Source organism: Bidens hawaiensis, unplaced genomic scaffold (genome assembly GCF_021521415.1).
Source record: "Bidens hawaiensis isolate Kalapana, Puna unplaced genomic scaffold, B.hawaiensis_p1.1 tig00016358_1, whole genome shotgun sequence".
In the NCBI taxonomy this organism is placed as follows: Eukaryota; Viridiplantae; Streptophyta; class Magnoliopsida; order Asterales; family Asteraceae; genus Bidens; species Bidens hawaiensis.
In genome coordinates, this window is record NW_027492497.1 from 7804 (window position 1) to 151982 (window position 144179).

Genomic DNA, 144179 nt, shown 5'->3' on the forward strand with positions numbered 1-144179 from the left:
ATCATTCTGCCATTCGTTATCTCTTTAGCAAACAGGATGCTAAACCACGCCTTATCCGATGGATCCTCTTGCTTCAAGAGTTTGATATTGAAATCCGTGATAAAAAAGGGGCCGAGAATGTGGCGGCCGATCATCTTTCGCGTCTTGAGGGAGCTGAGTTAGGAGAGCCGGGGGTCAGGATTAATGACCACTTTCCGACAGAGAGTCTTATGTTTGTTTCGGCTCAGGATGAGGGTTTCCCATGGTTCGCCGACTTTGCAAACTATCTTGCTGACAGGGACTACCCGAAGATGTCTTACCAGCAAAAGGAGAAATTCTTTGCTGATGTCAAGTTTTACCTGTGGGATGACCCGTATCTTTTTCGTATAGGTGCTGACCAGTTGATCAGGATGTGTGTTGACGTTAAGGAGGGATGGCAGATTCTGAGCCATTGCCATGTTGGACCGACAGGAGGTCACCACGGTGCGAGTTTGACGACAAAGAAGGTGTTTGATTGTGGTTTTTATTGGCCTTCAATTTTTAAGGATGCGCACGCATTTGTGAAGAGTTGTGATCGTTGCCAGCGTGTCGGCAACATGTCGTCGTGAAATGAAATGCCCCAGAATGCTATTCAAGTTTGTGAGGTTTTCGACGTGTGGGGCATTGATTTCATGGGACCGTTTCCATCTTCGCGTGGGAACAAGTATATACTCGTGGCGGTTGATTATGTCTCGAAGTGGGTTGAGGCCAAGGCCTTACCCACTAATGATTTCCGAGTTGTACTCCGTTTTCTCAAGAGCCTTTTTACTCGTTTTGGTGTCCCGAAGGCGTTGATCAGTGATAGAGGAACTCACTTCTGCAATGCGCAGATGGAGAAGGCGTTGCGTCGCTATGGGGTCACCCATCGGCTTGCAACCGCCTGCCACCCACAGACTAGTGGGCAGGTAGAAGTGAGTAACCGGGGGATCAAACGTATTCTTGAGAAAACGGTTGGTTCGAATCGTCGGGATTGGTCCGACAAGCTGGATGACGCGTTGTGGGCCTTCCGTACAGCCTACAAGACTCCGACCGGTTCCACACCGTTTCGGATTATTTATGGGAAGGCCTGCCACCTGCCTGTTGAGTTAGAGCACCGTGCTTCTTGGGCCCTACAAAGGGTCAACTTCGATATGTCTGCCACAGAGAGCACTCGTTTCCACCAGTTGCACGAGTTAGAGGAGCTGAGAGATCACGCTTACGCGCAGTCATTTAGGTATAAGGAGCGGACGAAGGAACTACACGATAGGAAGTTGAAGGGTAACAAGCAGTTCAAGTGTGGGGATTTGGTTTTATTGTATAACTCCCGGTTGAGGTTATTCCCGGGAAAGTTGAGATCCCGATGGTCGTGACCGTTCACTGTCACTGAGGTCTTCCCGTACGGCACTGTTGAAATAGAGGATAAAGGTGGTAAGTTTAAGGTGAACGGTCATAGACTGAAGCACTACATTGGCGAGCCGGTGACTGACCAGACGGTCGAGGTATTCTACCTTGACGCGCTCTCCGTGACTTAGATGCGACGGATGCACACTCGGGAGACTGCCCGAGTTGTAGAGTTTGTATTTATGTATTTGTGTGATGCTATCTGTTTTCTTTGTTTTTTCTATTTAAGGTTGTTCCAAGATGAAACCGCTCGTACTCAATCTCCATTCGAGTCGGTCGATTTAAGGAGTATCCTATATAAAAAAAATGTTTATTTCTTTATGTTTTTGTTTTCCGTATTGTACGCCGCTACATGCGAGCGATTTTGAGTTTTGCAGGTTATATTATGCGCATGGTAGCTATGATGGCGTCTTGGAATAGGTTCTCCCGAGGTTGCGGCCGCGAATGAAATGCTATACGGTCGTTTGGACATCAATCAGCTGTTGAAGATTCTGCACACAAACCAGGGGAGTAACCCATTCTTTATTTTAGTCTTGTATACTTTATTTTTATTTTCTGTTTTAATTTTATTTTATTTTATTTCTTTTCCTTATACTCATCGAGGACGATTTCGTTCTAAGTATGGGGATGGGGTTTATTTTACTTAGTTGTAGGAAAATTTGTGGAAAAAAAAATAAATAAAAATTTGAAAAATTGAAAAAATAGTCCCTTGAAATTTGTTTTCTCTACATTAAACAGGAAATGATATTACTACCGAGTAGTGTTTGTTTCATAACTTCTTGGTGTTTTCAAAAAATATATATATAATAAATAAGAACAGTGCCCATTAAACCCGCACATAATGTATGGTAACCGAACGGTTTAGACTCAGTAATCGTGTGTCGGTAGGCTCAGCCTTTGAGAATGAAAGGGCGGTTTGGTTGTTGACCTAATTGAACCTCTTAAATGGCCTGACTATAGTGGGAAACATCTTAGGGGTTTTGTTTGTTTAACTAAGCTCGTGACAGGACTGGAATGAAAAGTCGGGTCATACTCAAGCCTCGAGTCACATGATCGTCTGTATATTATTTGTATAATCTTTTGTATATGTGTCTATTCTTGTGAAGCTCCGTACTTTGTTGCGCGGTGGCGCAGACCTGAACGTTGATGCTAGTAGAAGACAGTTTTGCTCGGCCCTCTGTTGCGCTGTGGCGCAGACCTGAGCCTTGATGCATTTCTGTAGTTTCGTCCAACATGGTAAATAAAAAAAAATGCAAAAAAGCCAAAGGCAGAAAAAAATTATTTTAAATCAAAACCACCATGAAGGAAACTACTGTCGGTCGATCTTGACCAAGCTAGAGTTTATAGGTTGTATATGAGTCAAAATGTTTTAATCATGTGGCAATAGGTTTAAGTCAAGTTGGGGTGGCTCGGCCCGGTAAAAACATAATGGAATTGGTGAAGTGGCAACAGGGCTTTTAGGTGTGGGTTCCACTTAGTCATACAAATTAATAGAATTGTCACGCCTTATTTGCCTCGGTAAGTATTAGGGGCATGGGTTTAAAGTGGACAGCAATACCGGCAATCGACCTGATCTAGCTTATTAGGTGAATGTTGGAAGAAATATATGGGTAACGGGTCACTTGTTCTAATACTTTAAAAAAGAAAAAAATATATTAATATTAATAATAAATAAATAAAACCAAGAGTTTTCGGTTAAAACTCGGAAATGATCATGTGTAGTATTCTTTTTCAGGGACGAAAAAATCTTAAGTGTGGGGATATTTGATGTGTTGTAAAACACTCGTATTTTCCGTACCTTTTATCTACGTAATATATTATATTTTATGTGTTTTTACTTGATTTATTTAGGTTTAACGTAAGTTTATTAACCTTGTAGGTTTTGGGTAAAAGAAAGGAAGAAACCGGGACTTTTCGAGCTTTTTACGAGCCTTTTACGCATACAAGTTCAAGACAAAGCTCAAGGCCCGACCCGTATGCATCATGGAGGCCCAAGACCATATTATATTATATTATATAAAAAAAATAAAACCCTAATCAGCCTAGAGAGCTGCTGATCGGATTTAGCAGCAACAACAGCACAACAACAGCATAAACAGCAACATCAACAACAGCACAACAGCATCAACAGCAGCACAACAGCAGCCAACAGCAGCAGCAACAGCAGCAACCAACAGCAGCAGGAAGAAAAGCAAAGAAAAAAAAGTGTTGTTTGGCTAGGGTTTGATCGTGTGACGGCTAGGGAAGGAAGAATACACAAGAATCTAGCCTCGGGAAGGTTCGACATCAGTTTACACAGCAAGGAACGGCCGGGAATTCATCATATATCCTTCATTTTTTTCACATTGTTCATTACTTTGATTATCTTGTTCAATTGTTTACTAGTTTTTGCAATTGATTGATAGATTGAATTGTTTATGAGTATTGTTGATTGTTGAATGATATTTGAGATGATTAGTAGGAGTTTTATGATGTTTTATTTGATCATTAGCTGCTGTCCAAAAACTATGTTCGGCTAAACTTGTTAGTTCTACCTAGGGAAGATGAAAATTGTTGAGTTTTGATGAGTTTAATGGATTGTTTGATTAATGGACTTGAATTGCTATTGTAAAGTTTGATTTAGACATGAAATAGGTTGTGTTTAAGTGCTGGAAATTTTGGTGATTTATTGCATAAACCCCGTGTGTCGGTTGATTAGTTTTGTATTGATTGATCGGTGCATTGTTTGATTCTAGACTTTGTGTTTAGGGTTTGTTTGCGGTAGGTACCACCGTAGGTTTTTGTTGCATGATTTATTGGATTAAGTACAGCGGTTAAACACCTTCTTTGAGACCGAGAGGTGATAGGAAGTTAGGGTTGTCTCATTGCCTTTGCATGCTAGAATAAGGATTGCGCGAGAGCGAGTTCGTTTCTTGTCAGGTTTAGGTGTTTTGAGCGACTAGTTGATCTATTTTGGTTTAAGTTAAATTGTTCCTCTATCCTTGGTTGTGTAGTATTCATTACCATTAGGGTCGAGTCTTGGTGAGACCGAGAGGTGATCCTTCATTAGAACACGTTAGCAATTATTTCCCGGTTTGGTCGTTTTAGCCGATTTTGAGTAGTTTAGGCTTGTTGAGTGAGACCGAAAGGTAATCCAGTGAGCCCGAGCGATCCTTAGTCGTGTCATCTTTAGGGACCGGTGTCTTGAAGTCATCCAATCTATTAGCTTGTTAGACCTACAATTTGATTCAGACCTAGGTAGACGTTTTTCCCATCCGAAGTTAACACCGTCAGTTTTCCGTTAAGTTTTCTATTTTTGGTAACTTTTGTCAGTTAGGTCAGTCAGTCCAGTTAAGTCATTTTATAAAAACAAATTTAAAAATCAAAAATTAATTAATTATTATTCTTAGGTAGGTCGTGTCTAGGGTCGTAATCGTTAGCGTCTTTCGTGTCTTCGTGTTCGATACTCGGACTTCCTAGAGTTATATTACTTGCGACCGGTACACTTGCCGGTTGTGTGTGGTTAGGATTTTCGTTTTAATTAAAGCTTCGTTGTGAGGGTTATCCGACGCACATCACGTATTTTTATAAACAGGTTGTTACGTGTGATTTCATTATGTTTTGGCATTCGTAGTATTTCCATTTAATATATCAATCACTATAATAATCACCTTTCATCAGCACGTAGTTTATCATTATGTTTGTAGGGACTTTTCATATATGAAGGTTCAGGTATTTTACGTTCTGAACCGTTTTCAGATAGATAATGCATATAAACATGCTTTTCACCCCAAAAGTTCGTAAAAAAGTTTAAAGGGTGGGGTCATGAAACTTACGGTTTTGTAGGCACTCAGTGCGAGGTTAGCTCGGGGTCCGTTTCCCTTACTATCACTTAGTCCCTTTACGGTTTTCGCCCGTTTTCGCTCTTTTAATCCAATTTCCGGGTTCTCGTGCTTCTATATAATCTAAGTACAAGTCCTAGTGTTTGTGTATGGCAAGATGCTCCAGAATTTGTCCAGAAGTTATCCAGAATTTTTTTAATGGTTAAAGGATGTGCACAAAGTCTTATATGTGAAGTTTACAACAAAAAAGGTGGGTACCACTTATAGCGGCCGCCAACTTTTAGCCGCCCCTTGGCCTCCCATTTAATATATTATTCCATGTTTTGTGTGGCATATGCGAATTCCCGATTCCAAATTTACTTTGGGTTCGGTTTTTGGCGAGAAAAATATATAGGGTACGACAAACAGCGCGAAAACGAGTGTTTTTCGGCCAATTTTTCTAAATTTAGAAAAACATACTATTTGTTCATCAAAATCGAAAATATTTTCACGGATCTCTTAAAACATCCCCAACAAGTGTTTGGTTAATCTTTTTCGGCTTAACGGATGATACAATGCTCGTTTCGGAACAATCTTTCGCGTTTAAGTTCATAGCGGATAGTTAAACGAGCATGTTTTGGTTTAACTAGTTTGCTATCATACTAAGGCCTTAATATCAATATGTTGGCCTATAATAGACGTATATCACTTATAGATGGCCCCTCGGGATATCCGGGTCATAACCAGACCCATTCGATTATTCGTTTGTTCGTTACGCAATAAGCGGTTAAACGCTTATTTGAGTTTGTAAGTACTAAGGTGTATCCGGTTTTGTCACGAATGTCACATAGCTTGTGTGCATTCTATATGTGAATAAGTGTCTTTGTCTTGTCTAAAAAATTCCAAAGATATTTCACCTTTTGTTTTGAGTGAATCAAGAAAAAGGTTAAAAAGATTTTCTTTTTTTGAGTCTATGTATGTGAGTTTAACTGAAAAATCAAACAAAAATTTGAAAATTTGTGTCAAAATGATTTAGAGGAGAGCTAAAGACTTTTTTGGTGAATGAAAAATGAGAAATGATATTGTTTATTAAGTTCAATGCTTTGAAGAAGCAAAACTTATTTTTAAATTGGAAATTGATCTAACATGTTTGGGAAATGATAGTATATTGACTATCTGATTTGAGCACATGGAAAATTAAGCTTAAAAGACAATAAGATCGGTCATTGATGTACTTGGTAGCTTTCCATGAAGTGTAAAAGCTAAAGTGATATAAACTAAAATAATTTGCTAAGTTTATGTAATTACACATTTTGAAAGTTTATGTATGTTTCTATATATATCTCTGCAAATGATTTGCCGAAAGGTTAATAATATTCAGTCATACACAAGCATGTTAGTGTTTTGTCACATAACATAAAAAAATTTAAAAGTTCGTGACAGTAAAAAATGCTTAAAAGTATTTAGAATGAACCAAAGGTTGATACAAACCAAACTTAAGGGGTTACAGTTAGAACAACGCAAAGTAGGCTGTAATTCTGTCAAGCAGTACATCCTAAACACCTTGTACGAGAGGCATGTAAGACCAAACAGCATGGCAAGCAAGTCCATTGTTCAACCTTAAAGTTTGAAAATTAGAATATGTCTTCAAAGTTGTTTAACAAATGATCTATCATCAAAAGTTTTGACCAAACATTAGGAGGTTGATGTCAAATTGTGGTGATCTGAGAAAGATAAAGAAGCTTTGAGAAGAGATAAGAGGCATCATTTATCTGATAAGTGGGGTCCATAAAAGTCTTGTGCATAATTGAACTCTAAACATATCACTAAAGTAACAAAATTCATGCTAAGTAATTTACCAGTCATTAACCTGGCTTATTTGTCACAATAAGGCTGAAATGATATGTTGGGATGGAATTTTAGTTAATATGATCTCAAATTGTGATCTTTCCAAATAACAAGAACAAAATATTTTACAACTGAAATATAATCTCATTTCACCAAATTGAATATGCTCTTCATCACCAAAATGTCAATGTTTTTTATGATTTGTTACCGTAATAAGTCTCATCATGTTCTTTACGTGTTTCTGTGCTTAAATGTGTTAGAATTATACATCTTTTGCTTATTGAGCATGATTTTGTGTTCAAGAGTGATCTTATTTGCATTCAAGCATAACTGTGTTACTCAAACATAAACAACGTATTTCAAGTGAAGAGTTTTTGTATTCGAGCATACATATGAGGTTACATGTTCAAGCATGATAAAGTTTGTTTTCGAGCATACTTGTTAGGAATACTTTCAAATTTTTTGTGTATTAATAGATTCGAGCATACTTTTTTTGTTTTTTTCTTTCTAGGTCATTTATTTCTGCAACTTTATTGTTCACGAGCAAGATAGCTTGCTTGGAGCAAGATACTTGGCATTTTCGCGTGTGATTTGCTTCTCGAGCAACCTTGTATCTCTGAGCAAGATAGTTTTGTTTTCTGTGACTTAAGTTTGATTGAGTGTGCTTGATATTTGTCTCACGAGCAAGCTTTGCTTTGCTTATGATTTAGATCTCTAACATATTTTCCTATAATCCTGCTTGGACTTATGACTCAAGCAAGTTTGTTATTTGGTTGTTAGGATATTTTAATTATTTTGAGGTTCTACTTGTGCAAAACGACAATATACTTTATAATTAGCATACAGACAAAAACGTTTGGTATAAAAGGAGGACTTAACCATTGTCACAAGCACTTTTCCCTCTCTGTCCAAACATGACGTATGCTCGTGCCCTAATATACAAATTCCGCTTTCAATCTATACTTACTATTCATTACTACTAATTCCGACTTGGTTAGTTGTTTTAATCTTTGAATTCTGACACCTAAGTTCTAGGTTTAGGTTTTCAATTTTGAAAATTTTCTTACCAGCCTGTTTGTGTGTATGTTTACAATTGTCAAAGATATAGGATCTTAAAGACATAATCCATCTCTATCTTTAATTTTTATTGATATTTGTAGTATTTCTCATACTAATTCATGTTTCTGTGTTTACTTCTTGATACAGATTATGGCATATAAATTTGAGCCTATGAACAACATGTGTGCTCTGTTGAGGTTAATGCTCAAAACCAGGAGTTATTTCAATTTATAAGATGGTTGCAGCTTTCCAACCTGAACTGTGCACTCACTACCAATCCAACACTTTACATAAATCACCTCAATGATTTCCGATCATCGGCGGAATTTATTGATGATGTAAATGGTACTAGAATTAAAGCAACGATACAAGGGATTGAGATCGAAATTGCCGAGGCTAGAATAAGGTCTCATTTGCAACTAAATAATGATCTTCTGTCACTTCCTATTTTAGCATCTTACTATTTGTAGTTGATTCCACCGTTTATACTTAGTAGTCTTCATAATTATTGTTACGTGTATGTATGTTCATGACCATTGTTTGTTCAATGCATGAAACAAATGGTATGATCATCCAGAACAGTTGCTCTATTCTCAAAAAATACGTATGAAAATTTTCCAAGAAACTATGGGTTATCAAGGCACTATCAAAGAAGGGCAATTCCAAAAGGGAATGTTTCCACTACTCTATATATTCTTGGTCCATCATATTATCTAGGTATTTATTTCAGAAGGGGAACCTGGACTTTAATGAGCAGAGAAATATCACGAGGAACTGTGGCAGTGATATTCAGACAACCTTTCAGTTTCTCAAAATGATCTTTCAAGGAATGAACACTAATGCCTTAAAGAATGAAAGAAACAAGTTCCTAATGTATCCAAGATTTTTTCAGATATTCATTAATGTTGAGTTAAAATAATTTAGCAAGAATAGAAGAAGTTGTACATTTGTAGAATCCAAATGTATATCAAAGAATTAGAAAGTTGGCTACCACAAGCAACATTAATCTAGAAATTTAGTTTGTTGTTTTGCCTTGGCTCTTAGATCCAAACTTGAATATTATGGAGGTTTCTGAATCTCCTAAGCCTGAAATAGTTAACTAAGATAAAGATAGTGATGATTCTAGTGGTGACAGTGATGATTCAGATGATGATGATGATGGCAATGATGCTGATCTGAGTGGTTATGCGGCTGATGTGAATTTTGATGAGGTAATACAACAGGTTATGGAAGATGTGAATGTTGTTACTCCTCCTGCATCCCTGTTCAATTGCAAACTTTTACACCACGTCATTCCCCAATCCAAGTCCAAATTCTATCCCCTCCTCTATCTCCAATACATGCATCCGCTATACCTGAACCTAGTGAAACTACATCTCTTGCACCCGCACTAGAAACAATTGTTACATCATCTAATTCCCTGTACATGAAACATTTCATTTATCCCCGACCCATTCTCCTATACATAAACCTTCACCAACCCAACCATCTTTTGCACAACCTAACATGTACCCTTATGCTGAATTATATTCAGATCTACTAACCAAAATTTTTCTACTTACCATGAAGAAAGAAACTTTTAAATTTAGGAATAAACAACTTGAAACTAAGCTAGCAGCAGCCTTGGCTGAGATTGAATCCCTTAAAGTGTCTGAAGCTGAGGTTGAGAAGGCCTCAAACGCACCAATACAGGAGGAGAGTAAGTCTATCATAGACCTAATTGGTGAAACTTATGAGTCTAGTGAATCTAATGAAGATGTTGAGGATGTTGATAATGGTGTGTATGATAAAGTTGATGGTGACATGGTTGATAATGTGGGTAATGATGATGTGAAATGATGAAGAAAATGAGACCTTAAAGTCTATTGAGACTGAGGTAATGGTTGAAGGGGAAATGGATGATGAATTAAGATATTTATATTAACAAATTGATAGCATTACTCCTCCTACTATGGAAGAAGAGCAAGAAGATGAATAGGCTCTTGAAATGAGAAAGACTACAGGAAAGGCTCTGGTAACTGATGAAAATCCTGATGAGCCAGTCATATCATTTGTACCTACATCTGGGGATCAATTTCTCAATGTAGATGAATCAGAGATTAGAGCAAAATTTTGATGGAGAGGATGAAACAAATGCATGAACAAGAATTTTTATACTTCATCCTGACTGAAAATGAATTAGATGTATAGAGAGTGCTTCTCGAACAAGAAAAATGTCACACCCCGACTAGCAAATGCGGAAGCATAAAACGGGAATGTAAAAGACACCTCCGATATCAACCACATTGTTCATAAAGAAACATTACAAACTAATTTACGTTACATTACATTATTCTATCTTCATTTACAATCTAAGTGATACAAAACAAAATAAGTTCATTAACTGTCTCACTCCTTGCTAGTATACTTGTATCTATTCACATAACACTTATCACATTCCAGAACATGTAGCACATCATCAGTTCATTCCAACTTTGGTATACCTGAAAAGCAGGTTAAAATAGGTCAACTACATATAGTTTGTGAGTTTCACGAGTTTCAAGAAATCAGTTATGCGTAATCACAAGTCATATTTTGTATATACGCATGTAAGTACGTATGTATGTATATGATGTAATTATGCTAAGCTATAGTGAAGCCTTGACTATTCATCCGTGATGCGTGCCTCTATTTCCCATGCACAATCAACCATTGTGGCCCCCTTCCGCCCACAGCATGCCCCAAGTAACCATGTCTAACACTACATAGCTTGTTTGTATAATTATGGTCATGTGCAAACGGCGTTATGTGTGAGACGGAAACCAGGCCGATTCCGTTTGGGTTTTTCAAACCAATAGTACTATTCGCAAGCCACCGGCTCAAAGTTAATCACTGTGTTAGCGGGACTTTTGTGTGTTAGAACTTAGATAATTCACATCATTACATGGTATCAGATATTCAAGTGTAAATAACATGCTTTTCACCCCAAAAGTTCATAAAAAGTTTAGAAAGAGGGGTCATGAAACTCACGGTTAAGTAGGTATTCCGTACTGAATCAACTCTTGGTTCGTCTCACTCGCTCTTACTTAGTCCCTATAATTAATATTATTATAATATTAATATTTTAATATTATTATAATCTCCATAGTAAACTGGGCAGTATATCTAGTCTGGCTATAGCTGTCATGCCCAGAATATGTAAATAGGCTTAGATTGTGACGTTGTTAAAATGTCTAATGTTTAAAACCGAACTTGGCTCAGTTTCATCGTTTCACCTGCTGAGCCAATTTGATCGCTTACGCGTTTAGAAAACATGTATGACCACGTAAACTCGGGTAAATGTGTTGTTTGATAAAATGATTAAATTTGAAAAGAGAAGTCATAGATAAGGGATGTTACCTTATTGAGTGTGTGAAGCAGCCAGGAGTTAGTGTCCATAATTTGTGAGAAAGTGATGTTAAAACACCATTTAAGTTACTTAAATATGAAGAAAACACAAGGGGAGGGGGAAGTCCTTGCTGATGGCCGGACCATATTGGGCCCCCTTTGGGCCCACTTTCCTCGATTTGCGTTCCTGGACATGAAATCCCGAGTTCTAATTTATTTCAGGTTCGGTTTTTGGCAAGAAAAATATTTCGGGTACGACAAACAGCGCGAAAATGAGTGTTTTTTTGGCCAATTTCTTGTAAATTTAAAAAAGCATACTATTCGGTTGTAAAAATCGAAAATATTTTCATGGATCGCTTAAAACATCCCAAATAAGCGTTTTGTAAGTCTCTTTCGGCTTAACGGATTATACAATGCTTGTTTTGGAACTAACTTTCGTGTTTAAAGTCATAGCGGGTAGTTAAACGAGTATGCTTTCGTTTAACTGATTTGCTATTGTACTAAGTCCATAATATCAATCAGTTAGCTTATATTAAACGTATATCACTTATAGATGGCCCCCCGGGATATCCGGGTCATAACCAGACCCGTTTGGTTATTCGTTTGTTCGATACGCAACAAGCGGTTAATCATTTAATTGGTAAATGCATACTAAGATGTACCTGGTTTTGTCGCAAATATCACAAAAAAATTGCAAAACAATTTAGAGAAGAAGGTGAGATAATCGAAGAAGAAGAGATCCCTCAAGAGATCATTGAGACTCTTATTCATAGAAAGAAGAGTGAGAAGAGCAGCATGATGATAATGTGGAGGCTGAAATAGAAAAATCAAAATTTGTTAATGGGCAAAGAAAATGGCTAAAAAATGTTGAATTTTATGCAAAAAGTAAAGGAGAATAAGAAATTCTGAACCTGTATTTGCTGAACCTCTTATTGATCACCCTCTTAATCCAACTCCTTTAAGGTCTTTTAGACCTAAGGTAGAACATGTGGCTGAACCAGAAACAACCCAAAATCCTTCTAGTGCTGAACCCACAACCAAAGACGAAAGTCAAGTGCTAAAAATACACTAAAGGGGAAAGCATTTTAAAGAAACTCTTCAACAAAGGAGATGATGTGCCACAAGATGATGAACCCAAGATCGAGGATCTTGATGATTTGTTAGAGGAAGATCTTGAGGATGTTGATGATGATGTAGTAGAATCTAATGTTCAAATCAAGAAAGAGAAAGCCCTCACGTTAGATTACTAAGGAGCATATCAAGATAATTCAGAAAAAAAATTGGATGAAGAGAGAAGAAAAGATCCAAGAGTTTAAACTTTGTTGGGTTATGGTTTGAGGTTCGATGAAATCAAAGATTTGGATGAAAATGGGCTTGATTGCTTGAAGAAGAAGAAGAAGAAGAAGAAGAATGAGGGGATTTGCTAGAATGAAAAACATTTAAGTTGATAATGGTTATGATCCTGACCATGTTGAAAATATGACAACGGAAGAAGATGAACAACATTTTCAAAAGGTAACTTCTTAGCAACACAAAGAAACAATGAAAAGAAAATCTCCTTTAAAAGCTTCCTCATTCAGGCCATTAATAACAAAGAAAACTAAAGTGAAAAGGTAAAAAGAGAAGAGAAAGTATAAAAAGAAGAAGGAAACAGAAGAGTCAATTTTCTATGATGATATGGCAAGTCAAATGAGAAGACTCCTAGCCGGAAGAGGAGTATCAGCGCATGAAATTGAAAGATTGTCAAGAAACCAACTGAAAATATTTGTTCAATTTGGAAGTGGAGAAATTCAATGAAAGATTAAAATATCAAAAGAGATCATCTGCAGAAGAAAAGAAAAAGGCATCTTCATCTCATCCTACAAAAGAATCTGTTAAAAGAAAGAAAAGAGATGAAAAGAAGGATCATGTTGAAGTTGAAAAAGATGAAAAAGAAAAGGAAGATAATCAGGAAAATATCAAAAAGAAGAAATATGACCATGATACTCCAGTCATTCAGAAAGGGATATCTACAATGAGAGTCTTTCTTGTGGGAAAAGGACATTCATTAGTTGATCTATTTGAAATGTCAAAAGAAGAACTGTTGAAGCCAGTACTAGAAGAAAATGAGAAGACAAAGGTTAAATTTTAAGTGACTGATGAAAGAGAAAGATTTAAGGGGGTTATTGATAGACCTCCTCGAATCAAAATTATTGGCAGGAGATTTGATGAACATTCATCATCAAGACCATCAACTTTTACAACTGTTGTGCCAGTCACTAGAACTTCACTGCAAAGAGAACCAAGTCCTATGCCAAGCATTCCAGATGATGATCTACCAAAGGACTAGTTCTGGTATAATAAGAAATGTGAATTGGTGATTAAAATGAGTGATAATAGATAGATAATTGGGGAAAGAAAATAACAATTCATAGACTTCACTATTGAGAAACCCCCAAAGCTAGCAAAGCTACCTCTTCATGACTATGAGTACATATATAGGATTGCTAGAGCTCAAAAGAATCATCTTTCAAAATATTTAAGAAATCAATGGAGGGAAAGTTTTCCTATGTTTAACAGAAGACAAAGAACATATGTAAATACGGATCTTTCCCATTCCCTGTAGAAGAGAAAAGAGTTATGAACTCTAGAACATATAAGTTCAAATTTTGATCCACAAACTTCAAAATGGACAATCAGGGAAGCAATTAATATGAAGAAAATCATGACTACACCGAATGGTGAAGCTAGACCTGATGGAAGAATATTTGGTACTAAATATGATCCAGCAACTGGATTTTTCATTCTTCTTGGAAGAAGAGCACAACTTTTGGGAGTTATTAAAGAAGATGCTAATCTCCAGTACTACATATTAATGATTTGCAAGACATTTCTAACTTGGAACTGCCAATGACATATGATTGGTATGTTGAGCTGAGTATGTTTTAATAAAGAGCTGCAACTATATAGATTCAGAGCAAGCTAATGCACTTCGAGCATGAAATACACTTCCTCGAGCAAGATATCCTTATCCGAGAATGATAGACTTCAAAAATCTTCAAAGTGTTGAGTTCGAGCATACTCCACTTCATCGAGCAAGGATTGATCTTGTTCAAACATGGTTTTCTATCGAGCAAACATTTGAAGATTCTTTGCTTAAACTAAGTTCCCGAGAAACTTAGTGGGTCAAGCAAAATTAATAATAAATAAGAATCACAAAGCATGATAGTAGGGAGTTTGTGAAAATATTCTAAGTATTACTCCCAGCATGATTCAGTCTCGAGCTTGCCTATAGTACCCGAGTATACTTGGTTTGTTCAAATAAGACTAAGTCAAGACTGAAGTTATTCGAGCAAGAACTTTCAGGCTCGTTGAAGCATATCTTAGTAAAGTTTAGTGTGCTGTGAAGGGGAAGTTTGCTTGAGAGAATATTTGAACGTTTCAAATATTTTTAAGTGTTGTCTGCTCAAAGTAAAATCCCAAGCACACTCGAAGATTACAAGGTCAAAAGAGTCATGCTTGTCATGAAGAAGTCTGCTCGAAGACCTTTTACACGTGTATCTTATTTTGTTTTAGCAAATCATTAGGATTTCTATAAAGAAAGTCAGGTGGCCTATAAATAGAATGTTTTGTCACATTGATGTGACAACCTTCACACCTCTGAACTGACCTAAATCTGAGCATATTGTATTCAAAGCCCACAATCCTAAAACGTTAATATTTCCTTATAACTACTGATTAATCATTTAATGCAATGGAAATATTTTGAGTTTATTTTATCTTCTGTCATTTACTATTTTAGTATCTTACTATTTATAGTTGATTCCGCTGGCTATACTCTTTCGTGTTTTTGTTCTTGTCCGATATTGTTTGATTGTATGAAGCAAGTGGTCTTGAAAAAATCCGGAAATATCAAACCCAAGGAACATAATCGAATGACGAAACTAGACCTAAAAGCCAAGTAGTTAATAATTTAGAAGAATTGTTTTGGATTTTTAAACTAATAAACTAAGAAGATAACTTTAAACTAATTAAATACTTAACTAAGATAATAGAATACTAAAACCAATTAACCATAACTTTTAACGAAGACCTGAAGGAGAAAAAACGTTACCTAGGCTAGAATCCTAATTGTGATGCTTGGGCTTCTATTGATTATGGGATCTCTAATGGAACTGGGATATGAAGATACGACACCTTAAGAAACCTAATGGATCACTGCTCACTCTCTGGGTGTCACCTAAGATGAAACCCTAAGGGACGTATGGTGTATACTGGTTGGTTGGTTGGTTGGCCTGTAAGTTTCCGCAACTATGACTAATTACCTTAAAAGATAGACTACTCGTAGGTGCCATTATATCAATACACCTAAATGTATGGGGTAACCTAATAACAGTCGATTGAATACAGGCAAAGTGTAAAACTAGGTATAATATAGGAAAACCTATTGTCACAGAGTTAAACCCAAAAATCTAGTAACAACGACAAACCCGATCATCTATCACCCGTCGGATATCTAAATAAGTTGGATATGTAGCCCTAATCAATCACAAATAAATTATTCATAGGGAATACGAGCTAAGTAAACCATAAAAGGGTTATAAACAAAGTAAATAACCTAACATGCAATTATACTGTAATAAATTCACCCAGATAACATACAGAACAAACAAAAAACAATAAAGCAGTATTACATACACGTGAACATATCTAAAAGACTGAAATCAGAGCATTTAACTAATCAATACCCATATATCAGACGCGAAAACTCATAAAAATACCAAACATCAACAATTATTCATCCATGGCCTAGAAAAAAGATTAAGCCAACAATCATGATTAAGAACTTAAAATATATAAGTTCAATAACTGATTTCATAATTAATATACCATATTCAAACTGAGCAACGGAATTTAGTTGAGTAGTTTAAATCAAGACACATTTTAGTTAATTTAATTTGTGCTTACTCCTTCTCGCGTTCTTCTTTTCGATGAACAATGGTGTCCAAGAATAATAGCAACCTTTGAACAAAAGAAAAACTCCTCGGTTGAAAAAATTCCGACACACCTCATCAATCTGCGGTTGTTGTATATTTGTTTTCAGTCCCAAAAGAAAAGTATCAATACATTTTTGTTCCCACTAGGGTTCAATCCAAATTTCTTCTTTTGCAATCCATTGTCTTCAAAGCCCACTAGAGGATGGTTTACATGGGATTTTTGTTTGTAGTAATTTAAGAGGATAATTTTAAACTAACTAAATGCTTAACTATGATAATAGAATACTAAAACAAATTAACCACTAACTTTTAACGAAGACCAGATGAAGAAAAAATGTTACCTAGGCTAGGAATCCTAACCTTGGTGCTTGGACATCTATCGGTTACGGGATTTCCAATTGAACCGGGATCTAAAGATACGACACCTTACGCAATTTAATGGATCCTTGATCACTCTCCAGGTGTCACTAAGAGAAAACCCTAAGGGACGTATGACGTATAACGGTTGATTGGTTTCCCTATTAGTGTCACCAACTATGAATAATTAACCTAAAAGATAGATTACCCATCGGTTTCACTATCTCAATAAACCTAAATGTACGGGGTAGCCTAATAACCGTCAATTGAACACAGGCAAGAACTAAAACTAGCAACAATCTAGGAAAACCTACTATCAAAGAGTTAAACCCGAAACCCTAATAACAAAGGCAAATATGACTATCTATCACCCGCTGGATATCTAAATAGGTTGGATATGCAGCCCTAATCAATAGCAAAGCAATTGTTCATATGGAATATGAGCTCAGTAAAATATAATTGGGTTATAAACACACAGTAAATAACCTAACATGCAATTATTTTTTAAATGCATTCAACCAGATAGCGTATGAAACAAACGAGAAGCAATAAAGAAGAATTGCATACACCTAAGCACATCCAAAAGACTGAAACCGGATCGTTTAATTAATCAGTAACCCATAAACAACACGCGAAAACCGATAAAAATACCAAGCATCAGCAATTATTCATCAATGGTCTAGATAACTAATAAGGTTAGGCCAATAATCATGCTTAAGAACATAAAAATATATAATTTCAATAATTGAGTTCATAATTAAAATAATAAATTCAAACAGAGCAACTAAGTTTAGATGAGTAAACCCAGACACTCTTTAATTAATTGAACTTGTGCTTGCTCCTTCTTTTATTCTTCCCTTTGATGAACAGTGGCGTCCAAGAATAATGGCAGCCTTCAAACTAAAGAAAACTTCCCTATTGAAAAAATTCCAACATACCTCTTTTCTCTTGCGGTTTTTATATATCTTCTTTCAGACCCAAAAGAAAAGTTATAATACATTGTTTTTTCCCTTAGGATCCAATCCCAATTTATTTACAATACACCGTCTTCAAATCCCACTAGAGCATGGTTACGTGGGATTTTATTTCTTGATTGGCCCATGAACATAAGACTCAACAAAATATGTGGACCTTTTTTTTTCCAACAATTCTTCTTTTGATGCTTCTGACACAACAAAAATTCATAATATAGATCAAATAATGCTTGTTAAATGTCATTAAAATTAATTAAATACTATTGTGAAATAGTAACTAAAAATGAATAATAATAATAATAATAATGAAAATTTATTTTTTGACGCAATCATTGGTTTCAATTTTAGTTAAAGTGCTCCTTTCTAACCCATTATCTCATGAAACCTTTAAAATTCATAATATGAACCGATTAGATACAAGACTTAATAAAAAGGACCAAAACTATTTAAAATTTTAACAAATACTTATCTGTTTTATGTATAATTTAGACCATATATGTCAATGAGTTTGCTATCAAGTACAATTCGGGTAACGCTAACATTGTAGTTGATGCCCTCAGCCGAAAAAAAAACCGAACCTAGAAATGTTCGAGCCCTACAGCTCACTATCGATTCTGGTTTAACCCCACAAATTCGTCAAGCTCCATTCGAAACCTTGAAGGCAGAGAAAATGAAATCTGAAACTCTCCATGGTGAAAACAAGCATCTTGATCAAAAATCAAATAATCTGAACTATTTCTTGAACAAAGTGTGGGTTCCGTATTACCGAGGTTCGTGAGATCTCATTATGGATGACGCACAAAGTTGAAGATATTCAATTCACCCAGGCTCCAATAAGATGTATCCTGATCTTGAGACCCTTTACTGGTGGCCAAACATGAAAGCAAAAGTTACTGGTCTTGTGAGGAAGTGTTTAACTTACGCCAAAGTCAAGGCTGAATACCAGCAACGTCTGGATTTCTTGTGCAGCCAAAAATTCCATCATGGAAATGGGAGCATATTACCTTGGACTTCTTTACCAAGCTTCCTAAGGCACTTAGTGAATGCGATACCACATGGGTAATCATGGATCGGTTGACAAAATCCACATTGTTCCTTATGATTAAAGAATCAGACAAACTCGATAGGCTTGCCCGTATCTACATCAAGGAAGTAGTCTCTCGGCGCTGAGTGTCAATATCTATCATTTTAGATCGAGATGCTCATTTCACTTCCCACTTCTGGGAATCTCTTCATGAAGCTCTTGGCTAGTGGTTATATATAAGCATCACATATCACCCTCAAATCGATGACCATAGTGAGCGCACATTCCAACCTCGGAGGACATGCTACGTTCCTTCGCTATCGATTTTGGTAGAAAACTAGGAGAGTCACCTACGGTTCGTGGAGTTCTTCAACAATAGCAGCTATCATACTCGTATTAAAGATGCGACATGCAAAGCGTTGTATGGGCATAAATGTTGTTTGTTGGTCAATGGTGGGTGAGAGTCAGCTTACTGATCCTAAACTTGTGCAAGCAACTTCATAAAAGATTTTGAAAATATGAAATTGAATGGCGGCTGCTCTAATCGTCAAAAGAGCTACGCCGATAATTGTCGTAAACCTTTAAAATTTCAAGAAGGCGACAAATTTCTTCTAAAAGTCTCACCCTGGAAGGGTGTCATGTGTTTTGGTAAATGGGGTAAGCTAAATCCGCACTACATTGGACTGTACGAAATCATGGAAGAATTGGTCTGGTAGCTTATCGTCTCTACCTACCCGATGGACTTAGTGGCATTCACAACGTCTTCCATGCTTCAAATTTGAAAAGTGTGTATCAGATGATGCAGTCATTATCCCTTTAGACAAATCCAAATCGATGATCAACTGCATTTCGTTTAAATCATGGATCAAGGTGTCAAAACTCTCAGGCATTCTAAGGTGCCTATTGTGAAAGTTCGTTGGAACTCAAGACGTAGACCAGAGTTCACTTGGGAACGTAAAGATCGGATGAAACAAAACTATCCCCATCTATTTTCATCTTCTTACTTGCATACACTTCAACTTAGTTTTTGAGATGAAGGTTATGTTTTTGCACCATGAATAAAATATCAAACAAATACTATGATAGTTGGTCACATTTTGCCACAATTTAAAAGCATGGCTAGTATATGTCACATTTTTTTCTCTAAGTGTGGCTATAGGTTGTGTTTCTGATCACATGAATCAAATACCGTGACAGTTGGAAACCCTTGGCCATGATTTTCTCCTAGCGAGGCTAATAGATATCATATGTACTACTTAAAGTGTGGCTAAAGGTTTCACACTATTAAGTGATGGTCACATATTTTTTTTTAGGTGTGACTAAAGTTCCTGAAATTTTATACAATGGGCACATGAGTACATGAAATGTGAGGCTAAAGGGGTTTTGAAATATTAACTTTGACATATACGTAACTCTAATACCGCTTTTGAATTTATTGCAAATTGCTACCTCACTTTTCTAAAATTTGCATTTTTAATACTTTTTTCTAACCCCGTCTATTTTGTCCGTTAAGTCAAGGGCAAATTAGTAATTTTGATTATTTTATTTATTTTCTCTTTTTAGCTAAGTGTCATTTTCATACTTGTGATTTGTTCAATTACACAACTTTAGTACCTTTTTTTTATTTATTACAACTGAATACTTTAATTTGTTTTGGATAGATAGACAAACCAAAAGAAACATTACATATGACATATTACAATTAAAAGGTAAATAAAATACATGATAGAAGATGAAAAACAGCCATGAAATGGATAACATAATTTTTAGACTTTTGTTCTTGATTGTCAATTTACTTCTAGTAGCTCAAGATCTGAGTTCATCTTAGCCATTTTTCTTACATTTTCTTTATGTGCATTGATTTTTTTTTCAAAAGTTAGAGTATGATAACATTAGATCTTTAACACATCGAAGGATCAAGCCAAATAACAATCACACAACTTCTCACCTCTTAGTATAACGTCAATTAAACTTATAGATGAATGACGGTTGACGAATCACATGGACAAAACACCATATCGTAATTCATTGAACTTGCAGATGAACAATGGTTAGGGTTTGAAGGATCAATGAGCCGGGGAGTGGATCTGTTCATTTAGGGTTAAAGATGATCTTTTTATTGTAATATGAAATATCTCTCTTGGTTTGTCTATCTATCCAAAACTAATCAAAGTATTCAGTTGCAATAAAATCAAAAAAATGTACTATAGTTGCATAATTGAACAAATCACAGGTATGAAAATGACAATTAACTCAAAATTGAAAATAAATAAAACAATCAAAATTACTAATTTGTCCCTGACTTAACGAACAAAATAGTTCGGGTTAGAAAAGGTACTAAAATCGCAAGTTTTAGAAAAGTGAGGTGACTAATTGCAATAAATTCAAATACGATACTAAAGTTGCGTAATTGGACAAACGATAGGTACTAAAATGGCACTTAACTCGCCATGCTTTTAAGCAAATGTGTGGGAAAGCATGTTTTTTTTTTGAATCTATAAAATAAAATAGTTAAAAAGTACAAAAGAATAGCATAGGACAAAAATAAAAAGAAAAGAAAAACAACAAAGAAAATTTACCATTTATTGTTTCAGGGGCCAAAATCATAACAAAAATCCAACATTATTGGTTAATGTGTCATTGGTTAAACTTACGATATATCAATTTGCTCTTATTAATTTTTTTTTCTAAATAGCTTAGCTTTAGAATATATATTGCATGAGTATATACCTAAAACATAGATTAAATTTGCAATTTATTATAAACCGATTTGAGCAAAACACACATGAACATGTCTAAATTCATTCATAATTAGTAGAATGTTTGTGAATCATGCGAGAGAAACACCTTATTAGATTTGTATTATGACACTCTAATGATCACTGGAATAAGTATATGAAGAAAACCACATTTGAGCAAATGCGAAAGATTCTTTAGGCTTGTAATATGCAACTGAGTGTCCTGCGCCCTGCGAGTGCAAAGATACAATTGCATACATTTGATTACATTATACATGTAAACCCTCGAATAATTCATTTTTAGAATCAAGTGTTGTATGATTTTAAAAATAACAATATAATATACCGAATTCAATAGAGAAAATGACGACAGATAATTCTCACCTTAACTGTAGCAAACGCCAAGGAATAATTGTTTTGTGCATATTTGGTTACGTATCTTCATAAGGAAAGAGGTTATCATTAATTTTAGAACTTAACATACAAAAAATATAATTTCCCAATAATGTTAATAATGCAAAACAAGTTGTAGCGAAAATTACCCTCCGACTTCATCATCAACATAGAACGGTTTCCATGGTGCTTCAACTTCAAGATTTAGAAAACTTATCCATTTTTCTACGCCAATGTATGGAAACGTGAGATCATGATCCCCACTGCCAGTTAAAAAACAAATTTAATTTATGCGCACATTTCACACACACACATATATACTAGATTTTATCCTCCGTGTTACCGGGGCTGTTTTACATTATTTGTTTTTAATATTTATATATATATATATATTTGGATTTTAATTTTATTTATTATAAGAAAGTTAATAATTAATATACTTAAGGTTTGATGATAAAATAGTTTCACAAATAAATTATATGTTATAATCCGGTTTAAAACTATCTGGGTTTGGTGATACTCATTACCCGTTTATTTTCTTTATTATAAAATTGTTTCTTAATTATAAATAATAACTTTTTTTAAATAAAATAGGATATTAATTTTTTGTATATCCTTATTTTATAGGATTTTCATATCAAATATTTGATGAGATGAAGTTTTAATATAATGAAATGTTATAACCCGTTTAAGAGCTATCTGAGTTTAGTGAGACCTTTACCTGTGAATTCGGGTCAAATGCGTGAAAAGCCTTCATTTAAAAATAAAACAATCTGATTGCTTGAGAGAATGGTTGTTTTACATTTTTCGTTTTTTAATATTTATTTTTTGTATTTAATTTTCTTTATTATAAGAAAGTTAATAATATACTTAGGGTTTGATGATGAAAGGGTTTCATAAATAAATGATATGTTATAACCCGTTTAAAAGCTATCTGGATTTGGTGACCCATGACCCGCTAATGTTTTTTACTATAAAATTGTTTATTAATTATAAATAATATCTTTTTCTTTTTAAATTGGATATTAAATTTTAGTATATCCCTATTTTATAAGATTTTCATATCAAATAATTGGTAAGATTAATTTTTAATTTAATGAGATGTTATAATCCGTTTAAGAGCTATCGGATTTTGGTAAGACTCATACCCATGAATTTGAGTTAAATCAATGAGAGACCTCCATTTAAAAATTAAGCAATCTGGTGGCTTCCATAAAAGGGGGAAGCGACCACATCGCGACACGTAGGATTTTAGGGGTTTCATTTATATATATTATAGATATATAGAAAAGGGTTCAAATCAGAATAAAGAGTTTCCTAGAAGTAGTAAGAACCAATAGATTTTTGACATTTGGCATTAAAACCTATGGAAAGAATAATTTTAGGAAACTATGTCGGTTATAATGATTAAAGAGTAATTTTAGGAAACTATGTCGATTTTTGGTAATTTAAAATCTCAACCATTGATTAACATGATTCAATAACTATGATTTATTCCAGTTCTTCCTAGAAAACTACTAATTTTTAGGATAAACCTCCCCATATATATATATATATATATATATATATATATATATATGTAGGCTAAGTATAAAATGAAAACCCACTTGAGTTGTGAAAACTTTAGAAACCCATTTTCAACCACATGTTTTTAATTAATGTTTAAATCTTGTGGTCCACAATTAAAGTGAATAAAAAATGTAAATATAAATATAATTTTTTCTCTCTTCTGAAATCATATATAAAAATTAGTAAAAAATATTAAAAAATAGCAAAACACTTTTTTTTATGTTTTGATGTTTTGTATTGAATTTTACAACATATATTACATGTAACAAAAAAAACGATGTTACATAGGGTTTTCACAACTCAAGTGGGTTTTCATTTTAACCTTACCATATATCTATATCTATATATATATATATAAAGGATCCAATACAATAATCATTTATCGTACATTGATTTTCAGAAACCCTAAATCACAATTACACTCATATGTTCGTCCCTCTCCCTCAATCTGTCTCCACCAACACTCGCCAGCATCAGCACACCTCCTTCACCATCACCGGAGTCAGCAATGAGGGTCCTGCAACTCGCCAGAAAAACACGAGCGCCACTCCTCTTGTTGCACAGGGTTTTGTTTAGCTTTTGATATAATTGAAATTAAAATTGAAGCCAATTGATCGGTTAATCTTTCAAATCGATTCAACTAATCATCAATTAGAAGCTTCAATCAATCAATTTTGAGTTTTAAATGTTAGGTTTTAACCTTGAATGTATCAGGATTTTAAGCCTGAATGTTTAAGTTTTTTTTTTCTTTTTATTGCCTGAATTTTAAATTTAAACCTAAACGTTTAAATTTTAGGTTTAACCTTTGAATGTTTTAAGGTGGGAATTTGGCTTGAACGTTTTATGCTTTTTAACCTTGAACGCATTTCGCATACCTAATGTACGTTAAGCGATAATTGTACGTAAACGCACCCCTAGGGTTATCCTAAAAACAAGTAGTTTCCTAAGAAGAGTAGGAATAAATCATAGCCATCGGATCATATTGACAAATGGTTGAGATTTAAAATTATCAAAAACCGATATAGTTTCTTAGAATTACTCTTTCACCATTATAATCGACATAGTTTCCCACAATTGTTATCTCACCATAATTTGTAATTCTACATGTCAAAAATCTACTGGTTCTTAACATTCATAGGAAACTCCTTAGTTTTATTTGAACCTTTGTATAGTTGTATATATACATATAGGGGTGGGATCTAGTGAAAATTCATCTTAAAGAAAAAACTTAAAAACTCCTAAAAAAGTATTTTTAACTTTTTTTAAAATTTTTTTTGAAGTTTCTTTTTTTTCGATTATTCTTATATGTTGTTATTGGTTCAAAAAAAAAGCACCCTTGTCGGTAACCTCGTCGGTGTAGTGCACATGTGTAATAGTGTGCATTACATATATGCAAAAGTGTTTGTATTGCATAGAATACAACATATTGCACATATTTGATACACACTATTGTATATATGCAATATAAAACTAATACGCACATCGAATACACATTAGTACGTATGTGTAATACAACATTAACGCACATATGCACTACATCGACTTTTATTTTATTATTATTTTTCCATATAATACAACACTACTACACATATACAATACAAAAATATTGAATATATGCAATTAAACACTATTAAACTTAAAAATACATACTAATACACATGTGTAATACAACGATATCGCACAGTAATACGTATGTGCATTACAGCGGGTTTTTTTTTTATTTTTTTTTGCAAAAACATAAATTTGAAAATATATTTTTATTTTTAATTAAAAATAATTCTTTATGAGTTTTTAAGTTTTCTCTTGATTCTCTCCCTATACATATATAAGGGAAGGTTATCCTAAAAGCAAGTAGTTTCTAGGAAGACTAGTAATAAATCATAGTTATTGGATCATGTTAGTCAACAGTTGAGATTTAAAATTACCAAAAACCTACATAGTTTTCTTGAATTACTCTTTCACCATTATAATCGACATAGTTTCCTAGAATTATTCTTTCACCATAGACTGTAATGCCAAATGTCAAAAATTTATTACTTCTTACCATTTTTAAAAAACTCCTTATTTTTACTTGAACCCTTATATATATATATATATATATATATATATATATATTTGTGTATTGTAAGGATCCTAAGAGAACCATTGGCAAATTGAGAACTTTGAGAGCCATTTTGGACTACAATAAAAAGCCTCTAAAAAAATATTTAAAAAAAATTATAAAACAAAAAAAAACAAAAATTTTAAAAATGTAAAAAAAACCAAAAATTCTTATATTTCATTGCGGTTTCATTAAAAAAAATAAAAATAATAAAAAAAAACCGATTTGTTTTTCTTTTTAATTCGTGTTATACCTATACACATATGTATACTTTCATTTAATCTCTAATTACGTAATGTACACATATGTACATTTTCATTTACCTTAATTTTATACATATGTGTATAGGAAAAAACATGTGTGTACGTATTATACATATATGTATAATAAAAAAAACTGATTTTTTTTCTTTTTAATTCGTATTATACCTATACATATATGTATATTTTCATTTAATTTCTAGTTACGTAATGTACTCATATGTACATTATCATTTACCTTAAATTATACATATGTGTATAGGAAAAAAACATGTGTGTACATATATGTATAATTTAGCTAAATCGAGATTTTTTTTTACGTTCTTTTTTTTTAGAAACCGGGATGATAAATAAGAACTTTGGTTTTTTTACTTTTTTTATTTTTGTGTTTTTTTTTGTTTTATGATTTTTTTTATTTTTGGGTTTTTTATGTTTCAAAATGGTTCTCAAAGTTTTCAATTCCCAAAAAGTTCTCACATGATCCTGAATCATATATATATATATATATATATGTAGAGGGTTGGTATCTCATGTTTTCATTAAGAACTAATCTCAACCTATTAAATTTATTTATTAAGTTACTATATTCTATTAAACATAAGGGTATTATAATCATTTTTACAAATAACAATAAAATAAAATAAGATCTCAATAAAATTCTCGTTCAAGATTTTATTCAAACTTAATCCCTTTATTACCTCTATTGAATTCGCATGTTATTTACATTTATCACACTAAATTAAATTGGTGATCATTCGTTTCATTAATCAAATAATACATTATTATGAACCAGAAAAGATGATTATTCTGTTCCTTTAAAGAAGAATTCGTAGCGTTTGCCAATATATGTCATTTAAAAAATAGAACTATTATTATTATTATTATTATTATTATTAAATGGCATATTATTATTATTATTATTATTATTATTGAGGAGGAGTGACGAAAAAAGAGTCATTTCACAATTAGAGCACGAGGATGTAAACGTCATTTCATAATTGAACAAAAAAAGTAATTTAAAAGGTGATTCACCTAAAGCATTTTTTTTATAAATGCTTATTTGCCATTATTTTGAACAATTTATTTTACTAAAACTTATTTTTGTGATAAACAGGCGATATCATAGTCTCTGTTGAGTTTTCTAACGCTCATGTCAGCATCAATACCTAAACGATTTACATGTACAGTTGTCGAAGCACAAATCTCTACGAAGGGCATTGGAACTACCCCCTTAGTTTATCATCATCCTTTTACATGTTTTGTTAAGTTTAGTTTAATAACTGGTAGGATAATTGTAGCATATTTTTATCGAAACAGGATCAAATACATTTTATTCTTAACATAAGAACAGTGAGAACCAATTTATTGTTATTATTATGTTTATTTTTATAGGTGTTTGTTGTTTTTTTTTGTTCGTATTTGCTAATTTTCGATTATAAAACGTTATAAGTATTTGCTGATTTATATTTTGTTGTTATTATTAGATTTTTTCTTTTGCTGTTATAAGTATATGCTGGTATATGCTGTTATTAGTTTGTTCTTGATTTTGATTCTTTTGTTGTAATTTTTAGGTTTTTTTCTTTGTTATTATAAATCACTGTTTATGTAGATTGGTATTGTAGTTGGTATTATTTCTTACGTTCTCATTTTTTTATAAATTGGTATTATTTCCTACGTTCTCATGTTAAGATTAAAATGTACATGAACCTTCCCCTACTTTCATCTATATTTAACTTTTAATGTTGAGATATCTTTGCAACAGCACCAAAACGTATTACTGGACAATGGTCTTGATTTTGAGATATCTTTTAATGTTAGCATATCAACCAGAAGCGGTCGGAGAAGAATCATTTCTGTAGAATGTTATGGTGCTTATTTATGAGGTTATGTGTAAGGTAGTAAATTCAATTTCACTTTTTCCTAACATGTTTATAAAATTTGGTGAGTTAGTATTAAACATGTTGTTCTTACATGGTGGTAGGCAGCCATGAAATATCAATGTGGCAAAGCAACTCATGATTCTTCTTGAAGAATCTATAATGATCTTAATGAACACTTTTGGTAACACGCCGCATCATTTTCTTCAAGAGATTAGATTATAGATGAAGTTGGTTATATTAGATTGTGCCAAACGACACATCTTAAATAAGCATTATTGTTATTTAGTTTGAATCAAAATTGGATTTTTAAAACCGGAATAACCAATTTGATTTTGGTTTAAAAGCAAACCAAAAAGAAAATATCTAACTACCATTTTTAAGTTTAAAATTTAAGAACAAAATAAAACTTACACAATTATAGTGGGCATATAATATGTATATGCACTTTTATGTCATTTATATTGTACACCTACATCTGCTACTAATTTTGCCAAACACAGTCGTATAGTTGACAAATACAGCTAAAGCTTGCAGGTTATTTGGGATAACGGTGTGAATGATTTATTGAGATACTAATTCTTTTTAGACAAATAGAAAGTACTTCGGAATGTTATAGCTTAAAGGGATATACCAGTTGTTAATAATTTGGATGTTTTTTTTGTGAAGGGGCTTAATTAACCCGAAAACTATTGCTTCTTTTTTTTTCTTTGTTCTAAAATAACCCGGTAACAAGTGTTAATAAAGTCTATATTAACGGGTAGAAAATAACCTGATAACAATTTGAAATTGTGCATGTTAGCATGATCTCTATTAGCGGGTCACATCTTGGTTTATTGTTCACTCCGAATTGCACGTGTTAGCCCAATATATTTTTAATCTTGAAAAAATTAGTATTTGTGTGTGGGTTATTAAATAAGCACGTTGGTGTTACAACACAAGTGGTGAAATTGTTTGATCAGCAGCTACTATTTGAAACAAAATGAAAGAAATCTGCAGGGATAAAATGGTAATTTGTCATCACATGTGTAGTGCAAACTTGCGAAAGCAATGGCAGCAATCCCGTCACCGAAATCTAACTTTTGGGTATAGATTGCAGGCCCAAGTTCAGGTGCAGCTGCCGTGGCAAAATCCGGTGTAGCCACCACGACAGTAAAATATGGCGGTCCGATGGATGTGGCAAAGCTAGTCTTAAGATCCAAAGGCGGCTTTAGAGGTCGAGTGTACTTTACAAGTAGAAAGCAATGTGAATGCAGGGAACAATCACAACTTGGCTCATATAGATCATAAAAGATAACAATCATAAAAAGAAACGATCACAAAAGGTATCATCTCCTAAGTTCACTCGGTCATTTTTCGAATTCCAATATGAGTCTAAATATGCATCTTTCGGGTTACTTTTAGGTAGAACTCCTAACCCATTTAGCTAAAGTGCGGGTCACGATTTGGGTTTTATTGAGACATTATATATATTGTATAAAATAATAAATAGAATGGGTTGTCTGAAAAAGCATAAAATACGTTATGAAATAATAAGCTATCAAAGTAGTATAAAATAAGATGTTGATTGCTCTGTACTTATATTAACATTTCTAGCTTATGTTTCCATCATAAATAACTTGTATAAAAATGATGAAAACCAAATTGGGTAAAAAAAGCATTTGCATAATTTATCAAAACTAATACAAAAATAAATAATCAGATAGTTGCAAAATAAAATATTTAAGAACACTAAAATATACTAAAAATTTTATGGCTGGGTCCGGTTGTATACATTTTGAAAATTTTGAAACCGAATGACCGAAAGTGAATATAAAAAACCGACCGTTAAACCAGAACCAACGACCGGTGGTGGTTTCACAATTTCAAACCGAACCATGAACACCCCGAATATGAATAAATATATAACTTTTAAATTGTTGTCACTGTATTAAAAAACTCATGCATTCATTTTGGTGGTAAACTTGATCATTAGGTGTAGGATTTGAGATATTGCAGATTAGTTCAAAGGGAATTTTTCATTTTGAAACGGATTATTTGCAAGGGTAACCGGTAATCTGGCATTTCATATTCAACTTTAAGTAACATATAATTCTGATAGCAGGTAATCTAACAGTATTGTTCAGATCAGAATTCGGTCAATACTTGGTCCTTCGGCTGCTAGGGGTATATTGGTCAAGAGTGCACCAGTTTACTGTATGCATTCAAGCTGCAAAATTAGTGCATATCGGGGTTTAGTTGAAACTTCAAGTTTTACTAACTGTTAGTAACATAGTCAAAATGGACTCTACCTCATCTGATTTGTTTTATAACGGGGTAGTTTTGGAAATATCAAAGAGATTTTGGATTACACAGTAGAACAAAATTGTTCTAAGTAAATTGGTTAAATCTCGTTGATTGAGTTTCAAATTGCTATCATTCTAGGCTCAAAGTGTCATCATGGTGATTTTCGAATATCATGACAGTGATTTTGGGTAACTCTTGTGACAAGTTAAGATTTGAATGCTATTATGTTTCAAGGGGCAATTAGCTTATGTTTTGTTTTGTTTGAATGTAATGTAAGTGAGATGGAACTAAAAAAACTTTTGTGCAGTCGACTTTGGATCATGTTGCGTTCGATGTTGCTAACAATATTGGAATCATCTAAGCTAAAGCTTTATTGGTTCAGCTAGCACGTGTATTGTAATTTTCAACATTTTGTTACCTTTGTCTAGGGTAGATTACAAATTTTTTTATGTTTGAATAAAAGTTATTATTGGATTAAATTTTTTATAGTTATAGATTTTGTACTGAAATTGCATTTGTTTGTAACATGAAAAGTTATGTTTGCATATTAGTGATATAATTAATAAACAAATAGTAGTACATGTTACATACATGTTGGATATTAGTGATATGATTAATAAACAAATAGCAGTCCGAGTTACATGTTTGTGATCTCATGTCTGAACATAATCCTAAATCAAATTTTTACTTGTGATTATGATATTCACCTAGTTTTGACATAATAATAGTTGTTACTCAAGTCGCAATTTGATTTAACAAAAAGGGAAAAACCGTAATTTCACTGTTAATACCTAAAGATATATCTACATGTTTCATATTTTAACTACATTAAAGGACATCCATATTTAAATTTTTGTGTCTTAGTTTACTTCTATAATATAACTCAAATGTGTGTTAGGGCATGCTAAACAAAAACTTGAATGACGTTGTTAGTTCCGGTCGCAATAGTTATGTTTTTGGCACCCGCCGCAACCTGCAAGCTCTTCTGTATTAAAGAGTTTGGTGCAACCTTGATGAAGCTTCATCCATTTACGAAATTACTCTTACGTTCTATAGCTATTGAAGTTGGAGGAAGCCAAAAGGTTTACCATTTAGTGAAAGGTTTAACTACTTATTAGTGGGATTTATGTAACAATGAATCGCTCTTGATTTCAAATTGGGTTGATCTGATTTTGATTTAATTGTTGGGTTTTGTTCATTTAGTACAGCCTCATTGTTAGAGCTCAACCAGTAAGTTACTTTTGTGTTATGAGTTATTTCATTCCAATTCTCATCATAATGATAATATTCATTTGCATATTTTGAAGTAAAATGATCATGTTATGATATTAGTAAATTAGTTCAAAACTTAAAATTTCCAGCTTCCTTTTTCTCCTTTTAAACAGCTTTCAAGTTTTTACATTTTTCAAAGTATTTTTATAATTACACAAAAGTTTATACAACAGTACTTGTGAATTGTTAGATTTTTGGTGTCTTTTATGTTATAATCAGGATTCATTAATTTCTTATCTGTTTGTTAAAAATCAGAAAACCTATAAACCTACTTTATTAATTAATATTTCATAAAGCACGATGCATCCAATATATATATATATATATATATATATATATATATATATGGTAAGGTTAAAATAAAAACACACTTGAGTTGTGAAAACCCGCGAAAACCCTACGTAACATCGTTTTTTTTATTTTTGTTACATGTAATATATATTGTAACATTTAATACAAAACATCGAAAAAAAAATGTTTTGTTATTTTTTAACATTTTTTTACTAATTTTTATATATGTTTTCAGGAGAGAGAAAAAGTTATATTTATATTTACATTTTTTATTCACTTTATTGTGGACCACAAGATTTAAACATTAATTAAAAACATGTGGTTGAGAATGGGTTTCTAGAGTTTTCACAACTCAAGTGGGTTTTTATTTTATACTAAGCCTATATATATATATAGGGGGCGGTTAACGTACGCTAATACACTATCGTACATTACGTACGCGAGTATCCAGAACGTACAATTATACGCGATTAAATTTTTAAATACAATTATACGCCACGATACGCCAGCGGTATTTACGTCCAGAACGTCCAACTATACTCCCCAAATCTATTCTTCAATTCCCCCAAATCCCTGTTCTTCAAAATTCATCAATTGATTCATCGAGCATCCATCTCTATCAATATAATTCAACCGTCGATCGGTATTAATTAAACTAATTTGCAGGTCGATATCAAACTAATTGAGTTATATAACCCTAAAAATGTTCATTACCTGCAAATAAAACCTCAAACCTTAATACGTTCTTATTTACCTACAAATCTATTAACGTTCTGCTAATACGTTCTTATGTATCTGCAATGCGTTCTTATTTCTGCTAATACGTTCTTATTTTACTACAGCCACCGCAAACTACCCATATACGCCATGGCTGAAACGGTCAGTTACCACAGTCAACCATCTTAGATATGCTCGAAGGAGAACAAAACTGAAGACTGGCCTTCGCCCCCGGAAAACAAACCGGAGCTTGGTGACTGGTTCAACACCGTCATCATGCCAAAACTAGATGAAAACTGTAGTAAAATGATGAAGAGGGAAGAGAAGAAACCGCCAGAAAAACGATATGCATCTTCATATTATGTATTTTTGGCCAAAAATGTCTTACCAAATTATTAATCTTTCTTCTTGTGTTGACGACTACATACTGCTACAGTGCTACCATTCTTAAATATATATGCATATTGCTACCATGCTTAGTTCCACTAAATCAAATTATTAATCTTTCTTATGTATAGACATATTACATGGTTGACTAATGAAGGCTATTAAACTAATACGTTCTTATTTGTGCATCTTCTTGTTTATTAACTAATGAAGGCAATTAAAGCTCAAACCCTAATACGTTCTGCTAATACATTCTACTAATACGTTCTACTAATACGTTCAAATCTTAAACGTTCAATATCAAAAACCCATCATCCAGAACTCAAAAATTGATCGATTGAAGCTTCAAATTGATGATTAATTGAATCGATTTCAAAGATTAACAGATCAATTGGCTTCAATTTCAATTTGTTGATGTCGCCGGCGAGCGGAATGGCGCCAGCACCGGCGTCGGCGATTAAAGGGCGGCTTTCGGGTCGTGTTTGGAGATGAGGCGGAGCTCGCATAAGGATTGGGTGCGGGTTTGTTCAGAAATGGAGCTGAGTTTGCCGACGAGAGGATTAGTGTAATTGTGATTTTGGGTTTCTAAAAATCAACGGTTAGAGGTGTCGCGTACGTAATGTACGATAAAGGATTATTGTATTTTATCCTATATATATATATATACACAAGATATTTTAGTGCGCACCCCCGCACAAAAAAAAATCCAACAAACCATTTGCACATGCGACAGCACGAGCGTGCTCGTACTGATAACCCATTACACACCACACCAAACACTACAAACCAATACGAGGAAATAACTTGTGTGTGCGGCAACGCTGCGGGCACTTATGCTAGTATTAATAATTGGCACAAATGTTGTTGTGTAAAATTTATTGACATTTAAAAATTTTTGACAAAATTTATGTGAAATCGAAACATAAAATCCAACGATTTGACACAATATCATAACCAATATCTAAGATTTACTCATATGTAAACTTAACCATAAAATTTGCTCAATATCATTCACAAAAATTATGAAAAAAAAAAAAACTTCGTTCACGTAATTTGCTCATATGTAAATAAACTCCAATATCATATTTCAGCCAGGTTCTTTGTTTTAAAATTTCATGCTTTATTCATAAGAAAAGTCAAAATCAACAATTAATTTACGCATGGTCTTCACTAATATGCAAATTATATTCTTATGTAAAATTATCTAAACTTGAGATATAAATAAATCAAAGGCATGTCCTGTGTAAAATTAATATCACCAATATGTAAATTCTTATTCCAGGTTTAGCCATTCAACGGTTTAAAATCAACCTACCAAAACATTTTACATACTATCAACATGTAATTTTCATGTTTGGTTTTTTTCCCTTTTATTACATATATGACAATTTATGTAAGCATGCACATACGTAAAATTTATGTTTTGAATATACGTTTAGGTAATGGACAGTTGGGGATGTTTTTATGTTATTTTGTAGGATTGTTAATATGAAGAATAATTTAAATGTAATATTTATCAATTGATGAATTGGGATGATAGGAAAACATGGATATGGGAAGCATAAATAATAATCAGGATTTTTTTTTCATAGGAAAATCAATGAAATGCTTTTACTATTATGCCGTATCCTCAAAAAATTTACCACTCAAATTACCAATTATTTACAATAATGCCATGATTCATTTATAACCATTGATTAAGCACATCAGTGGCTCCCAAGAGTTCTTAGAGTTTTTGTTGTGTTATATATTTGAAGCAAGATTGAGAGGTGTGAAGTTGGGCAAAAGAAACTGTTTGTGAAGATAGTTAGGTTCTCCGAAGAAAGGGTTGAGGCAAGCGAAAGACAATGACCCTAAATCAACGAGGGGTGTTTCAAGTGTCGGTCATTCTAAGGAAGGTACATCTGGTACCTACAGTGGGAAATCCTATAGATATGTTTGTGCGAATGAAACCAAGGGTGATTCCTATCCGTTTGAGCTAACGATCTCTTCGGAGATATACGCCCTCGAACAGTGGCACGGAAGAGCCCTTGTGGGGACAGTCTCTGAGTTTTCAGTCATGTGTTCTCTAAATAGCTCGATGATGAAGGCAGGTTTCTCGGGTTTAAGTATTCACTATCTCGGAGGAATGAAGGTTCTCCTTTCGTTTGATGATGCCTCGGGCGCGGAACTTCTTTGTGAATCTAAGGATGTTTGGAGTCCTTGGTTCACGTCCAGTGTCGGAATCCTAGTCGGCATTCCTCAAATGAAAGTTCATTTTGGATGGCCCATTAATTATTATGAGATTTTATCTTGGGCAAAAAAAAAAAAAGGATCTTAACTTCTTTTTTTTTCAAGATCGACTTTGAAAAGGCCTACGGCAACGTAAATTGGGACTTCTTGATATCTATTTTGGCTCAAATGGGATTTCCTAAGAGATGGTGTGTTTGGATTCGAAGTATTCTATCGTCGGTAAGATCTTCGATTTTGGTTAACGGGTCCCCTACTTTCGAATTTCAATGCAACAAAGGGATGAGGCAAGGGGATCCAGTTTCTCCTTTTTTATTTTTGATAGTTACGGAAGCTCTCTCGAATATGTTCTCTAAGGCTTGCGAGTCTAACATCTTGAAAGGGATCCAACTTCTAAACGGGGGTCCGTTAATTTCCCATCTTCTCTATTCGGATGACGTGTTGATTCTAGGTGAATGGTCTCTTCCTAACTTCAGAAACGTTGTCCGTCTCTTAAGATGTTTTCACCTATGTTCCGGTCTCAAGATTAATTTTCAGAAATCATTTCTCTTTGGCAACTCCGCGGTCAATTTGGAAGTAGTCAGCATGGCTAAAGTCCTCGGTTGTTTGCCTGGATCTTTCCCGTTTTTTCATCTTGGGATATTGGTTGGAGCCAACATGAACAACTTTAATAATTAGAACGTGGTGATTGATGTCTTCGAGAAGCGCCTTTCTCTTTGGAAAGCCCGCTCTTTGTCTATAGGCGGCCTCGTCTCTTTAATTAAATCGGTGCTTGAAAACCTCCTTGGTATTATTTTTCCCTTTTCAAAGTGCCTGTCAAAGTGATTAATACGCTTGAAGGCATAATGAAAAGGTTCTTGTGGGGAGGCTCTGACAACAGTAATAAAGTACATTGGGTCGCTTGGGACCGGGTCTCCGTTCCAAAATATAGGGGCGGTCTCGGGATGTCGAGGTTGAAAGACATATACTTTTCTCTTTTGGCTAAATGGATTTGGAGATTTAAAACTAAGAAAGGAAGTCTTTGAAAGAGAATAATCGAGGCTATCAATTGGTGCAAATCATATATGGGTTTGGTCCCTGTTAATAATAATTATGCAGGAGTGTGGAAGAACCTGGTGAAGGAAGTTAATAAATGGAATTTGGGATCTCTCAAGTTCACAGATCTGATGAAAGCAAACTTGGGCAACGATAACGATCTTTTCATTTGGACGAACCCTTGGTCTGGGAGAACCCCTCTCAAGCTGGTTCTTCCTAGACTCTATCAACTGGAGAAGAACAAAAGCTGCAAAGTAAGTGATAGGTTCTATCGGAGTGGGAGCCAACTTTTTTGGCGATGGGACTGGATTAGGAACCTGACCTCTCACAACGAGCTGGTCGAGTGGGAAGAATGTATCAGATTTATCTTTGCCGCTAAAAGGAATGTCTACTCCGACTCTTGGTCTTGGTTGGGGGACACCCCTCAGGTCTCTACACGGTTAGATTGGTTAAACAAACTATTTTTTCTTGTAGGGATTATAGTCTTAATTATGTCATGAATTGGAGTAAATGGGTTCCCTCTAAATGCAATATTCACGTTTGGAGATCGTTGATGGACAAAATCCCCACCAAGATGGCCCTAAAAAGGAGAAATATTGATATTCCTAATACCTTTTGTGTGTTCTACAACGCAACAGATGAATCCTCTGTTCATATTTACAACGGTTGTCCGGTGACCTCGAAGGTTTGGGACGCTTTGATTTCTTGGTGCAAGACCACATCCTTTTTTGCTTTTTCGGTTAGAGACCTACTTGAAAGTAATATCCATGTGGGGCTTAAGAACAAAGAAAAGGAAGTTTTCCAAGGTTAATATTGTTATCATTGCTTGTTGGCGAATTTGGATGGCTCAGAACGTTTTGATATTTGAAGGGAAGGAGACGAAGATTAAAGATATTATTTGAGACATTAGCTCTTTAAGTTACCTTTGGTTAAAACATAGATTTAGATGCAAATCGATTAGTTGGTCAGATTGGTGTAAATTTTGTTTGATGTAGTTGGTTCTCCTTGTTTTTTTCTTGGATTTCATTCAGTTTTTGGAGGTCGCTGTGGCTTCGGCCTTGTTTATAGAAATTCACAGTTTGAAAAAAAATACATGTCAATTTATCATTTATTCAAATAACTATTACATAAATTAGAATGATAAAAAATATACAGATATTTATGTCAATATAATGGAAACATTAATATCTTTAATTAAATTAGATCTACCTTTTTTTTTGTTAAACAAATTTATATACACTTTGATTGTTAGAGATGAATGTGGTAAATTTTAATAAATGATATTTATCGGTCTAATATGTTAAAGACAAGAAGCAAATATGAATGAATAACAATTTCATTCTCACATATTAATTCAACCTTCATGGATCCATGATGTTTACATCCATCTCTTTTGAAACTATACTACAAAATCGTGTTTTATTCATGCTAATATATATACGATGCTATTTTAAATGTCATGCGTAATAATATATCTTACCATTTTTGTTAAAATTCGTTATTCCATTAAAAAAATATAATTACAACTTATAAAACCTCTAGGTGCGTCTTTTTTAATTACTATGAAGAAATTACATGCGAACACACCACATATTCATGAGTATTCCATTAGAAAATATAATTTGAACTTCGAAAGCCATCTAATTTGATAAAACATAGTTTTTTTTAAATAATCATTTACTTTCAATAGCTTAACTATATTTCTTTCAAACATTCCATGTAATACACGGTTCTAAAGCTGGTGTCTCTCTATATATATATATATATATACATACATACACACACACACACACATATATATATATATATGGAAAGGTTCAAATGAGAAATCATCTAAACAAATAAATAATTTTTTTAATTTTATTTTAAAAATATATATTATAATTTTTTTTTCTTCCAGCCTTCTTATAAGTTGGTATTCTTCCTATAAAAAAAATTAAAAAAAACACTTGTCGATGTAATGTATATGTGCAATAGGGTGTATTACATATATACAATAGTGTTTAATTGCATATAATACAATACATACTAAAGAATATATGCAAATATAGCACTAATGCATGTATGCAATACGCATTAATGCACATATATATATGTAATGCAGCACTATTGCACGTATGCACTATATCAAGTTTTTTATATTTTGGCATCTAATATAAGACTATTGCACGTATATGATACAAACAATTGTATATATGTTATTCAACACTATTAAACATATAAAATACATACTATTGCACATATGTAATAAAGAAAGAAAATTGATGTATTGCATATGCACACTACATCGTGCTTTTTATTTATTTATTTTTATTTTTATATTTATTAATGGTGAAGAATAACAGCATATAAGAAAAATGAAAGAAAAAAAGTTTTGAATATATATGTTTTAAAAAAACTAAAAATATTTCTTTATTAGTTCTCTCTCTAAACAAGTGTTCTCTATTGATCATGTCCCTAGCGGATGGTTCAGACGAGACATGATCTTAGTGTGAAAAATGCAATAAATGAATCATTGTTTATGTGTCATAAATTATATAACATATTATATATATATATATATATATATATAATTTACAACTTTATGTTGTATTGCTATTGGTACATGCATGCTGCTTCATAATTTGTACATTAATTCCACTTCACACACACAAACTCTCTCTCTCTCTCTCTCTCCCCAGGCTTCCATATTATTCTAGACAATTTCATTGCTGTGGTCAGATCTTATTTTGTTTCTTGAGCTCATTTTGATTTCAAATCTTGGGTTTGAACACAAGGTTGAAGAAATTAGAGGAATGTAAAATTCCGCCTTATACAATATCGGCCAACAACTGGTGAAATCATGGTCCATACACGTTACTTTGGATGTGATTTGCTAAATTTGTTTGGGCTCAAGAGGTAATTTTGTTTTGCTTGATCGTTGAACTAGAGATTCTGAATGCCTACTTAAAATGCCCAGTTTGAAATCATGAATTCACTATCATATATGCATTAGTGATTGCTTTAGATTGTAGGCCAATAATTTAGGTGTTGTTTGAACACCTAGAGGTTTTCGTCTTTGCATCTCGACGATGGATTGAGCTTGAGTTTGTCATTAGGAAACATAAATCTCTTGGTGCTCTTGAATACTCAGGTAAAAATAGATCAAATTTTGATTAGTTATCAAGCAATTAAATTTTGAGTTTGTGTTAAAGAGGCAAGATTAATATAATTTAAAAGATTATATTTCAGTAATGAAATGATTTTGATAAAACCTTTCATATACTAAATGGCTTGATCCATCATGTGGTGTTTGCAAAAGATTTACATAATAATGGAAGTATTAATAACAAATATATGATAGAACTAATATTTACAAGACTAAAGTATAAAGACAGACACACTATGCTCTTTCCTCTTTTATAAAATGGTTTTTAGATACATGTTTATTTTTTTTCTTAAAGTAGCATGAAATTGATGCATGGCGAGGAATGGCTATAACTTTTCACATATGATGTGATGACTGAATGCGGTGGTTATGAACTTGGGTTTGTTTGTGTCATAGATCCACTTGCGTTGGTTAAATTTTGAGTGTTGTTTGCATTTCACAGGTTCGAAGTTGGTCCAGCGAATGCTCAAGTTGCCGCTGCCGGCGTCTTTGTCATCCATGGCAGCTAGCAGGGATTGAGCTTTCAAGGTGCAACGTTTATGGCTTAATGGTTTGACGCTTTCCACTTTTGGCTTACTTTTTGTTTTTAAATATGAAAATAGGCTCATGAGAGATGATGCACAAAGACAATCTAATTTACTATATAAAGAGTTTTTATTTTCTTGTTGTTAATAATATGTATAAAATGAATACAATATTAGCTTACTTTTAACCACTATTCATGTTAAAATTAGTGCGTTGGTACCTTGATGAACTGAACTGATTTTGACTAAATTATAGCATCGGTATAAGCGTCGATATTATAATAACCAGTATCGATATTCGTTTAATTATGAAAATGATGCTTGTATTCAACTTTATAGTAAAGTATTTAGATTAGGTGAAAGTGAGTATTCTAGTTACAAAAAGGTTTTCTATGGGTCACATATTCTTTGCTAATCGAGCAAAACTTTTCTAAAATTTAACTATACAGGTTGAAACTGGTCAAAGAACATTATCGATAGAGAACGCTAGTACCGTTCACCAAACACTCGCATCGTTTTTATCATATGGAGGAGGCACATTTAGTAGAGATGAAAAAAACAAGTATGGGCGGAGCTTCGGTAGAGATGATATGAGATAACAGCACGGGCAACGCGCGGGCCCTAATTATTTGTAATAATTTGTAATTGTGTATAAGTATTCAAGCGAGAAAACCAGAACAGTATCGATCTCCACCTCTATATACCATGTAACTTTTTACATATTTGCTAACAATTGTTAATTTGTTACAAAATACAAATTGTAATTTTGGATCGTAGCTCGAAGAAATGTGATGCGGGTACGAAGTGTTGATTTTAATTATTATGTAAATGAATGTATCACTACGTGTTTAACAGTAATTACTGTTGAGAAAATACTAACATGTTCTGAGTTTGTTGAGTAATTGTGGAATTTGTTTCTCTATGACATTTTATCTTTATGTGATTATGATACTGGTTGTCAGAAATTTGTAATTTTTGAACTTTGAATTTAATTTAGTATTTTCATTTTCTTCTTTTGTTTTTTATGTAAAGTATGTGTTTGTTAATGTTGTTTGTGAACTTTGTTCCTTCCAAGAGGACATGTGTATTTTTGGCACTTTACAACTTTGTATATTATGATGATATAAACCATTAAATGTCTGCAAACCTCTATTTTGGAGGTGGTTTGTTGAGTCTATGATTATGATGAATTGCATAATGAATCTGTTGGCTTTCATGATATTGATGGAAGTCAATCAATAAAAAGAGGAAGATATGTAATTTGATGGTTACGTAGTTTCATTTAATTATTTGATTATGTAATTCACATTGAGGAGTTTTGGTTTATGTCATGTTGTGAATACACTTTAGTAATTTCGGTGGAGTCTAAGCATCATGTACTAAAACTTAACAATGTATTTGGTAATTAGATGAGTTTGAAGAAACTAGGAAACTCAACGCCACTGCTGATGGTGTTGGTTTTACCTCTATAACTTTATGTTTTATTATACTATAAAATAAATATGTTGAGGTCTAATGGTGCGCTCACAAAAGTAATACTTTCGTTCAGGCGAACTCGGGTTTTAGCCAGAATGACAATTTTTTTCATGCAAGCATGGGTTTTGTCCGGATTGGCTTTGGGTCGTGACGGGTTTGGCTTGGCTCGCGCTGCAACACGCGCAGGTCAATATGCTAGTGTAGGATTTAATTGTGAGTGGGCAGATTATAAGATTGTATAGCTACATTCTTCATCTTTTATCACAATGATCGTTGATTTATGTATGTGACAATCAAACTATGTAGAGAAAATTTTAATTGTGTATGTTGTTAAAAGAATGTATAGGTATATGTTAATATGTTTTTTCAAATAGGATGAGGTTATCATAAAAAGTAAGTTGTGTGTAAAAAGTGTAGGAAGAGATATGGAAGTTGGAGCTCTTAATCTAGCGGTTATGAGTAGTTGGTGTGTTTTTCCTTGATGTGTTTTATTTTAATGCCACAATTATAGGGAATAAAGGGTAAAAAAGTTTACTCCTGCATTTTAGCAATCATTATAAATATTTCTCTCACATCTGGTTTTATTGTACGAAGTGTTTTTTGAAGTTCACAAGTGGAGAAGAATGTTGTTCTTCCTCTATCATTATCCTCCTTGTTTAATCGATAATAATTTCTTCATCTTAATCATCAGAGAGTTTTTCCAAAATCATTCGATTTATTAATCATTGGAGGGGTTTTTGATAAAGATTTTGGTTAGTTTGGTTGATTTAAGAAAATCGTTTTGTATTATTGAAGATAATGCGGAAGAAATCCCCTATGAATGCATTCAGCCTGTTGTTGAAGGATCAAGGTGTGTTTTTTATTTTGTTTGAGTTAAGCGTTATTTTGAAAACCCCCAATTTCTAGGGTTTTCGTAATCTATGCCGTGGTGTGTATTTTATTGTATCTGTTTTATTGTATCGATTAGCGGGCTGATGGTGTTAAAGACTCTGTGATTTGATAAAGCTTGTGGATAGTTTGGTTAATTTGGAAAATATCAATTTCTTTTAATGAATATAATGGAGAAGAATTCCCCATGCTTTCAGCCTGCTCAAGGTGTGTTTATTATTTTGTTTGATTTATCGATTTGTTGAAAACCCTCAATTTCTAGGGATTTTGCATTTTTTGTTTGTTTTTTGTTTAAATGTATTCGTAGATTGCTTAAAGGTAGTTTGTCTGTGAGTAGCAACAGAAACACACTAAGCGATTGTTAAACTTATTGTTCTGGCGGTTGTAAAAGAAACACACTAATCAGTCGAATGGTATGTTATTTTTTCATATGTTGTGTTTTAACTTAGCGTGTTTAATGTTAGTAACAATTTGTGTCGAGTTGTATAGTTTGAAAAGGCCGGAGAATTACCTGTAATACAAGTTTGAGAAATGATGGATGTGGGAAACAGGTTCAAAAAACTCAGAGAATTCACCAACTTTTTCCAGACCTATTCATTGCAAGAACAAAAGGAAAACAAGAATTGGGAGAGACATGTTCAATGCTAACTTTTTGTATGATGGAGGATCTGTAGGAAAACCTTAAAGTAATTAAGTCTGTTGTGCAAGTTTGAATGTTTGATGTTATATTATTTTAAGTAGGTTTGAGCCCGTGTTCTACACGGATGAAAATATAATAAAAATAAAAAAAATTATATGTAATACGTAAATTCAATTGTTTCATATAATAATTTTTATTTATAATTTTTTTTATTAAATTTTTGATATATTATGCAATATAATTTTAAGTTGAAAATCAAATCTTGATGTTTGATTTATTTCAAATAAAACATTTATACTGATATTGTTATATTAATATTGTGTGTATAAAAACGATATTTATAACAAAATGTTGTCACAGATTTAAAAACTAAATTCACAAAGACTAAGATTTTGTTGTAAAAGAAAATAAATAAAAATATATTATATTTTAATATAAAGAAAGAAACGATGAACAATCTTAAATGGTTGTGTTAAAAATATATGATAAGACAATGTCATATTATGAATTATGAAAATGTTAACAATTAAATATAATTTTGGTTTTTTACTTGAAGAGAAATCACATTTATATATGTTAAGTCAAGAAATCAAACACAATTATTATTTTAGTGGAGTTGGTAAGCACATTTGGTTTGGAACATGAGTTCTTGGGTTTGAAACCCATATCACACAATAATATATTTTTAAAATTTTATAAAGCCTTATGAGTCATGGATTATAACAGAAAAATAGGTTATGGGTCATGATATAATAGGAATTAGTGGCATAGCATCTACTTGTCATCCAATATGAAGTGTCTAACTATAAGTCATGTAAATAACTTGTGTTGCTTTAATAATATAATTAGATGTTAACCGAATAACAGAACACCATGGGGAAAAAAACCTAGTAATCTTAATTACGATGAATTCATGTCTGTTGATGTGTTATAATGGAATGATAATTGGTATGTATTGATAAAGATTATACTGTTGCAAGTTGTGTATCTATTTATAACAAAAAAAATGAGATCAAAATGTAATCAGTTTTGATATTATAATTAAATGAGACATAAACATAGGAGTGAACGTTAATACATATTTAATCTACTATTATAATAAATAAAAATATATTTGTGTTACTTGGCACTTAATTACACTATATTTGTGCCACTTGACAAAAAATTTTCTAATCATTAAAACCTTTTTTTCTTTATTTAAATAGAATGATAATCAAATTGGTAAATGGTTACGTAACCGACTCTTTCTTTAAATATCTCTCTCTTATTATGAGTTAATTATTTATATAATTAATAATAATAACTAATAATAGTGATGTAGCATTGTAATGTAATGTTATTGTAATTTATGAGACCTCACGAATGGAAGTATCTCCACTGGACATGGACATGACTCACATGAGTGCTTATTATTCTTCCATGAATCATCATCATCATTATTATTTAAAAAAAACAGAATTAAAGAACTTAGCTTAAAGAATCAAATATTACTGTTTTGTTTATAATCAATCAATCGTATTATATATACAAGTGTCCAGTTCAAAACTAACTTGAAGTAGAAAATTGCGAGAATCGCATAAGCACTAATACGCTATGCATTAAAAATATAATCGTATGTAGCGAAAGAGAGTATTATGTCTTTATTTGTGTCATTTTGCAAGTTTTTATTTTCAATCATAAAAACTTTACTTCTTTAAAAAAAAATAATCAAAATTGATAAATGGGTATCCCGTAACCAACCATTTGTTAAAAAAAATTATATTAATTTCCATATAATTTATAACACACATGCTGACTTTGCGTGCCTCCCTAAATCATATCTGACATAATTGACTTTCTCCCTAAATGATATCAGACACAAAGAACTGGCGTTTGAAATCTTATTCGGAGAATCAAAAATCAATCACATAATCTCAAGCTATTTCGTCTGTCAAATCTCAGTTGTGTCGATTTATCTGTAAATACTTTCACGATTTCTCCAATACTCGATAATAAACGTCTAACGTTTACGTTTTGTTTACATCTTTTATTTTGGTTAAATTTATGATAATCTAGGTTAACGTCTTAAATTTTTTACAATACTATTAAATTTGTTAAATTGTAGTTTCTAATTTCTATCACCATATATGTGTTTTTATTGATAATTATATTGTTGGACTCGGTCTGCCCAAGACACATATTATTATTGATATGGCTAGTACGTTATGATCCAAGTCGGGTCATACCCAATAGCAAGCTAGACAAACACCGATAATATTTGTTTATATATATGATATGATCATAAGTAAATAAATATTAACACTTGCGTTATTTAGAACGGGGTTTCTAAATACATTGCACTTGTGAAAAGAATAAATCATATGGATGATTTATACTTTGAGAGAACATTACATAGTGTTATTTAAGTTGGTTAAATAACAATATGTAAAACTAATTACCTAGCATGTTACTTATAATGTGTTATAACCTAACATAAGTTATAATACATGAATATATATATATATAGAAAGAAAAAAAATTAATATAATTAGAATGAAAAGGGAAAGCCCATATATATATATATATATATATATAGAAAGAAAAAAAATTAATATAATTAGAATGAAACCCCCCCCCCCTCACTCTCTTTCTCTTCTATTATTATATTCTTATAACTCTCTTGGTGGAGACATGCAATGTTTTGTATTGGTGCAAAGTGAGGTGCAAATTTGAAAGATTTGATTATGTTTCTTTCTTTCATTCTCTCAAAAAAAATATACACAAGTAACCAAGAAAACTCACTCCTCTATTCCTTTTCTCTCTAAAATTTCGGCCTCAAGGAAGAACATCAAGGAGGAGTTGGTTTTTCAAGTGAATCCTAGCTAAACAAAGGTGTATTTTCGAAGGCTTGGGGTATGCAAGCTTGAGGAACTCCCATTGAAGTTCTAGCCTACCTTTTCATCATCCTTTTCACACCTTTTGGTTACTTGAAAGGTAGTTTAACATGCATAAACTTATATTGACATGCATGTGTTTGATAGTATGTATTTCGTATTTGGATCCGGGTTTGGGTTTTGCATGTATAAAATTGGTTTTACACACTATGAACTAACAAGATTTAAATCTTTTATCCGCTGCGTTTTTCATAAAATTGGAGTTTTATGACTTTGATAATCTTGTTAAAACCCAACATATATTGCATCTCCTCAATGTTTGTTTCCATAGGGTTCCTATGTAATTTTCAAATCGGGGAAAAAGTTTATTAGACTTTACAAACTTATTAAATTTGATATAAATGTTACGCTTATGACTAATTTTGATAACCGATATTGACGCATTTGTAGAACATGTCTACTTTGTTGATATAACTGATGAACTGTGTAATAATTTGTCCTTTTTATATTATAAATTAAACGGTGTTACATATATTAATTATTATTTGTGTAACTAACTTATCTGCAAAGTTAACTTATATTATTTTCTTATATAATTCAACGGTTACCAGCTAGACATGCACAATCATATATAAACAAATTTTTTTAGATTTATGATAACTTTATTATGATTCTTTTTTTCTTCTGTAATTTGTAACTTATTCGATTTTATAAATCTTTATATTCATTTATTAAAATTAAAATATTATCTATCCAACCCGTGTATCACACGGGATACTAACCTAGTTCCTAATAAAAAATTTCAATTTTGATCATCCTACCACTATATGCTATTTTAAATGCTATGGTTAATATCTCTTCCGACACTTTTTAGGAAATAATTTCTTCTTATTTTAACATTGCTCTTCTCTCTCTCTCTCTCTCTCTCTCTCTCTATATATATATATATATATATATATATAGGTGAGATCAAGTGAAAACTTCTCTTAAAGAGAAACTTAAAACTCTTAAAAAATTATTTTTTAACTTTTTTTTTAAAAATTTTTGTAGTTTCTTTTTTTCCATTATTCTTATATGTTGTTAGTGGTTCAAAATAAAAAAATATAAAAAAATAAAAAAATAAACATGTCGGCAACCTCGTCGGTGTAGTGCACATGTGTAATAGTGTGCATTGCATATATGCAAAAGTGTTATATTACATAGAATAAAACATTATTACACATATTTGATACAACACTATTGTATATATGCAATATAAGACTAATACGCACATCGAATACACATTAGTACGTATGTGTAATACAACATTAACGCACATGTGCACTAAATCGACTTTTATTTTATTATTATTATTTTGCATAAAATACCTACTACATATATACAATACACAAATTTTGAATATATGGAATTAAACACTATTGAACTTAAAAATACATAGTAATACACATGTGTAATACAATGGTATCGCACAGTAATACGTATGTGCATTATAGAGGATTTTTTTATTTTTTTATTTTTTTTCCAAGTAAATGGTAAGAAAATATAAGAATAATTGCAAAAACAGAAATTCGAAAATATTGTTTTATTTTTAATTAAAAATAATTCTCTAAGAGTTTTTAAGTTTTCTTTTGATCATCTCCCTATATATATATATATACACACACTATATATATATTTATAATACACCATCCATTGGCAAATTAAGACACTCTATTTTTAAGTAATTTACAACACTAAAAGCATTATGTACAACCAATAAAGCATGTAGTATAGGGGCAAAGTTGTCACATCCAAAAATATATGTTTTTACGTAAATTCAATTTGTTAAAAAATAGTTATAATATTAGCCCTTAAACTTTACTAACTTTTTGTAAATTTAAGAAATTGTTACAACTTTTACCCCTCATGTATTTGACAAGTTTATATATTTTCCTTTTTTCTATTATATCTCTAAATATATTACGTTTAAGAAAAAACAGAACTTACCGATGCATCGTACTTATTTTTTTCGACGTTTTGATATAAAAATTATTCAATACCGTGATACATTGTATAATGTATAAGTCACTGAAGCATTAATGTACAACTAAAGTATGCAATTATAAATCAATTAAATGTAACACAATGCATTAAAGTACAACCCATGTTCTATTTTAGTTTATAAATTCTGAAACATAAATTCAGTCATTCCATTTATACAGCTCATGTTACAAAACCAAAACAATAAAATAAAATAAAATTATTTGATTTAAAAAAGTTACAATTTTTACCCTTTAACTTTAACTATCTTTTATTAATTTTAAAAAATTTTACATGATTGCTCCCTTATCTTTATCTTCAATTTGACAACTTTATTTTCTTTCGTATTTTTAAACATATTATGTCATAAAAAAAAGAAAGTTATCATTGCAACGAGCTCATTTTTGTTGACGTTTCGATATAAAGAATTTTCAAAACCGATGTGTTGATTATAATTTACAAGTCATTAAAACACTAAAGTACAAGTCAATAATATATGTAATTAGTAATTACCATGTGACTGGCAGAGAAACCTGTTCCCGCTTTCTCATCTATCAATCCTACAATTTCTCACTCAAGATTTGATTTTGGAAAATCAAAATTTAAATGTAGTAAACCTGTTCCCTCCAACTCTGTAGTTACACTTACATGGCTCCATCGGTTTCTCCTCCTCAAATCAATTCAATAGGTATCTTTCCCTCTCAGACCAAGAATTCTTATGCAGAAAATGGCACTAAATAAAGTTTGAAGTGATTGACCAAATTCCAGATAGTAAAGTTTTGAAATGCAGAATACTGTTCTTGGATTTAGTGGAAACCAAGATAAGCTAATACCAAACGGACATATTATTTTTTATTATCTTGATGATGATTATTTACATGTATATGATGAAAGTCAACTTTAAAGATTAATGGTGTGTACAGTTTCTATTTATAGGTGTGATCAATACTACATTGGCATGACCTTGTTAAGACTTTGGATTCATTTATACATATTGTTTAAGTTATTTGGTCTTACTTATAGTTACTTTGATGTAATCTTGCACTAATGTCACATTTTAGGAGTATTAGTGAAGTTAAGCAATTGCTTTGATATACCTATTGACTTTAAGTGTTGGATGTGTTGACTGGATCCTTTCAAACTTTTATCTTGATTGATGCTTGATTGCACGCTTTGGTTTCATATGTTGCTGTCATTTGTAGGCATTAAGCAAGAAGTGATAAAAAAAAGTATATAACATTCATATAAAATATGTTTGAATGCTCTTTAATCTTACGATCCTGTTTTTAGAGTCAAGTGTAAGAGCTTGATTGAGTACATAAAAATACAAATGAAAATTATTATTTTCAAACCAGCAAAATTATTAAATAAGTTTTATAACATACAAGTTAAAATTTTAATTTCAAACTTTTGTAAAATATTATATAAATAAGAAAACAAACAAAAAATGAGTACGGCGTTGTAAATTGTCGATCCCGCCGCATCGCGCGGGTTTCCTACTAGTATATATATAATATTTAGAAGTTTTTAGGTTTTCTCTTGATCCTCTCTCTCTCTCTTTATATATATATATATATATATATATATATTGTGTGTGTGTGTATTAATTGTGTAGGCGGTTAAAAGTTTGAGTAGGTATATGTTGATATGATTCTCCAAATACATATAAACTGTGTAGGTTTCTAAAAACGTGTGCAGATATATGTTGGTTGTGTAATTATCTATTATTTAATTTCTATGTATGAATGATTTGATATATATGTAGGTTGTTTTCTGTTAAATGTAGGTAAAACAAATAATAAACAAAAATAAGTGAGCTTGAAAATATACATAATTAAGGTGTTTTATAATGAACTAGAACATCTATGCTTTTAACCAAAAATAATCAATTATTTGGCTTTTACTGATTTTTCTAGAAAAATGTTTAGAATTCCAATATTAGTTGTAGAATTTGAACATAATTTGAAAAAGAAGATAAGTTATAAGAAAATAAAATGATAAAAAGGTAATATGTAAGTTTGTGAACTATTGTTAGTCACCAAATATATAGCAATCATATTATGCCTAATAGGCCCTTCTAATAAAATAAATCATAAAAAAAATTGAAATTAGCTGGATTTGTTTTTAACACTTCTCGCTATAAAAACACTTCTCATTAACTTAACCCTATATATATATATATATATATATATATATATATTTCAAAAAATGGTAAAAAAACATAAAATTTAAGAAACTATGTGGGTGTGAAACTATATGGCCATAACATAGTTAAGAAACTATTTGGTATTTTGTAAACTGTCAATCTCAACCACTAGATCCTATATCTAATAACCTAAATCTATTCTTATTCTTCCTAAAAAGCTATGTATTTTTTACTTTAATTTACCACTGTATATAATACGTTTCAAATAAAAAAAAGACTATTGTTTTGTGAGAAAGCTTTAAAATAAAGACACCACTAAAATAGTACCTATACTATATAAACAACACACCATGCAGTTTTTAGAAACTATTAATTTACACCACTAGATTTTAGATTTAAAGACATAGATATATTCTTAAGTTTCTAACAAAACTACCATTTTTTATATCTATGTATATATGTATGTATGTATATCGCCACAAGCCCTTTCATAGTTAACTAGATACATACAATGAAATTTTAAATAAGGGTATAGGAGTATATAGCTACGTTACCTTATGATCAAAGCTCGGCAACTTTTACTCAAAAGTTCCTTATGATAAGAGAAACTACTAAAGATATCGTAGCTATAATAGCTTGTGTCATTCTTTCCTTGAAGGTAATGCATGGTGTAGTTGATCATCTCCACCTTTCCAACCTTTCCCTATGAAAAAAAGTTTGGGAATAGGATAAAATGATAGTTCAAGTTCATTTATTTATACAAGAAAAAAATGACTACCTACTTGACGAATGTTGAGTGCTTGTTGTACAACTTCCATGTTCGCCCATTTATTTGAGATGGCAACGTCAATCTAAACAGATCGATCACAATTAATGATAAAATGATACAATGGTAAAATCCAATGTGAGAAGCAAAATAAGGCATATGTTTAAAAAATATCCTACCAAAAGCTCCATGTTTGTTATTGAAATTGTTTTCGTTTTTTGAATTAATCACATAAGGATTGTGAAATATGTTTGCTACCCATGGGTAAGAAACATGGGGAAATGAAATCACCTGGCTTAGAAAGCCCGGAGAAATTACGATAGTGATGATGGTTTGGTGAATACAAATAGATTATGTATTACTTTTATTTGAGTTGTTTGATTTGAAGGCTCTGGCATTCCTTAGGGCTAAGCCGATTAGGAGTATAAGGCATTGTAGGGTTTGTCGGATTCTAGAAGCCTTTAGGCTCAGTTGGTTAACTTATATTGTTTAAGTTATGAGGATTATAATCTTAATTAGGTTTTACCTAGATATTGATCTCATTCTATACTTGAAAACTTTATCAGTTAATAGAAGAAAAATCCTAATTACCGGCCGTGGATGTAGTTCAGTCTTGACGAATCAAGTTTACTGCTTTTGATTATTGTCTCGATATTGGTAGTGTGTGATTATTCCAAAAAAACTAGTTAAGGGCTTTGGCTGTTGATTGTTTGAATCACACGTTAACCGCCAGGTGCCACTGCTGTAACATTCTCGATCAACTTTCAAATTTATTTATTGGCATTCGTTTAAATGAAACGGTTTGTAATCGGATCTTTGTATTTAATAATAATCAATGATTTATTAATTTTCTCGGTCATTTATCGTGTATTTGATTTTGTTCGTTTAATATAAAGCTATCTATAATGTCCAAAAACCACTCGTATCTAAGTTCGTTCCGAACAAGACTAACTGAACACACGTCAAGGGTTAAATATAAGTTACTTTTGAAAAAAAAAATTCTCCTTCCTCTTCCCACCGCGTCGGATCCAAACACCCGATCTATTTTATTCGTTCGATCCCTAATTTAAGTCGGCAATCCGGGAAATTTTCACCCTTACACGTCTAGTACCCAATCACGCGTTCAATTACAAGCAAATCGTATTAATTAACCAGCTAATTAATTATATACATACATTATCGAACCCGATGCCTAATGGTCCTGTAAACACTACAAATACCCAAACAAAATTCAATTAACTTGTTCCTCACATTCTCTATTACATTTCAAATCAAAGCCCTAAGTTAATTGCAACCAAGATGCGGTTCTGAATCCCGTTTGAAATCGTTCTTGGCCAAAAACCCTAATTACTGGATCTCTTTCAATTCGTAACCAATTTAGGTAATTGAATAGAGCTTGTAGGTTGTTCTTTCATCTTCTCCAAAACAACTCTGTCAATTTTAGCTGACAGAGGATGTAAAGTCCTCAATCAAACCCTAGGGTTCTTGAGAAATAGTCTTTGATTCAGGATCTTGTTTATATATTTTATTTTTCATACTTACAACATGCTACACACCACCCCAAATGGCTGGTGTGTTTTTTTAAAGCATACACTCGGTCAGGGACGGGGTTCGAACCACTTGGACTAGTTTTGTTTTTTTTTTCATTTGGTTTATTAATTAAATATTATTATTTAAAATATAAAATTAATATTATTTTTCAACCGTTAAACGAACCGAGCAACTCTATACTTTTTTATGTGTGTGTGTTCTAATTTAACCTAAATATAATTTTTACAATTAAATAAATAAACAAACTAAGAACATGGTTTACTTGTTTAAATGAATCGATCACCAAAAAAATTTATATATATATATATAATATTAAATTGGCTTCTGTTGTTTAAAAATTGAAAAGTAATTTGTAATTATATTTAACTGTTTACGTTTTTTCCATTTAATAAAGTTAATATAAAATGTATTAAATGCTTTATCGATCCTAAATCCGTTACAAACCCCTTTTTATCATGTCTTATTTGTTTAAGTCGACTACATATTTAGTTTGTTTATACTTTAAAATAAAGAAAAATTGTCAGAATTTCTCACATGACCAACTAGTTCTCCTTAATTATTACCGTCTTTTCATTACCTCTTTCCTTTACTCATGTGAGTTTACACATCCCCCTTTTAACTCTTTTATTTTGGGGTAGCATGTATACCGTAACAAATGTTTTCTTTATGATTTTATTGCCCCATTTCCTCAAACTATAATTCATCATTACTAAATGCTTATCGTCTATGTCCCACGATTTATATGACTATGTGTGATGTGGTCTAAATTATATATAAAATTAAATAAATATATCCTACATTTTTGAGTTATTTGGGGTCGTTTATATTTAAATCATACTCGTTCATGGTTCATTTTTAAAAGTTTAAGGTTTCAAAAGACAATTAGCGAAAACCACTTATACTTAAGCCAATGAGTACGAGTGATTACTGTTTGCTAATTAAGAGTTGCATAGTTTTATTTTGTTTTTAAAAAAACATAATAAACATATATAAAATAAAAAGAAAAAAATAAAAGAAAAGTAAAAGAAACAAAACATAATAGTTCACGAAGAAAATAAAATATAAAATAATTCATATAATAATTTGTATGGTTATATTATTGTGATAAAACTTAAATCAAATAAATATTTGTGTAGGTAAAAAGTAATCTACTAATGTTTGGGGCAGGTTTGAAGTCCATAACACAAGCTTAATAGAAAGTCGACCTACAAACAGCCCATGCTAGAGGAAAACCTACTGAAGTCGGTTAATAAAGAATGTTATTGTAACTTTTGGGACAAGGCAATATATAAATATAAAAAGAGGTGCAGCCACTGAGTACATTATTATTATTATTATTATTATTATTATTATTATTATTATTATTATTATTATTGTGAAACACATAAAGAGAAAAACAGAGAGTAGTGGCTTGATTAGAGAGAGACGCCACGTGAAGGGTACACCATAAGAAGAATAACTAGTGCCGTGGGAGTTGGCAAGCAACGAAAGAAAGAGAAGGTTATTTATTATTTGAGTTGAGGTATTTGGGTTCACACCTACTTATCCAAACATTCATAATCTTTGGTTTGAATTTATTACTTTTATTTCGAACTTAGTTGAACCAATTTATTATTTTCTTGTTTTGAGCATGGTTATTGGCTTAAACCCTTTTAGTTGTCTAGGCTTTGAAAGAATATTTGTTGAGTTTTGATTTGCTTCTCGGTAAATGGTGCTTGGTGTTGGACTAATATTATTGTAATAGACTTTTTGATATTAAAAAAAAAGATGAATATGAATACTTATTATTAATTTACTTTTATTCAATAATTTTTATATGTGTCTTTGTGAATGTCTTTCATGTGTAGACGCATATTAGGTTACCTATTGTGTGTTCATAACTAGTTTATGGTTTATAGTCGACATAATCCATAGGAACTATTGTTTGAGGGTTTAGAGATTTTAAGTGTTCTACCCATCTTGAGACTGAGAGGTGATAGATAGCTGGGGTTGTCATATTCATTAGGTGGTTTGGGCATAGATTACATGAGAGTGGGTTTCCCCCTTATTGTCTTTTGATTTTGCTATCCTAAGTTTTTTTGAGCATCTTTAGGTTACTCCTTACGTCCCTACACTCCCGGATGTATTATGATTATTGATACTGAGAGGTAATCTAGTCATTAGAGTAATTTAATATTTTTGGAGAGACTGAGAGGTAATCCAACCAACCGGTTTGTGTCAAACGTCCCTTAGGTTTTCCTTTTAGGTCACACCCAGAGAATGATCATGGATCCACTAGGATGTCTTGGCCGTCGTATCTTTAGATCCCGGTTCATTAGGTGGTTTGGGTATAGATTACACGAGAGTGGGTTTCCCCCTTATTGTCTTTTGATTTTGCTATCCTAAGTTTTTTTGAGCATCTTTAGGTTACTCCTTACGTCCCTACACTCCCGGATGTATTATGATTATTGATACTGAGAGGTAATCTAGTCATTAGAGTAATTTAATATTTTTGGAGAGACTGAGAGGTAATCCAACCAACCGGTTTGTGTCAAACGTCCCTTAGGTTTTCCTTTTAGGTCACACCCAGAGAATGATCATGGATCCACTAGGATGTCTTGGCCGTCGTATCTTTAGATCCCGGTTCATTAGGTGGTTTGGGTATAGATTACACGAGAGTGGGTTTCCCCCTTATTGTCTTTTGATTTTTGCTATCCTAAGTCTTTTTTAACATATTTAGGTTACTCCTTAAGTCTCTTACACTCCCGGATGTATTGTGATTAGTGATACTGAGAGGTGATCTAGTCATTAGAGTACTTTAATATTGTTGGAGAGACTGAGAGGTAATCCAACCAACCGGTTTGTGTTAAACGTCCCTTAGGTTTTCCTTTTAGGACACACCCGGAGAATGATCAGGGATCCACTAGGATGTCTTGGGCGTCGTATCTTTAGATCCCGGTTCCATCACAGTTTCCATAGCCGATAAGCATCCAAGATTCACAAATAGGATTTCAAGACTAGGTAACGCCTTTCTCATTATTGTTTTCATCTAAGTCTTAGAATTTTAGATTTAATTTATTAGTTTAATTTATTTTAATTAACTAGTTTAAATAATAATTAGTTTTAAAATAAAATAAATAAAAATCCAAAATTAATCTTTTTCTTAATTAATTAATTTAATTAGCTTTTAGAAACTAGTTTCGTTAATTTAATAAGTGTCTCTAGGGTTCGATATTCCCGGACTTCCCATAGCTATTCTACACCCGATAGGTTCACTTGCTTATTGCTAGTGGTTCGTTTTAGGGTATTCTAAGTTTTCTTTATTACTCGTTATGCTAGGTTGATTAATTGCAATATTTTTATACACCACTTTTAGCGCATCAATGTGACTTATGTGAATTAACCTGAGTAGTCTCATATAGTATGATCATACGTCCACCCTTACAGATTGACTTTATTACAATCGAATAGGTTTTCATTTATTTATTACATATTCGTTAATGCTTGTTATAACTCACCGATTCATGGAATTATATGATTTTGCCTCATATATATATAGGGGATGGATCATGCGAGAAGTGATTTTATAGCGAGAAGTGCGAGAAGTAATTTATAACCCTTGATTAAGTTTAATCCACGGCCTACATTAAACATGACAATCTTGTAATTATTCCATCATTTGTTTTAATGTCTTTTAGTGCAAAAGGATATTGTTGTATTTGTCATTATATGCATTGATTTGTAACGTCTGATTGAAGATCGTATCCCAAGTTTCATGCCACCATCATCTCTCGTAACATAATCAAAAGTTCTCAAAATTAAGACGGTGGGAAGAAATTAATCGTCACAAGCCCATTCTGTGTAGCTACATATAATTCCTTGTGTAGTTGTAGTTCATTCTGTGTAGATAATTTTTCATATTATTTTCAGATTTTTCTATTTAGATACATATCATTCCCTGTGAATTGAATATAGGTGTGTAGATGCAGATCTTTCTGTGTAGGTACATATCATTCCCTGTGTAGTTATAGTTCATTCTGTGTAGGTAAATTTTCATATTATTTTCAGATTTTCTTTGTGTATATGACATATTTTTTACTGGTATTTTTAAATAAATTATGAAACTATTATTTATACATATATGAAATAAATTAATTAAAAAATTATTATTTGTAACTTCTTCAAAAAGTATGGCTTACCATATATAAAAGACATATGCATTTACTATTGTACCCCTACCATTAAAAAAATGATAAAACAGAAGATAAATTGTGATTGGTTGAATTTATTTCTCGCATTTCTTGCTATAAAAACACTTCTGTAATGAACCAAATCCTATATAAGGGATATATATATATATATATATATATATATATATATATATATATATATATATATATATATACATGTGTAAATCTAACAAAATACTTGTAGTTGACCATATTACTTTTTTTACATGCTACAGGTGTTATGTATGATGATGACAAGACCCAAAAACATTAGTTTGCCTTAAGGTTATTGAAATAAAAGTACTGTTTTGTTTACCTTGTTATTTGAAATTCGAACAATTTGTGTGCTTGTGTTGAAATTAATAGTAATGATATTATTGCCACATTTATTAGTGTCACATGTATTTTGAACAATCACTTTATCCCCCGACATTACTCCGCGTCGGTCAGGGTGTGATAGCCGACAACCATTGCTAGCTTGCTGTCACAACCTACGCATGTATGGCTCTTACAAATTGGAACACGTACGACATATGGATTACTTAGTCAGTTAATCAAAGTTGTTGCACGAACCGTGTTAATATCGTTTTAACTTATTACTCTTGGGATTGTTATTTTTTTTTGTTCTACTTGTATATTAACCGTTCTCTATTCATATAAGTATTTTGTTCTTTTGTTATACTGGAGATGAGGGAAGACGCTGGTAGAGCTAGAATTTCCTAGTTTGAGGGGAAGAATTTCAATGGATGAAAACACAAATCCAGGATTTTTTGATGCATAAAGATTTGGATTTGACTCTAGTAAGAGTAAAACCGAAAAAGATGAAATATTAGGAATCGACAATGTTAGACAAGAAAGTTGTTGTCTTCATCAGGTTCGCAATGTTGGCTTCAACATCATGAGCGAGTTAATCGCTGGTGGATTGATGAAAATCTTTGTCCAATATGTATGAGAATCCATCGGCGCTTAACCCCTCTTAGTTCATCTCCCCCGTTTCTTACCTATAGCTAGCAACAAAAGTGAGAGGGGTAGCAAAAGATGCAGGTCAAAGTCTAGGAAGAAGGGTCAATCTAAACAAAGAAAAGATATCACAATTGGAACTGCAAGGAAATCACTTGTTTTAGAAGCTTATGCCCTAAACCATTAGCTGAAAAAGAGAAAAGAGAAGGATAAGTAGGTATCATAACTACTTAAGGTGACTCTCTTGTTAGACGCGCTATAATGGATTATGGCACATTGTTTCCTGCTACATATAGCATGAGAACGATGAAGTATCTATGAATAGGTACGTTTAGTAATTATGTTAGGCCCTATTTTGTATATTAAGTCTTTTGTATTGTCTCGTTTATTTACATTTGCATGTAATCGTCTTTTATCTTAGCTTCTAAGTTTAGGCCTAAGGCCATTTCTAAACAAGCCAATTGGGCTCATGGAAATAATACAAAGTGCATGAGACTTGCACTATAAATAGTGCAAGCTTCACATGCAACTTAACCTTTTGCCATACTTGTATCCTATCCATCCAACAACTCTCCGACTTTCTCTCCTTTCCTACCTTTCTCGGCAACAACAACAAGATTCGAGATCTCAGTTACTTAGCGGTGATTTCCGCTAGCCTTTTAAGGAGATTGATCCAAGAACTTAGTTGTTTGATCCGATCATAGGACCTACAAATGGTATCAGAGCGGGTTTGAATCAACTGAATGACTGATTCAACTTTGTTCTTGATCCACGATTACCCAAACTGAGGCGTTAATTTCTTAAAGTTTTTTAAGATCCGTTGAAGCTTTGGAAATAAAGTTGGATGTTTGGAAATAAAGTTTGAAGATTTGGGGAAATAAAGTTGCTCGAACTTCATCTTGTGTTTGTAGATCTAGATTCGGCACATTTAGAGGTTTGTTTGAAGACTTTTATGTTGAAGATCTGGATATGATTTATTTCTGATCTGGGTTCATCATGTTTGCTCGATCGAGTTCTCGGATTCATAAAAATGGCTCGGGCTTTGTATTTGTTACTATCCAGGTTGTTTTGTTGTTGTTGTTCATCGATTTGTTTCACTGGAAACAATGGCAGGATACTTAGCTAGCTTCTGGTAGCAAACTTTGTGTTATTGTTCTTCTATTTCTTCTCCAAAAATACCACAAATTATGTTCATTTAGATAATGATCATACTATTTATATTATTGGGATCGAAAATAAAGATTTATAGACTTCATTAGGTACTACTTGGACGTTGAAGGATGTTTGGGTCATTCCTAGCAAGAGAAAAATGCTTATTTCAATCAGGCCTCTAGGTAGGGATATATTGTGATGCTTGGTGGAAGAAAATGGAAGGTTGTCAAGGGAAATCTCATGACATCCAAAGGTAAGGCGGGTTACACTATAAATCGGAGAAGCATCGGTTGTGGAGTTAAATGCAAGTAACTTGCAAGGTGAGTGCGTCCAGATTGTGGCATCAACAAGTTAGTTATACGAGTGAAAAGGGATTGCATTTGATAGCTAAAAAGGGAAAGTTCCTACATCTAAATAAATTTGAACGAGAAAGCAAAAGGCAGGTTCTACTAACCATGTGTTCTCGGTAAGACGTCCAAATTACTGAAGTTAGAATTGATCAACATGGATGTTTATGGATCAAAAACAGTCTCCTCGCTTGGGGGAGCCAACTATTGTGCCACCTTCACAGATGTGTTAACTCAAAAGGTGCGTTGTTTCGTGAAAAATAAATTTGACGTTTATGTTACTTTTAAGAAATGGAAATCTTATGTTGAATTGGAAACTGGTTTGAAGCAAAAATGCATCAAGTCGGATAATGGAGGGTAGTACCTCAACACTATTTCTTCTAGTATTATGCTGAATCGGGAAAAAGAACTTTAAGATAGCTCCTAGAACACTACAACAGAACATAGTTGTGGAAGAATGAGTTGAACATTGAATGAGAAAGCCAGAAGTATGAACTTGAATGCAGGGCTCCTGAAGACTTTCTAGGATGATGCAGTTAACATTGTTGCTTACCCGATTAATCTGAGTCCCTTAATTCCTTTAGTTTCAAGCTTCGAGAAAAAAGAATGGCAAGGTTGTGAGGTTAGTTTGAAACGTTTAAATATTTCTGTTTGTGGTCCTAACTTTCGGGTGAAGGATTTTATAAGAAATAAGTCAAATCCAAAGTTAAAGAAATGTACTTTCATTGGATACGGGACAGGTACCATGGGCTACAGTCTAAGGCAGATCGGCACTCAGTGCTAAAGACGTTTTCTTTAATGAATCTGAGTTATGCAACGACTACTAGAGATTCTAAAATAGAATGTAGAATTTGAATCCGAAACCAAAAGCTCTAAAACCGAAAAGGTTCCCGAACCCGAAAATGAAGAAGATATAGTTCTTGAAGTTCAAATGATGAAGAGGGTGAAAATGAAGAACGGGTGGATATCCATGATAGTGGGATTTCTGATCCTGATGTTGAACCATCCATACATTCTCTTTGAAGATCCACTAGAGTTACTAAAGCTCCCAAAAGGTATTCTCCTTCTATCAATTATCTCCTATTGATGAGAATGGTTATCCTCTAGATTAAAGTGAAAACACGGAAGCTAAAGATTTGTTGTGGTGGGAGTGTGCAATTAAAGAGGAGATTAGTTATTTTATTAAAAATAAAATGTGGGTCTTATCTATGCTTCCGCCAAATAAAAGAGCTTTACAAAACAAATGTGTCTTCTGGTCAAAGATGAACATTACTAGTCTAAATGGTATAAAGTTTGTTTAATGGTTATGTGGTTTTAGTAGAAAGAGGGGATCAATTATAATGAAAATTTATCCCCTTTCGTGAACGCGACCACAAACTATTGTAGCAGCATAGGGTTTACATCTAGAGTAGCTAGATATTCAAATAACAATCTTACATGATGGCCTAGATGAAGAGAAGATGGTTTGCATATCGATGAATAGCTTGTTTGGTCTAAAACAAGCACCCAGACAGTGGTGCATCAAGTTTTCCTTCATCAGCATAACAGAGCAAAAGAAGTGTGAGTCAAATCATTATTGCTTATCAAGTTAAAGACGATAATGTCAAACAAATTTGTGATGAAAGAACTTGGTCCAGCAAAATAGATACTCGGGATGAGTATTGTGAGAGATGCGAAAAATGCTTCTTTTACATTGTCATAGGAGAACTACGCTGAGAAAGTGTTAGATAAACTTAATATGATGGTGAGAAGACTAAGCCTAGGAACACACCTTTGGGAAATGATTTTAAGTTTTCCAAAGATCAGTCTCCAAGGATCAAAGAAGAAAAGGCAGAGATGGAGAAAGTCCACTTTGTATAGAATATTGGTAGGCTCATTTATGCTATGCATCGGACCAGACATAGCGCATGTCGTCGGGATAGTTAGCCGGTAGATGAAAGATGTGGGTTGTGTTTTAGATGAAAGATGCAGTTAGTTCTCAAGGGTTATGCTGATACTGAAGTAGGTGTCTATAAGACACCTATAAATTATTGTCAGGGATGTCTTACAATGAGAGGAATAGCCATTAGTTAGATATCATAAGTCCAAATAAGTGTTGCTTTATCAACAACCGAAGCCAATTATATGGTTATTTCTAAAGCAAGTAAAGAACTCACATGGTTGATGACTTTCCTTAGGGAGTTAGACAAGATATTGGCTAACTACTCATTATTTAGTGACAATGAGATTGCAGTTAAAGGATTGATCTAAGACGGCACCATTGGCTGGTATGTTCACCAAATCAATAATGTTAAATAAGCTAAAGCTTTGGGTAGCTTCAGGTCTGTTGAAATAAGTTAAGAAGGCTGGTGGCAATTAGTTGGTGCTTAGAGATTAAGCTGATGATTATAGAAGTATGGCTGGAGTGTAGTTGAAAGTGTTTTGAAGCCTTAAAGTGGGAGATTGATGGGTTTATAGGCTTCGTCCACTTTATGACCAAGTCGCTTAGGAGGAGAAGGCACAGTAGGGTTTGGCCAGCTCTAGTAGCTTTTAGGCTTAGTTTGGTAACTTGTTGTTTCAATTGTTAAGGGTTAATCCTAATTAGGTTTCACCAATATATTAATCTCATTTTGTACTTGTAATTTTTATCACTTAATAGAATTCAAAACCTAGTTGTCGCGATATATGCATGTCAGTCTGGACATAACCATGTTAAATCTTGTAGGGTCTAAAGAATGAATGAAATGTTCTCAACCTCCTCGAAAATGGCTAAGTATGGATTTTGAGCAAGCCAGTGCACTTCGAGCAAGATATTTACTTCCTCGAGCAAGATATCCTACACCGAGCAGGATAGTCTTTTGAAATCTCTAAGTGTTTAGTTCGAGCAGACTACACTTCATCGAGAAAGAAATGTTCTTGAGCAAGCAAGGTTTGCTTCCGAGCAAACTTGTTAAAGATACGATGCTTAAACTAAGTTCCCGAGCAACTTAGTGGGTCGAGCAATAGCTATTTTAAAAAGGTCACAAGCATGCTGATGGGGAGTTTATATAATTTATCTAAGTGTTACTCCAAGCAAGGTTCAATCTCGAGCAAACCGACAATACCCGAGCATACTTGGTTAGTTCAATAAATACTAAAGACTAAAGTGATCCAAGCAAGAACTTTCTTTTTCGTGGTAGCTTATCCGAGCAAACTTTGATATGCTTGAGAAGATGAAGCTTGCTTGAGAGGATTATTTGGCTGTTGCAAATATTCTAAGTATTTGCTTGCTCGAAGTAAATTCCCGAGCATACTCGAAGATTACAATGTCAAAGGAGTCGTGCTCGTCAATGGAATAGCTTACTCGAAGACCTTTTACACTTGTATATTTTTATGTTTTGCTAATGATTTGGGTTTCCAAAAGGAATGTCGGGTCCTCTACATATAGAATGTTTGATAGCATTCGTGGGACACCTCTACACACCTTAGACACCTGAGCATACTGATTACCTGATATTTTGTGCCGGCATTCCTTCAAAACCCTAACATTCTGTTTATACTGCATTGAATTACACTTAATGAAATGGAAATATTTTGAGCTATATTAATCTGTGTTATTTTGCAGCTTTAATAGCTTATTGATTATAGTTGATTCCGCCAGCTATAGTTAGTGTTCTTTATAATTATTGGTCTCGTGTGTTGTTGTTCTTGTCCGTAGTCTTTTGAATCATGAGTCTATTGTCCTGACAAATCTCATGTGTTTATTTCTCATTTTTAGCTAATGGTCCAATAATGGATACGAGTTAACGGTCCGATTTTGGATACTAGGAAATGGCTGCTCATACGCGAGATGCAAAATGTTTGCTCCTACGCGAGATGTAAAATGTTTGCTCCTATGTGAGATGTAGAATGATGAAGACAATAGTCATCACTTGAGGGGTCGGAATGGTCTTACGAGACGCGTATAATGTTTGTGATATGCATGTTGAATATGTGATGTTTGATTTAAGATGTATTTGTTAGCAATCAATGATTATTCTATATAACGATAAAGTGTATTAATGATGAAAACCTAATGATTACATAAAATAGAACTTACTTAGGCCAATTGCTATGGGGCGCAGAAGGGGGCAGGAGCAGAAGAGGGATGAACATCGCCGGGGGCGCCGTCGGTGGGGGGCTCGGAGGAGGGGGGGTTTCTGGACGCCAGTGCGTTAGAGTGGATTTAAGGGAGGCCCACCCCAACGGTTATTTTTCTAACTATTAGAAATATATATATATATATATATATATATATATATATATATATATATATAAATCATTTTCTTTGTAAATTCAATCCATTTTTCCTATTTTACTCAAACAACTTTCATTTTCACAATAACATTTTACTCTAAAACTTTTAAACTTTCACAACTATGAATCCTAGCTAGAACACAAACCTAAATCCGAACATAAGCTCGAGCTTAAACCCGAACCCAAACCCAAACCCAAACCCAAACCCAAACCCGTGGGATCCGAGTCGTCTATGGTGGACTAGTTTGCTCGACAATAACATCGGCCGTAACAACTCGTTCTATGCAAACCAACAACGACCCGTGATGCCTCCACCTATGCAATCGTTTAACCCTAATATGTTCTTTCGACCATCAATGTCGTATATGTCTTTGCAATTACCCAAATACCCGAAACAAAAATACCTGACACACAACTACCTAAAACCCAAGTACCCATAACACAAGTCCGTCCTAAAAAAAGAATTCATAAAAAAAGAATACGGCTGACGATCAAACAACCGAAAAGGCCGATAGACAAAGGTGGGAAGCGGGTGAGGAATTGGCGTTAGCGCGTGCGTGGATCGACTCATCTGAAGACTCGATTCAAGGTAAACTATAAAAATATTTATACGTTTTCATGTTTATTTTTTTGTTTACTAATACTAAGCTTTTTCGGGGTAAGCTATAAAAATATTTATATGTTTTCCATGTTTTATTTTTTTGTTCACTAATACTAACCTTTTACATATATCGAAGGTGACGGTAAACATACCCCGGAGTTTTGGGACGAAATACGCACTAAGTTCTTTGATACAATGGGTCAAGGAGCCTACCGCGGGAATGATTCCGTCTACAACAAATGGAAGGCAATACGCACAAAAATAACCAACATCACCAACATTCACACCCGCGTTAATAACAATAGAAAAAGTGGCATGAGCGATGCCAATGTGATGGAGGCTTGCTTAAAACAATACAAGGCTGTTTATCGTGGAGATTTCAATATGATGGAAAATTGAAGACAATGCACAAGCTCGCCAAAGTAGCATCCGGTCCCGACATCATCACTGCAACCGTCCAAACGGTCAAAGACAACATCTACTTCGGTCAATCAATCGCCGTCTCAACCCATGTCGGATGGTCGTTGTCAACTTAATCTAAATGAGTTGGATCCCGAATTTATTTTGATGAATCGGATGAGTTGCCACGTCCGGTAGCAAGAGATAAAGCCAAGGAGACGGCTAGAGGTAGAGGATCTTTGTCTAGAACGACATCCTCGATGAGCTCCCAAGTGAGCTCGCGTTTTGACAACTTGGAGCTCAAACTAACCGAGATTGCCGATGCTAAAAAACACAAAAAAGAGGAATTCATGAGAATGCACGAAGAAAGAAAGGTGATGCATGCGGAATACAAGGCGATGCATGAAGAAAGAAAAAAAAGTTCACTTGGAGCGGAAACGAGAAAAGTAATTCAAGCTCCTCGCAAAGGATCTATCACATTGATATGGTCTAAAATATGCATATTATTTATATAAATATTTCCTACACTTTTATCTACTTTGAGCTAGATTTTTATTGAATATTTCTCAAGTGGCTCATGTTTATGTTTTTAAAATTTTCACGAGGCAATGAGCTAAACTAGAGTGTTATGCTAAACTTGTGACGGACAAGTGAATTTCGAATCATGATTAAGTTCTGTTTTCGTTAACATTATCATTCTTTTAGATTCAATCGTAAATCTGAATGACTTAATAATAAAAATAATGTTACTTCAACTTGGATTTCTACTAACTTTCATGTTTTGTTTGCAGTGGATTATGTCATGTTAAAAAAGATAATAAAATAAAGACAGAAGAAAATGAGAAAAAAGAAAGAATATATGGTGACAAACAAAAACTGGAAGTCCATTCCTAAGCAGAAATAACAAACCAAGTTGAGTTGAAAAGATTATTTAGAAGCCACGTGATCTTGCGAATTATTAGGTCATAAATAATTATTTAGCATGTCAGCCATTATGAAGCCCGACACTTATTTTAAGTCGGTTGACAAAAAAAATAAAAGGAATGGAATGAGAGATCAAAGGGGGGTCTGTAAGACCTTGGGCACAAAGAACTAAGAGATAGGAGGTTTTAAGAGAAAGGAAGTGGTTGGTTCGAGCAGAGAGTTTTTAGGTTTAACACCTACTCATCCAAATATTTTTATAATTCGGTTTGAATTTATTATTTTCGTTATGAATTTATTGTTTGAACCTATTTATTTTCTTTTGGTCTTTAGTATGGTTGTTGGCTAAACCCTTAGACTGCCTAGGCTTATGATGAACCTTTAATTGACGTTTTATTTTATTTGGGATTTGTTTTTCCGTTATGGGTTCATGAATCAGTAAAGAGTTTAATATTATTTATTTGATGCATATGTGTGTTTGGTTTTATTTGGTGAGTTTTATTGTTTCACAGAGTCTTTGGTGATTACCTGTAATATGATTCTGTTAGGTCATTTTCTGTGTGTTCTTGACTAGTTTGTGATTGATTTATAATAAGATCATAGAAACAATATTATTAACCCAATAAATAAAAGTGTGCTGCTAACCTAAAAAGCTGTAAGGTGATAGGTTATTTGATAGGTCTTGGTTGATTAAGATTGCTAGATTTAGTTATTCGTAAGGAGTCCGTCTAGGTTTGATTTTTCAAATTTGTCTATTAATGTCGAATGAATTTATTAAACCGCCTTTGATTTCCGCGCTGTAAGGTAGGATTTCGTATAAAGGTATTCATTCATATTTAATTAGATGATCGTAAGGAAATTTAATATTAAAATCGGTGTTCTTAAGAATTTACTAGAAATCCATAGGTGTCTTATTGAGAATGGTCAGGGGTGCTGTTCGGATTGTCTTTTAAATGATTATTTTATGATCCCGGTTCTATAACAAAACCATTTTTCCAATTAATTGATAACTGAAACTTTGGGGATTCGCCTAGGTGGTTTTTCATTGTCATCTGATTTCAAATCACTTTAATTGTCTTTTGTTTATTTTATTTAGTTTTTTTAATTAGTTTTAATTTAGTATTTTAAACAAAACCCCCCCTTTAAATAAACAAATAGTCGTGTCAGTATTAGTTGAGTCTAATTAGATTGTTACGTAATTTAAAGAGTCTTGTGGGTTCGGTATTCAGACTTACTTAGCTGTACTAGAGTCGACCAGTTCACTTGCCGGTTAGTAGTTTGATTAAGTTTAAGAGTTTAGAATTTATTACTTAGTATCTAGATTAGCGTGTTTTTATTAGACTACTTTTAGCACATCATGCATCTATATCCTCCCACGCAGGGGTTGCTGGAGAAAGAAAAAAGCATGCATATTGGCCAAATATGCAAATGAGGACGAGGACGACGAATATTAGTTATATGTTGGCTATGTTTTTTATTTTTATTTTTTTATTTGTATGTTTTTTTATTTTTATTTACATTTTAATTTTAGTATTACTATATTATTATTTAATATATTATTTAATTTTTATTATATTATGTTAAAGGGCTTCGCCCCCTCACCATAGAGGGGCATTATAGCTTGGGGCTTCGATGCCCCCCTCAGTGCACATGTGGCGCTGACGTGACACTGTGGAGGGGCTTCGAAAACCCCCACCTTAGTGACCAGTCTTAGTGTAGGTAACTTTTAGTATGCATGCAGTTTAGCAAAGATAAACGTGGTGAGCTTGAAGACATCGGCAGCTATCTATATCAAGATTTAGCATCCTAGCATTATGTTACGTTTTTGTTGAATAAAAAGTTTATAATTGGTTGTGATACTCTATGTTTATTCAGCTGCTATTAAAGAAATCTCTATTCAAGTGTTAATGAGCACGAACATGAGATATTTTTGGCTCATAAGGAATGTCCTGTCTCAAATATCACCGGTGTGTTTTGGGTTTAATTGTTGTGGGTACAAGTAGAAATGCACAATTAAGCATGTTATAGTAGAGGTAATATCAAAATGGGTGACCTTATGGAAAATCTACATCATGGCGTATAAAAACAAATATACGAAATCCTGGCAATATCGATGGTACGAAGGATCAAATGTTACATAAAGAAAAAAACAAAGAGAAATAAAAAAAGAGAGGGAGATGTATTACCTCACAATCCAGCATCGGATCACTTTCATCACAATATGGTAGCAGAATGTTTTGCAAATTAATTCGGCTTATGCACTGCAAGTTGAAATTTCTAGCATGCTATCATGTTCATAAGGTTCACATGTTTTTATATTTATTTTTAGAGTTCTCACCTCTTCATAATATTGAAGACTGTATCTACATGCTGAGTTGGCCGACTGAATGTCCACATAATTACCATCACAATTGGTTTTTGCTAACTACAAATCAAATTGTCACACATAGGAGTCAGTAATTGAAAATTAACATTTCTATATTATTAAGTAGTTAATACCATGTTAATATCATCTGATATGAGGGCCATACGGTGAGCATATTCAAGTCTTGAATTAAAATCATCGAACTTATTGGTGAGAGGACTGCAAAGAATGTAGCCCTACATACATGTTTATGAATATTAACAATATAATGTTTTTCCCATTTTGTAGAGTATTTTTTTAAAATAAAATGCTATTATGTTTTAAAAATAACCTAATGATTTTAAGTATATCAATAATTATCCTATTAATTAATGGACTTATTTTAAACTGTTATACTTAATTATAAATAAAGTTGCCAGTCAACAAGTGTGAAATTAATCCCAGTTATGATTTATTGTACAATGTATAGGTTCCTAGAGTGTCATAATTAAACTTCGTAACTACCAAGATGATTTATCAAGGTATGTACGTAGTTTGAATCGTTGTCATCAAGAGTTGAAACACTAGAATGTGACTTTTCAAAGTGGATAGACGGGTATAAATAGGTGTCAATATTATGGAGTTTGTATAAACATTTTACATTCACTTGAATATTGTTTTATGATTCATTGACCAATTGTTGTCTTCTAACAAAATTCTGGGCAATAATTGGTCTTCATAGCTTCAGGCTCTTTAAATCATTGAAAGAATTCGATCAGGTTGAATCAAAAGTTAACAATATTTGGCGGTTACAATGATTTAGTGAAGAAGGAATCAAGGCTGCAGCATAAAATTCGAAGGAGGCGGCAATAACTGGTAGCGGTTGTTCGCTCACGGCTTTGTTTAGCGGTTTGTTCAGAGGTTAAGTAACTAAAAAAGGTTATATTTGTTGTTAGGGTTGTTCATTTTTGGAGGACAGGATCAAAGGAATGGCTAAGATTTTTGATGAGGCGGGTTTTCGTTTGGGTGCAATCCGAAGTGTATAGGGCTGATATAAAGGATTAAATCGTCATTTTAATACAAGTATTCTAGGTCGGCAATTTTGTTTTTGAAATTTTATATTGGTGAAGAGTATAGAAGGTAGTATTATTACGAGTACAAATTAAATATCCTAGTTTTTGAAAGTGAGTCATGCGAGTGAAAACCATGAAACACACTTGTAACACACAAGCCACTAGGGTCACTATTTCACAATGTCCGATATTGAAATCTACAAACTAATCAAGATTATTCTTGAGGTGAACGAATTATCAGATTTAACAGAAATTAATATCAATATGCAACCTAATATTGCATATTTCTAGGGACGTGACAACCCTCGTTTAACTAGGTGAAATCTTTAATTTAATTCTTGCGTGAACTCTCATTTGTAATATTATGTGAATTAAACCAGATATGGTTAACATTGTTCTTGCTTTGGTGCACTAAGTGAGCTTACTTATATCATGCATTAATCCAGAATTTTCTAGCTTCATAGGAAATTATATGAGACTCTAGCTCCACTTGAACTATTCATAGAAACTTTTCGAAACTAAATGATAGAATTACACTTATAATATACTTAGGTGTGAAAGAAGGATCGTAGGTATATAGGTAGTATGATCCAGAAAAGGATAAAATCTGTTCAAGTAGAGAGGGTAGATACATGGAGAATGAAACTTGGAATTCGGCATTCGGATAGTTATTTGAGAGAAAAGGGTACCAAGGAACCAGAATGGACAAACTTTTTTTGTCGAATGAATTGACAAACCTATCATACAGTCAGGCTGACACTATATTTATCAATTCTGAGATCAGTGTTGAAAATTATGAGGAAGAAGTCAGTACACCAAGCTCTCCTATTATACCACCAACTTACTCATGCAATCTCAATTCAGATGAAGAAGCAAATTACACATCAATAGGATCACATAAGTATGGTGATACAGCATTGCAAGCGTTCAAAAAAGAACATCGTCAACAAAAAATGATGAATTACTAGTGACTAAGAAAGAACCACTCAACTACAAGGAAGCATCTATGGATGAAAGGTGAATCGAAGCAATAAAAGTTGAGTTAGATTAAATAAACAAGAATAACGCTCGGAAACTAAATACTTTGCTTAGATATCAGTAAGCAATAGGTCTATACAGGGTATTGAAAACAATGATGGATACGAAAGGAAAAATTATCAAGTACAAAGCAAGGTTGGTAGCAAAAGGCCATTTAATAGAACATATAATAGATTTCGATGAGTTATTCACACATGTAGCACACATCGAATTTAACTTGTTAAATCCAGTATGGAATTTAAATGAGCGATCTAGATTCGCTTGTATACTATCTCATGATTGGAGTTACCCAGTAAACAGGTGATATTCTAGTTAAACAAACATGTTACATAAATAAGATTTTGAATATGTTTTAATTAACAAAGAAATGAAGACTTCCATGGACCCACACACAAAGTTAACGAAGACTAAATGAGGAAATCCCGCAGACGCAACGCAATGCTATAGTCTAATAAGATGTCTTAGGTTTAGCAGATAAATGCAACAACCAATGGATCAACACTTGAAAGTAGTAGAGTAAGTAATACACTACATCAAGCGAACAAAGGAACATGAAGGCATCGAGAGGAAGTAAGAATATTGAAAAATAATAGGTTATAGTGATGGTATTATGTTGTGAACACCAATCAAGGAAAAGAAACTATTGGGCTGGTATTCTATTTTGGAGAATCTCCTATAACTTGGAGCACGCATAAAAAACAAACATAACATATCAAGTACTATGGTTGAAGAGGTTGCTCGGTGAAACAATAGGCTGGAAGAAAGAAAAGATAACTCTGAAGGTAGACAACTTTCATGGAAGGAGCTTGCACGTAGACACGCTATTACTTCATTAGTAAATGTGTGGAAAGTTATCAAATCGGTGTGGAGCATGTCCGTGATGAGTTACAAAGGGTGGATGTGCTAACAAAGGCACTACTAAGGATCAAGTTCAACACCATGAGGCAAGTTCTCGGAGTTAAAGATCTACGACAAAGTTAAACTCTAGCGATTGTAGTGTAACTGTTTAAAACATTGTTTAGAATGTTATTTATTGTGCATTTAAAGTTTAGGGTCTAGAGTGTCAGGATTCAAACCTGATAACTTCCGAGATGATGCTTCAACATATATATGTAACATATATGTGTAGTTTGAATTTTCTCTTGGGAATCACTGTTGGAATTATGGACCGATTCGGGTAAGTCAATACGGCCAACCAGGTAATGACCCGTGAGAGTTACACCGTCAGGTAACGAACAAAGTTTGTTAACCGTGTTAGACACTTTAACGAGATAAAATTATATGGAACGGGATTTGGAGCAAGACATGGACTTATTGGCACATTAGGTTTATAACTAATTAGATTAGTTTAAACCTAGTTAAGGGGGTTATATAAATATAGGATATTTTTATAACATTAACCTTAATCCAATTAACAAGTCCATCTCCTTCCTCCTATACCCTAGTCCTCGGCCACCTGCACCACCGCTGCCTTCACCGCTGGCGCTTGACCAGCTGCCGCCACTTGTCCGCTGCTGTCTGCCAGTGCCACCGCCGCCTACCACCGCTGACAAGTCACTGTCCGCCACCGCCGATCGCGCCTCTAATCACAGCCGCACACCACCACCGCTGTCGGGTAGCCGTCGTGCACCGCCACCGTTGGTCGTTGATCTCGTTGTGTCACCTAGCTCGGTTCAGTAGCCTTCGTTGTCTCAACCAGTTATTTATTAACCGAGATAAACTTAAATAAATCGTTAGTTTTAATTATATATTTATTGTTTGACTCGTACTCGTATTGTCAGTAACCGGATCCTGTCGGGTTTAGTTTCGGTGCTGATTAACTGTATACTTTACGTTGCGTATAATTATTAATTAATAAGATTAATTATTATTAATCACGTTTATTGAACCGGTTTTAATAAACAAAATTTTAACTGGTCACCGCTGAAACCCAACAGTGGTATCAGAGCCTTGGTTACAACATACAAGTTGAATCCGGTAATTTTACCGATTCTACATCATAAACTTCAAGGTAGTTGACGTTTTTGATCTAGATAAAATATTAGGGCAATTTTAGTTTGGTCAAAATTTTATTTATTTTATTTGACCAAAACTATTGCCCGACTTAATTTCCGTTGAATATGTAGTAAATCTGGCCAGACCTTGTTTGTATGGTTGAATGATTTTATTTTGGCCATATGGATGGTTCAAAAGTTGTATTTAGTTTTCGGTTTTATTTTATGGTTTTTGGCCACCTTAATGGTTCAAAATTGTAATAGATAGGGTTTAGTTTTTCATTACTTGTATTAGTGTAATTTTGTAATAAAGAAGATCCGAAGGAAAACCAAGGACGAGCTCATGGAGTTCTTGAAGTCAGTGGGAGTTACCAAAGATGACGGGATGCACCAAGAGTCCATCCTTGTGGTTGTTTTGTGATGTGACCCCTTGACCCGATTGATCTTGCTAATAGGCTCTAGCAAGATCAATCACTAATCTTGGCCATTTAAGATTTACATATTTTTATTTGCTATTGTGGTTGCTTGCTTGATTATAATAGGTTATAATGCCACCAACCTAATACCAAATATTTTAAAATAAATTAACCAATCAAGTTTTGTAAAATTGAACTAAATTTAATTTTCCATAACTAATAATTAATAGGTAAAATAATTAACTTAAAATTGGTTAGCATTATCGTGACAAACTTAGTTTTAATATCTATAATATATATAAACGAAAACCCTAAAATCCTATGTATCGCGGTATGGTCGCTCCCCTATTTTATGGAAGCCACCAGATTTCTTAATTTTTAAATGGAGGCCTCTCATTGATTTAACCCAAATTCATGGGTATGGGTCTTATCAAAACCAGATAGCTCTTAAACGGGTTATAATATCTTATTAAATTAAAAATTAATCTTACCAATTATTTGATATGAAAATCCTATAAAATAGGGATATACTAAAATTTAATGTCCAAATTAAAAAAAAAATGATAATATTTATAATTAATAAACAATTTTATAGTAAAAAACATAAGTGGGTCATGGGTCACCAAATCCAGATAGCTTTTAAACAGGTTATAACATATCATTTATTTATAAAACCCTTTCATCATCAAACTTTAAGTATATTATTAACTTTCTTACAATAAAGAAAATTAAAATCCAAAAAATAAATATTAAAAAACGAAAAATGTAAACAGCCATTCTCTCAAGCCATCAGATTGCTTTATTTGTAAATGAAGGCTTCTCACGCATTTGATCCGAATTCACCGGTAAAGGTCTCACCAAACCTAGATAGCTCTTAAACGGGTTATAACATCTGATTATATTAAAAAATAATCTCATCAAATATTTGATATGAATATCCTATAAAATAGGAATATACTAAAAATTAATATCCTATTTTATTTTAAAAAAAGATATTATTTATAATTAAGAAACAATTTTATAATAAAGAAAATAAACGGGTAATGAGTATCACCGAACCCAGATAGCTTTTAAACAGGATAACATATCATTTATTTGTGAAACCATTTCATCATCAAACCTCAAGTATATTAATTATTAACTTTCTTAAAATAAATAAAATTAAAATCCAAATATACATATATAAATATTAAAAACGAATAATGTAAAACAACCCCCATAATACGGGAGATAAAATCTAGTGATATATAAAACTAAGTGTCCTGAGAGATGAAAGGGTTCATCAAGTTGTCTCGATCTATAAAGTAAACCTGGAATTTTATTCTATTCGGTAATATTTAAAATTAATCCCAATTTAAATCAATAGTCTATGCCATCCTACTATAAGTCACACTTGGGCATACTGCGAAACTTCAAGTGTTTGAAGCTACAGCACCGCACTTGATTTCTAGCCTATCCCTTTAAGGTAAAAGGGTTTCGTCGACACATCCGGCCCTTTCACAAGTGACTATACCAGGGCGACTATTACTTTACTCTCCTATTACATGCTACAGCTGTCTGGAGACTAAGGTGGGCATAGATAAGGTTAAACGTATCTACTTAGGAAAATGTTGTCATAATAGGCCTCATAAACGAGAGTTGTGCTCTATTCACAATTGGAAATCGTTGTCTGTCTGCCTAACCACTTACTAATGTTGTGTGCTACAGCTGTCATTAGTAATTAGAAGCCAGATTCTCAACTTCCTATTTACTAATGTTATTGGGTCTTTAATAATAGGATTAAATCATCAAAAATACTAATTAAAATTTACTTTTGCTTATTTAAACAGATGTCTACTAATAATAACTCCTCATTCACCCTCAAGGCTATCCTTGAGAAAGAAAAGTTGAATGGCACCAACTTTCTTGAGTGGCACCGCAACTTGGAACTTGTTCTTAAGATGGCAAAGAAGCACTATGTTCTCGATGGACCTGTTCCAACCGAGCCTGAAAACAATACTGCTGATGCCAAGAGGGTTCTTGACAAACATATGGACGACTCTGCAGAAGTCGCCTATATCATGCTAGCCACCATGTCTTACGAGCTTGCTAAAGGCTTGGAGGATTTTGGTACCTATGAGAAGCTTGAGTAACTCAAGGGCATGTTCCAGAAACAAGCCCGTCAAGAACGCTATGACACCATGAAGCAACTCATCAGTTGCAGAATGGAAAAGGGATCACCTGTTAGTGCGCATGTCATCAAGATGAAAGGGTACATCGAACAACTAAGGAAACTTGATTATCCCATTGTCAGATGAAATGGCAGCGGATTTCATCCTGAACTCTCTTCCCAGCTCTTATGAGCAGTTCGTAATAATATGAATGGCTGGGTGAAGATAGTGCCGGCTGAGATGAATATTCCCGCTAAAAACAATCAAGTTCTTATGGTTCGATCTGCTGGTGTCGTCAAGCCTAAACCCAAGAATCGGGGTCATAACGGTAAAGGCAAGAAGAAGGTTATTGTTGCTGCCAGGTCTACCACCAACACTAAAAAAGGTGTTGCAAAGGTACCACCGCTACATCATGAGGAGTGCCAGTGCTACAAGTGCAACAAAATGGGGCACTGGAAGTGTAACTGTCCCGACTATCTTGCTTAGCTGAAAAGGCAGAGGATCAATGGTGAAAGCTCTTCTAAAGGTATTTCTGTTTAAGTTATTGAACTTTTCACTATCACTAGCAACACATGGGTATTTGACACCGGATGTGGTTACCACATCGTTAATGTCTTGCAGGAGCCTGAAAACTAGAAGAAGCTGAAACAATGCAGCATGGAACTTATCGTTGGTGATGGGAAGAGAGTCTCAGTTCTTGCAACTGGCATATATCATTTTGCTTGTCCATCTGGCCTTGTAGTTACTTTGGATAACTGTTTGTTTGCACCTGGTTCTTTACTTGAGAGTCATTTTGCTTGTTTGACCAGAAACATTATTTCAGTTTCTTTACTATTTAAACAAGGATTTAAGTACATTTTTAATGGTATTGCTATTTTTGCCTACTTGAATGATATCTTTTATTTTGAGGCTAAACCTCGAAATAGTATTTATAAGATTGATGTTCAAGTAAACAATAATGTATATAATCTTTCTAAACGTATCAGATCTGGCATCAATGATACATTTCTATGGCATTGCCGACTTGGCCACATAAGCAAGGCACGAGCTAAGAGACTCCAATCCAAAGGGATTCTTGAATCCACAGGATCGAAATCTTTGATGACTGCGAATCTTGTTTAGCTGGCAAACTCGCTAAAGGCTCCTTCACTTATAAGAATGAACGAGCAAAGGATCTGCTAGGAATCATACATACTGATGTATGCGGTCCTTTCAGAACCATGTCTAGGAATCATGAAAGATACTTTGTTTCTTTCATTGACGATTGTAGTGGATATGCCTATGTGTATCTTATGAAACACAAGCATGAAACCTTTGAAAAGTTCTCAGAGTTTCAAAATGAAGTGGAAAACCAACTCAGGAAAACTGTTAAAATGCTTCGATTAGATCGAGGCGGGGAGTATCTCAGCTCAGAATTTATACATCATCTGAAAGAGCATGGAATTGTTTCACAATAGCGTGAGCGAGAGGAGAAATCGAACCCTGCTAAACATGGTCCGATCAATGATGTGTAGAACTAACGTGCCTCACTCCTTTTGGAGCTTTGCCCTTTTGACCGCGGCCCGCATTGTCAATCTGGCTCCAACTAAAAAGGTAAGCAAAACCCCATATGAGATATGGCATGGGCGAAAGCCCAATTTGTCTTTCCTTAAAGTATGGGGATGTGATGCTTATGTCACTGGTGACTCTGATGGTAAGCTCGATCCTCGCGGCGTAAAAGTTGTTTTTGTCGGATACTATAACCATAGAGGATATTATTTCTTCCATCCTGATACAAATGTGATTTCTATCAAAAGGAAGGCCACTTTCTCGAGAAGGAAATTCTCTATTGAGGAACTTGAGATAATATTGTCGATTTTGAAGAAATTCAAGAACCACAAACTACCGCTGAGGAAGTTGGAACGTCTGATGAACAAGTTGTTGTTGCTGATACATCAAACATGAACACAAGCGTTCACAGAAGTAATAGGACTCGTGTACCAAACTCTAAATACCTGTGGCATCTAGATGGTCCCGAGGTCCTCTTAGTAGCCGAGTCAAGCGACAAACTTGCTAATTAAAAATCTGCTATCTTAGATTTGGAATCTGAGAAATGGCAAGATGCCATGAACGCCGAAATGCAATCTATGCGTGACAATCAAGTCTGGAACTTGGTCGAGCTACCCTCAGGGTATTGACTATGATGAAACCTTCTCGCCCGTTGCTATGACTAAGTCGATAAGGATATTACTTGCCATAGCCGCGTATTATGACAACGAGATAATGCAAATGGATGGCAAAATTGTTTTTCTTAATGGACACCTTTTTGAAGATGTCTATATGGTTCAGCCTGAAGGTTTTGTCAATCCTATATATCCAAACATGGTGTGCAAACTGAATAAGTCCATAAATGGACTTAAACATGCATCTCGCAGCTGGAATCTTCATTTTGATAAGAAAATCAAAGAGATCAGTTTTATCAAAAATGAAAATGAGCCTTGTGGTTACAGAAAGGCTTGTGGGAGCACTATATCTTTCCTCATCCTGTATGTGGATGATATACTGATCATTGGAAACAACATCCCTATGCTTAAGGAAGTTAAGAACTGGTTGGGATCTTGTTTCGTAATGAAAGATCTTGGTGAAGCTACTTATATTCTAAGAATCAAGATCTATCGAGATAGGTCTAAGTGGCTTCTAGGGCTGAGTTAAAGTACATACATAGACAAAGTAATGGCACGCTTCTCAATGGATGACTCCAAGAAAGGAGCTCTCCCCATGGCTAAAGGAACCGTGTTGAACAAATCGCAATCTCCAGCAACGGACATTGAAACTAAGCATATGCAAGCAATTTCATATGCTTCAGCGATTGGTTCTATCACGTATGCAATGTTATGTACTAGACCTGGCGTCTCATATACGCTGAGCATGACTAGTCGTTTTCAGCAGAACCCTGGCATTGCCCACTGGACTGCTGTGAAGAACATTCTAAGATACCTGAAAAGGACAAAGGACGTGTTCTTAGTGTTTGGAGGAGTGGAAGAAGTGCTCACTGTAAGGAGTTACAATGATGCTAGCTTCCATACTGATCGAGATGATTCTCTCTCACAATCAGGATATGTATTCACTCTTAATGGAGTTGTTTACTAGAAAAGCTCCAAGCAGAGTGTGGTGGCAGATTATACCACCAAATCAGAATACATAGCTGCATCAGATGCTGCTAAAGAAGCTGCTTGGATGAAGAAGTTCATCACTGATCTCGATGTGGTTTCGAGTATTCATAAACCAATCAAGGCGTTCTGTGATAACGCAGGTGTTATTGCTCAGGCCAAAGAGCCCAGGTCTCATCACAGAGCCAAGCACATTCTAAGGAAGTTCCACATTATTCGGGAAATAACGGAACAATGAGACATCATAATAAGCAAAGTAGATACAGATCAAAACCTAGCTGATCCATTCGCTAAAGCGATTACTTAGGATAAGCACGATCATCACAGAAATGCTATCGGTCTTAGATTAGCTAGTAGTTTGTTTTGATTTAGTATTTGGATGTGTGAACATTTAAACAGTTATACTTTTAAGTTCTCTTGATTTAATGGTTAAATGCAATGTTGAATAATATAACTGTGTTCGGTTTTAATACGTTTAATCCGTGAATATTGTATTCTAACTTATCCGTAGTCGGTCAGAAGCGTGGGAACGACTCTTGAATTAAGACTATTCTGACTTTGGACTCAAGGAGTTGACTTCCAAACTCACAGACCTCATTATGAATGACGGTGGATGTAACTCGCATCAAATCATCTTCAAGGATCTTAGTCATAAGATGTTTTGATACTGGTATACTCATTTAGTATCCTTAGACCTGAGATACATATTAGAACTTTCGTTTACTAAAGGTTACTCTTTGATCAGTGTCAACCGTTGTAGCGTAACTGCCAGCTATAAAGGCATTGGTTGGGAATAATCTGAAGTTCAGTGGGAGTTATATGTATTCAAGATGGGTTTCTGTACTCTTACATGATATGTAACAGTTAGACATCTTGGCGCCCTCGTTGATTCAAGCTGGTGAAGTGTGAGGCCTCACCCAAACTTGGCGCCCTCGTTGATTCAAGCTGGTGAAGTGTGAGGCCTCACCCAAACTTACCGTGTGTTCGATTGGACCACTTTGATTCTAGATCAAAAACTATAATGATTGAACACCATATGAGATTGAACCTGATCCATGTCTCATTGTTCAATTGATGTCTTATATAGAAAGGATAGATGACAACGATTACCATAAATTCGTTATCTTGCAATATTGTATTCCAAGATGTTTTTGGTTAATGAATTTAAAATGTTATAACTTGTTGGGGGGCAGCTATGTGTAGCTAGAGCACCGCTGGCTATCAGTATTGAGTAACTTAACCGGAAACCATCCAAGTGGGAGACTGTTGGAATTATGCACCGGTTCGGGTAAGTCAATACAGCCAACCGGGTTATGACCCGTGAGAGTTACACCGTCAGGTAACGAACCATAAACCCGCTTAAGTTTGTTAACCGGGTTAGACACTTTAACGAGATAAAATTACATGGAACGGGCTTTGGAGCAAGACATGAACTTATTGGCCCATTGGGTTTATAACTAATTAGATTAGTTTAAACCTAGTCAAGGGGGTTATATAAATATAGAATATTTTTATAACCTTAACCTTAATCCAATTAAAAAGTCGATCTCCTTCCTCCTATACCCTAGTCGTCGGCCACCTGCACCGCCGCCGCCTTCACAGCCAGCGCCTGACCAGCTGCCGCCGCCTGTCCACCGCTCCCTGCTGGTGCCACCGTTGCTGACCAGTCGCTATCCGCCACCGCCGACCATGCCTCCAGTCACAGCCGCACACCACCACCGCTGCCGGGTTTCCGTCATGCACCGCCACCGTTGGTCATTGATCTCGTTGTGTCACCTAGCTCTAGCTCGGTTCATTAGCCTTCGGTGTCTCAACCGGTTATTTATTAACCGAGGTAAACTTAAATATATCGTTAGTTTTAATTATATATTTATTGTTTGACTCGTACTCATACGTAAGAAAATCATTGTTTGTTGCGCGTATACCATAGATTGATTTCCATGCTATAAATCTCTCTGAGTTGTCTTTAATTAAAACGTATGTTACTATATGAAGTATACAAAAGTGAAGACGTATAAATGTTTAAAAGTTGACAAGGTTTAAAGATTTACTTGAATATTGATTGCTGGTTGATCTCCACGCTCATTACCTATAAATTTATGTGACCACCTTTAAATTATCATAATTTCACCCTCCATCAAATTAATGTTGAAAAAAATTATTAACTATAAGAATTACCTTGGAATAGATCTAGAGTGACTTTTGGAATGACAATACCACTGTAAGAGATTCCTGATGTGTATAATGGATTTCTTAAAAACTTAGGATGATCCTTCAGAAACTGTTCATTACATAAAAGGTAAACCAGTTAATAGATAACAATATAACGAATTTCTGTATAACTATCAAAAAGTTGTGTATTTCAATGAAAGAATAAATCAAAATTCATCTAAGAGAAATGCATTCTTTGGATTATTGGGTCTGTAAAAAGTGCTATAAAAAGTGCTAATTATTAATTAAAAATAGGCTTTCAAAATAGAAATATATCTATTCTAATAAAAGAAAATAATTGACGACACATGTCACTTAAAGATTTATTTATAGCATAAATTAACCGTTTAAATTATTCTTCTATTTCTAGCGAAAAGATATTTATTTCATTTATTTCTAGCATAAATCTTCCAATTAAGCTATTCTTATATTTCTAATAAAAACATATTTATGTCAGTGCAATCAAAACATATCAAACCAATATATTTTTTTTATTAAACCAATTTATATATATTTTTAAGTTTTTGGGATAAATTTGGTAAATTCAATTAACGATATTTATAGGTTTAAGATTATTAAAAAAAAGGAAGAATTAGAAAAAGGAAGAATTATGAATGAATAACAATTTTATTCTCACATCCATTCATTCCATTATATCCATGGAGTTTTCATCTATCTCTTTCGAAACTGTAATACAAAAGTGTATTTTATTCATGCTAATTTTATATATTGTATCTTTTATGTCGTTCTTAATGAAAAATTTTATTATCTTTTGTTATAATTCGCTATTCCATTTAAAATAATATAATTACAACTTATTAAATCACAAAGTGTATCTTTTTTGTGATTATAAAGAAATAACATGAGAAACACCATGTATTCGTATGAATATTATATTAGAAAATATAATTTAAACTTATCAAACCATTATGTAAAAACTAATTTGTATAATTGTAATCATATATATAAATATAAAAAGTGATAAAACTACACTCAAATAATATTAACATTCAAAAAATTTTATATAAAATGTTACTTATTATGAGTTATTTAGAGTTCTTAAATAATTTAAGAGTTCTTTAACGATACTCAACCTATATATATATATTAATTTAGTCATTTAATTTTTATAGCTTAATTGTATTCTTTTTAAGTATCCCGTGAATCACACGAGTTTAAAGCTAATAATACTATACGTGAAAATGAAGTGAAAGTGAAATCAATAATATTAAATATTTGAAAGACTTACACACTTCAAACTTCAAGACCATTGCCAACTTTAACTTTAGGGTGTAACTATCAGATCAAGGGATACACATTCACGTTCATTAACAATACGTAGACACCACATCACCTACTTTATCCCATTTCATTCCACTTTACCCTAAAGAAAAATTGCTTAACCCCACTTTACTTATCTTTATTTATTGTAAAATTGATTCTAAAATTATTGTATGTGTAAAGGATTTTAATGTCCGTTAACATTTTAACTCACCTTACATTTAACGTCCCTTAACCCATTAACAGAGTGGTATGCCACTCGTTAACTCTTTTTTAATGCTCTGGGCTTTAAAATATACCCCTGAGCATTAGGTGGGTAGGGATCCCTTTGGTAACCCCCACCCTGGTTGAATTTACCAATCGGCCAACTAATCTGATAGTGTTGGTGGGCAGGTAGCCCTCGCGATTTATTTTTGCCGATGGAATGTGTTATTAAATTTATGAATTTAGCCATTGTCAACGGATATAAAGCCATTCAAAAAATTTACCTATTTAATATACACCTTATTCTAACCATTTTTATTTAAAAAAACTCAATTTTCTCTTAAATTTCTACACACTCAAAAAGACAAGACGGAAGAAGGAATTTTACTCATTCCACCCGGCGATTACGATTATACATTCTCCATCGTTAGTAGCCTCATATTTCTCTGGCATCTAGTCCAACAATTCGAAAAAGAAAACACGACCATCACAAAAAGATATATGGCTCGAGATCATGAAAAAAAATCACCAAGGTCTAATTGAAGATTATTTCGTTCACATCCCATAATACAATAAAGCAGCGTTTCGAACAAGGTATCGTATTTCAAAACATTTTTTCTTTTTGAAAAATTGTTAGTGATATAAAAGCCAAATTTGAATGGTTTACAGAGGTCTAGATGAAGAAAGCGTTTTACAGCGCTATAAAATTGCACATCGGTCGTTAAACAACTCACAACCATTAATCCTTCTGACAAATACGATGAATTCTATGTATATCTGAAAGGACTTTTTGAGAATGCCTTCAATTGTTTTGTAATGCTTTAATTTAGTTATACGCCAGCGAGTTTTTAAGTAGATCGACAAGCCACGACATTGAGCTTTTGTATCAAGCACATGAATATAAATATCACCTTCCTCGGATGATGGGGTAGCCTTAATTGTATACATCTTACGTGGAAAGTAGTCCTATGGAGTTGTAATATATGAAAGACGATCAGCAATACCCAATGACCATGAGTGGAAAGTGTCAATTACATATAAACGGACGATAATACAAACATGAATAGTATCTTACTAACGAGATCTACCGTGCTCGTTTACGTTTGAGAAAGCGTTTTTATATCCATGCGTGAGGAATGAAAAGGAGTTCAAGAATGTCCAATAGTCGGCAAGAAAAGATGTGGAGCATCCTTTTGGTGTTTTAAACAAAAAGTGGGGTATGCCTAGGTGACCCATGCAGGCAATGTGTATAGAAATGATCAGGAGCAAGACATATGCATGCATTATTGCAACTTGATCATATAAGATGACATAAATGTTGGGTTATGGATGCTCGATTGGTGTTGGGCCGGTTTAATTTATAGGCCCGTTATTGTTTTCTTGGGGAACGAGTTGTTAACCCTAACTAGTCTCTATATATTGTAATCTTGTACTTGTAATTTACCACGAGTGAGGCAGAGAGCAATAATAAAAGTATCTTGGTTGCAGCCCGTGGACGTAGGTCAGCCGACCGAACCACGTAAATCTTGTGTATCATCTCCGTTTATATTTTCTCCCGCAGTATTATTGTGTTTGTGTGTTTTGCAATACCCGGATCCCTAACAAGTGGTATCAAGACCCGAGGTTACGGTTACACACCAGAGAACACGATCGTGAGAGAAATTGTTCGGATCAAAGGGTTAAGTTTATTTGGCAGCCGGCCATTAAAGCCCAAGTTTTCGATCGGAGGTTAGTCGTTCAGCAAACCCCACCGTTTATTTGAATTCATCACCAAGAAAGGAGATCTGGGAATTGATTCTTTTTTAGCATTTGTCTTTTGTGAGCATATGCTCTGCCCACCGTGATAAATCAAAAAAAAAAGTTTTAAGAAAGTTCTTTTACTTCTTGATCGATTATTTCAAGAAAAAAAAAAGCAGCAGGCCTTCTTTTTATTGTGAATATAGATCAACAGGAAGGAAAAGTAATTCTTTTTTCTTGCTTTGTTTTTAAGCCATCTAAGATCAGAAAGAAGCCGGAGAAAACAGGTTCGCGTTTCTTGTTTGTTTCAGTTTCTGATCATTGATTAGGTTTGGAGTTTGGGTATATTTATCGGGCAGTTTAGCTGGGTGGTTTTGTGGTGATTTTCGGGGGTTATTTTGTTTGCCGAGATTAATTTTTTGATTGTGTTACCTAGATCCAAAGTTGGGAATTCTTAGTTTGAGTAATGGCTGAGAACGGGGAACTTCAGATTGAGAAGTTTGATGGTAAAGACTTTGGTTGGTGGAAAATGCAAATGGAAGATTTGCTGGTTCAGAAAGATTTGGACATGGTATTGGGTGAAAGACCGGAGAAGATACAACCAGACGAGTGGGAAACTTTGGATAAGAAAGCCAAGGCTGTTATTAGATTGTCGTTATCGAAGGATGTTACGTTCAACATCTTAAAGGAAAACACGGCGCGTGGGATAATGAATGCTTTGTCTAATATGTACGAGAAGCCTTTGGCAGCTAATAAGGTTTTCTTGATTCGTGAACTGGTGAACACGAAGATGAAAGAAGGAAGTTCAGTTACAGTGCACATCAACAATTTTAAGTCAAGACTTGGGTCAGTTAGTATCAAATTCGAGGATGAGGTTCAGGCTCTACTATTGTTATCATCATTGCCAGATAGCTGGTCAGGGACTATTACAGCGATTACTAGTTCTACCAGTGAGTTCACTTTTGATGGGATTCGGGATCTTATTCTAGGCGAAGACGTCAGACGAAGAAATTCAGGTGAATCATCGGGTGATTTAATGCATATTGGCAGAGGAAGAAAAAATAACAGAGATAGTGGGAGCGGGAACAGGAAAATGAGTCAGTCTAGGACTCGGAAGGATGTGGTATGTTGGAACTGTAATGAAGCGGGACATTTTAGGAATCAGTGTCCGAATGATAAGAATGAAAAGAAAGAAGTCAACACGGCAGAAGAATACTCAGAGGATGAGGCTTTAGTTCTTAGTGTTGAGGGTAATGTTGTTTCTTGGGTCATGGATTCTGGTGCTTCATTTCATGCTACCCACAGCAATGAAGCATTGTAGAATTTGAAGGAAGGTGATTTTGGTAAGGTTAAACTGGAGAACAATGATGTTCTTGATGTTACGGGCATGGGTGACATGAATTTAGTTACTTCAGCCGGTTCATGGACCTTGAAGGATGTCAGAGTGATTCCAAGCTTAAAGAAAAAGTTGATTTCTATTGGGCAATTGGATGAACAAGGTCATGAGGTTAAATTTGGGAACGGGCAGTGGAAAGTTGTTAAGGGAAATCTTGTCATAGCTCGAGGAAGAAAGAGGGGTTCGTTGTATATGGTTAGTTTATCCTCTGAGGGAGCGACCGACCCAGTTCAGAAGAAGACCAAAGTTCGGTTCACAGAGTCTAGTAGGCATAAGAAGGTTTGTTTTGCAGGAGATAAACCCAGAGCCACAGGTCAGATTCAGGTTGAACGTGCTACAAAAGGTTCAGAGAAACCAGTCAGGGGTTTTCGTGGCAGTGGGAGCACTGGCAGTCGACCAGTCAAAGCTTTAGCCATAGTTACCAGACAGTGTGTTAAGAGAACCGGTATTTCAGCAGTTAAATTCTCTCTAGAATGTTACATGCTTAATATGGAGAGTGTTGTTTGTTATCAAGGTATTCCAGGATTCGGCAGTTCGTGTAAGTGGGAGCCGGTAGGGATAGAGGACGAGTCGGTGGCATTTGTAGCCATGACTGATGTGTTGGAGCTCGGGGGAGCTTCAACGAACCTTCAGGTTAACTGATGAGAAGGCAGATGCAACCAGGAAGACGAGGAAGATTACAAGAGGTACAAGTTATCATATCGGAAGGCAGTTTGAAGATTATCAAGCCTCCAAGTGGGAGATTGTTGGGTTTGTGGAGGCTCGATTGTTTTGGGCCCGGTTCAAGAGAACTATGGAGCAGGAAATTAGAAGATCAAATGGTTTGGGCCGTTTTGTTTAATTAAAGCCCATATTAGTTTTCTTGGTGAACAAGTAGAAAACCCTAATCTTGTATCTATATATATTTAGCCTTGTACTTGTAATTCCTCATCACGAGTGAGGCAGAAATCAATAATAAAAGTATCCTGGTTGCAGCCCGTGGACGTAGGTCAGCCGACCAAACCACATAAATCTCGTGTGTCATCTTCGTTTATATTTTCTCTTGCAATATTATTGTGTTTGTGTGTTTTTTGCAATACCCGAATCCCTAACAATAAATGCGATATTAGTGATCTACATAAGGGATCCTTCTACTGGCCTGGTTTTGATGATAATGTCCTTAGAAGTTACAAGATGACAATACGCATTTACTATTACGATTTGATCTTGTGGATCATTTTGTAACTTTAGATCTTATATACCTCGACTCGGAAAAGGAGTAGTACAATTTTATATCGATGTATTTTTTTTATTTGATGATTTTTATTTATTTAGCTTATATTTATGTGACCCTATATTTTTAATGAAAGTTTATTTTTATTCGTGTTTTTAAAAGTATTATTTGTTTGTTTATTGTTATTTTTTTTAAATGATCTAATACTTGAATGAAGTGACATAACAGAAATGGGGTTTTAGGTTAGTTGATGAGAAAAAGTGAGGTGCTAGTGTAAAACGTGTTTAAATTGTAAAACAAATACTATATACATACGTACAAAATAAAAGAAAGTAACAAATTATATTATTTGATAAGGAAATGATAATGTATGTATGTATGTATGTATGCTTACAAATTAATAGACAATTTAAATTGAGGTGAAAATGATAATATGCATATGTGTATAAAGAATAACGTTTATGTACATATATGTACATACGTGTTTAAAACTGAGAACTTTTTTTAAATGCTAGATAAACGTTTTGTTTTTTTTTCTTTTTACTTTTTTATTTTGCGTTTTATAATTTAATTTATTTTTTTATTTGATGGGTTTTTTAGTAGCCCAAAATGGTTTTCAAAGTTCTCAATTTACAAATAGTTCTCACAAACACACACACACACACACACACACACACACACATATATATATATATATATATAAACGAAAGTCTTTAAAAGCTTTCTGGTTGCTTCCTAAATTCTCTCAAGCCACCAGATTGTTTTATTTATAAATGGAGACTTCTCATGCATTTGACCCGAATTCACAGGTATGGGTCTCACCAAACCCAGATAGCTCTTAAACGGATTATAAAATCTCATTAAATTAAAAATTAATCTTAACAAATATTTGATGAGAAAATCCTATAAAATAGGGGTATACTAAAAATTAATATCTAATTTTTTTAAAAAAAGATATTATTTATAATTAAGAAACAATTTTATAGTAAAAAAAAATAAGCGGGTCATGAGTCACTAAATCCAGATAGCTTTTAAATGGGTTGTAACATATCATTTATTTGTCAAACCCTTTCATTATCAAACTATAATGGGGTGTTTGGGATTCCTTATTTTTTCCTTCTTGTAACTTGTTAACTTTTATAAGTTAAAAAGGTGTTGGGTAATGTGCATTTTTTAAGTTTTTAAAGAAGGAAAAAAGAGGTTTTGATGAGTTTGGAAGGAGTAACTTATCAAAAACAACTTATATAAGTCAAAAGGAGGTGCAAATAAGGAATCCCAAACATGGCCTAAGTATATCATTAATTTTCTTAAAATAAAGAAATTTAAAATCCCGAAAATAAATATTAAAAAACAAAAAATGTAAAACAACCCCCGTAATACAGGGGATAAAACCTAGTATATAGGGGAGGGATATTTTGAGAACCATTGTGAGTTTTAAGAACTTAAGAACTCAATTCTAGGTCACACATTTAATTAATTTGATTGAAATATGTGGTTGAGATTAAATTTGGCAAAAAAGTCAAAGTAGGAGAGAGAATAAAGATGTAAGTGGTTACACTAACTTTTACGTCCGTTACACATGTGTAAAAAGTCGACTCGGTTCGTAAAAAATTCCGTAATTTTTTTATGTGTATGTAACCTACACATATACGCATGTGCAAAAAAAATTTCGAAAAAAAAATCGTTACACTGAGTTCTTTCGAGTTCTTAAAACTCAAAGGGGTTCTCACTTGAAATCTCACCTATATATATATATATATATACATGCCTAAAAATATCCTACGTGCCATCCCCTCTTAAGCCACTAGATTGCTTGTTTGTGATTTGAGGGTTCTCATGCGTCTGATCATAATTCACGGGTATGGGTCTCACCGAACCCGAACAGTCCTTAAATGGGTTATAACAACTCATTTGTTTGTTAAACTCTTTCATAATTAAACAATAATTTTCAAGGGTCACACTTTCATCATCAAACTTTAATTTAATTTCTCGCATTTACATAGTCTCCGTACCGGTCTATCCTCTCCATCACTAGTAAGTTTCTGATTACCACCCAGAATCATCAACCTCCCCTCTCATGCATCAACCATCGTCGTCACATACATCAACCGCCCCTTTTTCATAAGACAAATACTTTTGTTCATGTTTATTTTTTTAAAAAAATCAACATGTTCGTGCTCGCTTATGTTTGTTCGTTAAAATCTAAAATACCTACACATCTCAATTAAAAGGGCCAACCGTTAAAAAATATATTGAACAAAACAAAGTAATATATACGTATTAAATCAAAACAAAACTACATTAAAAATAAAACAAATAATTACAAAACATAAAATAGTATAACGATTAAAAACAAGCACCTAAATAAACACCCGTAACAACCGGGGGGGGGGGGGGTCAAACAAGTATAGGTGCCCGTGCGATGGATCGATAAACAAAACTTAAAGGTTGTTAGCGGGCCAAGTCTAGTCGAGCCAAGACTAGCTTGAGCTCAACTTGAACTTCATACCGAGCTCGACTAAAGTTTGTGTTTACTATTTTGATATTTATATAATTTGATTACTTTTAATCATATTTTTGTAAAACATATAAGAACAAAAAAAAATTAAAGTTGAGCAATATTTGAATAAACATGATGGGTCAAAGTTGTAAGTATTCCTTAAATTTTGAATTGTAACAAGTTTGTTTTTTTTTTATCGAAAAGATAAAAGGCTATATATGCAATTATATGAAATACTAGCTTTATCCCCTGTATTACGGTGGTTGTTTTACATTATTCGTTTATAATATTTATATAGTTTTTCAGATTTTAATTTTATTTTTTGTAAGAAAGTTAATGATATACTTATGATTTGATGATTAAAGGGTTTCACAAATAATGAGATGCTATAACCCGGTTTAAAAGCTTTTTGGGTTTGGTGAGACCCATGAACCATTTATAAATTGTTTCTTAATTATAAATAATATCTTTTTTTTTAAAAACCGGATATTATTTTTAGTATATCCCTATTTTATAGGATTTTCATATCAAATATTTTGTGAAATTTTAATTTAATAAGATGTTATAACTCTTTTAACGGCTATCTAGGTTTGGTAGGACCCATACCCATGAATTCCGGTCAAATGCATGAGAAGCCTCCATTTACAAATAAAACAATCTGGTGGCTTGAGAAGAGGTGTGAAGCAACCAGAGAGCTTTTAAAGTGTTCGTTTATATATATTTAAGATTTAAGATGATATTGTAAACATTTATCCTTTAACAAACTTGTACTTTCAAGCATATACCCACGCATTAGTGAATTGCATATTTTAAATCGTTCATCTATTTTGTAAAACTTTATATTGAAACATCAACAACAATAAGCTTATTTAAATAGGTATGTTAAGGTTTTTTTTATCATATTTTTGTAAAACATATATGAAGAAAACCAAAATGAATAAAGTTAAGTAAAAAGTGGGTAAACATGAGGGGTTAAAATTAACTATTTATTAAATTAATAAAATTTAAGTAAAGTTGATATACCATAATTGTAATTGTTTTTATAGATTTCAAATGAACGTTGGCAATATATGTGTGTTTAAAAGACAAGTTTACCCCCTTTTATACATCTACTAAGTTCATTAAAGGGGTGGGTTTAAGTGAAAACTTCTTTTAAAGAGAAAACTTAAAAACTCCTAAAAAACTATTTTTAACTTTAAAAAAAAAAATTTATGAAGTTTCCGTTTTCCATTATTCTTATATGTTGTTATTGGTTCTAAAAAAAAATGTTGGTAACCTCGTCGGTGTAGTGCACATGTGTAATAGCGTACATTGCATATATGCAAAAATGTTGTATTGCATAGAATACAACACTATTAGCTATTACACATATTTGCTACACACTATTGTATATATGTAATATAAGACTAATACGCACATCGAATACACATTAGTACGTATGTGTAATACACATTAATGCACATGTGCACTACATCGACTTTTATTTTATTATTTTTTTTTTCATATAATAGAACACTACTACACATATACAATACACAAATATTGAATATATACAATTAAACATTATTAAACCTAAAAATACATAGTAATACACATGTGTAATACAAATGTATCACACAGGTATTACGTAATATGCATTACAACGGGTTTTTTTAATTTTTTAATTTTATTTTTTATTTTTTTTATATTTTTCGAGTGAAGGGTAAGAAATTATAAGAATAATGGCAAAAACATAATTTTGAAATTTTTTTTATTTTTAATTAAAAATAATTCTTTAATAGTTTTTAAGTTTTTTCTCTAAAGATAAGTTTTTTCTAGATACTCTCCATATATATATATATAATATATATATATATATAGATATAGATATATATAATATATATATATATATATATATATATATATATATATATATAGATATAGATATATATATATAATATATATATATATATATATAGGGTAAGGATCCTGAGAGAACCATTGGCAAATTGAGAACTTTGAGAACCATTTTGGACTACTAAAAAAACCCTCTAAAAAAATTATAAAACAAACAAAACCGAAAATTTTAAAAAAGTAAAAAAACCAAAATTCTTATATTTCATTCCGGTTTCATTAAAAAAAACCAAATTTTTTTTTCTTTTTAATTCGTATTATACCTATACACATATGTATACTTTCATTTAATCTCTAGTTACGTAATATACACACATGTACATTATCATTTACCTTAAATTATACATATGTGTATAGGAAAAAACATATGTGTACATATTATACATATATGTATAATAAAAAAACCGATTTTTTTTCTTTTTAATTCGTATTATACCTGTACACTTTCATTTAATCTCTAGTTATGTAATGTACACATATGTACATTATCATTTACCTTAAATTATACATATGTATATATGAAAAAAACATGTGTGTACATATATGTACATATTATACATAAATGTATATGTATAACTTAGCTAAACCGAGAATTTTTTTTTACATTTTTTTAGAAACCGGGATATGTATAAGAACTTTGGTTTTTCTACTTTTTTTATTTTTGTGTTTTTTTTTGTTTTATGAATTTTTTTATTTTTGGGTTTTTTTTGGTGTAAAATGGTTCTCATAGTTCTCAATTCCCAAAAAGTTCTCACATGATCCTATATATATATATATATATATATATATATATATATATATATATATAAGGGTTCAAATAAGAATAAAGAGTTTCCTAGGAATGGTAAGAACCAATAGATTTTTGACATTTGGCATTAAAACATATGGTAAAAGAATAAATCTAGGAAACTATGTTGGTTTTGGGTAATTTTAAATCTCAATCATTGATTAACATGATCCAATGAATATGATTCATTTTTAACCTTCCTAGGAAACTACTTACTTTACTATAACCCTCCCATATATATATATATATATATATATATAAAACTAGTTTTTGAGAGATTTAGGATGACTGTAATTTTACTTTAACCTTTCTAATAAACTCAACACAAAGGGTAGAGAGAATAGTATCACTGCTAGTCCACCCCTCTATTGTTTCTGCGTAGGAAAAGCCGGCACCAGCAGGTGCATCCAAGAATATCATATTAGCCATCTGTAAATTTATAAGAAAACCATTTGCCAAATTAATTAAACGCTCAAATAGATAATAGATTTTATGTAAAGTAAATTGAATGAGTGAACCTGTGTCCATGCATATGGATTCAATGTTAATGTGAGGTTGTCTGCATTCAATGTAAGTGGACCTACATGAAAGCAATTTATTCGTCTCAAAATTTAGTTATTTGTAACGAATGCTAAAACAAATATATATATATATATATATATATATATATTTTAGTTTGTGGAAACAATAGAATTTGATTCGTAAAATTATGTGTCATTTTAATTACGTACACACATTGCCCCTCTGGTTCACGCCAGGAGAGCAGCACCGATGAGACGTGCCAGTCTAGTGGACTTCGAGTGGGACGTGGCAGCAATGGCCAAACCTAAACGGGTAGTGACCCAAATATTCAAAGGGAGGTTCCTCAAAATCTTGATCATCATAATGAGATTAGGATAGACGACGACGGCCAGAACATTATTAGTTATGTCGGTTTATAGTTTTATAACCCGATGAATTTGTTTCTATGTAGGTTATGTTGGTTTATAGTTTTATAACCCGACGAATTTGTTTCTATGTAGGTAAAAAAAACAAATGACTACAACCAAAGTGCGAAGTTGCTTTTTTGGGTAGTGGTGTTATTCGATTGATTCCGTGTAAGTATATATTTAACCATTGTTGCTTTATAACTAACTAAGTTAGTATCCCGTGTAATACACGGGTTAAATAAAGAATATATAAAATTAATAATAAAGATGTTTATATACAAATCATGGTACGAAATGATAACTTTAGTTTTAAAATGGTAACATAAATCAAGAATCAAGTCAAGTTTAACTATTTCACATAAGGCAAATTCTGAGTATTTAGATGTACACACGCTCGAAAAAGAGACTTTTAATAGTTTAGGCATATGCTACTTGTTTTACGTAAATCAAATGGATCTTTATAATAATAATATTTTGAAATAAAATATTTAAAAAAATAGTCTAAAAGATGTAATAAATAAATAAACATTTATTTTTTTTAATTCTGAAAAACACCATTAAATGAGAGTTAATAAAAATGTAATTTGGAATTTTAAAAATAATAATAACTGTAGCAAATTAAATTTAATAGATTTAAATAGTGTTTAATTTTAAAAATAACTTATGTGTCATTCTATGTGAACACTTTAGAAAAATGACATGTGTCCATATGGTCTTGCTTTAATATATTAAGTAAGATAGTCAAATTAATGATAGAAAGACAAATGATCACACGATATTTATAGTAAACCTCTCATATAATTATAATAAAAACACTGACTCAACTTGAATACAATAATCCTTCTCAATACAATGGCTATGTATTTATAGGGTGACCAAAACATGGCCAACAAGTAATTACCAAATATAACAAATCCTAATTGCAACCTCATAAACCCATTACTACATTACTGAATTCCATAGGCCCAATAAGTCCAACCCGGTCACCTACACATGGCGGACCTACATTGATGGAAATTACCAACAATCACCCCCTAATTTCTGACTTGAAACTAGGAAATCTTCAACGCTAAGCAATCTTCTCATTCATCAAACTTGATTATTGCAAGTGTTTTCGTAAGAATGTCAGCTCGATGTTCCTTGCCACTAATATGCTCCACCTCTAACTCCTTCATCTTCACACACTCCCGTATATAGTGTAATCGGGACTTTATGTGCTTGCTCCAACTATGAAAAATGGGATATTTTGATCAAAGAAATTGCCGATGTGTTATCAATATTTAACACAAGTTCTTGCAATTTCCTTCCAGTCAATTCCGTCAACAATTCAAATAACCATACGGCTTGTCACGCAGCTGAGCTCGTCGACATGTATTCCACATCGCATGATGAAAGCACTACAATACATTTCTTTTGTGAGCACCAAGAAATCGGGGCTCCTCCATAATAAAACACATGATTGGTAGTGCTTCTTCCATCATCTTCATCAATGTTATGGCTACTATCGTTGTATGCAATCAACTCCTTTGATCCACCTCGTTTATACCTAATCCTCCAACCAATAGTTCCTTGAATAAACTAAAGAATTTGTTTAATTGATTCCAAGTGAGACTTCTTTGGAGTTTGTGTATATCCACTAACCATGGAAACCGAAAACGTCAAATCAAATCAAGTGTTTAAAAAGTAACGAAAACAGCCAACTAACTTTTGATACTCCATTGCATCTGTATCAACATCATCCTCAGTTTTAGAAAATTTCACATAAAAGGATCTGTGGGTACACCTTCCAGATAACATTCCTTCATCCCGGCTTCTTTTAATTGCCATCGAGCAGAAGCACTTTGATGGATTCTAATCTCGTTGTCCAACTGTGAGACTTCAATTCCGATATAGTAAGTGAGCATTCCCAAATAAGACATTTCTAACTTCTTGGACATTGCAAGTTTGAATTAATTAATGTTATCGTTGTTCGAACCCGTAATGACCAAATCATTGATATACACACCGACAAAAATGGTTCCAATCAATCTCCAGAACACCGTTTGTTCTTTCGAGCACCTTAAAATTTTCAAACCCGTTAGAATACCATCAAGCTTGGTATTCCAAGCCCTCGGTACTTGCCTGTATAAAGCGTTGGTTACCTTGTAGACAACGTTTTCCTCCCCGGGTTTAACGAACCCATCTGCTTGAGAAACAAAGACCTCTTCTTGTAGCTACCTACGTAAAAATGCCAACTTTACATCCAAATGATGTAATTGCCTTCCTTCAATAGCTGCAATGGCAATGAGAATACGCACGGTTTCAAGTCTCGTCACCGGAGCAAAGACCTCGTCAAAATTGACTCTATGTTGTTTCATATAACCCTTTGCCACGAGTCTTGCTTTATATTTATTAATTGAACCATCCGCCTTTCTTTTCACCTTGAAACCCCACTTCAATCCTATAGCTTTAGCCCTTCTCGGTAGCTCGTTCAACCTCCATGTGTTGTTTCGTTTAGTGGATTCGAGTTCCGTTTGCATAGTCTTTACCGAACCCGGTTTGGAATTTGCTTTACCAAAATTCATTGGTTCACCTTCTTCTAACAAAAGAAGTTCAATGTCTTCTACTTCCGAACATAGGACATGATCATTGAACTTAACTAGTGAAATTGAAACAAGTTAATTTTTGGTTCATTAAGTGTTGTTGTCGATATCAGTTGTTGCTGGTGCCACTAAACTGGTTGATGGGTTGTCTGAATTAGCGACAAAAGTTGAAGCTGTCACTAATTGTGTTGCTGAATTTGGCGACAAGCTGAATTTTCGTCACTAATGTTGTTGCTTCCAATAGGATCGGTTACAACTTGCCCAACTCCGGTGTCAATAACCCCGTTCCAATCAACCCAAAATAAACCCGATGATAGCTCCGTTTCTTCATTGTTTTGCCTCGAATTTGAACAAACCCACGTCTTCTTCTTGTCAAAAACCACATCACGAGCTATCACAAACTTCTGGGCCTTCGGGTCGAATTGCTGGTAAGCTTTGGACCTGGTCTCGATTCCAATATGCACTAAACTCCTCAACCAGTCGTCGAGCTACTTCAAGTGAGTTCCCACTATGTTTACATACGCCACACAACCGAATACCTTAAGATGAGCAATATTCGGTGGTTTTTTTTATTTTAACATCTTGTATGGCGTTTTCTCCTTTAGGACACGAGTAGGAATCCGATTCTCGATATACGTAGCGTGTCGGATTGCTTTACCCCATAAGTAATCCGGAGCACCCATTGCTTTTAACATACTCCGTCTCATCTCCAATAAGGTTTGGTTCCGTCTTCCAACGACCCCGTTTTGTTAAGGTGTATACGATATTTAGGGTAAATCTCTCGTATTATTATAAACAAGTAACTAACTCAAAACTTGAATACAATAATACTTTTCGATACAATAACCCTAATCATGGCTATGTATTTATAGGGTGACCCAAACTTGGTTAACAAGTAATTACCAAATATAATAAACCCTAATTGCAATCCCATAAACCCATTACAACATTAACGAATTCCATAGGCCTAATAGGTCCAACCCGACCATTTACACGTGATGACGTGACGATGGAAATTACCAAAAAACACTTCTATTTCTTTTCCGTTAAATGATGCCAAACATATGATAGACTACTTAGTGAGAAACGTGCATCTTCAGATTTGGACACCCTAATTGTTAATGACCCAAATCTATGGTCGCATATTTTCTGGGATATGAAAAAGGGTCATGTAATCTGGATAGAGACCATTTCCGAAACTTATTATACCATCTTCGGGAGCCTCTCATTTCCAAAACGAGATCACGTGTTCCTCTTCTCATTCAGGGGTGTGAGATAAACTTTATATAATCGTTTCATTATTTTGGCAATAATAAACTTAATATAGGCTGATTGTTTGTATTTGCCGCTTGGGAACGAACTAAGTGGGAAAGTGAATAGCTGAAGCGGAAGAGTGAACGGGTACTACGTAAAAAAAATGTTAAAAATAAGTCCAAATTGAAATAGATGAGCAGATTGTCCTCATGAAGACCGCCACCCTTATTAGTTGGTTTATGTTCAATTTTGTTTCGTAAAATTAAATTTCCGTGTATATAATAAAGTGAGGTTATTGTGTTTAAATTTTAATGTTTCTTTTTCGTATATTAGTTTTTGTTAAAATTAATTTCAATTTTTTTTTTTAAAAAAGAGTTTTCTATATTTAAATTTGAAATCTAATTAGATTACTATGGGAAAACTGTCTGTAAGTTTTAAAACATGTTGATAATCATTTGGTGACTCGCCGCTAAAGAAGACAGCAACCGGACAGGAACCCGATGATAATACGCTACTAGTGTGTCTGTAGGTAATCACCTGGTAATCTGCGGGCAATATATATAAAATAGAGATATATATGGCTTAGAGAATTTGATACGGGGGTTAGACCATTCTCAGCCCATTCCTTAAAAATCTATTAGGGGAATTTGCAAATTATAGGATATAATTAAAAGTAGTTATGAGTGAATAATAGAGAAAATGTAATTAATTTTTTATAAATTTGGAGAAAACTTTGTTTACCACTATTCAGTTTTTAATATTTATTGAAAGTAGTTGTGAGTGAAGGATAGAAAAATGATTATGATAAAGATATAAAATATATTATTTAGTTAAACAGAAAAGAAAATATAGTGATATTAATGTAATTTGAAGATAGAGATGAGGGATGAGCATCGGCTTATCTATATCCATCTTTATCTCTAAAATATATAAGTTTCTATATTTTTCATCTCCATTGGAGCATTTTCAACAAGCCCTTTATATTATTGTGAGTGAGTTTTCTATATAGATTAGTTGTAAGTGGTTGTGAGTGATAGAGGTATGGAAACTATTGTTTATGAATAAATTTGAAGAAACACTGTTCACACTCTACAAACTTTTAATGTTTTGTTGAAAGTGGCTGTGAGTGAATTAAAAAGAAAATGTAATAATAAAAATTTAAATAAATATTATTTAATTGAAAAGCATAGAGAAAATATGGTGTTTTTTTATTGTAATTTATAAAGATGAAGATAAAAAAGCTCCTAAGAATGCTCTAAGAGCATTCTCATCCCACCCCTTATCCCTAAACAAAAAATTACACTAAAACTCAATACATTTTCTCTCTCTATTTTAATTAAATAATACTTTTTATACCTTTTTTCTTTTCTTCACTCACAACCACTTTCAAAATATATTAAAAAATTATAGGGGGTGAACAATAACTTTTCAAATATACAGAAAAATCACTATTTTTTCTAAAATATAAAAATTTTTCACTCACAACACCCTGAATCACTCTCTAAATTATAAAAACACCCTTCACATAAAATGAGGGGTTAGATGAGAATGCTTTAAGGTTCTATATCTTCATCTCTATCTATATCAACAACGAAGCTTAGCGAGGACCGAGTGATTCGTAGCCCCTGCCCCCTCTTTTTTTTTTTCAGTAGTGTAAATTTACTTATTTTCGTCTGAAATTTTTTATATGTAGCGTAAATTTACCCATTTTCGTTAAAAAATTTTGAGCCAACCACCCCCTCCCCAGTTTATGCAATATTTTACGCGTATTAAGTCCGGCCCCCAGACGTTTTCGTCAAAGCTTCAACACTGATCTATATATACATTAAAGATTGATGAATAGTAGTACTCAACATATAAAGATGTACTGTTAATTCATTGCTACCATAAATAATTAAATATTGTGAGTGTATAAGAAATATAAAAAAAAGCAAAATTAGTGTTTGTAAGTGAGATAAAAACTACATATAAAGAGCGAGAACTTGACGTGGTAGGTTAAATAAACTTTATAGATAAAGTTTGAAACACATGATATTTAGTTAATTTCATGGTTGCAAAAGTCGCTAGGCGTTCCCAGGGCGGTAGACCGAGGAATTGTAAGTACTCGATCTAGGCGGAGAGTACTCGGGGAGTACTCGGACATGGTAAATTATAATGAAACTAATTTTTGGAAACTTATATATATGTCAAGTATCAAAAGTCTACTCATATTTATAACAAAATACATGAATATCAATATAAATAAAAAAAATACATCTTTAAATACTAAAGCATCTAAAATTTGAAGATAATTAACTAAAAAAATGATGGTCATTCTTTAATATTATAGAAATATGAATTATGCTTAACTTTTTAAAGTATATGGCTGGCTCGAGTTGACCGACTAGATCCAATTGTGGCGAAGGTTGACCACTTTTGATCGATTCCGAGTAACTAGGCGGAGTTAAAGAAAGTTCCCTCGGCATCATACCTTGCAGCGATTACTCAGCGACTAGTCGGAAGTTTTACAACCATGGTTAAATTATAGAAATGGAGATTGAGAAACTGATGTGAATGCTCCAAACTAGATGTTTTATTAAAGTTTTCTATATAGTAGAAATTAATTTAAAAAAAGAGAACATGAAAGCTCTTAAGGATTATTATAAAGTCTCCAGGCAACATATGAAAACTAAGTCTAAAGAGGTTAATATTTTGTAAATGTGTTGGGACACAAGTGGGACAAAAGATAATTATTCTTATTTTCCACTTTGGATATAATCGTTCGGAAAGCTTAAATGTTTTAAACGTTAACAAATATTGAATATGACATTGTTAGTAAAACAAACAGGACCGAATTTCTGCAGTAAAATACCACGGAACGTTTTAACTGCTAATTTTAATAGATATTATGCGTATGAACAATTTTATGCATAGTATAGCATCTGTGAACTAGACGACTAAACTGTGGTTTTCGTTCCTATGATTTATTCAAATATGCGGTTTTAGTCCAATAGTTTCAAATTTACGATTTTCATTCATGTGGTTTAATTTCACTTGCAATTGAATCCGAATTCATTAACCTTGTTAAGTCTAGTCGTTAACCCATCTACGTGCCCAAGTCCTAATTCACAAGCTCCCTCATGTGAGGGGCTGGGGCGTATTTGGGGAAAGGGGGGAGGGGAATGACAAAATTGCCCCTCACGTGAAGGACACACTAATGAGTTTACCAGCAAGACTTAACAGGATTAGGGAATTCTGGTTTAATTGCAATGAAATGAAATCACAGGGACAAAAATCACAAATTTGAAATTGTTAGCCCAAAACTACAGATTTGAACAAATCACAGAGACGAAAACCACATTTCACTTGAACTTGATTTTACAAAGAGGTTTTGGTTCATGTAACTAGTTAAAAAATGAATGACGAATCACATTTTTTTATATGTTGTTTAGAATGAGGGAAAAGAAATACTTGTATCCTTATGACACTAAGAAAACCCAGTTGTAATTATATTTTTATTTGTGTTTTTTTTGTTTTTCATGTTGCTGAAGATACATAAGTAATTTTCAATTTATTTTCAAGGCTTTTAATAAAGTGTACAAGAAATATTACAAGAAATATTATTCTTATTTTTCGTAGTTTTACAATACGCACATTGTGACTCAGTATTCATAATTAACATCCCAAATTATTCATTTATTAACATCCCAAATTACAAAAAGTTAGATAGAAATAACTATATAAAAATAATACCTATAACAATAACAACATCGATGATATAATGCCTACGAACATCCTATATCATCAATATATACTTAAATAAAATTCTAAGCATCTTATATAGCTCTAACAACTTCTTAATTTAATGAGATTTTTACATATTCCCTCTTACTAAAAGCATTTATTACATATTTACCTGACCCTTAAACAATAATTCATTACATAGGGTTAGGTTATAATAGGGGTATAGTTTTTGTAAGAAAGATAAGAAGTAATCTTGTCCACTGATTTTGAATATAGAGGGTTGAGATTAGTTTAGGGGGAAATCAAGTGTGAATACAAAGTAAATAACATAAAAGGAATAACACATTTGTTAACTTTCTCTCTTCACATGCAAAGCACATGCCAAATTCCCCCATCATTTTAAAACGTTCATAACTTTTTTTACAACGTTTTTATTGAAAAACAAATTTACCATAATAACGAGTGTCTTTTTATCTTTCATATGAGTACCATATTGTAATATAAAATTTTAAAAAAATTAATGGGTTTTTTACAAATTGTGTTTTACCAAATTATGTTTTATAAAATTATGTTATACAATAGTATTTTTCATTGTGTTGTTTTTCATTGTGTATTTTCCATTGTGTTATTTACATTGTATCGTACAATTGTGTTTTTATCATTGTATTTTTTTTCATAGTGTATTTTTCCATTGTGGTTTTTACATTGTGTTTTTCATAGTGTTTTTTCGGACTTTTCCGACGAAGTGGTGGCGGTGGGTGACGGTTGTGGTGGCGTTGGGCGGTGGAGTGGTGGTGGTTGTAAGAGATGAGTGAAGATGTAATTGGATTTTATGTAAGTGGGTTTTTGAAATTAATTTAAATGGGTTTTGAGATTAAAGTAAGTGGGTTTTGATATTAAAGTATTAGACTAAAATACACTCCTTCCTAGCCTTTTTAAAAAAAATCAAATTTCTTATTTGAACCTAACCTCCCTTATATTTCCCCTTACCCATTCACCCTCTTTATAACTCAAATATTTTCAAATCCGCCACCATCTAAATTTGAAAAACAGTTAAATTTCTTTCATTTCAACCATGGCTGAAAAACAAGTCCCATGAAACCATTGCAATTTCCTCAAAAATTTTGTTTCATCCATCCTAAAATAAAATTCATACAGCCAATTCTTATGCAATTTTAAGTTCTAACCTACAAACGTCGCCGTAAATCATCATCGTCGCCTATGTGCAAACCAGCCGCTGTTTGCCACCGGGAACCAAAAGAGAGCCTTCGCAACCCCTTCTGCCATGTGTAAACAGGCCAACGCTACTGGTTTCGACCACCGCCCTCTTCTGCCAGAGGTGGAAACCCACCTCCGTCGTTGCCGGCCGCTTCTATCGATTTGAACCATGAGGTATATGCATGACACTCTATCTTCTTTTTTCAGGGTAGACGTTTCTGATTTAGTGTTTGGGTGTGCCGGCGGTAAAGAGATGAGAGAAAGAGGTGTGTTCGCAAGTTGGGTTTAGTTTGTGGTTGTGTCTCTGTATATTGTATATACATATGATTATGCGTGTGTGTATTTGATTTAAAAAAAAAAAGAAAAGGTAGAATCTTCGATTATATGTGTTATGGTTCTTACGCTTTGTAATCTGATTGAGTTATTCCATGTATTTTAAGAATTGTTGAGAAGAAAATATTGAAAAGAAAAAAGAAACCATTAATTAATATGTTATAATTTCATTAGGGTAAAATAGTAATTCAATAAAAGTAATTTTAATGAAATTGGTAAATATATAATATAAATGATTTAGGGAGGGGAAATATGTAATTAAGTTTTAAGGATTGAGTAAATATATAATAAATGATTTTAGCAAAGGATATATATAAATGCTCCTAATTTAATAATACTAATAACATCAATGATATAATGCTCTCCGAACATCTATATACCATCAATTCATCATATACTTAAATAGAATTCTAAGTATATTACGTACCTCTAAAAACTTCCTGATTTCATATAGTGTAATAATTAAATCAAATTCAATATATCAAATATTCTCTGTAATATAATAATTATACTATATATAAATAAAAACCCATAGGTTGAAAGATTGTGATCCAATGAGTGGTTGTCATGTGATAGCCACTAAATTTCTTTTTTTTTTATTAATTATTTTCTAAATCTGTTTTAAAATTTATTTATTTGAAACTAAATGAAGCAACAAAAATAGAAGATGGTATGGTGGTTTTGTTGTGTTGTTCCAAGTTGTAGATCCTTAGTTCGAGCCCCCTGAAGGTGCTTTTTTTTTGGATTTTTTTTGGTTTTTGTTTAAGTATTTGTTCATTTGAAAGTAATAGAAATAACAAACAACGAAGCTGCTGTTGTGGTATTGTTTTGTTGTTGCAACTTGCAAGTCCCGAGTTTGAACTCTCGTAAAGCCATTATTTTTGTTTTTTTAAACAGAAATAAATTTTTGTATTTATAGATTTCATACTTAGTCAAGCAATGAAAAAGTAAGGTGGTGTGGTGTTTTGTTTTTTAATTTGTTTTAAATACGTCAGTTTGAGAAATTATTTTTTGGGTTTGGTTTTGATACCGTAAAGAACGTTGCCAATACTAACCGAATTCACGTCAACTTACGGAAACGACGCCCGGGTGTAACCAACATAGAACTGCCCAGCGCGCCCCTAACCTAGTTATAACAAATTCAAAATATCATGGCCGCTAGTGTTTAAAAACTAAAATCAAGATACTTTGTCTTTTAAAATTCATCGAATATGATGAACTTTTTAAAGAACCCGGACCCATTTGCTTTGATAAAAAATATAATCTGTTCCTGATCTTAAACGTAGTACGAGTACTCAATTTTATATCATTTATAGCTTGCATATTTCTCTCATTTAAGTCTGTCTATTGTCGTTGAAGCTGAACTTCAAATTTATTTAATAGTATTGTGTCATGCAATGTTGACTGGACACTCGCTGAAGTCACCGCTGAAGCCGCTTGAGCCCGTTGTGTTTTCAAGCGAACGATGGCTTCAGCGTTTTTGATATTTTTTTTTAAATTTAGAACAAGAATATATATTAATAGATATTTTTTTATAACACAGATAAAAATTATATACCACCAGTTTTATAAATTTGTCATTTTACCTATTTTATTAAAATTTTTATAACCTAACCAACCAATCTTGTCCCACCCATCCACCCCCCACCCACACACACAAGAACACACTCTTCTTATCCACACAATAACATCCAACCCCTCTCACACCGACACATTCTTAACCCCCAATGTCCTCAACCACCACCACCACCACCATGGATTCTGACAGCCGATAAGCCGTTTCTCGACTAACCATCAAATCCGGCAACCGATAACCCATACTTCCTCCGTATAATTACCGACCTCTTCAACTCCGACCACCACCCGCCACCACTTCACCAATCCGACCACCTCCTGCCACCATCAACCTCTCCCACCAGCCACCGCTCAATCCGTGTGAGCTCTGCCACCAGCCACCTTTGTTTGAAGGGATTAAAAAAAGGAAAAAACCAACGTTCACTTGACCCGCCACCATGGTCGGGTGTCCGTTGTGGTGTGCGCCACCGACGTGGCTCGCGAGGCCAGTAAAGTGACCGCAACACACGGTTTAAGAATTAATCTAATACGTAATTACCCATTTAATTATTACATATTTTTCTTAACAGCCAATTATATTGTATTAAAACGATAGAAAACCAGCAAAAAGCTGAGAAAATATAAACAGACGTACACATATAAAACACCACAAGAACTACACGATATCATTATATTAAACTCGACATATCAAAGAAGAGAATTTGGTTAGTATAAGAACTATTTTAATTTCATATATTAGAAACATGCATTTTTGTTATTTTACAACTCTGTGACATAAATTTGGTGAACACGAAAAGCAACTAAATCTGTCATACCTGTTTCATATAAGAGGGCAAGTATCCCAGAAGCCCCAGGACCACCAGGAAGATGAAATATGAGAGGGTCTTCTTTCGGATTTCTTGTTGATTCAATAAAACAGTAAAATAATTGTATGTCTTCCTTCTTTCCTGTTCTCACATAACTTTCATACAAAATACTTCAACGTTTAATTAAAAAGAACGAACACATAGATACATGTTTATATTAGTTAAATGGGTAGTTTATATACATAAACAATTTACCGGAAAAAAAAAAAGAAAAAATAATCATTCTATAATGAAATACCCGGTTTCTAATTTGAAAGGAAGATCACCAGCATATCCAGGTAGTCTTCTTATAATTGAGTTGGAATATGATTTAGTTATAAAGCATGATTGCAGGAAGACAAGTAAAACAAAATATTTTATCATGATTGAAGGAAGAGAAGCCTCTGCTCCTTTGTTGTATAACTTTTGGAACCTATGTAATATAATATATATAGGGGAAAGTGAATATGGTTATAATAGCATTTCCGGCTCATTCTTTATCATCATCTTATAATTACACTAAAGCCATATGTTATGTGGACTTTGTTGGGGGATTGAGTAAGAAAAAAATGTTGCCACGTAAACGACATCTAAACACACTTTTTTGTCATCCATAAATACACAAAAGGTATGTCATGGGAGGGGCTTTTATGTGGCTTATCTAGTGATTAGATATACATTTCTCTATATTCGGTTCCTTCTCCTCCTCCTCCTCTCTCTCTCTCTCTCTCGCGCGCTCTCTCTCTCTACACACACACACAAACACACAATTTTCCGGCCACCCACTTCATCATCGTCTTCACCCGTCAACTCCCACTCAAACTCACACACAAACGGCTTATTTGAGCAAATCCAAAATCACATCTGAGCAAATCGGCTAGTTGAAGTAATCGGTATGTTCCTAGCTCGTTTTTCCGGTTCCAATAACCTCCAGCCACATGGCATCGTAGAAACTAGAAACCCCCAAAGATGGCCCACCCCATTTAACTTCTTTAGCCCTCCATGCCGTGGCCAGCTTCCATGGCACTGCCCTGCGTCGTTTTCGTGCCTGGTGTGTTACGATGGTGAAGGGCGTAGTTTGCTGATGTGCATGGTAACACATAGTCTAAAAACACTACATTTCTCTTTCCAGTTTAATTAAATAATATTTTTTATACATTTATCGTTACAGTTTCTCTCTAATCTATTCACAGCCAATATCAACATATATTAAAAAATAAATATGGCAAACAAAGTTTCTCAAATTTACAAAAAATCACTATTTTTTTTCTCTCTCCACCCTATAATTTACACTCAAAACGAGCCAAATGGACCCAAAATGAGGCCCTAACTTCCGGCCCACCAAAGAGGACCCCCCCTTTAAGTTTTTTTAATTTAACCAAGTAAATGATATTTTAAACCCATTCTCTTGAAACTTCTGGATCCATCAGCCCCTGCTCTCCCATAACTATATAAACCCTAAGGTAACTTAGCATTTTTGATCAATGTTCAACTTGTTTAAACATGTTTAATTAAATAAAAACATAGTTTGATTAGCAAAAGTTAGTTCTAACCATGCAAAAACCCTAAAATGGTCTAAAAATATATTTTGTGTCACACCCCGCCTTCAGGCCTAGGCGTGTGACTTACAGTTGGTACCACTTTTGTCAATTTATCAAAGTTTCTAGTGGAAAATGTTAATTTAAAATAATTAATTTTATAACAAAAGGGATTTAAACACCCTTGATCGTTTTACAAAATTACTTGTTTAGGAACAAGTTTAATATATATGCTTTATTACAAAATTAGCTGAGCCACCAGCTACATTCTATGCCTAGTGATCCTCTATCTCCACCGGCATATCCATCTCTATACCTTACTCTTGATTACCTGAAAACAGTTTGAAAATACGTCAGCTATATGCTGGTGAATATGATGACTCAATAAAACATTTTCACAATTCGTAATGACACAACACCAATAGTGTTCAACGACTCAGTGGGTCTCAATCCCATCTCATCGGAACTAAACATACGCACAAACCACATAATTGGACTTCACTCGCCCTAGAGACAGTCACTTGCCTCATGGTCAGTATGTCTGTAGTGTGCCCACTACAGTACATATATGTAAGGATCCAGACACATGTGTATTTTAGCCTGAGTGTTTAGTATTACCTTGTATCAAAACGTTTTAGAGGATTTGAACCAACCCTCATGCAAATATTTCCATAACTCTTTTACATATAGATAGCAGTCCATAGTTTCAAAGAGTAAATATCTTTTCAAAATATACAGTACATAGACGTATTCACATCATAAAACATTTCACACTATAAATAGGTTTGGACGTATTCACCTTTTGTTGATTTCAAGATTTCTCACCAACAGATGTCTGATCTTTATCTCGGACCTATAGTACGAGAATAATATTCTATAAATAACTAGATCTACAATCTAGCTATAGACATTAAGTCTATTTGCATGAAACGTATATATCAAGTTCCTTCTTTCATAAGTAATATCTTTATAAAAATAAAGAGCAACATTTCATCAATAATCTTATCTTATGAAAACTTATATTTCACTTACTTACTTGATCAAGGTATAGACTATATCCTTGACTAGGGTCTAGGCTATATAAAATAATAACTTAAGCAGAATCCTTACCTTACGCGGGTATTTTGATTTGCCTAAGCCTTGTACAAGTAGCACTTCTACTTAAACCGTCAGAACCGTGTTACAAACTCGCTTAACCACTCGACGGAGCTTCAGAACTTCAATTCATGCACGTTTTACGAGAAATCAGGGTCTCGGAACCTTACGATCGTCGGGAACGCCTCCCTAGGTTATGTGTGTGTAAAGAAAGGTGTTTTCGGAATGAGAATGCTTCAAACCCGTAGCCCCCTTTTATAGGCAAATTTTTGGGGACCGTCGCGTAGCGCGACGCCCTTTTCCTTGGGCCGTCGCGTAGCGCGACGCCGCAATTCACAAGACCTTGCCACGTGTTGACACGTGGTTGATCCGGTTACTTAACCGGGTCATCGCGTAGCGCGATACCCCCTTCCTTCTGGACCATCGCGTAGCGCGGAGCCCCTTTTTCTAAATCTTGGGGAACACCATCGCGTAGCGCGATGATCAACATGTTCTACCCGTCGCGTAGCGCGATGGGTAGAGGAAATCAAAATTTTTATTTTCAACTCCTGGACTTAGTCAACTCGTCACTTCTTGGTTTGTCTTCCACAGTTCAAAAATACTAAAGCGGCCCTTATGCGGCTCGCAGCGATGCGAGCGTGCACCATCAAAATGCCACATTACGCCCATCGCCCGAGTCCGTGTCCGTGTCCGAGTATGAGTCCGAGTCCGTGCGCGTGCGCGTCGGATGCTTCGCACTCTCCGCTAGGACTAGTGAGAGTGGTTAGCCCCATAAGAACATTACCATGGAAAAATCCTTCCTTATAAAGTGCTTTTATTTCTTTCCCACCTTCCATGTGACATGAGTTTTCTTACTTATTTCCTTAACATAATATTCTTTCTTTTCTTTATCATCCTTTTTCCCATTACTTTTCTCATAATTATTTTTGGTCCTTTATCTTTTATAAACTTGTCAAATTTGGACCTAAACTTTGTGGGTGTTACATTTTGTTCATACACATAGTTAGGAACCTGGTTTGATAAGTTTTTTTTTTTGCCATAAACACGGATTAAGGGTTTAAATCGCGTTTTTACGGTTCAAAAGTTCGGTTTAAAGCCCTAACCAAAACCCTAAGTTTCAAGGCTGATCTTTTGATGATACATGCTTGGTTTTCTAATATAGAACCTGTAGTTACATTATTTAGAAGGACAAGAATCCAGAAATTTGAGGAAAAGAGTTAAAACGAGCGAAAACCGCAAAGGTAATGCCGAAACACTCGTTTAAGGGCTGTTTAGGGTTAGATTCTGACGTGCTTGTTGTTAACTTGTGAAATTTTGCATGGACATCAGGGACCATATGAATGAGTCCCTATCACTTGGTAATATTTTGACCATCCGAGAACATTTGGCAAATTTATTACCGTTTAGGACGTTTATTTGAGAAAAAATAATTAAAATACTTGAAAAATTATGACATTTTGTGGAGGACTCAGGTATGGCATAATATGATGACATATGAAATTTGGGGTCATTTGGAAAACCCTAGCTATGTTTTCTAGATTCGTGTTTATTCGAGTTTTTATGGTGGTTTTTGGCTCAAAAAGGTAACTTGAAAGGATTGTTAGGTTCTGGAAATTTTACAGGATGTTTTGAGTTATTTGGATCACTCAGTAATTTTTTTGGATTTTTCGGAAATGGTTTGGTATAAACGGACGATTTACGGACTAAAAATAACACATAAAATGAATTTTTATAAATTAATAAATCGGTAAATAATTCCAGAAATATTTTTATAAAAATATACATATTTTACGATTTTTCGGAAATGGTTTGGTATAATAAACGGACGATTTACGGGCTAAAAATAACATATAAAATTAATTTTTATAAATTAATAAATCGGTAAATAATTCCAGAAATATTTTTATAAAAATATACATATTTTACTTGGTAAGTGTATAAGTTTTCATAATTTAACAATAAATGGATAATTAATTGTGTTAATTTGAAATTTAAACAAATTCAATTCTGATAAAAACCAACGAGTTCGTGATTAACGAAATCACGAACCTGTTGGAATACCAGAACATCAAGAGTGATCAAAAATCATATTTTTGGGTTAATTAAGTAAAACCAAACTTTTTGTGGAAAATCCGAATAATTAGGATGAATTGTGCTCGTTTTTCTCCAAATCAGACTGAATAAACGGAAATGAGCTTTATAGCAAATTTAGACATCCAATCCATGATTTCTCTTATAAATTTAATCATTTTATCAACCAACACCTTTACCCATATTTATATGGTTATACCTGTTTTCTAAACGCGTAAACGATCAACTTGGCATAGCAGGTGAAACAGGGAAACTGAGCCAAGTTCGGTTTTAAACATAAGACATTGAACAACGTCACAATCTAAGCCTATTGGCATGTTCTGGGCATGACAGCTATTCCTAGACTAGATATACAGCCCAGTTTTGTATGGAGATTATAATAATATTAAATAACTAATATTATTATAATATTGATTATAGGATTGAGTGCTAGCAAGCAGAACAAATCGCTAACTGATATCATGTTGAATACCGACTAAACAGTGAGTTTCATGACCCCTCTCTTTTTAAACAGTTTTACTAATTTTTGGGGTGAAAAACATGTTTGATTATATACACATACCTGAAACATATGATGATGTGAATTATCTAAGTGCTAACACATGAAAGTCCCCACTAATACAGTGATTAACTTTGAGCAGATGGCTTGTGAATAGTACTATGGTTTGACAAACCCAAACGGAATCGGCCTGGTTGCCGTGTCACACATAACGCCGCTTGCACATGACCATAATTGTACAAACAGGCTATGTAGTGTTAGACATAGCTACTTGGGGTATATTATGGGCGGAAGGGGGCCACGGTGGTTGATTGTGTGTGGGAAATGAAGGCGCGCGGCACGAATGAACAGTCAAGACTTCACTGTAGCTTAGCATACATACATACATACATACATACATACATACATACATACATGCATACTACATACATACATACTTACTTACTTACATATATACAAATTATGACTTATGATTACGCATGACGGATTTCTTGAAACTCATGAAACTCACCAACTCTTATAGTTGACCCGTTTTAAACTGCTTTTCAGGTATTCCAAAGTTGGAATGAATTGATAACGTGCTACCGGTGTTGGAATATGATCGATGCTATGTGAATAAATACAAGTATACTAGTAAGGAGTGGGAGCGTTAATGTCTGATTTTGTTTTGTACCACCTAGCTTGTAATCGACGATAGAGCAATGTAATATATTGTAAATTAGTTTATAATGTTTCTTTATAAACAATGTGGTGATACCAGATGTGTCTGTTACATTCCCGTTTTCCGCATTCACATTTGCTAGTCGAGGTGTGACACCCTATAATTTACAAAATCCCCTCACATAATTTAGGGGATAGGCTGGAAATGCTCTAAAGAAAAGAAAAAAGAAACTATCCCCTTATTGAGTATCACCCTTAAATCATTCCCATTTACAAACCAACCAATCCAATGTTTATTATAAAACTAATTTTTATTTCTTCTATCTACCCAACCCAATCAAACCCTAACTTTAAACACTCATTAGAAACTCAACCTTCATTATTTTTTATTTAATAAATATAATTTATAATTATTTTTCTAAGTGGCTAGAAATATAAAAAATAATAGTTTTATATTAAAAAAAACTATATTCATCAGGAATATTTAAATAAGCAATGTTAATTTTTTTATTAAAATTATTTTTTGAACTTACACATTTTTTAATAAAATTTATAAATGTATCCAAAAAAAAAACTAAACAAGAAGGTGTTTTTAGATTTTAATAAAAATGTAATTATTTAAAATTATTATCAAAACTCAAAATTAGACATAAAACTAATTATTGTGAAAGAATAAAGAAAAAAGGAATTAAAAATATACCCACTCATATGGTGACATGTCGCACTAATATGGGTTGCAAACTAGTTTGCTAGAGCAAACTAGTTTGCCATTATTTCAAGGTTTTTTTTAATTTTTTTTTATTTCAAATAGTGTGGCAAACCAATGGTGGTTTGTTACTGGGAGTCGTATTAGAGTCTGTTTGGTATGAGGTAATGGAATGGATGAAGAAAATGGAATGAACTTGGTAATGGAATAGTCAAAGGAATGGGAATGGGTTATTACCTTTCCAATATGATGTTTGGTTACCATATGGGAATGGAATGAATCATTACTTTGCATTGTTTGTTAGCCAGGAAAAAAAGTAAAAAAAAAACAAAATTAAAATGATATTGAGTGGCAATCATGGTGGGAGGTAGGTGGCGGTCGTGGCATTGGTGGGCGGTGATGGTGGTTCATGGTGGTGAGTGGTGGTCGAAGACGGGACTTAATGGTGGTTGGGGGTGGGTAGTGGCGGTAGGGGTGGGCGGTGGCAAGCGATGGTGACAATGACAGTGGTGGGCAGGGGCGGCGGTACGATGTGGCAACAGTTGATGTTGGTGGTGGTGAGTGACATTGGTGGGCGGCGGGTGGTGGTGGTGAGGGGCGGGGGCGATGGTTGATGGCGGTGGGAGCTGTTGGCAGTGGTGGGGGGCTGGCACTGATGGTGATGGTTGGTGGTAGTGGGTGCTGGTGGCGGGTGTTGATGGTTGTGAGAAATAGACTATAGTGTCAATTTCCATTGTAGAAGCTGAGTATATTGCTGCATCTGCTTGCTGTGCACAGATTCTGTGGATACAAAATTAGATACTAGACTATGGCTTGAATTTCCTACATACTCCTATTTATATTGATAATATTGCTGCTATGTTTATTGTGAAAAATCCTATGCATCATTCTAGAACTAAGCATATTGAGATTAGGCAGTATTTCATTAGAGATTGTAATGAAAAGGGCTTAATAGAGATTAAAAGGGTTGAGACTGGTAAGAATCTTGTTAATTTATTCACCAAGCCCGTAAACAAAATTAGATTCAACTACTTATTAAGGGTCTTAGGAATGATTAATTCTGATGAAGTCTAGTTAATGATATGTGCTTATGTGCTTAGTATTTTATCCTTTCTTGTGTGCATCCTATGTGACTATGTGTTTATGTGTATAGGTTTTTCAAATCAGAAAATTCAAAAAAGATTTTCATTTCTATTTGAAGTCTTTAAAGAAATTTCAAAAATATTTTGTTTAATTTGAGTATGTTTATAATGATTTTGAAAACCAAAGCAAAAAATTTGAAAATCGTCAAAATGTTTGATTAAAAAAGCAAAAGCTTTTGGTGAATGCAAAGTGAGATATGATAAGATTATTCATTTAAATGCTTTGAAGAAGCAATTAAAATATTTTACATGGAAATGAAATCCAACCTAAAGTTGTAAATGATAGAACATTGACTATTTACACATAACATGTTGATTTAATAGACTAAAAGAACTATGAGTTCAGTCATTGATACGTTTGGTAGCTTTCCATGATATGTAAAAATGATTTATATAAACATAATGATTTGCTAAGTTTAACGTGGATTTACATTTTGAAGAAATATGTATGTTTTTAAGTAAATCTCTCCAAATGATAGGCAGAACAGTAATTATCCATTGATACATAAGCCTGTTAATGTTTGGTCACCCAAAAAGAAAATTTTAAGATTTGACAGTAAACAAAAATGCTTCAAAGTTTAAACGTCAACCAAATGTTGATAAACATACAAACTTAAGGGGTTAAAGTTAGAACACGCATGGTGGGGCATCATTATAAGTCCTAAACACCTTGTATGAAAGGCATGTAAGATCGAAATGCATGGCATATAAGTCCAATGCTAAACCTTAATGTTTGAAATTGCAAAAATATCAAAAGTTTGTTAAAATTTTGTTTCTGTTACTAAAATATTTTGATCAAGCGTTAGAGGGTTGAAGTTAAGTTGGGGTGATTTGGAGAAAACTCAATAATCCTTAAGAAGAGATAAGAGGCATCTTAAGTCTAATTAGTGGGATTTATTTATTTCTGATGCATTAATTGAACCTTAAGCATATCACTAATGTAATGAAATTCATGCTAAGCTAAGAAATACCAGCTGCCAACCTGACCTATATGTTGCAATAATGATGAGAATGAAATGCTGTGAAAGTGATTTAGTTAATATGATCCCATGTTGTGATCTTTCCAAAAAGTGTTTGAGTTGATATAAACTAAATTTGATCTCATTTCACCAAAATGCATAAGCTTTAAATCACCAAAGTGTCAAAATATATGTTCATTGTCTATTTCTAATAAGTCTCATCTTTATCCTTATATGTTTCTATGCTCAAACTGTTAGTACTTTACATATTTGGCTATTCGAGCATGATTTCTAAGGTCGAGCATGAATTTTGATGTATTCAAGCATTCTTGTGCTTTTAAGAAATATGTAAGTCATTCGAGCATGTTTTGAGTTTTCGTGTATACCAGTTCTGTACTCGAGCATAGTTGCATTTCTACATGATTAATGCATGATGTTATGTGTTTCCGAGCATGAATGTTGAATATGCGAGCACACTTGTTGATTAATTTGATTCGAGCATGATATGTTTCTTTATTTGCTTTCTAAGTTATTCTTATCGGAGACTTAACTGTTTTTGATAAAGATAGCTTGCTTGATGTTTTATACTTGCTTATTTTGCTTGTGATATGCTTCTCGAGCAATCTTGTATATTCGAGCATTCTACCTTCATTGTATACTTATTTATTTTTTAAGACTTAAGTTTGGTTGAGTGTGCTTGTGATTTATTTCCTGAGTATACTTTCCTTATGCTTGTGATTTTGATTTCGAGCATACTTGAGTGTAACTCTGCTTGGACATATGCTCGAGCAAGGTTATTGTTTGAATGTTTAGTTATTTTTAATTATTTTGATGTTCTGCTTGTGCAAAACGACAAAAAATAGTTTGAAATGCACATACAAACAAATCGTTTAGTATATAAGGGGAACTTAACATTTATTCAAACACTTTTCCCTCTATCTCTAAACCTTCGCCTGCTCATGCCCTAATACCCAATCCACTGTCTCAATTCTTACTTCTTGTTCCCTAATTTCAAATTCTGACTTGGTTAGTTTGTTAATCTTTGATTTCCGACACCTGATTTCTAGGTTTAGGGTTTCATTTATATGTCTTACTTACCTGTTTGTTTATGTGCTGGCTAAGAATTGTCAAAGAACATGTTCTTAAAGATAAATTTCTTTCTCGATTCTTCTCTTATTAATGACATGCATTTTTATTGGTTTTCATACTTAGTGTTCCGTGTGTTCTTGTCCGATTTATATTTTTATCACGAAATCCAACCATGACAAGATGCAACCCATGCAATCGGTGGGTTAGCAGGTTGGGAACAGGGCTAAGATGTGGAGTCACCATGTGAGGTGTATGCAGGCAGGGGTCGTGGTACATGGGATTGTGTGATGTGGGTTTAGGGAAGATGAAAATAGGTGTATGAAGAAGGTGGTTAGGATGATTGTGAGCTATTGGCTAGAATGGATGATTGAGTTTGATTCTTGGATAGGGTTGGTGTAGAGGAGGTCGATTGGGCTGAGGATTAGGTTTGGGCTAGGTAATGGGGTTGATAAGAGTGTTTAGTTTGTTGTAGATGTTATTGTTGGAAATAACCTGAGAGGGATGGATTTCTAGGAAAGAATAGGAAGTTGGATTTGGGAGGAATGATTAAGAGAACATAAAGAATGTCTCAACAAATGTGATGTGTTGGGACAGGAGGATTTTTCCGGTGGATAATTCAATACAACGGTAGCCTTGATGATCGACAGGATTGCCGAGAAACACACATAATGACGAGCAAGGTGCGAGTTTGTGATGGTGGGTGGCAATTTGATGAAGATATAAAGCACACCCAAAAACCATCTGAGACAATTGTATTTGGGTGCTTGAGATTGAAAATGCATGATCTTCATCATATATTCATAATTGTAGGATCTAGTTCTTTGATAATAGTGAATTAGTTCAATTAGGGCTAGCGTGTGTTGGGCCATTTAAAATGCCATGGAACGCTCATGGGAGGCCCAACTTCCAAATCGATGTTATGTTATTTAGTTCGGCCCATAAAATGCCATGGAAACATCATGGGAAGCCCAACTCACAAATTTATATATTTTTGTACTCTAACAAGTTGGGAAAATAAAATGCCACGGAAGGCTCATGGAAATCCCAACCCATCGAAGGGTATCTTTTTATTCAATTATTTAGTTGAATTTACTTAATCAAAATTTCATGACGTGATTTATTCACGTTACTTCAATTAATCAAATTATTTTAATTCCCATGATCCGACATAATCCTTCAGTTATAATCACACAATTATCACATGTTTTAAACAATTATTGTTATACTAATTAAATGGTTTTCTCTCATTCATTTAATTTAATTTTTCAAATTATTAAACACATTTCAATTTTCACCCTCAACATTTAATTATTAAGATTTTAGTAGTTCATGTTTTCATTAATCTCGTGTTACTTCTCATTTTCACAACTTATCTTCCCTTATAAGTCTGTATTATTGAAATTCAATTATTGTCATTTTTTTCGCTATAAAATTAAATGTTCCATTAATTAATTTAATTTTCATTGTTAAATTGAATTTTCCTTCATGATAGAATTTTCATGGTGATCCATGTTTAACTCAATCACTCATTCATTTATTAACATTTTCACTATTCTTGTTGAAAACCTAAGGTGGTTCGTGGGTGTCTCTAGAATCTATTTTCATTTTTATTAAATTCGTATTTAGTTGAATTTACACGATGGTTCGTAAATATTTCAATTCCTTACTTCGATTTTCTTTTCTCTTGATATATCTTGAGAATTATGAATTTTTATGATGACTTCGCTAGTTGTTGGAATAGTTACGGTGATTCATGCATTCCAAAACCCACACTTTCCTTTTCTTTTATTATATTATTTCACAACCATTTTATCTTCACTATTAATTTAATATTTAGACTTCCATGATAAACCATAGATTATTAAGTTTATTTATTTCATGTCTTTTTTCAAAATTTTCTGGAAATATGAAAAATCTCTTGAAATTTGCGAATACTCCAATAACCGGCTTTATATTATGTCTAAGTTTAAAGATTTATTTGGATTAGGACTAACTCATTGATACGAGAATACCCGCTCTCCAATTTAATCTATTAACAATTTATTCGAATACATAAATTTTCTCATTTCCGTCAATGTTTCGATTATTATTTACCATTTATTTTGATATTTTAATCTTGTAATTCGAATTTATCTCATTTTAAATTCACAATTGAATTGTTATGATTTCATATCAATTTCTCTATAAATTCCATAAGTTCCTCATTTAACTAAACTCGATTCAGTAAAATCTTCATTAAACCTTGTTCAAATATGTACTCTTGATCTTATGAATTTCATTTCTAATATTCTACAATATCTAAAGGCTTCAAATGTTATTTCTCATTTTATGATTTGTTGTTAATTAAACTATTAACTAACCCTTTTACTTAATTTTTTTGATATTTTTGGTTGCTATTTTTATTTGTTTAGTTCACAAAAGTTCATGGTTACTTGTATTCCTATTCTCGTTCATCACAATCAATTTTCTCGTAAACACATTAAAAAAAATTTACTCTCAATGTCTAGGATTTCACTTCCTTTCAATTTTAAGATTTATACATTTATTTCAATAGTTATTTAAAAAAATTAATGTTTTCATTAATCAAACTCGAAAGTTCATCTCGTTGTTTTATTTAAACTATTTCATATATTTATGATCTTTTGATTTTACCTTTAAAGTTTAATTATAACCTTTTACTTTCTCACATAGTTACGTCTTTAAAATGTTTTTGTAACCCACACGATGTGACGAATTATGCGGACCATCCGACGATCTAAGTAATTATGGGTCGACACATAATTATCCAAGTCCTCGTATGAAAATCATGATACCCGCCGGTACATCCTATATATAAGTTCCCTTATCGGATTGTCATTTGGAGCGTTGCTCCAACTACTCAAAGTTCCATGTTGCATTAAATTTTAAATTTTATTTAGAAAGTTATTCCTTAAAATTTAATTATTTTTAATACTATTTCGTTTTATTTTTTCTTTATTTTAAGACAAAATTTCCAAAAGTAGTTATAAATGTAACATCTCTGATTTTTCGAATTTGAATTCGTTTGTGTTTAACACGACTCGGAATGTAATTAGGATCTTTTGAATTATTTAAATTTTGTATTTATTAGTTTGTAACTTGGTTTAACTTATCTTATATTATCATCACTTTCAAACTACTCAAACAATTCTTAAAAACTTTTAAATTCATTTAAAATGGCTAAAAATATATTTTTGAAATTGAAGGGACTAAAATTGAAATTTTGAAACCTTCTGAAAAATCTTCTATGCCACGCCATAGGGGGAAATTCTTCTATGCTGGTCGCGTGACGCCCAGAGCCCTTTGATGCAGTCGGTTGGTTTTTGTTTGGTTCATTTTTAATGCAAAATCGGATAATTTTTGGCCTAAATCTTGTGTATTGAGCTACAAGAAAACCCCTTGACCCCGATTCATGTTTTTATTTATTCTCTTTGCTGTAAAAACAAATTTGATGTTATACACAAGTTGATTTCATCATTAAACGAATATTCTATTGCCTAAACGAGTTAATTGCCTAATAAACGAATTTAGCCTCTAATATTTAAACCAACTATTCTCTTAACCCTAATTCATACTGAAAAACTTAGCCATATTCTCCTAATCTCTAAATCCATCTTCTCCTTTATCAATTTCAAAATGATTGTTCAAGTTCTTTCATCTACGGTTTGACTTTGATGTTCAAGACTCTTTGACTCGTCTTTTCCCATCTTTCCTTTATGTTCAAGGGTAAGTTGTCTTCATGAAAAATATTTGTTTTTATCTAACTAACAAAAGACCTCAATAAATTTACTAATTTTATGGTCTTTTATCGGTCAATTACTTTCTGACCCGTTTAAAGACACAAAAATCAATTTTAATGGTTTTTCAATTACAATATATTCTGATCGGAATTAGCTTTCGAGCCAGAAGACTTTTATGTTTGTTTTAAAATTTTTAGTGTACTTGTAAGACCCCGACTCCCAACTTAGAGTTCTGAATCTGAACAGTTCCAGCTCGCTTAAATATTAAAAACCTCATAACTTGAGTTTTACACATTTGTTTGATCTGATTCTATTGGCTATGTTCTTGCTTTTATTTCTAGTTTATTTTCTCAATGTTCCAGGTCAGTTTGTGTCGGATAAGTCAATTCGCTTAAGGCTCGAGATTCGTTTATTTGTTCGTATTTTATTAGTTAGCTTACCGATCATTAATGTGACTAGTCACTTACCCATTTTACATATTTTAAACCTTTTGGAGACCTTATGCATACCTTATAATACTTTTAAATACCTTATTTACATCAAATGCGAATATAAAATATTGTGTTGTTTATCAATTGAATGTTATATACTATTTGCTTACTTGCTCAATTGTTTAATTATATCATTCGGAGAGGTCCATCATAATCACATTAAAGTAAGATCATACTTGTCTTAGTAGCCAAAGCCCGATTCACTAGACAATGGTCAACCGACACCAATTATTTGGTCATTGTTTTTAATATTTAATTGTTAATACTCACAATATTTATTCGCTTATTTATTATAACATATGATATTATTACATAAAAAATCTGGTGATTGCTTAAACAGCATGAGTTTTTGACAAATATATCAATTTTGTACCTGGTGGAGATCACGTTCATTCCGGTACCCTAGTAGGTTAAACTTGAAGGGGAAAGAGACATCACTTTGGGGTTTGTTGATTTACTACGTGATGATTTTATTGAAAAAGATAGAAGTCGCGGTATTTATTTCACCTAATATTGGGTTTCCATACCAGGTGTTCTGCCTGTAGCTTCAGGAGGTATTCACGTTTGGCATATGCCTGCTTTGACCGAGATATTTGGGGATGATTCCGTACTACAGTTCGGTGGAGGAACTTTAGGGCACCCTTGGGGAAATGCACCTAGTGCTATAGCTAATCGAGTAGCTCTAGAAGCATGTGTACAAGCTCGTAATGAAGGACGCGATCTTGCTGTTGAGGGTATTGAAATTATCCGTGAGGCTACCAAATGGAGTCCTGAACTAGCTGCTGCTTGTGAAGTATGGAAAGAGATTTTTAATATTGTAGGTTATGCTTTGGATGGTTGAAGTGTTTGAAGATATTTAGAAAAGACTTTAGGCTATTAATAAAAAGACAAGAAGTTAATATTTTAATTGTTTTGGAATTATTTGTAAATGATTGGACTTATGTACTTGGTTGAATTTAAATAAATATATTAGATATCGTCATATAACATTTGTATGATAGTAGCTTGTGAGCTGTGAAACAACTGTTCGCACCTCGGTATTTCCACCGTAGGTTAGGGAGTGATAAAAAAGGGGCATCTGGTCAAGCTCAAGATGAAAATCCTGATCTTGGCTTAGATAAAACTGCTAATGTGGGTAAAACTACTGATAGCAGGATATTCAATTAGACTATTAATTTAGTTGATGCTAAAATTATTTTAGGATTGATAGATCAACTTCAAAGTTTGAGCTCTAAGGTATTGCAACTCAAGAAGCTCATCACTAACATGACCCAACCTCAAGTCCAACAACCCCAAGACATCCGGAGAGAATTCCAAACTTGCATTTACCAACTAGTTACTCAAAAGCCACTAGCCATTCAAAGTGCTAGCACTTTAGAGGGTATAACCATCTCTAACACAGATCTTGATAAGCTAAAAGCCTTCATTTCATCACAATTTGGAAGTAGATGGTGGATAAGAGAAATTAATTGGCAGCACTTTCAGGGAGTACTCCTGCTCCTTCGTTTCCAGAGCAAGCTGATGCTACTATCATGCCTAAAAAAGGTGGGGGGGGGGGGATATCCTTGATGCCTCAAGGAAAGCAGATGAAAAGAAACCTGATGAGCAGCAAACAAAGCTGCAGAAGAAGCTGCTAGACTAAAGGAAATGTTGAGCAAAGAAATAGAGGCTAAAAACAATGCTTTAGTAATCCTAATGAAATAGCTTCCTCAAAGTCACAAAGACTTAAGTCAAAGGCAAACTTAAATCAATGGCAAAGGGTGGAAAGATAAAAACAAGACCAATAGTTTCCTAAACTACCAATGAATATGAAGAAATACCAGCAGTTCACCACACTACACATGATCAGACATTTGATACATCGACAACTGAATCAAGACCAATATTTTCTTAAACAACGGATGATGCTGCTACACAAACTACTAGAGCTTCATAAGAACCAACAGTAGTTTCAGATGCACCCAAGGTAACACAAGAACTAGTTACTATTCCAAAAGTAGCTAAAACCTTGAAGTCAAAGCCTAGTCAATCTAAGGCTTCCAACAGTAGTTTCAAAAGGAGAAAACTAGTTCTGGAAGAGATTTAAACCATCTCCTTTTTCCAAAAGATTTAAAACAAAGAATGTTAATGACTTGATCACTCATCAAGGACAAGAGGTAGAAAAATCCTTGGCTGAAGCAGCAAAGATAATGTATGATAAAGAAGCAACAAGAAGATATCAGCGAGTACTTTTGAAGACAAGAGATATTGAACAACAGGCCTATGAAAGAAGCCTATATGTTTCTGAAAGACCAATAGCTGATAAGTAGCTATTGATGAATGCCTAGAGTGAACCCCGTTTTGGCTGAAATAGCATGTTAAATACAAGGTAACTCTCCACAAATTCATAGGTTGGACTTACGAATAACTACAAGGTGATTGTGGAAAAGTAGAGAAAATTAATGAACAAGACCCTAATCACGATCATCATGATCCTGATTGAGAGACAGTGAATTCGAGGATTTATGAAGAACAAGCAAGAGAAATCCTAAAAATGAAGATTAATTAGCTGAGGCTAATTTTCATACAAGAAGAGAAACTTCTAGATGGGGAATAGGTAAGCCGAGGGTTGCTTACAAGGATCTTGTGCAAGAAAGAAAGAACCCAAGTAAGTTACCTAAACCAAAAGATTTATCTAAAATCATGCTCCCTAACAAGCGAAGAGCTGTTCAAACTACTTCTCTGATCCCTGTTTTGCACAAGAAGTGATTAAAGCAAGAAACTTGGCTCTATATTTCAAAAGAAAACAACTTACCGAAGAAGAACTTCAAGCTAATAAGCATATTTAAAAAGATGCGAAAATGGGCTTTGAATATGATATTAATCTGTTACCTTCTTCATCTTCTTAATCAACATTGGCTCAAAAGATATTAAATGGTGTAAGCTTCAAAATAGCTCCTATGCAATTTTAGAGTTTGATTTTGTTACTTCTCAAATGGTAAATCTTCAAGATGTAGCTATCCTGGATGAAAGGCTGTTAAGGAGATTAATAGACTCTCCATTGCTGATGGAAGAGGTTGATAGTTTTGGCATTGAGTTTATAAAATTTATCAAAGACTCATCCCTGAGAAGACTTTCAAGATAAAGACAATGGAGTAAAAATAATTATTGGTTTTGACATCATCAATTCAGGGGGAGGTTGTTGAACCATGCAAGAAACTGATGGCAAAAAGCCAAACAACTAATGATACAAATATTTTATTGTTCTCCATTATGAAGTTTTGGTAAACAACCACTCCAAACATCTAACCAGACAAACTGCTGATATGAAAGAACTGACGACACAACAACTGAATAAGCTATTGAAGATCCTAACAACTAAAGACTAACAACTGATGGGACAAACATCAGTTGTTTCAAGCAAAGATCAGTAGTTAGTATAGGATTTGTTTGTAATTTATTCAAAGTAGTTTGTAACCGTTCTTGTTAGATGTCTCTTTCATATTTTGCTCCTCAGTAGTTTATAATGTGTACATAATGAAGAAGAGAGTATCTTCATCGTCAACACTTTTCACGTCACAATATTCACCTGATCAGGGTACTCTTGTACTAGAAAATCACAATGAATGATGAGCTTAGGTTGGGGGAGCAATAGATTGTAATCATTCGATTATTAGAGACAAATTGTTATTCCATATGAAACCTGTTAATTAGCTCTAATGAATTCCGCTGCATAGCTTGATTATTTCAAATACTAATTGATTTATAGTTCAAATAGTATTTCAATTAAATTGATACTAGTTCATAAAAAGAAATAGATCAGCTGTTTAATGTTTCATTTAATGTGAATTATGTTTATCAGTTTAGATTAAGAACTTAAATCCTAACACGAACGCAGCGGCTTGAACAATTATTTTACTCCTTACATGGCTTGAATCATTATTTCATAACGAAATTTTTTTCCTAGTAATTCTCTGACCTCGCACTGACCGACAGTTACTTTATAGACGCAGTTTTCACCAACAAGTTCTATCATGATCTCACTAATAGTACAGTTGTACCCCAACCCTCATGGATATCGATAATTTCGTTATGGAACCTTTTACCACACATAGAATCATTGTCTTAATTTGTATCTGATGTGGTCTAAATTATACATATTATTATATAAATATTCCCTACTTTTAAGTGCTTGTGAGTCAAGTTTTTGTTCAACATTATTAATATTTGGTTCACATGTGAGTTTAATGGTTTCTAGAGACAATAAATTAAAATGAAGCACTTTTGCTAAACTTGAGACCGATGAATGAAGCGTCGAACATATACTATATATTACTAATTTTTATTATTAGTATCGCTAAATGTACCTCCACTAGTGATTGAGGATTTCCTATACTTATTTTCTAGGAAAATTGTTGTTCTTGGATAGATGATCCTTAATCGTCAGAAGCGACGCCTTAGTTAATTGGGAAAGCTAGTGGTATATCTCGCCCCATATGTTTATAGTAACAACAATTCGATATTTGATACAAAATTTCATCACAAACTCACCCTATTTTGATTTCAACATTTAATAGATTAAACATGTTGAACTTCCTTGTGGAGAAATCGATATGATTTCCAAATTATCGTAGCACAAGCTCTAACTAGATATCTCTAACCGTTTACGCCTACATAATGATATGGTGAATCTCAAACTTAAACCTTGATGGAGCTCTGAACATGATCTTGAAGAAACGGATGATTTGAGCCTTTTCATCCTATTAAATAACAAGCGAAGTGGTGGATACACTCCCATATAATCGACCAGGCTTCCGTAATGACGCTATCTGTAATAAACAAATTAACACGTTGTCGTATTGTCTTTTATAACCTTACAGTACGGAACCTTGACTTGAAACTCTTTTCGCATAATAATTTATTTCTAAACTCAAAGCATTCGATTCGCACATTAGAGGACTAAATCAGTAACGTGAACAACCCGTGCAGTCTGCGTAAGGCTTCCCATTTTCTAAACCCTCCTTTACCATACTAATAGAAAATGTAAAATTCGTAACTCGCAAGGAACGGAAAGTTAGCCGACAAGCCAATTTTTCCTATGGGTACATTACGATCTATTCTAGAAAAAATATATAAACTCATCCTTCTGACTAAAGCAGATGAAAGAATTCGAGTATTCTATTCTGTGCCCGTTACATTTTACACCGGTTATGATTGGTAACAAGAACCTCAAGAGATATGCTATTAATGTGATGTGTTAGATGATGTGCACCCTATAAATAAACACTAAAGGTATGTTGATGACGTGTGGCAGAGTTGGATTGTTAACGGATCTCAACATCTTAAGCATACTTACTCCAGTTTTTAATATGTAGAACCGGTCGCACTGAAGAGGCGGCGGCGAGATCTACTTTGCGACTCAAAATCGACATGCTTGAATTAAAAAAGAAATCTTCTTGACGACCTTATCTAATGTTAGACACGAACCCTAATACACTAGAAGTCGTAACATTGTACTGCGCCTCTTATTCTTAGTAATAGTGACTAACTCCTAAACTAAAAGTGTGTCTTATCCTTTATGGCTATGCAAAGTTGAATATCAAAAGTTATTTGGCAAGTAACTAGAAAGTTAGGTGGAATATGAGGGGACGTGGATGGGAAAAAGACTGGCGGCCGGATTTTCAAACAAACAGGCGACGAAACAATAGCAACGGTAATATTACAACGTTTTTTGTTACTAACCTACCGGATGGAGTGTCAAACACGCAACTATGGAGGGCGTTCCAGACATAGGGGGAGGTGGATGACGCATACGTGGCAAGGAAACGGGATACTAGGGGGAATTATTTTGGTTTTGTAAGGTATGTTAATGTAAGGAATGTAGAAGAGGTGCTAAGAAATATGAACACCGTTAAGATCGATCATGCAAAGTTAAACGTGTCGCTAGAAAAGTATAACAAAAATCATGAGAAGATTGAATATAGAGACGGACCGGACTTCTTGGTGGGCAGGAATACGAATAAATACGGTCCGAGGCCGGTACACCAACACATGCAGGCTGGAGTAAAGGAGGGTGTGTCCTTTAAAGATGTAGCTGCAGGTAATACCGGTATGAAGGAGTCGGCTAAAAAGTCATTAACACTGGTACAAAGAATCCCGTTGTACCCCGACCATTGCATGATGAGGGCTGTAATTGGAAAAGCAAAAGATATAAAAGCTTTTGGGATAATCAGACAGATGATGGTTCGTGGAGGATATAGCGAGAGCCCGGTGGGATATCTTGGGGGTTTGACATTCATGCTGGTGTTTAGGGACAAAGCAACAGCCGTCGGGTTCATTAACAGGAAGGACGAATTGTGGGATAATGTATTCGAGGAGGTGATATTATGGACGGGACAGGAGGTGGCGTTTGATAGATTGGCCTGGATAAGAATAATGGGTCTACCAATCCATTTGAGAGACGATAACACGTATAATAAGATTGGAGATCTGGTCGGGAACATTGTTGAAAAGTCGAAGTTCTCATGGATTAATACGGATAACTCAACTGGAGGATGCATTGTTCTGGTAAAATCGGCAAAAAGAGTAGAAGAGGAGATAGAAATATTATGGGAAGAAAATAAATATAAGGTATGGGTGATGGAGGAGGATGGTGACCATGTAAAGCAACTAATTCAACAATTGGTGTCGGATGATGATAAAGTGACAGAGAAAGATACTGTATTCTGTAATGACGAAGACAAGCTGGAGGACGGGGAGTTTGTGTCGGATGATAGTCGGCCGGAGAAGGAAACCGACGGTCGCAAGGAAGGTGGGAAGATGAAAAGTCCAGTGCGTGGGGAACAACTTTGGGCTGGGTCAGACATGGGAAACAACAGTCAATCATTTAATGTTGTAATGGGCCTTGGGAGTAGTAATGAGGCCGGCTTCAATATGGGCTGTGGTGATATGTCCAGTCCAGTTTTGGGGGAAAGACCAAGGAAGAGAAAACGTGGGCTACGGGCCTATTCGGGTGATTCGAATAAGACTTACCAGGGAGATAAAGACTGTAATGATCCAAATCTTACCGGTAGGGCTTTCCCAGATCTCAATATACCTTGCCCTGTTGCTGATCTTAGCCGTGAAGACATAGAAATGCAGCAGAAGAGGAATGAGGATAGTAACTATGATGGACACGCATCCGATGGCGGTGCAGTAGCTGTGGATGGGGAAGCTGACATAGGGCTGATAGCCGATATCCAGGAGAATAGAAGGAGTAAGTGTGATTTGGGGGATGGGTTTACAGAGGAGGTTAGAAATACAGTGGAAATAGGGGAAATGGTTGGAATGGGGCTTAACAATTTTGTACAACTGGTAGGGGATATTGTTAAGGAAGATGGTAGGTTCAATGTATCCCAATGAATTTTATGGCGGTAAACTTACGGGGGGTTAGGGATTGCCGCAAGGCATCCTGGATCAAGGGTCTTAAGACAAGCCACGGGATTGATTTTATTGCTATCCAGGAGTCCAAATTGAACCATGGTACGTCCTTTAATTTTAATACTATGTGGGGTAGAACAGCCTTTGAGTATGAACAAGTCTTTGCGGAAGGTCGGTCCGGGGGGTTGGTAAGTATGTGGGATTCTTCGGTTTTTAGACGTACGGGTGAAATTAAAACAAGGCATTATTTAGTGATAATGGGTTCTATTGTTCCTGGTGGGGAGATGATTAATATTGTTAACGTATATGCACCAAATGACGCGGCTGCAAGAAGAAGTATGTGGGATGAATTGGTGGTCTTGAAAGAGTCAATGATGGGTTTGTGGTTGCTATTGGGGGACTTTAATGAGGTACGTAGTGAAAATGAAAGAAGGAACTCTGAGTTCAATCAGGCAAATGCAAGAAGATTTAACGAGTTTATCTTAACAGCGGGATTACATGAGTATAACATGGGGGGTTATAAATTCACATACATCTCGGATAATGGTGAGAAATTGAGCAAATTGGACAGATTTTTGGTATGCCAGGATTTCAAAGATAAATGGCCAGAAGCAGCTGTTACGGCTCTGAGTCGTCATATTACGGATCATTGCCCCATTGTTTTATCTACAACGACGTCGGATTATGGCCATATTCCGTTCAGGTTCTTTGACTCGTGGTTTAAGCTCCCGGGTTTTGTTGAATTCGTCAATCTGAGCTGTGTTGAGTTTTCCTTCCAAGGTCCTATGGACCTTTGCCTGATCACAAAATTAAAATTCCTGAAAAATAGAATCACAGTATGGGTTAAAAGGAAGAAGATGGAGTTGGAAGGAGACTATGGATACCGAAAACAGGTTGTGGGAAAACTGGAAATGGTGGCTGAACAATGAAATTTAACAGAAGATGAAAGCAAAATCAGGGAGGAATATAAAGTACTAATGATGGAGTACGAGCAAACTAGTGTAATGGACCTGAAACAAAAAGCGAGGGTTAAATGGGCGATTGATGGAGATGAAAATTCATCATTCTTTCATGGAGTGATCAATGCTAACACTTCGTGTAAAAGAATTCATAGGATTATGGTGGATGGGGAATGGTGCTCAAATCCTACAATTATAAAAGATCAGGCGGCTACATTTTTTGAAGGTAAGTTCAAGGAACCATTATATGAAAGGCCGGAGCTTAGATGTCCGGACATTCCTAAACTATCCAACTTGGAGGCGGAGTCCCTAGTGGTCCCATTTACACCATTAGAGATAAAAAATGCGGTATGGGATTGTGCGGGTGATAAGGCACCGGGACCGGATGGATTTAATTTTACTTTTATCAAGAAGTTCTGGTCTTGCTTGGAGAAGGATTTCGTGGCTCTAATAGAGGAGTTCTATTCTAAGGCGGAGATTCACCCGGGTGTGGCTGCCTCTTTCATTGCACTCATTCCTAAGGTGAAGGACCCATTACTATTTTCTGATTTTAGACCGATCAGCCTCATCGGATGTATTAACAAAGTCATTTCAAAAGTGTTGGCGGCTAGACTAAGAGTAGTTGTGAGCAGCCTTGTTTCTCCTGAGCAAACGGCTTTCTTAGCTGGAAGAAGCATTTTGGATGGACCGCTAATGCTGAATGAGATTATTGGGTGGTTGAAGAGTACTAGAAGAAAGTGTATGATCATGAAGATTGATGTGGATAAAGCGTATGATTCAATAAATTGGAGTTTCCTTCTTTCTATCCTAGAACAAATGAACTTCCCGGTGACTTGGAGGAGGTGGATTAAGGCTTTGATCTCGTCCGCAAGGGCGTCGGTTCTAATCAATGGGTCCCCAACATCTGAATTTGAATGCAAACGGGGTATTAGGCAGGGTGACCCAATATCACCTCTAATTGTCATGGAGTCCCTCTCGTGCATCATGAGAAAAGCGTGTTCCTTGGGTATTTTTGAGGGACTGAAGTGTGGGGGGGATGGTCCGATGCTCTCACACTTTATGTATGCCGATGATGTGCTGTTTATTGGGAAATGGTCGAACTCTAATGTACTTAACTTAAGGCGCTTGCTGAGGGGTTTTTACCTTGTCTCTGGGATGAGGGTAAATCTGTCCAAGTCTGCTATGTTCGGGGTTGGTGTGTCGGAACAGGAGGTTACGGAGCTAGCTACCAACCTACATTGCAAGGCCGGTAAGTTTCCATTTATATATCTTGGTTTGCAAATAGGCGCGAACATGAATAATTGTAGATATTGGGAACCGGTTTTACAAGCTTTTAAAAATAGACTATCGGTGTGGAAAGCAAAGTCTCTCTCGTATGGTGGTCGGATAACATTAATCAAAGCTGTCCTTAATTCATTACCGACTTACTACTTCTCCCTATATCGTGCACCCGCGAAAGTAATTGACAGTTTAGAGAGGATTAGAAGAAGATTTTTCTGGGGAGGCTCAGAGGATGTGACAAAGATGAGCTGGTTAGCATGGAAAAAAGTAGTGGCACCCGGTGAGTATGGTGGACTGGGTCTTGGATTGTTAAAAGATGCAAACTTGGCGTTGCTTACAAAATGGTGGTGGAGATTCAAAACAGATGAGACTAGTTTATGGAGAAAAGTCATTTGGGCGATCCATCATAGCTCAAGGGCTTGGAACTTCATTCCCAGGAAACTTACTATCACAGGTGCATGGAAATACATAAATAAGGCTGTTTTGGAGTTGCTGAAATCGGGTATAGATGTATCACATTGCATTAGGGCTGTGGTTGGAAGGGGGGATCGGGTAAGGTTTTGGATAGACTGCTGGATAACTAATCAGCCGATGCAAGATATATTCCCGAACCTATTCAGCTTGGAAACGGATAAAAACGTTTCTGTTATGCAAAGGGTGGGGTTGGATACGAATATGGGGAGCTGGGATTGGAGGAGGGATATAGAACCAGGTATTGAATCCGAAGAATGGGCTGGTTTGTTGGATCTTTTGGCTGAGCATGATAGAAGAGATGGCATTGATAAGTGGATTTGGACATTGGATGAATTGAAGACTTACACGGTTGGATGTATGAAGAAACACATACAAAACCGAAGGTATGGTAGTGGTGAAAGAGGATTTGAGTGGAATACTTGGGTACCTAAGAAGGTGAACATTGTGGCATGGAGAGCAGATTTGGATTGCTTGCCAACAAGATCGATGCTGATGAAACGGCATGTTGGAGTTAATATTGTTGCTTGTCCGCTATGTGGAGATCATGAGGAAACAGTGGAGCACTTGTTTGTGGCATGTGGCTTTGCACAGGTAATATGGACAGTGGTGGCGCAATGGTGCAAAATTCAAGATATGTTTGCGTTTAGCTATAAAGATATTTTGGATATTCATAAATATGAAAAACGGTCGGTGAAATGGAAAAAAGTGGTGAACGCGATAACCATTACAACAATATGGTCAATATGGAAAGCGAGGAATGATACGGTTTTTGAAAATAAAGAAGCACTAATACAAAGGACTATTGGGGAGATAAAGGCCATGTCATTTTTATGGGTCAAGGCGAGATCAAAAAACACGGCTCTAAACTGGGAAATATGGAGAAGATTCGACTTACAATTTGTTGGTTGGTGAAAAATTAGATAACATTTTATTTTTGTAAACTGTTCTTCTCTTTTGTCCTGGTGTACAATGCGAGCTACTCGCTTGCGGTTTGGTGAAATAATATAATGGTGTTTTGTTGGCCGTTCAAAAAAAAAAAAGTTATTTGGCTTATTTCGGTGACCAGAAACCCCATTGGAAATAGGAGAGGACTTCCGTGGATTTCATCAACAAACTATCCCAAAATCCAAGCAAATGCAACACCATCTTGGTAATTGTAGTTCAATTGACAAATTCTTGCACTTCCTTGGAATCAAGCAGACAGACAAGAAAAAGAAATGTATCGAACTCTTGACCCTTATCCCCAATATTGTAGTTGGAATACGACAAGCCACTGTCATACCTAAATAAGCGACACAATACCTGACTTAGGTCTTACCTCAAGTTACCCATTATATTACCCGATTTGTTGGTTTCAAATAAAATTTCATTCCTTTTTGAAATGATATCATCACTGTTCTTGGGTGGTAGGAACTTCCCCATATTTGAACCCTAATAGGGGCGCCGGTTATCAATGAATCTCTTAGACACTTGCTTTTGCTCATTTCATGAATGCTAAAAGTCTTATCTAATGACATTTTATCAAACAACATTAATACAACTTTAATACCAGCACAACACTCTAATAGGCTAGAAACTCTTTGGTAATTCCGTTACATGGTTGATGAAGTTTACTAACAAAGTACAATTAACGCATAGCTAATACAATAAATGGAAGAGCATTTAATGTGTAAAATTAAATATCCAATTCAGCGGCCACTTCAAATCGATGATGATGGAATCTAGTGGTAAGGTCCAATTAATGCTTAAAAAACTCATCCATACGATACATTTGTTTGGAATAGTATGAAAGTAATAGCAATGTCTTCATACCCGGGTTAGACAGCGAATCAAATAGGCAACTGGTCATCAGTTTAACCGGTCGAACTACTTAGACCGCCCAACAATTTTAGTCTAAAAAAGGGTGGTTCAGGCTGAAAAAAAGATTTTTTTTTTAAATTATTTTTTTCATAGTAAACCGGTTTCACCGGTCCGGTATTCCGTTCAGACTAGCGAGTCCGATTTTCTAGAGCTGAGTGAACTACATAGAACCGGACCGGTCAATAGACCAAATTCTGGCGGTCTAGTCCAACCTCAATCACATTGAGTAAGAGCATTCTCAACTGAACCCCTATCCCTAACTCTATAATTTAATAAAAAACACTACATTTATTTCTTCTATTTAATTAAATAATACTTTTTTTGTACTTTAAGCATTACAGATTTCTCTTTTCACCCTATAATTTACAAAAAATCACTACATTTCCTCCAAATTTACAAAAAAATCACTACCTTTTCTCTCTCCACCTTATAATTTACACTCACAACCACTTAAAACCCATCCTATAATTTACAAACTCCCTTCACAAATTTTATGGAACCGGATGCGAATTCTCTAAGAGGATAGCATATATGTGTTGTAGAAAAACTCTCACGTCAAATCAATAATCAATGACTTTGAGATATTTTGTTTGGATGATGGTATTTATTTAGATGGTATTTATTTAGATAGAACAGTATTAAATGAATGATAAATATAGAACATGCAATGCCTGCTAAAAATATTAATTAACTCAACTACCATGTTGTACTCCATAATATATAATATATTGTTCCCTATTAGAAAAACTGTTTTTGGAGTTTTCTCAACCATCAGATCATTCTGAAACAAGATCTGGATCGTTTAAACTCAAAAATTTGCTTCTAGAAGCAGTGGTTACTGGCAGTTTCATACAGTTCCAAAATCCATAAAAACGCACGTTGTGCCTACACCTACGGTGGCAGTTGATTGCAAGTTAGGGCACGTTGTGCCTACGGCAGTTGATTGCATCATCATCATCATCATCGTACTCAGTATATCCCACCAATAGCAATGCTATGGTAGGGTCTGAGGAGGGTAAGATGTAGACAGCCTTACCTCTATCCCATAGGGATAGAGAGGCTGCTTCCGGTGAGACCCCCGGCTCGATAGTAGTTTTGCATCAAGCCTTGGACATAAGGCACATAACACTCAATCATCGGGACACCGGCTGATCGGTGCATGTGCCCTTGTCTTTCGGCTATCAACGCCACCACATGATGCCTGATTAACCTTCCGCCACTTTTAACGTTATTTTCACGAGATTAGTAAAATAACGTCAAAATTAGTTGATTGCATGTTAGGTTAATAATCGATGAAGGTAAGAGAATGGCATGTGGTTTATATCAGGAACTCTATTTCTCTTTGCAAGATCGGAAGATCTAGGGTTAGGAATTGAAGACAAAGATTGATAGAAGCCGATTTGGATATTACGTTCTGCAGATAAAACAAGGTAATTTATAATAATTGACCCATTTTGAAGAGGTAGGTCCCAGCATAGCCTAGTTGGACCCGCAAGACTCACCTCAAAGAGGGACGTCTGCGCAGTTGAACCCGCAAGACTCTCCTTCAACAGGGATGTCTGCGCAAAGGCTAAACTCGCAAGACACCTTGAAGAGAGACGTCTGCGCAGAAACCAACTGGATCCGCAGGACCCACCATGCTCAGAGACGTGACGTCCTTACGCGCACTACGCAAGCTGTTCCCGCAGGAAAAGCCTCCCAATGGTCGACGTACTCCGCCTGTTCCCGCAGCAACGGATACTAGCCATCAGGGAAGGCTACCCGCGCAGCAAGGCTACACGCACAAGACACTTAACTCTTAAATAATTCAGTAATGTCACCTGAAGAAGGAGTGAGCAAGCCGGGAATACTCCCGCCCAAAGCCGGGAAAACTCCCGCCCAAATGAGCCAGTCCGTACGATACTGGAGGATCTTTTGTACTGTACCTGACGAGGTATGGACAAAAGATCTGACCAAAGCTGCGACAGCTCACTGACAACAGTACAACGAGCAGCATGCTCTATTACTTAATGTCACTATCAGCCGCTGCCTACTTACCAACCTGTCGTAGCACGTGCATAGCCTGCAGTTGGTGGAAAAGGAATAGTACACAGCCGGCCTGGTCACTATCAGCCGCTGCCTACCCACCAACCACCAGCATGGCATGTGCGTAGCCCACAGTTGGCAGAACAGGAATACTATTCAGCCGGCTGTACCTTCATGGAAACCTACCTTCGGCTATAAATACTCCAACACCTTGGAATGGTATGATTATCTTATCTCATCATCTTATCTTCTCTAGCAATCTCTTAATATACACTTATATTCAAGAGCAATCTAGTCTGATTCTCACGCCGGAGGGTGGTCACAAGGAGGTACCCCCCCTTCTCAGTGACGAGCTCACGGTGTCTGTTTTGCAGGTCATCAGAAGAACCATCTTTGCCGAACCTAACCCCTCGTGGGAAACATCTATTTAACCCCCAGATTATCAGTAATCTGCCCGGGGTCGATTAGTGTTTCTTCATTGGCGCCATCCGTGCATAAAAGCTAGAACTAATTCTCAGTTCTTTCAAAACCTCCGAAAAGATGGTTAACGTGACTCCGGTCCCCAGGCCAGGGAGTAACCAAGAAACCCCGGTAACCACAACCCCAGTTATTGGGGGGAACACAGGCGAATACACACATTTTACGAACACTACCCCGGTTACCCAAGCCGGGGCAAGTGCAGTAAATTTTACGAACACTACCCCGGTTACCCGAGCCGGGCAAGTGCAGTAAACAATCCTTCACTGGGATTCACCAATACCCAGTTGGAGAGACAACAGACGAGGCTCCCCCGCCAAACACTCGAACAAGTTAAAGCGTGGGCGGAAAAACGTCAAAGGGAATTCCAAGCTGAGTTGGATGAACGTTTACGTTCACTCCAACAGGCTGACGAATTCGGAAGCACTCGACAACAGCTCAACATGAGCAATGAGTGCGAGTACTTGGACGATGATTCGGAGGAATCCGACACCGACGTAAACCCTCGCCATAAGGCGAAAGGGAAGCGTAAGGAAACGGACTTCCAACCAAGAAGGAATTTTGGAGAAACCTTCAAACCAAAAAACGCGGGTGGAAACCCACGTGACTTCTCTAAAACCTTCAGACCAACCGCTGCAAATGCGGGAACCTCCAAGTTTGCAAGGGACATTGCGGAAGCAATCGCCCCAAGAAGTGCCAAACAGATGTCCAACATCGGCACCTATGATGGTATATCCGACCCAGACGATCATTTGGACAGATTCATAGCGGGGGCAACCGTCAGCAACTGGATGGAACCCACGTGGTGTTATATGTTCCAGATGACGCTGGTTGGAGCGGCTAGAGCGTGGTTTGACCGTCTACCGGTCCACCACATCTACGATTGGGCGGACTTCCAACACAAGTTCAGCCAACACTTCAGTCAACAGAGGAAATATACTGAAGAGCAGTGGACGATCCTCAACTGCGTTAGAGAGGAGGATGAATCTTTACTAGACTTCATCACTCGCTTCAACTCGAAAAAGCTGAGTCTGGGCGCTATAAGCGAAGATCTTGTTCGCGCCGCTTTCATCCAGGGCGCCGAATACCCAGAGCTGATCCGCACGTTGACGGGTAAAGATGGCATGCCATCCACATGGGATGCCATCATGACGACGGCCAAGCGCTTTGCCGAAACAGAGAAGCAGCTGGGTGGGGATCTGCCCTAGGGTACAAGCCTCTACACGCAGAGGACTAGAGAACACAACGTCCGGACCGCCCGACAAAACAAAAAGAGGAAGCTAGGCATTTGGTAGTCAAGGGTAAACTTTGACACCACATCCAGCTCTCGCTCTTTAGTAGGCGGAAGGGATAACACGCACCCGTCAAGCCGACACCCCCGGTGGACGCCGCTCACCAAAAGCGTCACGGAGATATTTGCCACTGAGAAACTCCCATGGCCAAAAGCTCCAACGGTCCGGCACCGACCGGACGCGGATCAGAGCAAATACTGTGACTTCCACGGGACAAAGGGTCACACCACTGAGAAGTGTACATCCTTGAGGGATATTATTGAAACATTCGTCAAGGACGGAAAACTTACACACCTTGTGGCATCAATCAAGAATGGAAGGAAGAATGACAACCGATACAAAAGCAATGGACGAAAGCCCGTCGACATCAGCATCCATATGGTTCACAGTAACGTCAGAGGAAGAAAAAGACGGACGACAGAACCATGCGCATGGAAGGAAGCTGAGGTGCGCTTCCCGCGAGTGCCAGGAGGACCCAACAAAGAAGGCCCTATCGTCATCAAAAGCCAGTTGGGGCACTACATCACTTCCCGCACTCTTGTTGACAACAGCGCCTCGTCAACGGTTATGTACAGGCAATTCTTCGACAAGCTAGATGACGAAGACAAGGAACGCCTGGAAACGGTCTACGCCTCGATGGAAGGGTTCGACGGCAGCACAAACACCCCTCTGGGTATCCTATTTTTCCCCGTCACTCTCACAGACGGAAAACACTCCCGCACAGAGGATGTGGACTTTGTCGTAATGAGGAAGCCACACCACACATACGACATTCTCTTCGGGAGAGACGGGATGGCAAGATTCAATGTCGTGGTATCTTCAGTCCACGGCATGATGGGATGGCCAACAGCTGAGGGCGTGGCGATGGTCACTGGTATTCCCCAGGTATGCATCGCATCTGTCTCATCAACACCCAAACCAAATATGGCTAAACCCACCATCACCGAACCAGAAGAATGGGCTTTCAATGGCAAATACCCCGATCAGGCGGTTACCATTGGCCCAACAATCACTGATCCTACGCGCACCTTACTCAAACGCTTGCTACAGAAAAACGCTGACATCTTCGCATGGAAACCAGCTGACATGACTGGTGTACCTCGAAGTAAGGCAGAGCATAAGCTCAAGTGTGACCCGGCTTTTACGCCGGTCATACAAAAGCGTAGAGTAATGGGGGCGGAACAAGCTAACGCGTGTAGAACCCAAGTCAAGGAACTTCTTGACGCGGGCATCGTACGCGTTAGCAGATATCAAACTTGGGTTGCAAATCCCGTTATGGTACCGAAGTCTAACAAGCAATGGCGCATGTGCATAGATTTCAAAGACTTGAACAAAGCATGCCCCAAAGATTGTTACCCGTTACCCGAAATTGATCTTAAGGTAGATTCGTTAGCACCGTTTCGCCTTAAATGCTTCCTTGATGCGTATAAAGGGTACAATCAAATCCACATGGCCGTTGACGATCAGGACAAAACCGCATTTCGGACGCCCGATGGCACATTTTGTTATCAAATGATGCCATTCGGACTTAAGAATGCCGGGTTCACATACCAACGCCTGATGGACAAAGAGTTTCATGCCCAAATTGGGAGGAACTTGGAAGTCTACATGGATGACCTGGTCATCAAAAGCCTTGACCCAGAAGCGATGTTGAAAGACATGGAAGAAACATTCAACACACTCAGAAGGATAAACATGAAGCTCAACCCGAGCAAGTGTTCCTTTGGGATGGAAGAAGGGAAGTTCTTAGGAGTCATTGTTACAAAAGATGGCTTCAGATCGAACCCTGAAAAGGTCGAAGCCATTATCAAAATGGAATCACCTACTACCATCAAGCAAGCTCAGACACTGAATGGACGCCTAGTTGCACTTAACCGCTTCTTGGCAAATCATGCGGATAGGTCGTTCCCATTCGTGTCGACGCTGAGAAACTGTTTAAAGAAAACGCACTTCCGCTGGACACCAGAAGCGGAAGCAGCTTTTCAGGAAATTCGGTCACGCTTGATCGAACTCCCAACGCTCACAGCACCAGAAGCGGGAGAGGAATTAATCCTATACCTCTCCGCCACAGATAGAGCAACCGGGGCCGTCCTGCTAGTCGAGCGAAAAGGCATCCAGATGCCAATCTACTATGTTAGCCGTCTCCTAACAGACGTCGAAACCCGGTATTCTACCCTGGAAAAATTAGTCTTAGCACTTGTACAGGCTTCACGCAGGCTAAGACGATATTTCCAAGGTCACCCAATCACCATTCTCACCAACTTCAAATTTGCAAACGTTTTAGGCAAACCCAAACTGTCGGGACGCCTAGCCAAATGGGCAATAGAATTGGGAGAATACGCGATAAAGTACAAGCCAAGGCCAGCCATAAAAGGCCAGGTCTTGGCCGACTTTATTGCTGAAGTCCCCGCCTCGCGGGAGAAAGAATGCCAGGACGAGGCTCAACCCTCTCCAGCACAGGACATCGATGATGTCTGGCGACTTTACACTGATGAAGCAGCCAACAACGAGGGCTCAGGCGCAGGGTTAAAACTAACCAACCCAGCAGGCCAAAAATACACTTACGCTATTCACTAGATTTTCCAAGTACGAATAACGAAGCTGAGTATGAAGCATTCTTGGCCGGGTTAAGGATTGCGCGTAAGATGAGAGTAAAGAACTTGGAAGCCCATGTGGATTCCATGTTAGTAGCCAATCAGATAAACGGGACGTACACGGCCGTGAACGACACAATGGCCTTGTACCTCGCTCAAGCAAAAACCCTCATGCGCGATTTTAACGATTGTAAGGTCATACACGTCAAGCGTAGCGAAAACAAATCTGCGGATGCGTTAAGCAAGCTTGCGTCATTGGCTTTCACCCACTTGGGAAAGGACATCCGCATTGAACTCCTTGGAGTACCATCAGTCCCACACAAAGAAGTCTGTGTCATCCAAACCGGCACGGAAACATGGATGACACCAATAATAAATTACCTTGCGGCGGGTATACTACCAAAGTCGAAAACACAGGCAAGAAAACTACGCTGTAAAGCACTGAACTATCAACTCATCGATGACATCCTTTACAGACGTAACTTTCTTGGCCCACTCCTCAGATGTGTTGACGACCAAGATGCCGACTACCTCCTAAGGGAAGTACACGAAGGCATCTGTGGGATACACGCAGGTCCACGCGCAGTTGTAGCTAAGCTAAACAACGCGAGATACTTTTGGCCGGGGATGCATACGGATGCACTGGCATACATCAGAAAGTGTAGGTCTTGCCAACTCTACGCACCTAACACGCATCGCCCGAAGAACGAACTTGTTCCAGTCACCTCTTCATGGCCATTTCAGAAGTGGGCCATTGATGTGACAGGCCCATTTCCCACAGCAGCAGGGAACGTTCAATATCTAGTGGTCGCCATCGACTACTTCACCAAGTGGATAGAAGCAAAACCCTTAGCCCAAACAACCGCAAAACATATCAAGAAATTTATTTGGGAATTTATTATTTGTCGTTTCGGGCTTCCACAGAATTTGGTGAGCGATAACGGCAGCAACTTTGCTGACAAGAAGCTACAATAGTGGCTGAAAGAACTTCAAATCACCCACACCTTTACCTCAGTGGCGCACCCGCAGGGTAATGGTGAGGTGGAAAGAGCGAATAGGAGCATCGTCGATGGCATAAAGAAAAGACTATTGGAACACAGATCCGGCTGGGTGGACGAACTTCCACACGTCCTTTGGGCACATAGAACGATGAAAAAGGCAAGTACGGGAGAAACCCCGTTCAGCCTCACTTATGGCACTGAAGCCATGGTCCCGGTTGAAATTGGTTTACCCTCACCAAGGGTCTTGATTCAACCAGAGGACAATAATGCGGAAAGACGGTTAGACCTTATGCTAACCGAGGAACGCAGAGACTTAGCCGCAGCGCGTGAAGAGAACTACAAACGACAAATGCAAAAGTACTATAACACGCGGGTAAAACTCTGCAGCTACAATGTTGGAGACTACATACTGCGTAACAACGAGGCTTCGAACCAAGAACGCCCAGGAAAGCTGGCCCCCGTCTGGGAAGGGCCATACATTATCAAAGAAGTTTTGGGAAAGGGCGCATACCGGCTCGAAAGGCTCGATGGCACCCCCATCCCAAGAACATGGAATGGAGCTCAATTACGCAAATGTTACATGTAGATCAATTCCAAACTTATAAAGAAACGACCTGGGGCCACTTCTAATGGAAATGATTCTCCTTTATCACATTGTGTTGATCGCTTTACATTTATACTTATAAACTTTCCGGAGGGTATGCCGGTATTCACCGCATAAATATGGAAAGAAGTCGTTGCGTGTGGACGGCGGCAAAACCCGCATAAACACAAAAAATGGTAAACCTTCACGCAGGTCAGTTATAGGTGTAGATTGGTCATCCCACTAAATGAAAGTGACGGTCCTACCCGCACAATCATGATAGAGAAAACTGCACTAACCTATTGACAACCGCGCGTCGAACGGTTAACTTATTCAAAACAATTGGAAAATTGCTAAATTAAACTAAAGTATGCGTGAGCAAGTCATACAACGTTTACAACGCAAGTCAAAAAGATTCAAAAGTAAGGGGGACTATACCCCTTACCTTGGCAACCAAGTAACTATAAGACAGGTGCGAGTACAGTGTTAAGGCAAAACCCTTCACATACCTAGCACCTGCAGGGAATTGAAGCCAGGAATACCTCGGCAACCAAGTAACTATAAGACGGGTGCGGGTACAGTGTCAAGGCAAAACCCTTCACATACTTAGCACCCGCAAGGAATTGAAGCTAGGAATACCTTGGAAGTAAAGTAACTATAAGACGAGTGCGGGTACAGTGTCAAGGCGAAACCCTTCACATACGTAGCACTCCGCAGGGAATTGAAACCAAGAAGGATCTTCTGGGCCATGCTTGCGGAAACAGGAATAACATCCCCGCATAGCGGGAACGTCGAGAACTAGATTGTTTGAAGCTCCAAGATGGAATTGGTTGTTTAACATAATTGATCACTATGTTCAAAACTAGCAAAACCTCATGGAGAATCTACACAAGTGGAACTCAACACTCCTGACTTGCGAGGAGGTTACAGACCTACCCGCATCATACCCAAAGATCAAGCAGAAAAGTCGGGAATTTCTGCACGTGACATTAGGACTTCCGTGGGAAGAATCCCCATGGAAAACCTTAAAACTAAACCCTTTTCAAAACCCTTTGCTTAAGTCCAATAGTTCACCTCACTTATTAACAATTCATGAGAAGAACATTGGACTGGGAGGGCTTGAAGAGGTAGGTCCCAGCAGAGCCCAGTTGGACCCGCAAGACTCACCTCAAAGAGGGACGTCTGCGCAGTTGAACCCGCAAGACTCACGTTCAACAGGGACTTCTGCGCAAAGGCTAAACTCGCAAGACTCACCTTGAAGAGAGACGTCTGCGCAGAAACCAACTGGATCCGCAGGACCCACCATGCTCAGAGACGTGACGTCCTTACGCGCAGTACGCAAGCTGTTCCCGCAGGAAAAGCCTCCCAATGGTCGACGTACTCCGCCTGTTCCCGCAGCAACGGATACTAGCCATCAGGGAAGGCTACCCGCGCAGCAAGGCTACACGCACAAGGCACTTAACTCTTAAATAATTCAGTAATGTCACCTGAAGAAGGAGTAAGCAATCCGGGAATACTCCCGCCCAAAGCCGGGAAAACTCCCGCCCAAATGAGCCAGTCCGTATGATACTGGAGGATCTTTTGTACTGTACCTGACGAGGTATGGACAAAAGATCTGACCAAAGCTGCGACAGCTCACTGACAACAGTACAACAAGCAGCATGCTCTATTACTTAATGTCACTATCAGCCGCTGCCTACTCACCAACCTGTCGTAGCACGTGCATAGCCTGCAGTTGGTGGTAAAGGAATAGTACACAGCCGGCCTGGTCACTATCAGCCGCTGCCTACCCACCAACCACCAGCATGGCATGTGCGTAGCCCACAGTTGGCAGAACAGGAATACTATTCAGCCGGCTGTACGTTCTTGGAAACCTACCTTCGGCTATAAATACTCCAACACCTTGGAATGGTATGATTATCTTATCTCATCATCTTATCTTCTCTAGCAATCTCTTAATATACACTTATATTCAAGAGCAATCTAGTCTGATTCTCACGCCGGAGGGTGGTCACAAGGAGGTACCCCCCCCCCTTCTCAGTGACGAGCTCACGGTGTCTGTTTTGCAGGTCATCAGAAGAACCATCTTTGCCGAACCTAACCCCTCGTGGGAAACATCTATTTAACCCCTAGATTATCCGTAATCTGCTCGGGGTCAATTAGTGTTTCTTCACATTTATTGTGATTTTTTCACATTTATAGTGATTTCATGGTCTTTTGGTGTTATCTATCATATGCTTATGCTATTGGAGTAGGTGCTAAAAACTACTATTTTGTTGTTTATAAGTATCAGTATGTAGCCTAATTTTGTATACCGTTTCTCAGTTACAGTGTTACTAAACCTTATTTTGGCGTTTCTTTCAGCTTACTTTGCACCACAATGTTGATAGCAGCTTAGTATAAATCCTTATCGAAGACGATGAATCTTTTTGGCTATAATCGGTAATTATATATATGACTGAATATATATGTCTTCTCTGCAACATCTTTATACACCTTAAAGCGAGCACAATGTCAAGCTATCTATTATTACTTTCATGATGTGCATAGGTTAAATGTGATGATGCTGACTTTTTGGTAGATGGCACATATCAAGCTATCTATTATTGCAGCCGAAGAAAACATGAACTTACTATTAATGATGAGTTTGAGATGATTCTACACACTGTTCTTATGTTGAGATAGAAATTAGAGATATTGTACCATCTTGGGCGTGCTGCATTGATACTAGAATTTGCCATTTTATAGGATGTATGAAAACGCTAATGAAAGATGGAGATTTGTGTTGGTATGGCTGATTAACATTTTGAGCCGGTATAAGCTTTTTTGCTATTTGAATTTATTACTAATCATGAATACCAAAATAAGAAAACCATATCTTAATTCGTATCACAATTTAGCTCTTTTTAAAGCAAAGAATGTTTTGTGTATAGTATGACTAAAATAATACTTGTGTGATTATGACATTAAACTACCCGTCTATCGAACGGATATAAAACTAGTTTATTTGGTTGGGGGAATCTCAATTAAGACTATTTTGAAAACCTAAACCTAACATTATTCAAATTTTTAATGTAACTGAATGGTTATATAACTTCATCTATACAAATAATCATAGTTTCTAGTTTTATATATATTATGAGTCAAGTTAGTTTATAAATGGGATCTATAAAAACTTGACTTATCTTACACACTCTATTTTAAAATTTATGAGGCTAGACTCTTCTAATACAAGGCCATTAAACATGCAAGTGTATCTATCGAATGTAGTAAAGCCTAATAAAGTCCAAACCCAAAGGACACTACAACACATAAACTAGACTCTGACTAAAAGCTAAGTAAAATTTATTTAATTGAGGTATTGGCTAAAAGCTAAGTAAAATCAATTTAAGCATGATTACCTAGACGAACTTATGGATGGGAGAAGCACTAGCTAGGTTTAGAATCCTCCTTGTGAATTTTGCATCTTTCTTGGCTATGGAAACTATGATGAACCAGGATCTTAAAAACACAACAGCCTTAAGCAACATAACGAATACCTTTGCATTCTCTGGGTGCCACATAAAAGGAAACCCTAAGGGACGTATGACACAATCCGGTTGGCTGTACTACCTGTTAGTGTCTCAAACAATACTAAGTACATTAAAAGACATATTACATCCAAGTCTCACAATCTAAATACACCCTAAAGTGAAAGGGGTGACCTGAGAAAAATTTATAAAACAGGGAATTACCAAAAAAAAAAAAACTAGAAAAATATAGGAAACCTCCTGTTAGAGCGTCAGCCTAAACACCCATTCCTAGGGACAACCTGATTATCTATTACCACTCAGTCTCTAGATATGTAGAATATGAAGATCTAACAAATCAATAATCAATGTTCCTATGTATTATAATATTTAGAAAAACCATAAAGTAATCACAAACACATAGTAAGCAACCTAAATATGCATATATAACTGAAAGACATTCAACAAAAAGCATACGAAACAAAGATTAATAATAAATCAGATCTAAATATGCATACACATTAGATCAATTTTAAAAACATTCTTTACCCTAGTATTAACCCAACAATAATATTCAAAAACCAAGAAATCACCATTGATTCAACAATTATTCGTCAAAACCTACGCAGTTTAATTACTTAGCTACCTATACTTGAGAACAAAACAAAATAATATAGTTCAATAATGAATTCATAATAATAAAAAAACAATAAGATAGAGTCTGAAAAAAAATGTTTGGATGACTGGATATTAAACTTGAACATTTCTCTATGCACGTTTTCTTTTTCCCTCTTTTGTTTTCGCTCTTCGGTGTTCTATGTCTTCGACTCCTTTGGTAGCCATAAGCTTTTGGATGTGAATTAACCCTACGGTAGTAGGGTTTCTCTTACTTTTCTTGTCGGCTTGTAATTTTCTTTTATTTTATCGTACCTACTTTTCTGTGGGCCTCCACCATATTTATTTATTGATGGCTTGTGAATATGACGTCAATATATTGATTGGCCCAATTATATATCATCGCGTTTATTAACTACCAAACAACATAAACTTTTATTAATTGGATGAGTTCATAATTTGAAATCTAGATGAAATAATTATAGTTTCAATCATCAATATAACCAACTATAAAATATTATGAGATTAATCAATTTAAGATGATAGTAGTAGCAGCAGCAGTAATAGCAACAGCAATAACAGTAGTAGTAGATCATCTACTCGAATATTCAATCATAGATTTCAAGTTTAGAATTACAACTCCATTTAGCCCGTTATCTCGTAAAATCTTTTAAATCCAAATACAAATCACTTAAGAGTAACATTATATAAAAAGTAGCTCAAAATGTATTTAAAGTGTAGAAAATATGTGTAAGATATATATATATATATATAGGGAGAGGATCAAGAGAAAACTCATCTTTAGAGAGAAAACTTAAAAACTTTTAAAAAATTATTTTTAATTAAAAATAAAAAAATATTTTCAAAATTCTGTTTTAGCCATTATTCTTATATTTTACTCGAAAAAAAATAAAAAAACCCGCTGTAATGCTCATACGTATTACTGTGCGATACCGTTATATTACACATGTGTATTACTATGTATTTTTGAGTTTAATAGTGTTTATTGCATATATTCAATATTTGTGTATTGTATATGTGTAGTAGTGTTGTATTATATGAAAAAAAATAATAATAAAATAAAAGTCGATGTGGTGCACATGTGCGTTAATGTTGTATTACACATACGTACTAATGTGTATTCGATGTGTGTATTAGTCTTATATTTCATATATACAATAGTGTGTATCAAATATGTGCAATAGTGTTGTATTCTATGCAATACAAACACTTTTGCATATATGCAATGCACACTATTACATATGCGCACTATACCGACGAGGTTACCGACAAGTTTTTTTTTTAACCAATAACAACATGTAAGAATAATGGAAAAAAAAGAAACATAAAAAAAAAATTAAAAAAAAAGTTAAAAATAGTTTTTTAGAAATTTTTAGAAGTTTTTAAGTTTTCTCTTTAAGAGGAGTTTTCACTAGAACCCACCTATACACACACACACACATACATGTACAGGGATGAGATCGAATAAAAGTTTTTCTTAAAGATAAAATTAACAAACTTTTGAATAATTATTTTTAACTTTTTTTTTTGAAAATGTTTTATAGTTTTTTTTTCTTCTATTATTCTTATATGTTGATATTATTAAAAAAAATATCAAAGCCTCGTCGGTGTAATACATATGTGCAATAGTGTGTATTGTATATGTGCAAAATTTTTGTAGTATATAGAATGCAACACTATAGAATATATTTCATACACACTATTATACATATACAATATAAGACTAACGCACACATCGATTACACACTAGTGCGTATGTGTAATACAACACTAATGTATATATGAAATACATCAAATTTTATTTTATTTTTGTAATTCTTTTGCATGAAATACAACACTACGGCACATATACAATACACCCTATTGAATCTGTTGATGCCTAACGTCTATCGCTAGGGTCTTGTATTTATTAGAAATATTCGGGAATGCGTTGCGAATGTTAAGCAGTGCATAAGTATTGTGTAGCGTATAAGACTAATGCGGCGCATAAGTTATGTGTCGGATAAGACTTATGGGCCGCATAAGTAGTTTGTCATGTCTATAGATAGTTGTTAGACTTATGCGTTAGAGGGAGATCACTCAATTGTACTAGCGTAGTGATATTGTCAAAATCATATTGTATATTGGCTGTTTTGATAATATAAGAAGATATGAAAGAGATTTCTTGTGTCTTTTACCCGCTAATGGCTTTCGCACATTGATTGAAAAGTAGATATTGCATTACATTATTATCCATCGATCCTACGCGTCATACTACAAGTGGTATTAGAGAATTGGGCTCTATATCTACATAAAAACCGCAAGATTTATCTCTTTTACATTATATTTTCAACATATCAGAAATTTTAACCGTCAAAATTCTACTAAAACTTCATAAGATGTTCTATCACTAGCCTACATCAATCATTCAAAGTTTCAGATTCAACCACCATTGTATTCATCTTCAAAAATTGAAAGATTTTCAGCGAGACATACACGGCGCATATGTCTACCGTATAACTTTTCATACATAATTTTTATACCGTATAAGTAACTTATCCGTTGGTGACTTACACGTTGCGAACTTATCCGTTGGTGACTTACAGGGAACTTATCCATTTGTTGGGACTTTTACGTTGAAGAGTTACACGCTTGGGGACTTATACGTGTGGGAACATATACGTTGGATATTGATTTGTTGAAAACTTATACTTTGAAGGAAATTATACACTCTTGAAGACTTATAAGCCAAATAGCTGAAATTTCAAAATGTACAACTTGAGTGCATTCGTCTCTCAACCGTCAAGCTTGCTTCAGAATCCCATCTTGGAGAATGAAGTGTGAACTTTGAATAAACCTACATGGTTTCTAAGGATGGAAGATTATCCTTCTTGGGCAGATAAATTCAAAACCTGCGTGCAAACGCTAAATTATGACACTTGGATTGTTGTCGATGGGGAGTATATTAAAACGAGAATGGAACCAATTATTGGTTATCTCAAATGGAAGAAAGAGAAAAAGCTTCCTTCCTAATGAAGAAAAAGATTTTGAATTTGTTCCAACAAGCTATCAAAGCTGAAATTTTCCAACTATTACAACACAATATCTCTTGCTACTCTATTTGGCAAGCTCTTTTGAAAAAGGTTCATGGTAATCCCGACATGAGAAAGACCAAGATGGCTCTATTGAAAAAGGAATTTGATGTCTTCATAATGGTTAAAGGGGAATCGTTTGCACAACGATATTGCTATTTGGTGAATTAGATGAAAGGATTGGGAATAGAGAAGCCAGAATATGAGTACATAGATAAATTAGCTTGTGCCTTACCGGAAGAAAGGGGTGCGCTCATAATGATCCAACAATCTAACCTGGTGGCTTATGCACGGTTGAATTTAGCAAGATTAATTG

The 144179-nt window shown here is 34.6% G+C and overlaps 1 protein-coding gene across 1 annotated transcript; it reads right to left on the reverse strand.

Annotated features, from left to right (window-relative positions):
* Positions 1–21674: 21674 nt before the first annotated feature.
* On the reverse strand, positions 21675–103059 carry LOC143551278 (serine carboxypeptidase-like 13). The gene is made up of 14 exons (XM_077041744.1): positions 102935–103059; positions 102646–102791; positions 90735–90796; positions 90523–90645; positions 79173–79275; positions 79046–79083; positions 67330–67431; positions 67169–67255; positions 67017–67091; positions 50454–50522; positions 50226–50374; positions 22083–22196; positions 21925–21979; positions 21675–21770 (listed from the first exon to the last, which is right to left on the reverse strand). The coding sequence occupies exons 1-14, from the start codon at positions 103057–103059 to the stop codon at positions 21675–21677; spliced, it is 1344 nt and encodes a 447-aa protein (XP_076897859.1).
* Between the last annotated feature and the right edge of the window lie 41120 nt (positions 103060–144179).

Coding starts and splice junctions, on each gene's coding strand:
- LOC143551278 (XM_077041744.1), bottom strand. CDS start 103,059: ATGATAAAATATTTTGTTTTACTTGTCTTCCTGCAATCATGCTTTATA. Junction 67,432..79,045: donor AACCAGCAATCAATATTCAA/GTAAATCTTTAA, acceptor ACATGTATGTAG/GGCTACATTCTTTGCAGTCC. Junction 50,375..50,453: donor AAGCACTCAACATTCGTCAA/GTAGGTAGTCAT, acceptor TTTTTTTCATAG/GGAAAGGTTGGAAAGGTGGA.